Source organism: Pinus tabuliformis, chromosome Q (genome assembly GCF_031772625.1).
Source record: "Pinus tabuliformis cultivar Carrire ecotype Pingquan chromosome Q, CPIR1, whole genome shotgun sequence".
NCBI classification, from domain to species: domain Eukaryota; kingdom Viridiplantae; phylum Streptophyta; class Pinopsida; order Pinales; family Pinaceae; genus Pinus; species Pinus tabuliformis.
The window spans coordinates 424,210,078-424,354,256 of record NC_142296.1 but is presented as its reverse complement, the minus strand read 5'-3'; the positions used below and the strand labels follow the sequence as shown (position 1 = coordinate 424,354,256).

Sequence of the window (144,179 nt, the reverse complement as noted above, 5' to 3'; positions counted from 1 at the left end):
GGATCTGAGCTAAATATTCAACAATGGAATAGTTCTGAGCAACCCTAGTGTTTGGATTATAAGTCAACCATTTTGAGGATCCATTCGACATTCGAGGTATAGGTTAAACAACGAGCCTTTCTATATGAAGATGTTCTTGAGTATTGGAAGCAATTTTAGCCTTAGAAGTTTTTGTCTCTCCATAATCATGAGCTCTAATTGAAACATTGACATGAGTATTAACCATATAAACATTTGATGCAGATTCTCCTTCCTAGTTGCCCCTTGTAGAGGCTCCAGTATTAGCATTTGCGCTAAAAAATAATTGTTTCCCTTGGGGAAAGGGTTAGTAAGCACGCATGGGAACTAGAAGAACCTTTTTGGGCTAACAAGCACTGAGCATATTGAATCTTGGGGCAAATATGAGTAATATGATCCCCACTGCATAACTTGCATGGGAATTAAACCTTCTTTTTAGACTCCTTCTTTCCCTCACCAATGGCGTCAATAGGTTTATTCACATTCTCCTTCCCTCCATTATCTTTATTTTTCCCACGTCCTTTCCTCTTCCCATCGAATTTTTGATTTCCTTTGGGATTCAAGGACTGGACAACATTAACCGCTAAAGGTTGAGAAGTAGGAAACAATGACGGCGTAGACTGCGTCGCGAAAGCATATTGTAATTACAACTGTTTTAATCGATTTAACAAGCTAGCCATATTATTATCGATCGATCCAACAAGTCTATCAGCATGGGGGTCTTGTTTTTGTTTGGCGAGATTGATTTTCGATCTAGAAGTATCAAGCAAGATTTTATAGAGGACTCCAAACTGGGAATAAATAAGCTATAATTTTTGGGCTCTAAAGATAGCTTGTTCTTCTGTGAACACTCCTAAAAGTGACACATCCTTAAATAGCTCTTGCTATAATGATTTCAAAAACCACTCGAGAAGAATTCATCATGAATATAAGCCTTGATTAATCTCTTCCTTCTACGACACTCTTAAATGTGATCAGAAATATGGATGGCTTTGTCCTGCTCAAAATTGGCTAGAAGTTCAGTTCTGACATCATAACAGACAGGAAACTGAAAGTGGTTGAGAAACATTGTAGCCAACTCACCAAATGTAGAAAATGACCCACCCTTTAATTCGATATACCATTTTGTCACATTTTCAATTAAGGTGCGTTGAAAGAGTCTCAACCTAATTGAATCATCAATCAAGGAGTTTAATGAGCACCTTAAGTGAAAAGTGGTTACATGGTCAGCTCGATCCTCATCAGACTTCCCTTCAAATTTTGGTATATTAGACGGAAGTTTGGTAGGGACCGGAGGCCAAGCCGGGTTGTAACAGATCTGATCATTAGTTAAATTTGAAAGATCTGGAAAATTAAGAGTTTCCAGGAATGGTAAGCACGAAGAGACTACAAAATTCCAAGCTCCAACAGTGGAATTCCCAACATTCAAAAAAGAGTATCCTATATTTTGGGAGGCACTAGACTGCCAAGGATTACTCATAGAAGCAACTGAACTATAAGGAAAACCTTGTAGTCTAGGGGTATATGAAGTGTATCCACCTCCTACTGCAACATTACTAGTCATAAGAAAAATTCCTCCCGACAGAACATTATATGAAGGGGAGAGCCCTTGGTAAGGGTTCCAAGCACTAGCCAAAGGAGGAAAAACCTATGAAGTACTAGCAATAGGGAAGGGCATAATCCCCTTGCTGAACAAATAAATGAGAGAGATTCCCATACCCAAAAACACTGATAGAAGGATATACCAAACCCTTGCTCCCTTGAAAAGGATTAATGTTTTGAGCATAGCTAAAGAAAGGCATTGATCCTACATTCAAATGCAAAAACTTGTGAATATGTTGAACCACTAACCATCGAAGTCATAGATACATAAGCGGTAGAAGGTAAAGTTGATGAAACTTAGGGAATCCCACTATATGGCATTCCAAAAGGATAAGCACCAGTGAAAGGAACAGACGGTTGGGTTCCCCCACTCAAACCCGGGATGGAGGTAGAGCCAAAAACTATCGTGCTACATGTAATAATAGAGATAGCAAAAGTGTTGGGTAGTGGAGGCCCCGCGTAATGATTTTGGGGCTTAAAGCCTAAAAGATAGGATAATAATATTGTAAATCTCCGAAATGCGCGCAGCGCGAAATGTAATAGATTGAGTCAAGGGGGTTGTCCGCCCAAAAATAATATAGAATAATAGGAAGAAAGTTGGTCTGCCCATGGTCCGCGGACCATGGGAATGTATAAATAGAGCGAGGCTCTAGGGGTAGAAGGCAGTTAAAGTTTTGGTTGGATCTTGATGATTATGGGTTTGTGAAGGCAATATTCTCTGCGTCTTTAAGTCTGAGTCAAGGGTGTTGGTAGATAGATAGAGGCTCTGCAGATGTGTGCGCAGAGGCCTGGTAGAGTCTACAGTTGTGTGCGCGAACCCCTGCAGCTGAGTGCGCAAAGCAGATCTGGTTGTATTGACGGAAGATATTAATAAAGATAAGTTGGTTTCTAAAATATCGTGGATTTACTGTATTCTAGTTTATGCATCTGTTATATGAGTTATATCTTTTTATGATTACGCATACTGGGTTTCATTGTTAAATGTTTGCTTAAAGACTATAACAAGAATATCAGATCTGTAATAATCTCCTTAATAAGAAAGTAATCATGCGCGGATCTACGCAGGAGTCTGATAGTAGTATAGAGTGGCGCGAGGCCACAGAACAATGTGTGACCCCTCCAGACCACATCAAGGCATTCCAAGGGTGCGGAAACCTGGTTCCAGCACCCTCCCCTGCCACCTCGGGTGAGACCTCAATCTGCGCTCCGCAAGCTGTTGCCAAAAGGGCCGGTAGCTGTGGGATTTGTTTGGCTAACGACTCTTCTGAACCTGGGTCAAGGCCCAATAAGCCAACAAATGGTTCTGTTGTTGGGACCGGGATCTGCCTAAGGGGTGTTTGATGTCGGTAGTTTGGAACCCTACGAAAAAAAGAGATTGAAGATTGATTGGATCAGAAGCAGTACGAGTTCGTAGGTGGCCTTAGCACACCTGCGCGCAAACCAGAAGTTTAGCATGGCAAACGCGATTAAGTTTCCTGTGTTCAAAGGAGTAGGAAGTGAAGATCCAGAATAGTTTTGGTTCGTAGTAAGGGCAGTGTGGGAAGCGCACAAAGTTACGGACGATAATATTAAAAAGGCTACCCTGGTGAGTGCACTACAAGATCGCGCATTGACTTGGTATATTAAGCACTCTAGCGATTACCCCAATGCCGGAATAGCAGAGATCCGAGATGCGCTAAAAAAGGAGTTTAGTCGGCCGAAATCAAAGATGCAGTCGATCATATGATTCAAGGAGATCGTAATGCTGCCAGGAGAAACCCCTTGGGATCTGGATCAGAGACTGAAAATTACGATCCGAGAGGCTAACATGAGACTAACAGATGCGCAACACTGTGTGTGGTTTGTGGCGTTTTTGACACCACACCTGAGGATGGCATTATCACAACAAAAGATCTCAACCCAAGCTGAAGCATTAGAGACAGAAATGAGGCTCCATGAGACTCCAATACAGGATCCTGGGTTGGGAGTTCAGCAGATCCACACACAAATATAAAATCTATGTTTAGAAATGAAGAGTCTGAAATAGGAGAAGGCGCCTAGGCCGGAAGTGCACGAGGAGGTGTGGTGCATAAATTGTAAAGGTCAGGACCACGATAAGGATCATTGTCCGATATTCACAAACTACTTAACAGTGGGGGGACCAATGCCGTTGCGACCAGAGGCACAAGCGGGGCCAAGCGTGGCGCCCTCGCTCTGGTGCACAATCTATTAGGTGGGAGGAAAGCACAACACGGACAACTGTCACCTACTGCAAAAGTTTACCCAGACCCCCCAGCATCTATTTTGCATTTTTTGTAGATCAGTGGGCCACGATGAACGAGACTGTCGTAGTTATGAATTATTGATGGATCGAACACTGGCCTACAGGATGTAGACTGAGGCGCAAGGTCAGGATCCAGCCACGGTAATAGTGCCCGGTGGGTTCCAGGGGCGAGGATGAGGACGGGGAGGAATGGGGCTAGGAAGGAGCCGTTGGCAGCTAATCTGTTATAACTGCGGAGGACCAGAGCACTACGCACAAGATTGTACCAATCCGACCATAATATCGTGCCTCTACTGCGAGCAGTTCGATAATGATATGATAGATTGCCCCACCCTGATAACACAAATCCGTGAGAAAAGGGCAGCTCAACCTACGACGACGCAGAACGTCCAAATGATGAGGTCCGAACTGCGCGAAGAAGACCCCAACGTGAACATGATGCTCAGAAGTGGCCTGGCCATAAGGGAGGATAAAGGGAAACTAACCAAGGAAGACACAGGGATTCGCAAGGAGACATGTTTGGAAGCTAGGAAGACCTTCATAGAGGTCTCTACCGCAAGTAGTAAGGATCAACCTGAGCTGGAAAGGGATCCCTTGATGCTAACTACCTTTTTAGAGACATGCATGAAATTGCTTTGCAACAATAGGGCAGTTAAAGGCTTACAAGAATTGATAACTAGGTGCGCAGGATCAGGTGAACCTCGTGTGGTCCGAAAATTGGGAAAACATGCTTCGCGTACTGGATAGGAAATGCAATTAACGACGAAAATTGGCGACTATGAGATGGATCAGATCATTCTAGACTTAGGCTCGGATGCAAACATGCTACCTAAACAGACTTGGGAGTGCATGGGCAAGCCCACACTGCAATGGTCTCCTATTCAATTGTGGATGGCAAACCAACAAAAGATCCTGCCCATGGGAAGATTGCAAGGAATTACCGTAGATATAGAAGGCACGAGCACACAAACGGACTTTGAGTTAATAGAAATCGTGGATGAAAGTAGCTCGTACCCTGCATTGTTAGCGATAGACTAGGCCACAGCTATGAATGGGGTCATTAATTTAAAGAAGCGGAAAATGATATTTGAGAAGAAGTCACTCCGCGTAGCCATTCCGCTAGACTTGGCTGAAGGACCACGTTACATTGAACCTGTGCGCAACGAAGGAAGTGATGATAAATTGGAGTGTATCTACAAGATTATTGCACGTAATCAAGATTGGGTCAATCCAACTGCAGAAGGAAGAACATCGTGGGAGCATGCAGAGTCTTGCACTGCAGATTCAAATGTAGAAGATGAGCAGTGGCATAATCGGCTAAACGGAGTCACAACGTTAAACTGCAATATGATGACTAGGTCACTGTATTGCCTAAGAGCTCAGGATCGCGAACTGCCTATGTATGATGGGCTGAATGCGATAGATGAATTCCTGACCATGTTTGAAAGCACAGTGCTAGCGCAGCAACAATTCAATACGTTAAAATGGACATTGTGCGCGACGCCTGCACGTTGGTGGGGAACACATGAAGGAACCTTTGAAGACTGGCGCGACTGTAGGCAGATGATGCAGATAAGGTTTGGTAAGCTGGAACTACGAATAACTGAAAAGTATGATGGGCATGATGACCCGTGCATGCATCTTACCAGATGGACCCAGGCCTATGGAGAAGAGCCTCAACCAGAGTGGGTACACTTATTTTATCATACCTTGGATGTCATCCCAAGGAACTGGTACACTGAAACAAAACTCCGACATGGTACAGGCGAATGGGATATCTTGCGCGAAGGGTTTTTATTGAAATTTTTTGAGGACTAGTGGATGGACACTGTTGACGATGCATTGCAAGTTGTGAAGGCCACCATTTTCAAGGTACCACTAGAACCAGAAGAAATAGTGTAGCCAGACTGGTCGCGTCAGTTGAGCCAAGCCCTAGAATGTTACAACGTGTAGATAGAAGATGATGAGGACGACCCTAAAAACATCAATATTCCAGAAACAGAGGGGAGTCATGAGGTTCGCGGACCAACGACCGAGGACCCTGACATCACCGTGTCACTGAAAACAAAACAAGTGAACATTGGTACAGAGGAGGAGCTGAAGTATGCAATACATTGGGACTATTGGGATGATTCCATGGTGGATAAGGTCGTCGAGTTATTGTGGGAATATCAAGATTTATTCCCGGCCAAAATCACGGAGCTAAAAGGGATCCTCGACGACCTAGGAATGATGAAGATAACTCTAAAGTCGGACGCGAAGCCAGTCAAGCAGCGGTCTTACCGGTTGAATCCGAAATATAAAGCAAAGGTCTGCGAAGAGTTGGAAAAAATGCTTGCAGCAGGGATAATTGAACTAATGGAGGAATCTGATTGGGTAAGTCCTATGGTTGTATAGGAGAAGAAACAAAAGGGAGAAATTCGCATCTGTGTGGATCTTAGGAAGCTCAACGATGCATGTGCTAATGATCCATTCCCGACGCCATTTATAGACGAAGTACTAGAAAATGTGGGTGGACAGGAAGCTTACTCCTTCACGGACAGTTTCTCGAGGTACCACCAGATCAAGATTGAGCCGGAAGATAGGAGTAAAACGACTTTCGCAACCAAATGGGGTTGTTTTCAGTACACTGTGATGCACTTTGGACTGAAGAACGCGCCAACGATATTCTCGCGTGTTGTGGTAGCTGCATTCAAGGAATTTATACACAAGTTCTTGGAAGTATATCTTGATGATTGGACCATATTTGGGCTAGTTAAGAAACATACCGCGAGCTTACGATTAATGTTGGATACGTGCCGACGACACTAGATTGTGCTAAATCTAAAGAAGTGTACTTTCCTCATCCCCTTTGGGAACTTTCTCGGCCATGTGGTCTGTAGGCAAGGCCTCATGGTGGACCCAGCAAAGATTGTTGTCATACTCAATCTGCAAGCACCATGAAGTGTCAAGCAGCTGCGCGCCACACTGGGACACACTGGTTACTATCGAAAGTTCATCAAGAGATACACGCAAATCATGGCGTCGATGGAACAGTTGTTGAAAAAGGATGCTACTTATTGTTGGAATGAGGAATGTAACAAAAGCCTGGAAATGCTTAAGGAAAAGATGGCATCAACTCCTATCTTGGTCTTTCCAAAATGAGACACCGAATTTCACGTGCATGTTGACGTGTCGTGTATCGCATTGCCTGCGGTACTCACACAGGAAGGAGCGGAAGGAATTGATCACCCGATTGCATTTGCAAGTCAACGATTGTCCAAAGCTGAGAAGAACTACTCCACTACAGAGCATGAGGGATTGGCAATGGTATACACGCTCCAGAAATACCGCCACTACCTACTCGGAGGACACTTTAAGATGTATATTGATCACTCTGCGCTAAAATACCTAGTGAATAAGCCTGTGTTGGGGGGGCGCATTTGTAGATGGTTGCTATTATTTTGGGAATATGATTTTGAAGTCATTGTAAAGCTGGGACGTCTAAATGCAGGCCCAGATCACCTATCCCGAATTGAGAATGGTGAAGAACCCACAAACCTAGAGGAGGGGCTACCTGATGCACAACACTATGCAGTGCATATCACAGATGGCCAATTTGAGGATATCATCGATTTCTTAACCACAGGAGCCGCGTTGTAGGGGTATTCAGTTCAGTGGAAGAAAGAACTGGTGACACGCGCAACAGACTTTACTGTCATTGCAGGGCACCTCTACAAACTGGGCAATGATGAAATATTATGCAGATATGTACCAGAATTGGAGCAAGGACAAATCCTTGCCAAAGCACATGGGGGGGTTGCAAGAGGACATTATGCAGGATGTGCCACAGCATAGAAGATTCTTCGTGTAGGACTATGGTGGCCAACTCTACATCAAGACTCCAAAGCATACTGTTAGGCCTGCGACGTATGTCAACGGACTGGGAAACCTTCGCGGAGGGATGAAATGCTGCTCAAGCCACAGATGACGCTGCAACCATTCAAGAAATGGGCAATCGATTTTGTGGGGCCTATCACACCTCCAGGAAAGACGGGGGTGCGCTATATCATCACCGTGACAGAGTACTTGACTCGATGGGTGGAAGCACAGCCGGTTAAGGACTGCACAGCCGCTACAACTGTGAAATTTTTGTTCGAGAATGTGTTAACACAGTTTGGATGTCCAAAAATCCTAATGAGCGACCGCGGAACGCACTTCCTGAATGAAACTATCAGCGCACTCACTGAAGAGTTCCAGATATATCATCAACAAAGCACACCGTACCATTCGCAAGCAAACGGAACCGTTGAAGCTTTCAACAAGATCTTGGAGATTGCATTGACAAAGGTATGTAATGCGTAGCGGAACGATTGGGATTTGCGCATACCCATTGTGCTATGGGCATATCGAACAACGTGTAAGAAGTTGACGGGCTAGACGCCTTTTCGGTTAGTCTATGGAAAGGAAGTCATCATGCCAATGGAGTACATTGTACCCAGTTTACGAATAGTAGCAACAACAGGCATGGTAGACTGTGCGGCTTTGGAAGAGAGGATTGCGCAATTGGAAGAACTTGAGGAGGAACGGTTTCTGGCAGGATTTCATCAGCAGGTACAAAAGCAGCGGGAAAAAGCTTGGCATGATCGCCATATCAAGATGCGCACGTTTAAGGAAAATGATCTAGTATTACTCTACGACAGCAAGTTCGAGAAATTCCCTGGAAAACTTCGAATGCATTGGTTGGGACCCTATGTAGTCCAAGAAGTCACAGATGGGGGCATGGTCCAGCTTGCCAAGTTGAATGGAGAACCTTTCCCAGGTAGAGTAAATGGCAGTCGCCTCAAGCTCTACACGGGAGGGATGACCGCATGACTAACCACCCGAAGGACAGTCTCACCACTCCAGACAGTTGAAAGAGAGCGCGGGACATTAAAGCAGTCTATGGGGAAGCTGCGTGACAATCAGGGGGCGCATAGAATGGGTATGTCACCAGAGTCGTGGTTGCACAAAAGGGGCTGCGCTGCTGCGTGGACACGCCGAGAGGTGACCGTTGCTGACACTATTCATGACAAGATGTCTGAGTTCTAGAAAAATGGAGTGGGTGGCAAGTAATTAAGAGACGCGGTACGAGCCAGATCTAAAATGATTTTCCACAGGCTCAACGTTACGGCACCAGAAAAGGTGAGAAACGCCGAATTTGAATTTCGAAACGTTTATAACTCACCTGGGGGCATCCACCGAACGATCTACAATTGTGAGGAAAGTAAGCGGGTGTGCCTTCCCACTAATATGGAACTGTTCATTATTTATGCTCAAGGAGTCAGCCCACGAGTTGTGATATGGCCAGTGGAGATGCTGGACTTTCTGGATAATATGGTGTCGACGGTCGTCGGCATCGTGCAGGGTTTAGCACCAACGGTAGGGGATGTGCCAGAAATTCTTAGACACGAAGGAGAACTAGTCCGGATGCCGTCGCCTAACCCATGGGTTGGCCGGCGAACCATAAAAGATAAGGGAAAGACTGTAAGTACAGAGACAAATGTTGGAATTGTAGTTAACAGTTCGTCTCTAATGCACCTTAAAGAGTGGGATCTTATGGATAGCAACAAGTGTCTTGCAAAATTGCAACACAAGCTGCAGCAGACAGTGCGTACAGGAGACCAGATATTGGAAACTTGTTGCGTTGTCATGAAGAATTCCCGTAGGCGGCACCCCATCTTGAGCTAAAATCCTATGAGGGGGTGCTCTGTGTTAACCGAGTAGAGCAAAATGAGCATCATCGATTGCGCAAAGTAGTGGAGACAATGGAGCAAGAACTAGAAGAAGAGTTGCAGGAGACATCGAGGGGAAAACAGAATGAAGTGCATCACTCACAGGAATGGTGGACCGCGAAGCCGAGGCAACGCATATCGCCGCACCGACAAGTGACTTGGGACAAGTCATGATGATTGTGTTGGGGGCCTGTTGGGTAGTGGAGGCCTCGCGTAATGGTTTTGGGGCTTAAAGCCTAGATGATAGGATAATAATATTGTAAATCTTCGAAATGCGTGGAGCGCGAAATGTAATAGATCGAGTGAAGGGGGTTGTCCGCCCAAAAATAATATAGAATAATAGGAAGAAAATTGGTCTGCCGACCATGGGAATGTATAAATAGAGCAAGTGTTAATTTATGGTATGTTCTATGCTTATAACAGTTTACTTATTTTTCTTATTATATTCCACAGGTTAGCAATCACATGTACATAAAGTAAAGTGCAAATAGAACATTAAACGATCGATAGAAAACAAGCCAAGACAAGAGACACAGATGTGGCAGCTAGCCAGGGACAAACCCCACAATGTGTGGGGAAACCCTTTGATCAAATCTTCTTTTATCTTCAATAATTCAGCAGAGAGAAATAGTACAATAAATCTGATTTATATCAGTAGTGGCAAACCCTAGATCAACAGCATCAGCATTAGCGGCTTCATCATCAAAACTAGGGCAGTTGATATCTTACAAACCGACCGCCGTATCGACTTGATTCCACCACCAAAAGTTGCAGCCTTCAGAGGAGGTTCAGATGAACCTACAGTGCAATTCAAATGAGGAGATCTTCTAGTCCACGCAGGTCAAACTTCACTTTTGCAGTTGCAACTTCAGTTTCAGCAACTTCCTTCAAACTAGGGCAATCGATATCTCGCAAATCGTCTGTCAGATCGACTTGATTCCACCACCAAACGTTACAGCCTTTAGAAGAGGTTCAAATGAACCTACAACGTAGATCAGAAGAGGAGGTTTAATGGTCCACGCTGGTCAAAGTTTGGATCTGCAGTTGCAGCTTCAGTTTCAACAGCTTCTGGCTTCACATGTGTGAGAGAGAGACCCTTTTCTACGCAGTAGAGAAGAGGCTCTTTTCTGCGCAGTAGAGAGAGAGAGAGATGTGATGAGATGAGTGAGTGAAAATGAGGAAAAGTCCTCCTGTATTTACACACAATTGTTGATGTTTGAATAGATGCGACTGTTGGGCCTTTGAGCCTACATGAGTTGTAGGTCGGCTTGATAATAATTCCATATTCAAAATAAATTCATATCTCCATGAATACTTATCGGAATCAGATTATCTTTAGATCAATCCTACACCTCTCGATGAGAGGAACCTAATGAACATATTATCAGCCATGAATAAGATGACCCACATGAAGTTTGGCCCTAGTTTCCGATTTTAACACTCACTCTCAATTAGGGAGAACTTCATCTGCAATCTGTCTGTCAGTCGCTACGATTCATCCATCAAATGCACTGCCCTGTACAACCTCACCCTTGCCCTGCTCTGCTATATTTTGCCTGTTATGCTTTGTCTTGTTCTACCCTGTACTGATCTATACGGCTTTGCTCTGTTATGCTCTGCTCTGCTTTTTTCCGAATTGTGAAGAAGAATAAATGATCAAGGATGTATCATACTGACTCAAAGTCAATCTCAGAGTATGTACCACTGGTCCCAGACCAGTCTCAACCAACCCGAAGTCAGTGTCATAGTGAGTACAACTCCTACCACTGGTCCCAGACCAATAACAACCAACCCGAAGTTAGTGTCATAGAATGTACCACTCCTACCACTGGTCCTAGACCAGTATCATTGATCCCAGATCAATGGAGGTCATCCTAGCATAGGGAGTATGGTAGATACAATGATGCGTCCATTGGTACTACTATGGTCCCTAACTTCATTTCCCTGCTCATTGATCAGATGAGAGGTACCTCCCATGAGTCCCAAATTGCATGGGTAGGATGTCTCAACAGGAGAACATAATCAATCCTATCCTCACAGGAGAACACATCAATCCTACTACAATCGCCATGGAGAACACATCAATCCAGGCTTCACAAGGGAACACATCAATCCTGCTACAATCGCCATGGAGAACACATCAATCCAGGCCTCTCAGGAGAACACATCAATCCTACTACAATCGCCATGGAGAACACATCAATCTAGGCCTCACAGGCAAACACATAAATTCTGCTACAATGTCACCACGGGGTGTACATGTATACCACCAAGGGATAGTGAATCATCCTGTGATCATATGCTGCTCCAAGAAGTACCCTGCACCCCCTGGAGCTCCCAGAGCTCAATGCATCATATAGGACCCTCATTGGAGGGTCTTTGAACAACTCCAAGTTGTTATTGTAAAGTCAGGAATTTTACTTTCCCAAGGGGTTTTGTTAGAATGTTGGTGACTTGTTCATCTGTACCGATATGTTGGAGCCTTATAGTTGCCCGCAACATCATATCTCGAATATAGTGGTACCTGATATCGATATGCTTGGAGCAATCATGAAATATGGGATTCTTTGAAAAATGAATCCCACTCTGGTTGTCATAAAGGATCACGGTGGTATCCAATGTAAATCCAAACAGCTCACTAAAGAGCTTTCACAACCAGACTGCCTCACAAGAGGCCATGCTAGCAGCAATATACTCTGCTTCGGCGGTGCTCAAGGCCACTGACTTCTACTTCCTACTCATACAGGATATTGAAGCAGATCCCAAGGAGAAACAACACCCGGAAGTGTTGTTATAGTCCTCCACATTGCCTGCCCAATCAGCATCTGTGTATCCAAATAGTCTCACATCTCCGGCAGTGTATCTTAACCCATAAGTGATTGTGCCACGAAGATATCTCAACAGATTCTTGGCACCAATCCAATGTATGTGGTGGGGTTCAACCATATGTTGACTCAACGTGTTGACTGCGAAGCATATATCTGGATGGGAGTTCACTAAGAACATTAATGCTCCGACGAGTTGTCGATACTCGGTAGCATTTCATAAAACAAGTCCAGCAGCACTACCGCTTAACTTCTTGAAGTCAAGCTCCATCGGGGTAGTTACAGGCTTGCAGTCTACCATACCAAATCTTTCCAATATATTCACCTCATATTTTCCTTGAGATAGGAAAATTTCCCTTGGCTTCTTCTAGACTTCAAGTCCTAGGAAATAGTGCATCAGTCCTAGGTCCTTCATTTCAAATTCAGAAGCCAACTCCCTCTTACATTTGTGAAGGAGAGGGTCTACACCTGTTAGAAAGAGGTCATCCATATACAACACCAGTATGAGAGGTTTGTCATCTTCAACCTTAAAGTAAAGGTTAGGATCGACTTCACTCCTAGTGAACCCCAGCTTCATCAAGTAGCTATCAATCCTCTCATACCATGCTCGGGGTGCTTGCTTCAGCCCATAGAGAGCCTTCTTCAACCTGCATACATGAGATTTTTTTAATCATGAATCTCAAATCCTTCGGGTTGCTCCACGTAGACCTCTTCTTTGATTGAACCATGCAAGAACGCGATCTTGACATCCATCTGATGTAGTTTCCATCCTAGTGAAGCCGCAAGGGCTATGATCAAGCGGATGGTGGTATATCTGGCAACAGGTGCAAATATCTCGTCATACTCCTTTTCTTTCGGTTCCCTGCTGTCGGCTTCTTGAGAGCTCCTCAAAGTAGGAAGATTGTTCATCTTGCTGAGAGCCATATCTTCATCAAAGGTGACATCATGACTAATCACGACTTCCCTTTGATCGGCTACATAGATTCTATAGCCTTTAGTATTTTTAGCATAGCCCCGAAGATTCCTTTCTTTCCAGATGCACCCAATTTATTCCTTTTCTCTTTCGACACATGAAAATATACACGGCTTCCAAATATTCTAAAATGATATATGTCAGGTTTCTTACCGGTGAGCATTTCTTCAAGAGCCTTGGAACCCAATGCTTGATGAGGGCATCAGTTTTGTACATATACGGCGGTGTTTGCAGCTTCGGCCCATAGAAACTTCAGAAGTCTTTGATCACAGAGCATAGCATGGACAGCTTCCACAATTGTACGGTTCTTCCTTTCCGCCACACCATTCTGTTCAGGAGTGTACTGTGTAGTAGTCTCCCTCTTAATGCCAGCCTCTTTACAAAAGTCATGAAACTCATTAGATTCATATTCAGTCCCATTATCAGTCCTTAAGATCTTGATCTTCTTTTCGGTTTGATTCTTGATCAAGGCTTGAGATGTGTCATAATACATGACACCTAGCGGACTTCCTCTGACTTGATATAATGAATCAGCTCGAAACCCAAGAGTGAAGGCATCTTTAATATTGTTTTTCCATGCACGTACCTTGCCTTCGCTAAAGGTCACCTTGTAGCCTTTGTCTTTCATTTCCGAGATGGACACCAGGTTCTTTTTGAGGTCAGGTACATATAATACATCTTGTAAGTGGATCGTATTACCTTGATTCAATTTAAGAGAGACATTGCCTACACCTTTCACGGGGTATTTCATGTCATCTCCAAGGACAATTTCCAGGTTAGTTTCTTTCTCTACCAGATTATGGAGTACTTCTTTGTAACTAGTGAAGTGCCTTGAGGCACCACTATCAATGAGCCAAATTCCCATTGAGTCCAAAGGAGCAGAGGTAGATAGGGCAGCTGGTAGATAATATTCAGCCTGCTTATTGTCAACAGTGTTAGATTCATACCTGGAATTTCTAGCCTTCTTGAATGGTTGTCCTCTTCCTTGATTTCCAGCACTCCTTTTACCTCTGCTATTAGATTTGCCATTCCTTTGATTGCCATGGGAGGGATTTTGATCATCATCTCGGTGAGAGTCCTTTCTATCAAGGCATTCCCTTGCATAGTGTCCTGCTTTATTGCAAATGTAACATCGTTCTTTTCTTCCACCCTTAGGTCCAGCCTTTCTCTTTGATTTAGACCCGAAATTATTTCTTTTCTTAACATGAGAAGAAAAATCAGCAGGGGGACCTTTAGGCAAGGGCATTTCTTGCTCTTCTACCCTTGTTTCTTCTTCAATGCATCTAGCCATTAATTCCTCAAAACCAGGAATTATATTATTGTTCAGAAGAGTAGTCTTGAACATGTACCATTCATATGGTAATCCTCCAAGAGTTGTGAGTGCCATTTCCTTGTCAGCAATAGTTTCCCCAATAGATAGGAGATCGTTCTTGATCTCAGTGATTCTTAAGAAGTATGCTTGCATACTCTCATATTTACCCTTCTTGATTTCCCTCAACTTATTTCTAAGAAACAAAACTTGATTTGCATCATTGACTTTAAATAAACTTACCAGTCTATTGTAGATTTCCTTGGAGGTGTCCAATTTAGAGATGTAGGCCACCAAGTGCTTGTCGATAGAGTCCTGAATGATCTTCTTTGTTTTGACTTCTCCATTTTTCCATTTGTTCCAGGCAGCAGTGGATGCATTTGATGGAGGCTCAACAATATTGCCTCTTACATGGTCCAGCACTCCTTGATCTTCTAGGGTTAGATCGATAGACATCTTCCATCCGTGATAGTCAGCTTTCTCATGGAGCCTGTCTTCAGCAGGAAAGAGTGTTGAGGACCCCATATTTCTTTTACGATAGCCTTGCCAATCTTCTCTTCGGTGATTGCTCTTGCTCTTGCCTAGGATTTGTCTTCACCTCAACTCCGATACCATGTTAAGTTATGGTATGTTCTATGCTTACAATAGTTTACTTCTTTTTTTTATTATATTCCACATATTAGAAATCACATGTACATAAAGTAAAGTGTAGATAGAACATTAAACGATCTACAGAAAACAACCCAAGACAAGAGACACAAGATGTGGCGGCTAGTCAGGGACAAACCCCACAATGTGTGGGGAAACCCTTTGATCAAATCTTCTTTTATCTTCAATAATTCAACAGAGAGAAATAGTAAAAAAAATCTGATTTATATCAGCAGTAGCAAACCCTAGATCAGCAACATCAGCATTAGCGGCTTCATCATCAAAACTAGGGCAGTCGATATCTCACAAACCAACCGTCGGATCGGCTTGATTCCACCACCAAAAGTTTCAGCCTTCGGAGGAGGTTCAGATGAAACTAAAACGCAGTTAAGATGAGGAGATATTCTGGTCCATGCAGTTCAAACTTCACTTCTGCAGTTGTAGCTTCAGTTTCAGCATCTTCCTTCAAACTAGGGTAGTCAATATCTCGCAAACCGTCTGTCAGATCGACTTGATTCCACCACCAAAAGTTGCAGCCTTCAGAGGAGGTTCAGATGAACCTATATCGTAGATCAAAAGAGGAGGTTTGATGGTCCACGCTGTTCAAAGTTTGGATCTGCAGTTGCAGCTTCAGTTTTAGCAGCTTCCGGCTTCACATGTGTGAGAGAGGGACCCTTTTCTGCGCAGTAGAGAAGAGACTCTTTTTTGTGCAGTATAGAGAGAGAGAGAGATGTTATGAGATGAGTGAGTGAAAATGAGGAAAATTCCTCCTGTATTTATACACAAATTTTGATGTTTGAATAGATGCGACTGTTGGGCTTCTAAGCCTACATGAGTTGTAGGTCGACTTGATAATAATTCCATAATCAAAATAAATTCATATCTCCATGAATACTTATCAGAATTAGATGATCTTTAGATCAATCCTACACCTCTCGACGAGAGGAATCTAATGAACATATTATCAACCATGAATAAGATGACCCACATGAAGTTTTTCCCTAGTTTCCAATTTTAATAGCAAGGCTCTAGGGGTAGAAGGTAGTTAAGGTTTTGGTTGGATCTCGATATTATCGGTTTGTGAAAGCAATATTCCATGCGTCTGTAAGTCTGAGTCAAGGGTGTTGGTAGATAGATAGAGGCTCTGCAACTGTGTGCGCAGAGGCCTGGTAGAGTCCGCAGTTGTGTGCGCGGACCCCTGCAGCTGAGTGCACAGGGCAGATTTGGTTGTATTGACGGAAGATATTAATAAAGATAAGTTGGTTTTTGAAATATCACAAATTTATTGTATTCTAGTTTATGCATATGTTCTATGAGTTATATCTTTTTATGATTACACGTATTGGGTTTTATTGTTAAATGTTTGCTTAAAGACTATAACAAGAATATCAGATTTGTAATAATCTCCTTAATAAGAAAGTACTCCTACGCGGATCTACGCGGGAGTTCGATAGTAGTATAGAGTGGCGCAAGGCCACAAAACAATGTGCGACCCCTCCATACCACATCAAGACATCCCAAGGGTGTGGAAACCTGGTTCTAGCACCCTCCCCTGTTACCTCGAGTAAGACCTCAGTCCGTGCTCCGCGGGCTATTGCCGAAAGGGCTGGTAGCTGCAGGATTTGTTTGGCTAACAACTCTTCCGAACCTTGGTCAGGGCCCAATAAGCCAACAAAAAGTACCTCCTCTTATAGCTCAAGAAGGAGTATGTACACCAGCCGTATCGACAACCATACTTGTGCCACTAACATTGGCCATTAAGAAGAAAGAAGGAGAGTGAATAGGGCTAGCCGACCTATGACTCAGAGTACCCATGTACGATACAATGTAAGGAAGATGAGAAGGAAGATGTTCTGTAGGAGTCATAGGGGACTCTGAAATGTCTTCAATTTCTACTTCGTCTTCCGATTAGAAGAGTACTCTAGCAAGAATTAGAGCGTTTCTGCTCGGATGATGGACTACAATAGGTTCTCCCTGTGAAATAAGAGCCCTTGGTGAAGGATTTGTCTTTGTTGCATCATCTTGTATTGGTTCAAAAGAATCGACATAATTACTCCTACGCATTCTTAGTGAAGGCTCGACACTCCCAAGTGAAAGCCCACGAATCCTTCTAGACCGATGAATTGGTCAATCAACCACCTTTATATATAAATAAAAATTAAAGACTCAAATCACCTATGGAAAGCTAGGAGCACATAACACTCTCTAAAAAAAATTCCTAAAGATACAACCAAGCAAACAACTTCCAAGTATTTTCGCTCCAAGTGATTAGGACCGGACACCAAAATACAAGAAAGTGAAGAAAAGGACCTCCCGAAGGTAGTTTGGCATGATGAGGGCCCAAGCCTACTAGCGAGGTATCAAAAGTAGTTACGCTGACCTATAGACAATAGCATTTGCCGGTGCAAGTACCCAAGCTTTGCAAGGGCACCCTCTAGAAGTACTATGAAAGTGATACAACGTCTATCTCGGGTACGACGGCCACCCCACCCCGCCACGAAGTCATCTGTGTGGTCCCTAGGTAAGGAAACTAAGGTCACCAACTCGTTATCAAAATCCAAGCAAAATAATCATGGGCACACAATCCAACAAGTAGGAGAGGGGGTATCTCTCTTTCCTTATCTTCACACATCCTCGTGCTTGACTCTTGTGTTAGAGGAGATTTCCCTGACAGCTTAACGACATTGGATTCCCACTCATTAATAAACTTTTGTACTTTCAGTTGAAGTGTCCTTGGAGAGTTGACTCTTCACACACCTATTCCAAGGCCCTAAATTCCCTAGACTATTTGACGTTAATATGACAAAAAGGAAAATTCTTGTTCATTTTAATTTTAAGCACTCATTTTAGTTGGTTGTTATTTAAGACAAATGAAGTGGAAGTGCAACTAATGATGTTCTGACGCAAAAGAAATCAATATAAAACCTAGGCTACATGAGAATGTAACTGTTGGTTATTTTCTTATATATATTCTTCTCGGCAATTATTTATGTTATGTAGTAAATTTCTTAACAACTGGTATCAGAGTCGAAGGTCTATTTGGCTGATAAACTCGCAGGAAAGAAGGGTTCCTGGTTCGAGTGGGAGCAATGGCAGAAGATGGTAAGTTTAGGGTCGAGAAATTTAACGGCCAAAACTTCTCGCCGTGGAAGATGCAGATGGAAGATTATCTGTATCAGAAAGATCTATACCTACCATTGGGCGAAAAATCAAAGACGCCGACGGGTATGACAGACGAAGAATGGAACCTTCTCGATAGAAAGGCACTCAGAACAATACGGTTGTGCCTTGCTACGTCAGTCGCCTTCAAAATTTTGAAGGAAACCACGACAGAGGGTTTGATTCAGGCGTTGTCGAAACTATATGAAAAACCCTCGGCCTCAAACAAGGTATTTCTTATGAAACGGTTATTTAATATGAAGATGTCAGAAGGTGGATCTGTTGCAGACCATTTAAATGATTTTAATACAGTTACAAGTCAGTTAAGTTCTGTAGGGGTAAACTTTGATGATGAAGTTAGAGCTCTGTTATTCTTGTGCTCATTACCAGAAAGTTGGAATGGTTTGGTAATGGCCATTAGTAACTCCGTTTCTGGATCTAGTACTTTAAAGTTTGATGATGTTGTCGGTGCTATCCTTAGCGAGGAAATGCGACGGAAAAGCTCTGGTGAGACATCAGGAAATGCTTTGAGTGCAAAGTCTAGAGGAAGAAAAATGGAAAGAGGAAAGAGCTAAGGATATCGCAGTAAATCAAGGAAAGGCAGATCCAAGTCCAGATCGGGGATAGTGTGCTGGAAATGTGGAAAGAAAGGACACCTAAAGAAAGACTGTAGATCTTGGAAGGGAAAAGAAGGAGATGCACAACAAGAAAACAATCATGAAGCAAATATGACAGGTGAGGTGTTACAAGATGCTTTGATTCTTTCTTTAGAAAATATTATTGATTCCTGGGTGGTAGATTCAGGGGCTTCATTCCATGACACACCTGATAAGAAATACTTTCATGACTATGTTCAAGGAGATTTTGGACAAGTTCGTCTGGGTGATGATAAACCCTGTAAAATCGTTGGAATGGGTAAGGTTCTTGTAAAACAGCAGAATGGAAACCAATGGCTATTAAAGGAGGTAAGGCATGTTCCAGATCTAAAAAAAAAATCTGATTTCAACAGGGCAGTTAGGCGGTGAAGGTTGTGTGACAACCTTCACAGATAAAGCTTGGAAGGTCACCAAAGGAGCCCTGGTAATAGCAAAAGGCGAAAAGGTTGGTACATTGTATTTATGCAATGGTATTTCTAACTCTGTTAATGCTTGAACTTCCAAAGGAGCAGATGCAGCATTATGGCATCATAGGCTCGGACACATGAGTGAAAAGGGGATGAAGATTCTTCACTCAAGGAATTTGTTGCCTGGTTTGAAGAATGTTGATTTGGACTTCTGTGAGAATTACATTTATGGAAAACAGAAGAGAGTCAGATTTCTCAGAGTTGGGAAAGAAAAGAAGAATGAAAAATTAGAGCTTGTGCATACAGATGTATGGGGACCTGCTCAAGTATCATCTCTCGGTGGCTCTCGTTATTATGTTACTTTTGTTGATGATGCAACTAGAAAAACTTGGATTTATTGTATTAAGAATAAATCTGATGTATTTGATACTTTCAAGAAATGGAAAGCTTTGGTTGAGATTGAGACAAGAAAGAAATTGAAGTGTCTTAGATTAGAAAATGGAGGTGAATATTGCAGCAAAGAGTTTGATAGGTATTGTTCAGAGCATGGAATTCGCAGAGAGAAGACAGTTCCAAGAACACCACAAGAAAATGGTGTGTCAGAAAGGATGAACAGAACAATCATGGAGCGTGCAAGGTGCATAAGCTTGCATGCAGGATTGCCTTTACAGTTTTGGGCAGATGCTGTAGATACTGTTGTTTATCTAATAAACAGAGGGCCTTCAAGTTCCTTGTATGGTAGTGTTCCAGAGGAAGCATGGACAGGTAAAAAGGTAAACTACTCTATTTTAAAGCCTTTTGGTTGTGAGGCCTTTGTCCATATTGAAAAAGAAAATAGAACAAAGCTTGAGGCAAAGTCAAAGAAATGTACCTTTATTGGATATGGTGTTAATGATTTTGGTTATCGCTTATATGATTATGAAAATCACAAAATCATTAGGAGGAGAGATGTAATATTCAATGAAAAGGTCTTGTATAAGAATCAGTTGCAGGAAAAGAAACAGGAAAAGGAAAACAAGGAATACGCAGTTCTTGATGAAATCACTGAAAAAGTAAAGGTGCCTGAAAATAATAATAATCAACAACCACAACAACAGCAACCACCACAACAACAACAGGCACCCCAAACACCTGAAAGTGGTGTTAGAAGATTTACCAGGATAAGTAGACCCCCTGAACGATACTCTCCTTCATTATATTATTTATTGTTGACTGATTCCGGTGAACCCGAATGTTATGAAGAAGCAATGCAGGTTGAAAGCAGGAAGAAGTGGGAGGTAGCCATGGAAGAAGAGATGGACTCCTTAATGCATAACCAGACTTGGGATTTAGTCAGGTTGCCTGTAGGAAAAACTACATTGAAGAATAAATGGGTTTACAGGCTGAAGGAAGAAGATGGAGGAAAACAGAGGTATAAAGCTAGACTTGTGGTGAAGGGGTTTGCACAGAAGAAAGGTATTGATTTTGATGAAATATTTTCTCCTGTTGTTAAAATGACTTCAATCAGAACTATTTTAAGTCTTGTAGCAGCTGAAGATTTGCATCTTGAGCAGTTAGATGTAAAGACAGCCTTTCTCCATGGGGATTTGGAGGAAGAGATATATGCAGCAGCCACAAGGATATGAGGTGAAAGGGAAGGAGAAACTAGTGTGCAGGTTGAAGAAGAGCTTGTATGGCTTAAAACAGGCTCCAAGGCAGTGGTATCTAAAATTTGACAAGTTTATGTATGAACAAGGTTATACTAGATGTCACTCTGATCATTGTGTTTATTTGAAAAAGCAAAATGATGGCAGCTATATTATATTGTTATTGTATGTAGATGACATGCTTGTTGCAGGATCTAACATGCAGGAAATAATTGTGCTCAAAAGAAAATTGGAAAATTCATTTGCAATGAAGGATTTGGGAGCTGCAAAACAAATCCTTGGTATGAGAATAACTAGAGACATAAAAATCGTAAATTAACATTGTCTCAGAATGAGTACATACAAAAGGTGTTGAAAAGATTTAACATGCACAATGCAAAATCAGTTAGTACACCTTTTGCTAGCCATTTCAAACTTAGCAAGGAAATGTGCCCAAAGACCCAAGAAGACATGGATTATATGTCTAAAGTTCCATATGCATCAGCAGTTGGAAGCTTAATGTATGCAATGGTCTGCACAAGGCCTGATATTGCACATGCAGTGGGAGTTGTAAGCAGGTACATGAACAATCCAGGAAAGGAACATTGGATGGCAGTGAAATGGATTCTCAGATATTTGAAAGGTACCACAAATCAAGCATTATGCTTTGGTGGTTCAAACATCTCCCTACAAGGATATGTTGATGTAGATATGGCAGGTAATAGAGGTAACAGGAGGAGCACTACAGGATATGTGTTTACTGTTGGAGGAACAACTATCAGTTGGGTTTCAAAAATCCAAAGTGTTGTTGCACTTTCAACAACAGAAGCAGAGTATGTTGCTGCTACAGAGGCTAGTAAAGAAATGATTTGGTTACAAAGGTTTCTGGGTGAATTGGGTAAGGAGCATGATATGGGCACGTTATACAGTGATAGCCAAAGTGCCATTCATCTTGCAAAGAAATCAGCATTTCATTCCAGGACTAAACACATACAACTCAAGTACCATTTCATACGATCAGTGTTGGAAGATGGAGAGTTGAAGCTGGAAAAGATACACACTAGCCAGAATCTTGCAGATATGCTAACAAAAGTTGTAACCAGGGAGAAACTGAGAATATGCTTAGTTTCAATTGGTCTTCAAGGATGACGATGAAGATGAGAAACAGCCAGGTCCAAAGAGGAGTCATTTTCCAGCAAATGGAGCAGCGGTGGAGTTGCTACAATCAGTCTCCAAGTGGGAGATTGTTGGGTGTGGAGCCTGATTATCTTCTATATTCAAAGGTATCGCCACATTGGACCCCAGTTCGAAATGGGGGCGGCAACGCCGCCCGTAAAATATTCGCTACAGGCGGGTTTCGGGGGCAGCGTCCCCGAAGCTAAAAACAACTATAAAATTGCCTTGTAAAAGTATAGTAATTTCTAGTCAATCTAGGTCGTTCATTAGGCGAATGATCTGACGGTAGAACTTATGTTTAGTTTAGGGTTTTTTGCCCTAGAAGGCAACCCCTCTCTTTGTATGAAGGCATTGTATTTGAGGTTGTGTAATAGATGTGCATTCTGTGAGCGAGAAACAGAGAGGTGAGACTGTAAGAGAAAATAGAGGATATTACAGAGGATTTGTTGTAGGTTGTGTCTCTTCATTTTGCTGGATAATAAAAAGGAAGGACTGGCTGTTTGGGTTGGATGTAGCCCAAACTGGGTGAACCACGTATATCTGTGTCTCTCTTGTTTTGTGCGTTTTCTATGTTTATATTCAACAACAACCATAAACACATAAACACAAATGTTTATCCAGGAAAACCCCAAATCCAGGGAAAAATCCAAACTAATAATATCTCATTGGCATTGACCAAAACCTTTGCCAATCCAACCAAGTGAGCTTTCACCACTCACCTCTAGGTCTTGCATTACAATGAATTCTTTCTAGCCTTTTATAAGCTCCATTACATATAATTCCACGGGTAGAATACTATGGGTGCACAATACCATGTGCCTCAAAACCATCACTATTTACCCTGGTCAACTTTGACTCCATCCCGAGTCAAGTTTACCTAACAGTAACACTTCTTTTTCTTCAATGAGATAGATTTCTACAAGGGTTCTAAGAGAAACCTAAGAAAACAACAACAAAAAAACTCTTTTTCTTTTCAATTTAGCACTCACACATGAAAAATCTAACAAAAAGAACTAAATGATGTCTAAAATGCATCTAACCTAATGCACACTAGCATGTAAATGCAAGATTCAAAGAAAGACTTAAAGATAAATAAATGTGATCATAAAGGTAAAGGCCAATCCAAATAGCAAAGAGAAGCAAATCCCAAAAGAAAAAGAACTCCTCAAAGCAAAAAGACTTTTAACCTTATAACAAGAGTTCACACACTTTCCAAAAACCCAAAAGACTACAAAACCAAGAAACAAAAGAAAAGCAGCAACAAAGAAAATGTTTTTCTTTTTCTTTTAAAGATTTAAAGAACTTAAAATTGAGAAAGGGAACACAATCAAAGATCTTAAGACTCAAATCCACCTAGTCACAAATGATCACAAAGATTAAAAGACCAGTGCAAATGAGAGATTTAACACTTCAAGCGTTTGGCTAGAAAGATGTAAAAGACTTTTAAAATGAGAAAGACTCCAGAGAACTGAAATATCTCACTCATCCAAGAATCACAAACCCCTTTCAAAAATGAGAAAGCAAAAGAGCCAACTTCTAGGTCACAAGAGAAGCAAATAAAAAACTAGGTCATCAACAAGTTTAAGAGAATGAAGATCTATTCCATATCCACAGAACAACAAAATACCTCACAAAGAAGATTTGGAACCCAACTTCAAAACAAAAGGCTTCAAAAACTGCAAACCCGAGGTTGACATAAGAATTTCTCTAGCAAGATGAAAGACACCAACAACAATAGTCATCAAGATGATTCTAGACTTCATAAATATCAAGAAAGCATAAACATACTTGGTCAAGACCCCGACAAAACCCATAAATGAAAAATTTTCATTTTCAGATCTGTACGCAATTGTTTAGATACAGTTCAATGTATATACGTGATTGTATGTGAAGAAATACGCGTATACGCAGGTTTCTTTAAAATAAATTGTGTATGTATGCAACTATCTATAACAAAAAGCGCGTAAAAAAATCACTTCAGACTCAAGAAGGTTGGAAAAACCCAACAAATAGCAAATTAAACCTAGATCAAAGAAAACAACCCTTCTAAGAAATATTTGATGGTATTCCCCACCCAGATCAAAGAAAAACAACCCTTCTAGGAAATATTTGATGGTATTCCCCAGCAGAGTCGTCAATTCTGTTGGGGGGGAAGTTCCCTAAGGCAAGGGTTGAAACCCTCAACAAAGTGGGATAAAATAATCAACAATGAACACTCAATCAAGCATGCCAAACATTCGAATTATCAAAGTTGGATTCAGAGACATACTTGAGGGTCCTACGTTTGATAATGTTCACGTAGGGTCCAAACCCTCTGCTTCCTCCAAGATGTGCAGATCTACAAATCAATCCCATAAGCATATACATAATAGACAATTCAACGTGCATGCATAAGAATATGTTAGATCATCTTATATAACCATTCAAACTACCATTCATAAGGTGAAAACATATATCCGGAACAATACATGAGCTTCTTTATTGATTAACAATAATAAGTATAGGATAGATACAACCTCATCCGCTAAAGGCATCGACAAAGCCTTCCTCCAGATTCGTCCAACCAAAGCCTCAAAGAAAACTTCTCTAATAGGTGCAAGAAGATGGTAGATAAGAAGGTTGAGCATATATGCAAAGGAAACCAGGGTTTCCTAAAGTCTAGGATTGCAGGAGGCACGTGAAAAGCAGACTTGATTTCGGGAAAATCAAGTATAATGTCGATATATTTCTTCTCATATCAATTAGCCCTACCCAAGGGGTGTATATATACTACCTCAAATTGGCTATTTAATTAAGCCACGAGCTCCTATAGTTGGGCTCTCGATTAAACTTGAAAAATAGCATTTTATTTTATTTTTTCATATTTAAAAATATATACGCGGGTATAGTGTTATGGGACCTGCATATGTACGAATTTTTGTGTGGGCAGAGTTGCATATGGAATTTGAAATACATTTTTTTAGTATAAAGTCAAGTCTGCATGGGAAAAGGGACTGCCTAGGGCCATAAAAGAGCATCAGGTCTACAGGAGTGTTGAATGATGTTATAACACTAAGTTTGGTGATATAGTGATCATCTTGATAATCATATGTTAGGAATGACACATCTTTTGTGTGTCGTGTGATGTGAGAATTGTGTGATTGGTGTGCCTTTCTAGAGGTGAAATCATTGTGATATGTGAGGTCTGCATGATGGTTGCATGAGTTGTGATATGGCAATGTATAGTGGTGTGGATCTTGTTTTGGATTAAGAACATGTTTTTTTGTAGCTAAGGCATTGGATTGCATTAGAGTTGTGGGTTTGTGAGGACATATCCCATGATGTTTTGGCAAGTACCTTATTCTTATGGCAATGCTTTCCTTGAATTTATCGATTCTCAGTCTTTATTTTACAACAAGAACGGTTACGATGTGCATTAGAAAATTGTTGCAACCATGTTGGTTAGCATAATGATACAAAAAAAAGCTATAACATAGTCTATAACATTGGTCAACATGATAATACAAAGAGAAAGCTATCACATAGTCTATAATTCAACATTCAACCAAAATAAAATGTTTGATGCAAAAAAAGACAAAACGATCCTTCGTAAAGGATGTTTGAAAGCTTTTGGTAGTGTAGATTCTAAAAAAAGACTCCCAGGACGAGATCTATTTTGCAAAAGAGAGCGTACCTGAATCTTGCAGACAAAGAAGCTACAACCTCTTGTTTTCATAGACAAAGCAACAACAGACCTCTCGTTTTCGCAGACAAAGAGTAGAAAACCTCTCCTTTTCGTGGACAAAGCAATTACAACCTCTCATTTTCACAAACAAAGCAAAAACAAACCTCTCGTTTCTGCATATAAAGCAACAACAAACCTCTCATTTTCTCAAAAAAAGCGACAACATGCCTTTCATTTCCGTAGGCCACAATAAAACTGTCATTTTTGCGAGTGAGGGAAGAAATGGCTACCAACATTTCGCTTTTCCCAATTCATACCTTTCAACCTTTCGCCCAAGATTTTGATTAGAATCTAAACTCTCGACCAAGAGATTTAAAATAGAATCTAAACTCTTGGTCAATCGTTTGTGTTGGAGAAATTTTTCCAACCAAACTTTCTGTCGAGAGAATAAATTAGAATCTAAAACTCTCGGCCAAGATATTTAAATGGAATTTAAACTCTCAACTATAGTCGTAGTTAGAATCTAAACTTTTGGTTGAGAGTTTGTGCTTGAGGAATTTTTTTCCCAAACCTCTCGGTCGAAAACTTGTTAAACTCTCAGTTGAGAGTTTGCAATCCCGGGATTAACCCTGCTAAATTCTCAACTGTAAGAGTTTCAAACTCTTGGCTGAGAAAATATTTTGACTTTTTTTCTCGGACGAGAGTTTGTCAAACATAGCACAACTTATCTCCACATACCAAAATGTGTTTCCAATTTTCACTTTTTCACCCTAATGTGACAAGCTTACCCACTTTTCCCTCCTTTGCAAAAGTATTATCATCCTCAAGAAGGAGCCCGTCCTCACTACTTGATCCATATTGCACAAAAGTACCTATTTCAACATTCATCCAAATGTTTAGATTCTATATGCAATCCACTAGATAATCTACCAATTATATATCTTCAACCATCTCACCTAGGGTTTCCATAGCTCAACATCTAATTAAAGCCATATTATATCACCTATCGATTAATTTAACAATGTACCATAAAGTTTAGCTTCATGTAATCACATGCATTAGACTTAATCTCAAACTAAGAATCTTAAAAAAATTATTAAAGTAAAAAATAAAAGCTTACTAAAAAGAAATTTTGAATTTTTTTTTCTTAATGCATATTCATTTTAATAAAAAATGCTTACTGAAATGAAATAGCGTATTCTTATACCCGGATGCGGGTGTTAACCTTGGCAATTAATGATATGGCCTTCCGTCCAGCCATCTGGCTTGACAGCAGGCAGGAGAGCGATCATCCGGCACGCATGATCGACGCCATTTTAAGGTTCATGGTAAGTGAGTTAATGTTAGCTCAGTCTCGGACTGCGCTGCAATTCAATGCGCGCATGGCCCTTTCGTCCTGGTTCGAGCTCTTCAGCATGACGCGCCTTCATTTTCCCGCTGCGGGTTTTGCCTTCGCTCTTTATATTATTATGTGGTCTCAGTTAGTTCATCCTGTCCCTCCTGTGGCCTCAGTTGCTTGGCTCTGCAATAACTCGGGCTTCCATAGCATCCCTGTCCCGCCGGGTCTACTCTGTCTCAGCCGTTTTCTCAGTTTCCCCGGCGCTCCTTCAATGCCTCGCAGTCGAGGTATTCCGCGAAGGGGGGGTCGTTCTGGAATCAGAGTAAGCCCCTCGCCTTCAGAGCCCCAGCATTTAACCCCAATTGCTTTGGCTCAGCCCTCTTCTCCGCAGTCTGACCAGGAGAGAGCCAACCCAAACAGCTCATACCAGTCTTCCAGTTTTGTTTTCCAGAGTCGGCTCAATAGACCGACGGTTACAGTGAACTTTTCTGTGTTTATCTCTGAGGAGGAAACCCACCATCCCAGCTCGACCCCTCCGGCTTCCCCCAGTTCTCAGGATGAAGGCGTTCTGCTCGGAGATATGACGGGGCTGGTTTATCACCCGGACTGCATCAACGAGGGAGCCCCTGCTTCGAATGTTCCTCAGCAACCCGCTCAGGCCATGGAAGAAGACAAAGACAGAGAACCAGCTCATTTCCCTTCTGGAAATTTACACCTAGTAACGGATTCAGCTGGAGAACCGCTGCTGGACGAAGAAGGTTATGTCACTTGGGTAGCCTCTCCAAGTCCGGTGAAGGAGGAAAGGCAAGCCTCTCCAAGTCAAGCAGACTGATTCTCCTCCGGGTGCTCGATATGTTTTTTGACTCTGTGTCTATGGTTTTACAGTTTAAGTCTCGTGTCTGTTTTAGTCTTAGGCTTCAGATGGTTATAGCAGTCTTAGACAATTCAGACTCCTTTTTCTGTTATAAAGTCAGTCTTGATAGACATCAATGTATTTTTGAAACTACTGAAGGGTGGGCGTATCATAGTCTGGATATTTTTTGTCAGAATGTCAGGGATAGTAATCAATTTCTCAAGGTCTGCATTGTAAATCCAGTGAACAGGACCCACTGTAAAATCCCTGAGTCTTTGCTAGAGGATTGGCCTCGGCCTCCTTTGAGGCTCTGAACTTTGTACATATCTTTTTCACTTTTTTAATAGAATAGTATTTACCGAGAAAAAAAAATTAGCGTATTCTTATGAAGGATGAATGACGAGGAATGGAAGCAAGATAATTCATAGACATAGTATATATTGTTTGCCATGCGAAGGCACCAAGAAATTGGGTCATAAGTACAAAGAATATAACGATGGTGATTGACAAAGAATAGGAGAAAGATAATTCCACGCTTAGTATCTAATTTTGGCCATGCAAATATTATGGAGATCTTGTAGCAAAGGCTTTTGGTTCCTCCTATTGCTTGGAGGATGAATAATGTGGAATGGAAGCAAGATAAATCAGTGACATAGTGTATAATATTAGCTAGTAGGGATAATGTATAATACTAACCAGGGTGGAGAGATATACTTATATTAGGGTTGAAGGGTTAGGTTTGGAATACCAAGTGAGGGTTCTTAACAATGAATTTGGATTTAGACTTTTGGAATGATTTTTTATAGAATATTTATATATTTGTCCAAGGACCATGCTTTGGTTTCGTGAATGATCTCAAGGATGATAAGATAGGCTTCTATTGGACACTTATCATTCAATTGAGGTTTCACCTAACATGATACATAGTTGGCTTTGTGTATATTTGGAGGCCTAAGATGGTAGAGATGTTTCTTGTGATTTTATGGTAGTATCTTTCTTGAGTAATGTAAACTCATGGTCCAAAATATTTCCTCCTTTTCAAACTCCTAATCCTTTCTCTTTAGCATTACTGAGCTTTACCTCCTTTTGTTCTCTGGAATTTTGGTCTATAAGAGCAGCACCAAGTAACTTCCATTGGATTGCTTGGAGGAGAGGACTCTACTAGTTGTAAGGAGGATGTTGTTTTCTATTCTAAGGTCAAAGGGGCTTTGTAATATATTGAGAAGGGGAATTTTGTGGATTAAGAGGTTGGTGGGGAGGGGATAGTAGTTAAGTTCAAGGTCGCTAGTGTTTTCCAATTAAAAAAGGAAAAAAGTGTATTAAGTGAAGAAGGATTGGGTCAAATTGGTTATGGGGGAGAACATTTAAATGCAATAGATGGTTGAAATGAGTATGCATATGTTGGTTAATAGATTTCATGGAAGGAATATATGTGAAAAATATTTGAATAATTGGTCAAAGTCCAAGTCATTATTGAAGGTGGAGTACATTTCAATTTTCTATTTTTTAGCTAGGGGTTAGTTAACCTTTATCTCTAATGCTAAGGGTGATATAGGGAAAATTCGATCATTTGGAATTTGGATAACTTAAGAACAAGGTTTAGGGTTAAGCCCAGGGTGAATTTGTGGAGTGGAAATCAAAATGGGAAGGGCCTTTGAGCTTTTCTTATTCTCATTGTTCATGTGGTCTAAGATAATGGGTTTGACTGAGGTCACTAACTTGGCATCTATTGAGAGATATTAATAACTAGGCATTGGTTCCAAGCCTCATAACTCACCCACAAATATAAACTATAGACAAAAAATAAGCATAATTATATAATCATAAACAACAACTCAAGATGCCAAGCTTAAAAGAACATTTTGTTCATGGCCATTTCTGAAGATCAATTTTCTTTCTTTTCAGGAAAGCATATTCATGAGGCAATGGGGGTTGCTCGAGAAGGCTAGACTCCATTAAAACCAATAATCTCCTTTACATGATGACAAAATTGAATTTTTGTAAGGCTTGTGATAGGGGCACTTGTCTCTATTTGAGGTTAATTCTAATTCACTTGGGATTTTGTGATTGCTTTATATTTTTTTTTTCCACTGGAGCTGCTGCCATATATGAACATCTATTATGTTATCAATGTAAAGCATTTGAACGTTTTAAAACCTTTCATGCTCAATTAGGTGGAGGATGAATTGCAAGTGTTGCGAGAGGTAGAAAACTTAGTGCAATATATGTAAAGTTAGTTGGTATAGGACATTGTGTCGTAGAGGAAGCTTGGTGATATTCACAAAGACGAAGAAGGGTTTCTCATAATTGCTTTGAAGGTCCAAGTTCACACAAAAACAAAATTACCTCTATTAGAGGAGGCAAATGATATATCTCTTTGTCTTATTTAACACTCATAAATTTTTTCATGACCAAAAAACTGCCAAAAGGGGAAATTTCATATAAAATTTGATTAATTGAAAGAATAATGAAGGTTTGATTGACTATGAAAGTTGATTGAACAAAGTGAAATTTTTTACAAAGAATAATTGGTTAGAGGAAGATGAAAGATGAATTGACTAACATGATAGACTAGACTAGGTCAATTTGTGTGTATATGTCAATGGCAAAGTAGGAAGATTTGGATGGATTTAAATTCCTAGATTAAAGTATTAGTAGCAACATTGCCAATGATATTATTACATATATATAAATACCAACAAGGAGGAGAAATCCATGTGACACTTGATGACCAAGATGAGTTCGTTAGATAGTTGTTGTCAATCACCAAAAGGAAATTGAACCATTTGATAACTTAAGGGATTCAAGACCAACTGAATCAAGGTAACAGACTTTGAGAGATGGCCCATAACAAGGTATATTACAAGTAGAGGGGGGTCGGATGAGAGTGTAGAAGATTGCATAATGTGATCATGGAAATTGATTGAAGGGTCACATTAAACTTGTATAGTTGTTATGTTTCTAGAGCATAAATTAATTCCTTGTGGAAAGTACATGCCTCAACGTTGTTATTTGGAGTATCATGCATTGCGAAACTTAGTGTCATGGATGTTGAGTCTTAACAACCACAAATTTTATAGTTATAAATACTCATTGAATGACATTATCTCAGATTATCATACTAAATGGAGTTCATTCTGCAAAAGAGTTCTTAAAATACATGTATCATATGATGAATTCTTATGAGATTGATTGCATGTGCCTTAATCTATTCGATGCTCAATAAGAGAAGAAATCCAATAAATAATATTAATTTACCATTGTTTCCTTTTTTAACATAATATATCATGTAGATACATTAGGTGAATTTGACTTTCATGTTGGAGAACATGTCAAGACCATTGAGAACCTCTTAAAAATTTAAATGTGGTAGAGAGGTAACATAGAGAAAAGAGAGGTGCATGTAAGCACAAGTCAAGGGGAGCAACACAAAATCCATGATTGGAGAGTTTGAAACCTCTCTAAGATGCAAACGCAATAGAGGGATTAGAGGGAGATAAGATAAGATCAAATAAGTGGGAGTTGAACCGATCATGATTGAGTTGAGTGAAAACACTATGGTAAAATATCAAGAAGGAAAGAACATCCTTTCATTCTACAAAAATTACAATCTTGTATGAGTTAGCCCATTGTACTTCTTACATAATTAGATAGTACAATAGAAATAGAGTAGCACAAGAAAATGAACTTTGAAAGGCTAAGACTATTATCTTTAATGGTGCATCTATGAGTAGCCAAAAGGCTAAAATGTAACACCCTCCTCCCACATTTACCCAAGCTAACTGTTCCACTGGGGTAAACATGTGATGAAAAGTTACTATGATATGGTTCAACTTCCCATGTACAATTAAGGAAGTGGAACCGACAAGAAAATACCAATTTGACCTTCCTCGGGAGCTATAAAACCTTCAAGAGCCAACCAACCCCTCCAGGTGGCCAACCCATGAGACAACTTCATGTTTTGATGAACTAGACCCCCAGTTGCTCCCATTATAAGCATTCCATGCAACTGAGACCCTCCAATCGCTCACACAACAAATCCTCTATGCGATTGTGGCCTTTTTCAGGCAGTTCTGTGCTAGCAACCCCTGATTCCTGAGCCACCTTTTCAAGGCTAGGACTTGGGCCTCTACCCAGAACTTCATGAAACTTCCAGAATTGATAAATAATAATATGACAAGACCTCTAATGCAAAACTTGAACAAATACTTGACCTAACAAGGCCTAGCCATGACAAAAATTCTGTCAAACACATCGTGAACATGTAATCTACAGGTCATATAAACACATCTGAGCATAGGGACTTCATACTTATATGAGAATTGTCAAGAAGGTCATATGCCCTCTCATGATAGTTACATTATCATATATTAGGTCATACATTCCTTATTCATTCATTTACTATCAAAACATGATGAGAGCCATAACTCAAGTCTAACATAAACCATGCTTATAACCAATATATAACCAACAAAATAACAATGGTAGAACAACCATTATAACCAAATAATAAAAAACACATTTACACATAATACAAAAGAGGAAAAGAGCTCTTATTAACATATGAAAAATACAACCAAGCTAGGGACTTCCACATACCACTCGACCATAGATTAGTTGAACCAAATATTTCTTTCAGTTAACCACCCCCGTGCCATATTCCAAACATTAATGTGGGACTTACAATAGAACAATTAGGGCTTCCTAAGACTTTATCGCAATGCAAGAATGGATTCTTAGGCCCAATCCCTCGTATATACAACCAGGTTTTACTGCAATCCCACAAAGGGATTGCTAGCCCCAAACAAGAAACATACATTACCAGACTTTACCGCAATCCCACCATATATCAGTCCAAGGATCACTAGGCTTATATAAGCATGGATGCCTCCAGATCTCTCCACATAAACCGTGAGGAATTTGTCTGTCTCCACCTCTAGGCTTTATCGTATATCCCACCATTCACCGTCAAGGATTCCTAGGCCCAACGAGGATCCACCCTCTAGGATTTACCATATATCTTGCCATTCACCAGTCGAGGATTCCTAGGCCTAACGAGGGCATACACAATCAGGTTTTACCGCAATCCCACCTTCACTGGTCCAAGGATTCCTAGGCCTTGTGTCTCCTCTTGAGACCACCCCACTCAGTTTCGAAACCATCCAGCGATCCAACTCAACCAAGTAATAAAAACCCCATCGCACCATGGTTATTTGGAAATGGAAAGTCAAGGCTGAAAACCACTATCACGCCTAACAAAACCCATGCCAAGCAAAACAAGAGAACCAAAAACACACATGCATGCCAAAAATAGCAAGGAAATCTTACATGTAACTCGATACCCTCAAGTAATCTCATTGTATATGCTTGATCTTTGCTTCACTTTGGTTTCTTGTCCTTCCTTCCTCCAATGTTAGAGTTCTCCAAGAACGCTCTAAGTGTGCATAGAGTGTGAGAGAGTAGAGATTATAAAGAGACAAATCCAAAAATGAACTAATAGAAGGTTGTGAACAAATCCTCATAAGCCTATTTATTAATGAGACCTCTATTTTCTTCATTTTCCATTATTTTCCCTTCTTTCCTCCTCACATGCAATATGTGACTCTTTGCCTTCCTTTTCTCCTAATTTCCTTTATTTTCATAAATAAAATGCCAAATAGTGTCTCTTCTCCTTTCCAAAGCCTTAGCCATTGCCTTTGCCAACTTCCTTAGCAATAATAAACCAAATGAACACCCACACTACGATGTTTTTCCCAACATTTAGCTTTGAATGAGTGTCCCATAACCCTGGTTATTATTTGCCTTTATTACATGGATTTTTTTCACCTGGGGTTGTTACAGGCCCCTCCCCCTTAGGGGAACACCATCCTCGGTGTTCAATGTCACCTACAAACAATACCACTTATTGGATCTTTATAACACAACTCATGGCAATATTTACATCCATATACATATATAGATATACCAAAACACCATGCCAAAACATATACCAAAAAACATTCGCTCAATCAACAAATAGAAAAGGATACATAACCTGCATCTGATCATCCATTTTCCATGTAGCTTCATTAGGCCCAAAGTGCTTACACTGCACTTTAACCTATTTGATTGCTCAATTTCGAGGCATGAGCATCTTTCTATAAAAAATGAATTGAGGTTCTAGTTGGAATTCTCCTTCCGGTTCCACTTGCAATGAAAATCAATCAATAACATGATCAACATCCTTTATGTATCTCTTAATCAATGAAACATGGAAAACATCATCGACTTTCACTATCGTAGGCAATGCAAGTCGATAGGCCATTGGTCCGATCCTCTCAAGGATCTCGAAAGACCTACAATACCGAGATGCTAACTTCGCACATCACCTAATCCTCAAGGAGCTCTTCTTGAGCTTGATGCGTAAGTACACATGTTCCCCAAGATGAAACTCCTTAAACAACCTATTCTTATCTGCATAAATTTTATACATGTCTTGTGTTGCCTTTATGTTCTTCTTGATGACCTATATTTCCTGTTCCATCTCTTCCAACATGTTCGGTCCTATCAACACCTTGTTCACTGGATCACTTCAACTTATGGGAGTATTACAACTCCGCCCATAGAGTTCCTTAAACGAGCTCATCCTCAGTGACCCATGATACCCATTGTTGTAAGCAAACTCAACCAATGGAAGGTACTCCTCCCATCTCCTCTACTGATGCATTATATACATCCTCAACATGTCCTCTAAGATCCTATTGACCCTATTTGTTTGTCCATTGGTCTACGGATGATAAGTTGTGCTAAAGGGCAACTTTGTCCCCAAACCTGCAAACAAATCCTTCTAAAACTTGGAAGTTAACTTAGCATCCATGTTTGACACAATATTCTTTGAAACACCATGCAACCTCACAATATATCTAATGAAGACCCGTGCTACGTCACTCATTGAATAAGTACACTTCATTGGAATGAAGTGTGCTACCTTTGTCAACCTGTCCACCACCACCATGATGGAATCGTGTTGTTTAGATGTCCTTGGAAAATTTATAATGAAATCCATGGAAATGACTTCCAATTTCCACTTTGGAATCAAAAGCGGATGTAGTAGACCACATGGATGTTTACACTTTGCTTTTACCTATTGACAATCCAAACATCTAGCTATAAACTCTGCCACTTCCCTCTTCATAATCAACCAATATTATAACTTATTCACCGAAGTCAATGTCTTATGATATCCTGGGTTACCTGAATATGGTTTAGCATGAAATTCCCAAAAAATATGCTTCTAGAGCTCACTTTTGTTCGACACATAGATCCTGTCCCTAAATCTGATCAAACCATCTGCAGTGAGATGATAGTCCACATCATGATTACCTCTACCTAGTTGTAGCCTATGCATAAGCTACCTATACCTATCATTTTGTTTTCCTACCTGTAAGATCTTATCCCATAGATTTGTCCCATAGGAGCTCATAGTTATTATATGATTCAATTGCACTCTTCTGCTAAGAGCACCTGCAACCCTATTTTCCTTTCACTCAATGTACCTGATCTTGAAATAAAACTCACTAATCATGGCTAACCATTAGCTTGCCTAAAATTTAGATTCAGTTGGTCAAAAAAGTATCTCAATCCATTTTGATCACTCATCAGTACAAACCTCCTGCCAAGAAGATAATGCCTTCACATATTTAAAGCATGGATGATCGTTTCCAACTCAAGATCATGTGTAACATAATTTTGCTCATGTCGATTCAGTTTCCTTGATTCGTAACATACCCCCTATCCCTCTTGCATCAAGACTCCACCAAGTCCTCTTTTGCAAGCATTTGTGCACACCATAAACTCTTTATCCGGATCTGCAATCTTAAGAACGAGAGCATTTGCCAATAAATGCTTCAACTGTTCCAAACTTACTACACATTCCTCTGTCCATTCAAATTTCTTACCTTTCCTTTGCAATGATGTAATAGGATAAGCAATTTGTGAGAACTTCCTAATGAACCTCTTATAATAACATGCTAACCCCATAAATGACCTTACCTCATCCACGTTCCTAGGAGCTTCCCATTCCATGATAACTCTTATATTTTCCAAATCCACTACTATGCCTTCCTTGGAGACAACATGCCCCAAGTAATGTACCTTTGTCTAAAAGAAATTGCATTTTCTAAGCTTGGCATACAACTGATGCTTTCTTATCAGTCTAAACGCTGTTGCTAAGTGTTCAACATGATTTTCCTCATTCTCAGAATATACCAATATATCATCAATGAATACAATAACAAACTTGTCCAAATAAGGACGTAATACACTAGTCATCAAGCACATAAAAGTAGCTGGAGTATTAGTTAAACGAAAGGAACTACAATAAACTCCTAATGCCAATACCTGGTTCGAAAAACAGTCTTGTAGATGTCCTCTTCTTTGATGTGTACCTAATGGTATCTTGATCTTAGATCAATCTTTGAGAACGCGGTTGCTCCCTTCAACTGTTCAAACAAGTTGTCATTCCTCAGCAACAAATACATATTCTAGACGGTTACCTTATTCAACTGCTTGTAATCAATGCATAACCTGAGAGTACCATCCTTCTTCTTCACAAACAATACTGGTTCACCCTAAGGCGATACACTTGGCCTAATGCATCCCTTGTCAAGCATTTCCTTCAATTGCAACTTCAACTCTACTAACTCTGGTGTGCTCATCCTGTATGGTGCCTTTGATGTTGGTGCTGCCCTGGTACCAAATCAATGGAAAAGTCCAATTCTCTATAAGGTGACAAATTTGAAATATCTACGGGAAACACATCCTGAAACTGTTGTAAAACCAGGTACCTGCTCAATACATCCACGTCCTCAACATCCTTACCTTTATCACTAGAAATATGCACTACAAACAACACACACCCTTTTCTGCGATTGTAGTTTGCCTCCATAGCTATCACCATTATAACTGAGGTTGACTTCTTCGTACCCTGTAATATTCTATGTTCTCTATTGTCATCCAAACATTCAATAGACTTGTCATAACAATCCACCTTATTCCTGTGAAGATATAGCCAATCCATACCCAAAATCATACCATATGATCCCAATGGAAGTATATTCAGATGCGCTGATGTAGGCATACGATTCAACTCAAATGCACAAACTCTTACCCAATGATGAACTCTTTTCTTTGTACCTGTATCTAACTGCACTAACCAAGATTATGCATGTAGTTATTTATTCAAACCACACTTATCCACCAGGTCAGGATTAACATAACTATAATTAGATCCAGTGTCAATCAAAATAGAAACAACTTGATCACAAAGCTTATTGTCAATCTCGATAATAGATGCCTGGTGATCTACTTGCATGTTATCCGATGTTGCATAGATACGAGGAATGCTCTGCCCAACATCCCTAATAGTTTTCGCTTCCTGTGCACTATATATCTAAGGGATACCAACTTGATTCTGGAACAATCCCTCTTAAAATGCTCCTTACCACATGTCCAACACCGCAATCATCCCTTACCATCACCTTTATTCTATTGCCTTCTAGTTGAGGTCCATTAAACTTCTTGTAAGGCACAACACTTTCTTTCTCATTTGCATCCTAGGGTCTTGTTCGCTTTGGCTACCATTTACCTTTAGCCTTGTCTTTCCCTTTCCAACCTTGTTGAGACTCAGTCTTGAACTTTGATTGTTCATAACAATGCTTCACCTTACCAGTGACTTCTTTAAGTGACTGAGGCTCATCATACTCAACCCGATCTCTAAATGCTAATGGTAATCCACTGACAAATCTCTGAACTTTAGCTTTCTCATCCTTAAGATACGGTACATACCTCAACAACTCCAAGAACTTGGCCATATAATCCTCATATGTCATCTATCCCATCTTTAGCTCATATAACTCCTTGGCTTTACTGTCATAGTACCACCCTAACAAATATTTCTTCCTGAAAAGTCTATTGAATTCATGCCAAATCAAATTCTTTGTCCTGATGTCTCTAACCCACTTCACATCTTCCCACCATATATATGATTTCCCTTTGATGTCGAAGACAACTATTGTGGCCTTCATGTTTTATGTGTAATCATGCAACTCAAATAACCTCTTCATCCCAAGTAACCATGCATTTGCATCTTTTGGTTTCTTCAAATCTCCATTAAAGGTAGGTGGATTGGCTTTCTTGAACTCATTTGGAAAATATCCCCTGTCACTGCTCTTGTAAGGATGATAACGATGATGAACATGATACCTATAAGAACCATAACTAGAATAGAACCTGTGTCCATTACCTCTCTTATCCGGTATCTAAGAACTTGCCATATCTGAGCGTGTCATCTCTATTTGACCTATTTCCACCATGAGACCAACTTCCATATGCCCCATTAGTCCTATCCTCATGCCCATGGTTGATCCTAATCATCCCTGTCTCTGCATATTTGACAAAATCTAAAGGATAACTGCATTAACCTCTGCTTGTATCTCATGTTCCTGAATGATTATGTCATTGTCTTCTTTACAACTTCTTATTTCTACCTTCAAACTTCTCAATGTGTATGTTATGTCAGGAGAGTGCCCATCACGATGCCACGCATCTAATCTATAAGGAGAGTCTCGTGAACTGTAGTCTACCATCTTGCTAGTAATATTTGATTTTCTTCATGCATGTATACCATGTCAACTAAACCAAAATATAAACATAATCAACATACCTCAGTATAGTTCAAGGGGGATGATATCTCGTTTTTAAGATCAACTAGATTAGCGCAATATATGTATAAACATAATCACATTAGCATACAAACATCATTTCAACCATTATCTATTTACCATGCATAATTGTACCATAACCATGACAATGCATGCATAATGACATATAAACACTTACATGCATAACAAATGCATAACCAACATGCACCCATAACGACCACATCCAACAATAATAACCATAATCTTCAACATGGCATCACCATGCAACAATGACCACCACCATGCATACACAACAAGAACATAAACCACAAGCATAAATAACACATGCAACTGACATGTATGCATGATAAACACATTCCTGCCCATCCAGTCCAAGGGGTGAACCATTGTCTGATACCACTTTGTAGCACCCTCCTCCCACATTTACCCAAGCTAACCAGTCCATTGGGGTAAACATGTGACGAATAGTTACTATGATATGATTCAACTTCCCATGTACAACTAAGGAAGTGGAATCGACAAGACAAGGCCAATTTGACCTTCCTCGTGAGCTAAAAAACCTTCAGGAGCCAACCGACCCCTCTAGATGGCCAACCACTAAGAGAACTTGATGTTTTTCTGAACTAGACCCCCAGTCGTTCCCATGACAAGCCTTCCATGTGATTGAGACCCTCTAGTCGCTCCAACAGCAAGGCCTCCATGCGACTGTGGCCTTTTTCAAGCAGTTCTGTGCCAACGACCCAGGATTCTGAGCCACCTTTTTAGGGCTAGGACTCATACCTATGCCTAAAACTTCATGAAACTTCCAGAATTGATAAATTACAAGATGACAAGGCCTCTAATGCAAAAAATTGAACAAGGGCCTAACCTGACAAGGCCTAGCCATGGTAGACATTTCGTCAAACACATAATGAACACGTAATCCACAGATCATATAAACACATTTGACCATAGGGGCTTCATACTTATATGAGAATTGTCAAGAAGGTCAGATGCCCTCTCAGAATATCTGCATTATCTTTTTTTTAACAGGAACGGTTATGTTGATATATTGATTCTTGGCTGGAAAGCCTTAATTCAGGTTACAATGAGGTGAACAGAGATCAGAATTCTCAGTTACCGGGCACCACATGACTTCCTTTCTAATAAGCCTACGACTTTTACTAGCTGTGATTCTTGTAGCTTTGTCTATTTTTCCTAAATTACAAATGCAAACAAACTGCTGTAATAAGAGGCAATAAAACATTTTGAACAGATGGTTAAGGGATGGAGTCCCAGCCTTCGTCTCCGTCTCTTAGAAGGACTCCAGGAGGGAGGAGAACAGCTTTGTTGGCTTCAGCATCGGCATCTTTATTGTTGTCTCTCTTTATATGAAGAAATTCCACATTCTGAAAGGTATTTGTCAGGAATCTGATTCTGCTCAGAAGTCTTGATAATCTTAAGTCTGTGGGAGAAGAATTGTCCACCATGGCCTTAATAATGGATTGGGAGTCTCCAAAAATAGTTGCTTCTTTGATGCCCAGAAAAAGGAGCAGCTTGAGGCCCTGGAGAAGAGCTAGAGCTTCGGCTTGGATGCTGGAATTGAACCCCACTCCCCAAGCATATCTGGCTTCGATTCTGCCATCTACGTTTTTAATAACACCCCCTGCTCCGGAGCTGCCGGGGTTTCCTTTAGCAGCACCATCGAAGAATAGAGTTTTTCTTGCCTTCTTTTTGCAAAGATCAACGAGCTCTGCAGCATTGAGGCGGATTTGCCAATGCTTAAGGATATGAGGGGGACTGACTTTTTCAGTGAATTGGAGGCCCAAAGCATCGCCCCAGACAGCGTCCTGATCGCTAAGGTCTGCTCTGTCTAGCTGATCGCCCAAGCATTCTTTCAAATGACTTTTGATTTTTGTCCAGATTATCCTGAAATCACTCTTCTTGCCATTGAAGATCCTATGGTTTCTTTCCAGCCATATGTGCCAGAAAATTATTTTAGGAATGGCGAGCCACGCTTGTTTGATGTGCAGGTTCTGAGGTGATCCACCTGGGTACATGCGCTTCCATATAGAGAACAATTCTGAGCAGTGAACAGGTGGGGCGAAGTCAATGTTTAAAGGCTTTAACACCTCTTTCCATAGATCGGCTGCAAAACTACAGGAGAGCATCATGTGGGCGGCGGTTTCTTCGTGGCCTTCACACAGCGAACAACGCGAGGGACCAATTACGCCTCTTTTACGGAGCCTGTCCTCAGTCAAGATCCTGTGATGACAGAGGAGCCAACAAAAAATGTCAATCTTGGGAAACGTTGGCTGAGACCATACCCCTTGCCATGGCTTTGGATCTGGCGGCGCATACGGTTTCTGAGAGAGCTGATTATAACCTTTTGAAACTGTATAAGTACCCGGGACCGAGCCCCATCCCCGCGTGTCAGCTTTTCTGGTATTCAAAGGGGCTTTACCTTTTAAGTGAGTGAGGAGGGAGGCGTAATCATTGGATAAATGCGATGGCACCTCCAGATTTCTCCATCGCTGCCAGCTTCTGTTCTCCCACTGCGAGAGATCCCACAGCGTTTTAACGCCTGCTCGATCCATCCATTCTTTTAACTGAGACAGGGAACTATCATCTGCAATGGGATCACTGCTCATAATACGGTCCTCCCAAATATTAATATGCTTTAAGGCTGAGGCTTTCTCGAACAACTTATGTATCATGGTACCAGTGGAGGAAATAGGGTTGTCCAGGCAGCGTACTCTTTGCCCACGGAAGTATTTTTTCCAGAGCGCAAGCTGAGCCCAGCCTGGGTTTGGGGCAATTATCCTCCATAACAGCTTTGCGCCCAATGCTATATTTTGATTGCTGATATTCTTAAAATGCAACCCGCCTTCCATTCTGGGCAAGGAGATTGTATCCCAGCTTATTAACGGAATTCTCTTCTCATTAGCCTTGCCACCTTTCCAAAAGAAGTTTCTGATATATTCCTCCATTTTCCTCGTGATGCCAATGGGAGCCATCATCACTGCAGCCTGGTAAATGGGAAGGCTATTCAGAACAACCTTTATAAGCACTGTCTTGCCTGCTAAATTGAGCCAGTTGAAGCCCCATGAATGAATTTTAGATTTGAATTTTTCCATCAGAGGCAGCCAATCTCTGCTGAGGGCTCTTTTTTGGAAGACCGGGAGGCCCAGATACTTGAAGGATGACCAAGTGAAAGAAGCTGCAAAATCAAAACAGTTAGATATGGCTTGGACCGATCTGATCGTTGCATTCCAACAGTAAATATGGCATTTGCCTTTGTTGAGGCTGCTTCCTGAGTCTTCGCAGTAGGCATCCAACACTTCTTTGAATCTTATAGCCAAGGGCAAGGTGGCAGCACCCAGCAGGAGAGTGTCATCCGCAAACAGTGCATGATTTATGCTATTAACACCTCTTGCTATGTTTAGGCCCATTATTTCTTGGTCAGTCTGCTTTTTATTCAAGAGGAAGCTGAGGACAGAGGCTTGGAGAACAAAGAGCAAGGGGGATAGGGGACACCCTTGCCTCAGCCCTCTAGAAGCTTTGAAGAAGTCAGTGGCCCTCCCATTCACCAAGGGGGCGATCCATGGCTCACTGATGCATGCCTTGATCCAGCTGATGAATTTGGCCCCAAATCCAAACTTATGCAGAACATCAAACAGGAATCTGTGTCTCACCCTGTCAAAGGCGCTCTCCAGATCTAATTTGACCACCATTCCTTTCTCTTTCCGGGTCAAGCTTGAGTGAATCGCCTCTTGGACCAGGATATAATTATCCACTATCTGTCTTCCTTGGATGAAACCTCCCTGGTTCTCTGGGATAATGGAAGGAAGGATAGTTTTCAGCCTGTTGGCAATCACTTTTGTTATCAGTTTGTAGCCGATGTTACAAAGGGAGATGGGGCGGAACCTGGAGAAAGTATTGGCACCTTTTTCCTTAGGGATAAGGGCCAGGAAAGCCGAATTGGTACTGCCCCCTAATTTCTGACAAGCTTGGGATTTCCGGATCATTCTGCACAAGTCTTTTTCCACAATCTGCCAACAATTCTGCAGGAATCTGGCAGTGAATCCATCTGGGCCCGGGGCCTTGTCCGGTTCCATGGCAAAAAGAGCGATTTTGATCTCTTCGTTGGTGACTTCTGCTTCCAAGGACTGATTCTTTCTAGCCGATATCAGAGTGGGCACCTCATTGACTAAGGAGGAAGTCTGCCCCAGGGTCTCTTTCTCACTGTACAGATTTTTGAAGTGAAGGAAGGCAACCTTTTTTATGCTTTGCAGATCTCTATGAGTGATATTCTCTACCTTAATTTCTGAGATGGAGTTGAAGTTTTTCCGTGCTTGAGCTTGCTTGTGGAAGAAGGCAGAGTTTCTATCTCCTGCCTTGAGCCAAAGCCTCCGAGATTTGACCCTCCAGTACTCTTCCTCGGCCGAGCTTGCTTTGAGAAGTTTTTGCTGAAGCTCTGCCTCCTTATCAAGGATTTCTTTTGTGATCACTTCCTTTTCCGATTTCAGGTGATGGTTCTCAAGGCATTCTTGAATCTTTTTCCTTTCCATTGCTGGGTTAGGAAGGGATTTTGCCCAGGTTTTCAAGGCTGCTTTCACTCTCCTAAGCTTTTCTTCCCAAACGAAGAAGGTTGAGCCGTTAACAGGATGCTTCCAAGTGTCTTTTACTAATTGCATAAAGGATTGTTCCTTGACCCAAAGGGAACTGAATTTAAAAGGGATGGGGCCTTGATCCATGTGGGCCACCAGATCAAGTTTGATGGGTCTGTGATCAGAAACACTGCAAGGGAGAATATGCATTCTAGATTCTAAACCAAGAAGAAGAAAGGAACTTTGAACAAGAAATCTGTCTAACCTTGCAGCTATGTGTCCCGGGCCGAGCCTTCTATTGGTCCAAGTGTACTTGCCCGCCGAAGGCTTGATGTCGATCATATCCCAATCCTGGAGCAGATCCTCCACCCATTCGCGCGCCAGATCCCTTACTATGCTTCCTCCACGTTTTTCCGCTAGAGATAAAGTGAGGTTTAGATCTCCAACAATGAACATACACATTAAAGAGGCAGAGGGTCTCCACTGAGTCTGCATGTTTCAGCTTAGTGTACAACCAATGTGGGTTGGCGACCTGTTTAACCTTTGAGAATTTGTTTGCATTCCAGAGAGTGCCCAGGCCTCCTGAGGCCCCCCTGGCTGAGACTGCTTGTCCTTCACTTCTTTTCCATAAGTTTTTTCCGATATGGAGGAAGACCTTATCCTCCATTTTGGTCTCCTGGATTAGGAGTATGTCGGGAGAGTCGGATCTTATCAGACTTTTGACGGCTTCTTCTTTTCTTTTGCTTCCCATACCCCTACAATTCCAGGAGACGATCTTCATCACTTACTTTTGGAGTGGGGAGCTCCTTTAGAGCTCTGGAGCTGATTTCTGGTCATCTTCGGGGTTTTAGCCAACAGTTTCTCAAGGGTAGGCTGGCTTCCTTGCAATTTGTCCTTGTAAGTCTCCTGCTCCCTTTTTTCGCGGGCAGTTTTTCGGCCTCTCAGTGATCTTCTGGCCGAGGATTGCGAGCCTGCTATTTCACCTTCTTCTTCTGAGTCCTCCGAGCTTTGCACTTCCTCAGCCTCTTCTGAGGGTATCTCTTCCGTTTTGTCTGCATTGTTTTCGACTTGCTTTGGCTCCAAGGGGGGCTCTTTGTGAGGCGATCCTTCATTCTGTATCTCTATACCTTGAGTGTCCTCTGTTGCTGAGCTTAGCTGGATGTATTTGTTTCCTTGTTCTTCCATGTGAGGAGTATGAAACCCAGGGCCTGTCTGGGGAGCCTTGGTATTATTGTTTCCATTTCTTGGGGCTTTGCTTTTGGATCTTTTGACCTGCGTCCATCCTTCCCCCTTGCTTTTCTCTGCTTCACTGTTTTTTGGACAGTCCCTAGCAAAATGGCCGTAGACCTGGCACTTCCTGCACTTGAACGGAAGCTGTTCATAGTCCAGTTTTTGAACATGCGACCAGCTTCCAACCCTAATCTTTATTGCCTCAGGCAGACCGACCTCGAGGTCCACTTCGACGCAGATTCTAGCACAGTCAAATTGATCTCTGCTGTTGGCGCGGTCAATGAATTTGCCTAGAGTATTTCCAATGTGTTTGAGGGATTCCCAGTTCCAGCAGTGCATTGGCAGATTGGGCAGACGAACCCACACAGGAACAGCTGAGGGGACGTCAACTGATGGATCAAAGTCGGGCGTCCACTTGTTGAGATACAGTCCTTGAGGGCCCATGAAATAGGGACCATTGCGGAATATCAACTCCTTATCTTCTTTTTCAGCAAACTCAAACAGGAAGAAACCCTTCCCCAGGAAATACGAGGTGACTCTATTTTTAATGAGCGGCGCCCAGTTCCTTGCTACCCAGCTCTCCGTGGTTTTGGGGGAGGGCCAGAGCCCGGTGAACTGCCCAACCAAGGCTCGCTCTGCTAATGAAAGGGCGACCTGGATCGGCTTCTCAGGGGGAAGCGAGATCTCAGGGATGTCGTCCAGACGCTTTACAAATTTCGCGGCCTCGGTCGATTTCTTCTTTGGAAGAGAGTTCAACAGGTTGACAAAAGCCTCGACTTCAGAAGAAGGGGGCGAGGGGGACCCCGATGAGGCAGCCATAGCTCGATCTGATCGAGCTCACCCAGAACCTGCGATCATATCCCCCAGAGCCGCTCAGAAGGAGCCCCAGGAAAAAGGCCGATCCACCGATTTGAGAACTCGCAGAATCGCAGAGGAGGGTGGCCTTCCAAGACAGCCTCAGGGCCGAGACTGGTCGCCGGGATGAGATCCACCGGGCAGACCCGCGACGGATCAGGAGAGATCAGGCCGCGCAGGGATTGGAAAGGCCGAGGAGGGCCGAGCTGGGCCGAGGAGCAGCGTTCGGGCTGATCGCTCAGAGCTTGCAGAAGGGGGAGAGTTGTCCTCAGAATATCTGCATTATCATCTATTAGGTCATACATTAATTATTCATTCATTTACTAATCAAAACATGATGAGAGCCATAACTCAAGTCTGTCATAAACTATACTTATAACCAACAAAATAACAATGGTAGAACAACCATTATAACCACATAATAACAAATATATTTACACATAAAAGAGCTCTTATTAACATATGTGAAACGAAACCAAGCCAGGGACTTCTACGCACCACCTGACCATAGATTAGTCGAACCAAATCTTTCTTTCAGCCAACCACCCCCATGCCATATTCCAAGCATGAATGTGGGACTTCCAACAAAACAACTAGGGCTTCCTCAGGATTTACCGCAATCCACTAAGGGATTCCTAGGCCCAAGCCCTCATATATACAACTAGGCTTTAGCACAATCTCGCTAAGGGATTCCTAAGCCCAAATAAGAAACATACACTACTAGGCTTTACCACAATCCCACCATATACCAATCAGGGATCACTAGGCCTATACAAGCATGGATGCCTCCGTATCTATTTACCTAAACCATGAGGAATTTGTTCGTCTCCACCTCTAGGCTTTACTCTATATCCCACCATTCACCAGTTGAGGATTCCTAAGTCCAACGAGGCTCCACCCTCTAGGCTTTATCGTATAATCCGCCATTCACTAATCAAGGATTCCTAGGCCTAACAAGGGCATACACAATTAGGCTTTACCGCAATCCCACCTTCACCGATCCAGGGATTCCTAGGCCTTGTGTCTCCTCCTAAGACCACCCCACTCAGTTTCAAAACCATCTGTTAATCTAGCTCAACCAAGTAAGAGAAACCCCATCACATGATGGCTATTCAGAAATGGAAAGGCGAGGTTGAAAACCACTGTCACACCTGGCAAAACCCATGCCAATGGCAACAAGAGAACCAAAAAGACACATGCATGCCAAAACTAGCAAGGAAATCATACGTGCAACTCGATACTTGTAAGTAATCTTGCTATAGCCGCTTGATCCAACTCTTCCTTGCTTGATATTTTCTTTCTTGTCCTTCCTTCCTCCAATGTTAGAGTGCTACAAGAATGCTCTAAGTGTGCAAGAGTATGAGAGAGTAAAGAGAATAGAGAGAGCATTGCAAAACTGAACTGACAAAAGGTTGTGAAATGATTCTCATAAGCCTTTTTATTGTTGAGGCCTTTATTTTCTTCATTTTCCATTATTTTTCCTTCGTTTTCCTCCTCACATGCAACCTGTATCTCTTCACCTTCCTTTTCTCCTAATTTCCTTTATTTTCATAAATAAAATGCCAATTAATGTCGCCTTGCCTTTCCAAAGCCTTAGCCATTGCCTTTGTCAATTTCCTTCGCCATAATAAACCAAACGAACATCCACACTAGGATGTTTTGCCCAACATTAAGCTTGGAATAAGTGTCCCATGACCTTGGTTATTATTTTGCCTTTATTAACTTTTATTAGATGGATTTTTTTAACTCGGGGTTATTACATAAAACTTGGCTTTTGAGATAAGGAAGTACCTTGTGGTTAAGTAGAGTGTACAACCTTGTTGCTTATATAGATATAATTCCCTATGTACTTTATACAATTTTGTTTTGTTGTTTAACACATTGTTTAGGGTGGTTGGTAAATTTTAGCATGAATATTTTCACAGTAAATAACTTGATGTTGATGAAAACTTCTAGTAAAATGTATGTTGTGTTCGTTGATGCACTTAACGTTTCCTTGAAGTCTAAATTTAAAGTTCTTAGACAAAAAGTGTCAATCTAAGGAGGTACATTCTTTAATACTCATCCTGGCAAAGAGGGTTTTCCTTAAAGTCTATACATTTGGAGTCCTTAGAAAAAAAAGTGTCAATCCAAGGAGGGATACAAATTTTAAGTACGATGTTCCCCATTTACTAGATTAAGTGCCAATGCTTTGGTCACAAGATCAGAGGTTGTTTGTCTATGGCTAAATCCAAACTTAATCCACGCTAGTTCATAATCAACTAACCTCCTCAATCTTAGTGCACACATTAGTCTAACAATGATTCTTAACCTTGGTTGGGAGCATAAGTTGTTGAAAATGCAACAAGAAAAACCTAATTTATTTTTGTCCTTGAATTAAATAGGAATTCCACATCTAATGACAACTTGTAATAGTTAACTAAGTTAATTTGACTTAGTTGGCTCAGTTAATTTGAGTTGAGGGTCTAAATGTAGCCATGTAGAATGTCTTCTACTTTTTAGGAGCCTTGGTTGAGTTTATTTTGTGTTGTAATTATTTAATCCAGCTTAATTGAGTTAAATTCAGACAAACTAGTTCCAACTAATGGAGGAATTAGTGGGAGATCTAGTACTGAGGTGTAACCTATAGTAGTGGGGTGTAACCAAGACTGATCAACTAGTACACTGAAGATTCACTCATAATTAACTCATGCATGTCAGAGAAAGACCCAATTGAGATTGGAGTTCAGGGACAATGTACTATCAGTTGTATAATCATCGAATTGTACAAGTGGTGCAGGCAATCAAAGGAAGGCCTATGAGGATTGCGCAATTTATATTTGTGGAATTTACCAATTAAATATGGGCTTATTCTGTAGGAAACTACGCAAGGAAATAAGAGTTTGACATGCAACATAATTGGCTAAGTATTGTCTTGAGTTTGTTTGGGAAGTAGTGAGATAGATAGAGATAGTGCAGAGGTTGCTCGGGCTCGAGCAAAGCATTGTGATCTTCTCATATTTCTTGATTAATGCAATATACAGATAGTAGGGGTTTTTAGTTGTGGCTTTCCCTAGAAAATTATTGTGTTATGTGTGATTGAATTCTTTCTCTTTTATGCTTCATGATTTCATCGATCATTTATTGTTTCTGTTGATGAGTAGAGTAGATTCAAGTCAATTGTTTTAGCATATTACAATTTGCAGTTTGAATCTACAAGGAATTTCTACATAGGTGTAGCCTAGTCACCCAAATATCATTTTTTACTATGTTGTTTTCTACCAAGCATAAATTCATGACCATTATGAAGGTGCTAATGTGACTTACCCCAAAAACAACATTCCTAAGGTGGTAACTAGGGGTGTGTTCTACAAGGTGGTAAATAGGGGTGTGTTCTCCACCCCCTTTTACCATTTTTTCAGGGTTTCTGGCTTTCACAAAAGCTATAAATAAACCCACATCATATTAGTTATCTTGCTCATATTAACTCCAAATTCCGTCCCCTAGAATCTATTGATCTTCTCTTTGCACCATGTAATTTATGTTTGTAAAATATAAATTTACATAATAACCTTTCTCTACAAAACTGAGATTATTATCTTTATATAAGTTAAATATTAAAAAAACTTAAAATTATAAAATAAAATTTCATGACACTTTTCATTATGTAATTTATGTTTGTAAAATATAAATTTCATAGTGACCCTTCTCAATAAAAATGAAATTCTTATCTATTTTTATATAAGTTAAATATTAAAAATACTTAACATTATAAAAACAATTTGTATGACATTTTTAAAGTTTCAATCATTGAGCCGAGAGGCTCATTTTACAATCCAATATGAAGGGGATGTGTAAGTTTGTGCGTTGGTGAGTTGAATTGACACGTGCCCCTTTAAATTAAAATTAAAAATAAAAATAATGATCTAAATAGAAAAATAATGTAGCTTATAATGAAAAAAGGAATATGCTATAAAGTAATTAGAAGTAAAATAATGTGTGAGCAAAATGTTTAATTCTTATATTTTTCAAAATATATCAACATGAGATATAAAAATAAATTATTTGAAGATCTATGTTAACTAAAGAAATATAAAAATAAATTATTTGAAGATCTATAGTTAACTAATTTATTGTGGATATCAACTTCATATATATATATATATATAGAAACAATTGTTTAAATAAAATATTTTAATGTTGTATATATAAAAAATATTCAATGTAGGTTATCAATAAAATATTTTAATACCAATTAATATTGACATATACCTAAAAATATATTAATAATAAAAAACCATTTTAATTTGCACTATAAAATGTCTCCATATACATGTTACGTAAAATATTTTAATGTCAATTATGTATATATTATATATCATTTAAAAAAATATATGTATATACCATGAAAAAATTAAGTTTTTATGGTTAAAACATATATTTGGTTATATATATTTTATATAGTATTAAAAATACAATTTAAACAATGAAAAATAATAAAGTATATTTAACATTTTGAAAAAAATTATACACTATAAAATTTGATCTCTTAACTTATATTAAATCCATATTTAAAATAAATTTATATCAATATGTAAACTTAACCCAAAAAATATTAAATTACCTTGATGTTTGAAAAAATAAATAAATTGAGACTGTTACATTATTAGTGAGTGAAAATGGTAATAGTGATAATTGAATGGTTCCCAAAAAGGTACATTGAGAGGTTTAGAAGAAGATAGAAGTTTCATGGTAAGCCTACCACTCAATCCCTCAATCTAATAAATCCGAGCACCTAGCGGCGATGACAATAATTCCATTATGTGTCTAAGTGGATTTAGTATCTGATCCCATCTAAAATCTCAAAACGACCAACCGTGAAATTTGCTTGTTGGAGTTCTGGCCAGACAGCTACACTTTATGTGCAGTAATAAAGCAATGAAGTTTGAAACTCTACTCTTCTCATCTTGGGCGGGAAGGAGCAGAATCACCAACCAGGCCAACTCTGCCTCAGTTTGCAAGCCCATTGCCCATTTTCATCAAGGAAAAGAGATCCAATCCTGGCAGTTGCAGCAGCAACCTGACCCGTTGTAACAAATGAAGAAGAGAGGACATCAACAACCGCCTCTGCAACCAACGCCCAGCAATGACAACAGCAAGCAAATCCGGCGATCCTCCTCGTTAGCCTCTTCATCGAATCCGGGTCGGCCGTCTTCCATAGCCTCCTACGCGAAACAGACGCCCACCAGGCAGGACCCAAGGCCCATCAATGATCGAAGCTATCAGATGTCATGCATTAGAGCCCTGAACCAGTATTTAGAATCTCATCGATTCGCTGGAACATTGCTGTCCCAGAAAGGCCTTCCCTCGGGCAAAGACGTGAAGGATATCATAAGCTTTCTGGTGCATCAGCTGGATCCTACGTGGGGGGAGCTGGGCAAGCTGGAAGACGAAGTCCCATTCATTTTTAGGGTCTACGGATACCCTTTTCAAATAAACAAGAGTGCCCTGTACGCTGCTGGAAGTCCTCATTCATGGCCCGCTCTTCTGGCCGCCCTGGCATGGCTCGTCCAGCTCTTGAACTACAAAGAAAGAGTCCATCAGGGAGCTCAGTGGTTTGACAGAGATGCAGGGTTCGAATTCGTGGAACAGAGCTACCAGTGTTTTTTGCGGGGCGATGATGCGGCTGTGGAGTCCCTTAACAATGAATTTATAATGTTGATGGAAGAGGAACGAGCCGCGACCGCCCAGAGAACGGCCGCCGTAGAAGCGCTGATAAATGAACTAGAAGCGAAGCTCGAGGACTTGAAGACGGGGCCCTCTGCCATTGAAACCCTCGAAAGGAATAAGGCTGAGTTGGCTAACGATGTGTCAAAATTTCATTCCATCGTTAATAATTTTTCGTCCAAGAAAGATGACCTGGAGAGGTGCTTGGGTGAGAGAAAGCAGGAACTGGAGGCTAAGAATAGTGAGGTCAAGAGATTGGCTAAGGAGAATGAGGCGCTGAAGCAGCAGGTGGAGTCGCAGCATGTGAATATCAGGGATTATGAGAAGATGAACAGAGAGTGCAACGCCATTGAGCTGGACATTCAAGCCGCCCAGGCTTCAAGGAATGAGTGGGAGGAGAAGGCTTGGGATGTTGAGGTCTCCGCGAGCAAGAAATTGAAAGAGCTTGAAGCAGTAATTGATCGCTACAACCAGGAAATCATGAGGTACATTTGGTTTTATGCTATAGTTGGATTTCCCAGTCAGTTATATTTTTCATTTTAATTCAAAATGACGGTATGGCAATGGCGAACCATGCGGGCTTGATTTCAATTTCCAGCGTTACATTTTGCAAACAAACGATCTAGCCTGTCTTTTGATTTGGTAAATTATATGCGGTTTGAATGTTGCCTTTGTCTTGGACTGGAGGATTTACTTTGAGTGAAAATTTAATTCCCAGGTTGAAACTTGGGAGTTCGTTTGAATACAAGCTGAATACTAGAGGACTGACACCGACGGAGATTCTAGGTGTGGATTTTAAAGGCACAATAAAACCGGGGCTTGTATCGGCTACAGAGGATTATTTACGCATTTACAGGGAGAAATGGGAGGAAACAATTGCCCTTCAACAACAGTTGAATGAAAAAATCTCGGAGCAAGAAAGAAAAAAGAAGACCAATACCGATCTCGTGACAAAAATCAAGAAGGTATGGCCATAACGTGAAGCTCGTAGTTGAATTCTTAGTTCAGAGAAGCTCAGTGAAACAGTACAGTAAATATATTGAAATGAAGTGCTAAGTTCATGAATGGGAGCACATTTTAGAAACCCTCTATAATTGACTTAGAAAAAAATAACTAAATAAAAACTCAAAAAAGAAAAAACCAAAATATTGCCCCGCAAAACCACTCCCTCTCCCCTCTTTATCTCCCCCCATTTTCTCGTTTCCTTTGGCCTCATCCCCTTTCCTCAATCCCATTTCCCCATTAGACTCCCTCATCCTTGCCCTTTGTACCCTCACTCCTCCGCTTTGTGTAGACATCTTTAGTCAATGAGTTTAATGAGGATGCACTTTATGATTAAATCACTTCAAAAATAGAGAGCAAGATTTTTAGCCCCAAACCATTTTATATCAAAAAGGCACTATTGCAACTAGTTGTACTAAAGACATTATTATATTGAAAGCACAAAAGGGGAAATGGAGCACTCTTTAATTTTGGTGTTGCCACAAATGATTCATACGTTCAAGTAACTTTTTCTTTTGATAGAGCTCTCCATTCGATCTTGTACTTTGTGGTTTGCCTTCTATTGAGGTTCTTTACATTCACCTCAAGGATGCCCTTAGGTTCTCGTTGAAACATGGAAAACCCAACATTTTTTTAAACAAGAGATATTAAAGAAATCATGGATTCTTCCCTTATTCGGAATGCCTATTAGATATGCCACCTCACCCATTCTTGCTCACACTCTATATGGGCCATAAGAATTGGGCCAAAACTTATTTGAATCTCGTTACAGGAGACATGTCTATTTGTAAGGCTACTAACCCTTAAGAAGCCCATTTGACAAGCACATCTCATCCAATGTTGTTCACGCTCTATACGGGCCATAAATCTTGGGCAAAAACTTGTTTATATCATGTTATTGAAGACTTGTCTATTTGTAGGGCTACTTACCCTCAACAGGCCTATTTGACAAGCATCAATTTGTTGAGAAAAAGGGTACCAAGGAGGTGTTTCCTAGTGCTTTTTGCCTTTGGCCTAGGAAAACACATGAGACACTTTTTAGTGTGACTTTATGAGTTATTAAAGTCATGTGACTTTTTAGTCACTTTATGAGGTACAAAAAGTACAATGTACTTTATTATATTAAAGTGACTTTATGTTTTTAAAGTGACTTTATGAGAAAAAGTACATGGTACAAAAACAAGTTATTAAAGTGACTAAGGAGGCTCATTAATGAAGGGGGAGACATAAAAAGGGGGTCAATGGGAGATTAGATTTCCACCCTTGATCAAGGAGAGCTAAGATCTAATCTCAACCCTTGATCTTAGGGATATGGTTCTCTCATCATTATGAGACTAAAAAAGAGGAAAAAGGTAAAGAACTCGTTCATTCTTCATGTGCAAGTGTTGGAGAAGAGGAGATGAGGAAGAGAAGGAGAAGGAAGGTTGTGAAAGCTACTTTTCTAAAGGAGAGAACCTATAGCAGTGAAGAGAAACAACCAACAGGTCGAGTTTCTAGGCTTGGAAGTGACACAGTTTGAGGAAGAGCATGCAGCTACAACAGTTCCTTAGTGCAAATTTCGAGGAAGTTTCGAACGTGATTTTGGAGGGTATCAATGCAAATTTCAGGGATGTGTCAGTGCATTAAATGCAGGCTTGACATGCCCAAAATTTGAGGCATTAATCGTAGACATGTGGCACACAGTTCGAGGAGGAATTGCAAAAGTTTGACAACGCAGAAATAGAGGACAAAGTTTATTGAAGGTGACAAGAAATTTTAGGACATTAGATGCTAAACAGTGGCATGGTTTTCTAGATCTGTAAGAATTTGCTTTGAAATTACCAAATCACTCATTTGGTGATTGCAAAACTATTGAGTTTTCATCACACGATGTAGTAAGTAGAGATTTCAATGAGCCATTTCATGTAATTTCTTCTAGTTGTGCAGATGATTCTTCAAGGTACAAGTTTGATAACTTTGAACCCTTATTTCCTACCATTGTCTTCATCGCTCATGTTTATGACTTAAGCAAACTTAAGCATGAGCAATTTGGTCATTTGAACTACTGCTACTTGCAATAGCTTTTAAAGGACTGTATGGTGCATGGCTTGCCTCTTGTCTCTTGCTATAATGGTGTGTGTTGTGGTTGCACACTTTTTAAACATTGCATAGATAAATTTCCATGAGGGTAGTCATGGTGACCACAAGCACCATGAGAGGTGGTTCACATTGACATAAGCAAGCTGTTTCCCACTCCATCCTTTTTTTGGTGCATAGTATATTCTCACCATTATGGACGATTACACTTGGTGCACTTGGGTTTATTTTATTAACTTGAAAGTGGTTTTCAACATTTTTACACTTTTAGATCACTTGCTGAGGATCAATATGAGCATCCAGTTAAGAGAATTCACATTAATAATGGAGGGGATCATGTAAATAAAATCCTGATTTTTGCTCCACTCATGGCATACAAATGCAACATATTGTGCCCTACAAATATAGTAGAAGGCGTTAACGTAAGAGCTGCACACTCAAAGAAATGGAAATAGTGGTTCAATATAAATATTGAAACCCTCAATTTTGGGTTGAAGCTATAAATTGTGCTAAATGTATCTTGAATCATACTTCTAAGGTAGTACTAGATGCAACTATAGATTAGCTTGATTTTAAACCAAGCTTAGCATAAGTCATTTCAAAGCATTTGGATCCAAAGTTTGGGCCAATATTTTGGATGACAAGAATAAAGTGATGGAACCAAGAAGTGAACAATGTATCTTTGTTGGCTATTTGAAAGATGTTAAAGTCTATAGGCTGTAGAAATTTTAATGTCTGTATCCCATCCCAATCGCAAAGGCTTTTGCATGTAGTTTAATGGCCACAACCCCAAATGTTAGCTGATATAAAACTATTTACAAATTATTTTGAAACATTTTTAGCAATGTTGTGAAAATCATGATCAGGATTAAATCGGCGCGGGGAACAAATCGGAAAAAATCGGAATTATTGGGAAAAAATCGGAAAAAATCGGGAAAAAGTCGTTTGGTACAAAAATATTCATTTTTTTTCAATTTTTTTAATATCTAAACCATCTACAACATAACATAAATACATTGACACATAAATATGATAAAAAAACTAATATATAAGATGTTTAATATCATTTCTAGCGCTAAAATCACACATAACATTGAATCATGTCCTGAATAGTAAGTCCTGACTCCTGAGTCCCAACTCAGCCTCAAAATATCAACAAAAAATATGATAGTGTATCTCATCATGTCATAATGTCATATACAATAAAATGAAAGTCTAATCCTATTGATTTCCTCTGCCCCTCTTGTGAGAAAATGCCATAGCTTTCCCTTTCCCTCTAGATGTAGATGCTGGTGCCTGTGCTGGTGGAGATGGCAGTGGAGTCTGATGTGCTCTAGAAGTTGAATAACTAGAAGTAGGAGCTATAGGAGGTAGACCACGTCCTCTACTAGTGGCAGGGGTAGCCCGGGCAGGTGGTGTCACCTGGAAACATTACAATCTCCCAATCCTGAAATCCTGAAAAACTGATAAGTCTGCTGGATTTTAAATGAAATCTAAAATTCTACTTTCTCCATATGAAATCCAATGAGGCTGGAACCACTCTCAAACATCCTGAGTCATTTCATGGTAAATTCTCCTTAATCTTCATTTTCATCCTTTTACTTTAAGAATTTAACATTACCATGAATAGCATATCCATACTAGGGCCTAGACTTGATCATTAAGCTGCCCCACTCAAAAATTATTTGTTTCTTTAAAAAAAAATTGCATGAAAAAACCCAAAAAAACGTTATAAAACTATGCTGTTGCAACCCCCGGCGATTTTTTAAGTTTTTATCGCGATTTTTTCATAAAATCGTGATTTTTTCAATAAAAATTGGCAAAAAAAAAATCCAGCGATTTTTTCGTTTAATTATCGCGATTTTATCGGCAGAGGGAAAAAATCGCGATTTTTTCATTTTATCGCGATTTTCACAACACTGATTTTTAGAACTACCTCTACTTCTTTGCACTTTTCAGCTGATAGAAAACAAAATATACAAGCATACACATATTTTTGACACAAGTATTTTTGGTCTAACTTGACCCTAGAAAAACCCACAAGGGGAAAAACAATACTAAGAAGATTTTATATGCTTTCTCAGGAATTTTTTTATAACAAGAAAAAATCAAATTCAAGGGTACTTATCTCCCCTTGAAATTCATGCTCTGCTCCTCTAGAAGTTCAAGCCACAGTCTGATGTTTGTCCCACAGTTTGCAATCTCAGCCTCCTTGAACTATGTGCTCTATCAGACCTCCTTCTCAAATTTTGTTCCATTGAACCAACAACTATTGACCCATAAATTTGTGCCACTGTTTTCTTTTTTCCTGCCTTGAAAGTCAGGCTAGTCAACCCAACATTAAATGCATTGAAAACAACGCTGTTGTCAGACTTCTTTCTGCCTAGAAAAACGTGTTTGACAGGCGTGCAATCACTTGGAAATTTGGGCTTCCTTCTGCCTTGAAAACCATGTTGAATCTGCCTCGATTTCAGCATTGAAATATACTATTGTTTCCTTGATTTTTGGAGTAGATTTTCCCTTGAAATCTGTGCTGGAAAGGTACATTGGTCTCCTCGAAAATCACACTGGAAATGATCACTGAAGTTGCCTGAAATTGCCTTGATTTGCATGCCTGAGATGTCCTAGAATTTCAGGCTTGTTCTTGATTTCTTCTCTGCTATAGTTTGATCTCTCCTCTTGCAAACTCGTTCTCCTCTCTAGCTCTCTTCTCTTCCTCCTCACAAATGCACATGAGAATAATGGAGCTTCTCACCTTTTTCACCCTTTTTAGCTCTTATTAAGATAGGGAACCCTAACCCTTTTGATCAAGGTGTCAACCCTCTAGATCAATGGTGGAGATCATTCCCTCACTTGACCCCCTTTTGGTCCCCCTCATTAATGACTCCCTCATCACTTTATATTTGTAATTTGTACTTTTTCTCCACATAAAGTTAACTTTAAAACATAAAGTGACTTTAATATTAAAGTACATAGTATATAAAGTACTTTATAAAGTGACTTTATCATGACTTTAATATAACTCATAAAGTCACAAAGGCTATTTGTGCCTAAAACATCATAGGTAATCTTTTAGAGAAATGTTCAATTTGATGAATAATTCTTGGCCTGTGTGTCTACATATTCCTCTTTGAATTATCCATCTTATGCATTAAGTATTTGTTAGAAAGAGAAGACTACGATCAACATTTTATTTCTCTATGTTTTGATCCATATTCAAGAGATTTAAGCTTCTCTTCTCATATTCTTCTTCTCCATGACTTGTATCTTTTTGAGTCATGATCCTTCCTCTTTAGATAATGACCATTTAGAGGAACCACTTGCTCCCCCTCCTTTAGTGTAATGTGATGTTCTTGCATCTCCAATTACTTCTTCTCGGTCTAGAAAACATGGGAATTTTCGGGTACTATAGTTCATGATTTCAAATGATTCTCATAGGATTGCCTCTTAATTTTGTCTACTTGGTTCATCTCTTATGGGTAAAATGTAAAAATATTGAGTATCACGCAATTAATGCAACTTCAAAATTTTACCTCGACCTTGAGGTTCTCGGATCTTTTTCCTGTCAAATTTTAGCCTTTTTTTTCCCATGTGGCCAAGCACCTTACCCTCCAACCGGTAGGCAAGGGCAAGATATTCTTTAGGGCTCAAGGTCATTCAACAACCAGGCTCGAAGCCATTACAACAATATACTTGATATGAACTCAACATGTCACTTGCAGGAATTGAACTTGGGTGGGGACAATCATTCCTCTCAACCACTTGAGATAAGCTTAATTGAAAAATAACAAAAAAAATTCCTCTTCAAAAAAAATAACAATGCATCCCAAGAAAATAAATACCAATTGCGTACTTTGATACGACAAAGCTACAACCCTTATGGGATGCCTTTCCAAGCATATAACTAATTGGTAATGACTTATTATGATAGGTTATAACAACAATAAACTTGCTTCTTTAAATCACTTTAACCAATTCAAATTATGTTGTTGAAAATTGTAGGAATTTACAGGGTAAGTTCCTCAGAAAGAATACCAAGAGGACACCGCTCACAACCAGATCTCAAATCAATACACCAGTATTTTTGACGTGGTTAAAACCCTCAGAGTGCAAGGAGGGAAACAGTCCACGGCCTGTCCCAACGTGGGTACAGACAATTTATTAATCAAAGAATGAAAATTTACATAAGCTTCTCTCATGCACGGATTACCCGAACAATGACCCTCCATGCGCTTTAAATAGAACTCATGGACCAATCGGGTGTCAAGCCACGGATCAAGTGTCGGTAATACCGAGGTGAGAGTGAACCGTCGGATCACTACATATCGTGACCGTCGGATTGTAAGTTACAAAATGTACAACGGTAAAGAAACACACTTTACCTAACTCTAACCTAACTCTATACTAGACCAAGTTGAACTTAACTATATCCTATGTGTCGGAATATCCTAACATCCCCCCTTAAGAACAACTTGGGATAGGATTGAAGGATTTACAAATATGACACAATAGGAGAAGGAAGGAGGCACTAGAGCCTATCCCCCCTTAGTGACAACTTCCTGAACTCCAAGCATATATCGAAGTTTAGTGAACTTCGCCTCTGTGAGAGCCTTTGTGAAGATGTCTGCAACCTGATCATCTGTTGGACAATATTGCACTTCAAGAACATGGTCATGAATGAGCTTTCTGATGAAGTGCATGTGTAGTTCAATGTGTTTGCTGCGCTGATGCTGGACTGGATCTTTGCATAGCTGAATGGCACTTTGATTATCACACCAAAGTGTGGTTGGATGCTGCTGCTCAAAGCCAAACTCTGATAGGATCTGACGAAGCCACAAGGCTTCCTTACTAGCTTCCACGGCACCACGATACTCTGCTTCTGCTGATGAAAGAGAAATGGCAGCCTGTTTCTTACAAGCCCATGTAATAGGTCCTGAACCAAGAGTGAAGGCATAACCGGCAGTAGACTTCCGATCATCAAGGTCACCAGCCCAATCAGAATCAGTGAAACCAACTAACAGAGGAGCTGCTTTGGCACTGTAATGAATCCCAAACTGTACTGTACCTCGAACATAACGAAGTATTCTTTTAGCTGCTTTCCAATGACTTTCACGGGGGTTTTGCATAAAACGAGCAACAAGGCCAACAGCAAAGGAAAGATCAGGACGAGTATGGGTTAAATACAAGAGTTTTCCGACAAGTTGACGGTATAAGGTAGCATCAACTTCAGGAGAAGTACAAGAGACTGAAAGTTTGACTCCAGACTGAAAGGGAGAAGTGGCTGGCTTACAGTCTTCCATGTGAAAATGACGAAGAATATCACAAGCATACTTGGACTGGGAAAGGAAAATACCCTCTTGGGATTGCAAGACTTGAAGACCGAGAAAATAGTGTAAGTGTCCTAAGTCTGTCATTTCAAATTTCTTTTTAAGGCTGGACTTCACATGGTTTATAAGGTTGGGATCACTACCAGTAAGAATAAGATCATCAACATAAAGAACAAGGATGATGAGAGAGTTGCCCACTTTCTTGGTGTAGACAGTATTGTCAGAATGACACCTAGAAAAGCCAGATTCTAAAAGAAAGCTATCCATTTTGGCATACCAAGCTCGAGGAGCTTGCTTGAGGCCATAAAGGGATTTCTTAAGTCGACAAACGAGGCTGGAGTCTGTTTGTATGAAGCCAATGGGTTGTTCCATATAGATTTCTTCCTGCAAGTCACCATGCAAGAAGGCAGATTTAACATCCATTTGATGGACTTCCCATTTTAAAGAGGCAGCAAGGGAAAGAACAAGGCGGATAGAGTTCATTTTGGCAACTGGAGAGAAGGTTTCAGTGTAGTCAATGCCTTCAACCTGTGAAAAGCCCTTAGCAACTAGACGAGCTTTATGTTTATCAACTTTCCCATCTGGTCCATACTTGGTTCTGTAAACCCATTTGCATCTAACAAGTTTGCGTCCCTTTGGTAGAGGAACAAGATCCCATGTATCATTTGTCATCAATGAATGATATTCTTCATTCATAGCTGTTTCCCAATGTGGATGGCCTGAAGCTTCTGCAAAAGTGTCAGGATCATGATTTACTGGAGCTTGAGCCAGTAAAGAAGAGGCTCTTTCAAACTGAGAACGTGTACGTCGCTGATCTGTAGGATCACCGGCAAGATCACCTGCTGCATCCCGAGTAGCACGGACCCATCTTGGAAGTTGAGGATCCTGAGAAGGTGGGGAAGGATTATCATCCTCGCTTTCATCATCAGAAGAAGAAATGTTTTCAAAGATAGAAGAGATAGGAAGAGGTGGCACATCCGCTGGACTAGGCTCGCAGGCCGATTTATTTTCATCAAATTTTACATCTCTTCTAATGATAACATTTTTGGACTTAAATGGAATAAGTCTATAGCCTTTTACATCTTCAGAATATCCAACAAAAGTACATTTCTCACTCTTAGGTTCTAAGGCTTTATGCTTTTCATCTGGAATATGGGCCCATGCTTCACTTCCAAACACACGAAAGTGACTTACATCTGGTTTAATGGAACTCCAGGCTTCTTCTGGAGTGATATTCTCTAGAACCTTAGTAGGAGTGCGATTGATTATATAATTTGCACAATTAATTGCTTCGGCCCAAAAACTAAGACTGAGTCCTTTAGATTGCAGCATACAATTAGCCATTTCCTTTAAGGTGCGATTTTTCCTTTCAGCTACACCATTTTGTTGTGGAGTGTATGGAACAGTATGTTGCATTTGAATTCCATTTTCGGTGCAAAAGTTGATGAATGCATTTTTAACATATTCTCCACCATTATCAGTTCTTAGCTTAAGAATTTGATGTCCAGATTGTTTTTCAACGAATGCTTTGAAGGCCAAAAAGGTGGTAAATACTTCGCTTTTGAGTTTTAAGAAGTATACCCAAGTGCGTCTGGAGAAATCATCAATGAAAGTTAAGAAGTACTTGCAGCCAGAGAATGAAGCAACAGGAAGAGGACCACATAAATCACTGTGCACAAGCTGTAAAGGGGCTGAGGCGTGCCAAGAGGCACGTTTGTCAAAACTGTCCCGATGATGTTTTCCGAGTACACATCCGGAACAAACACCATCTTTGCAAGATACCATAGGAAGACCTGTCACCATGTTTTCTTTACATAGATGCTGAAGGGAGCGATAGTTTAAGTGACCATACCGCTCATGCCAAAGTTTGCTCACTTCATCATTATGAGCAACAAATACTGAGGGAAGATGGGATGACCCAAAGTTGTGAAACTTATACAACCTTTTGGAATCATCAGCAAGACCAGTAGCTAGAATCTGTTTAGGATCTTTTAGATCCTTGATTACAACATCATGAGGTGAAAATTCAACAATTTTACCTTCACCTGAATGAGTTATCTGATAGACAGATAGAAGGTTGCAGGATAAGTTTGGAACACATAATACATCATTGAACTGACCATTGTCTAGATGAACAGTTCCAGTCCCTACAACATTAAGAGATCTATCATCACCAACATATATATTTTTGGTGTTACAATCATTTAAAGAAGAAAACATGGCTTGGTTTTTGGCCATGTGACAAGAGGCTCCAGAATCAATGAGCCACTCATGAGAATGAGAAGAAGAAGAAGATACATTTAATGCATAACCAGACTGAGATGATTGACGATGACATGCAGAAAATGCCGTTCCGGAAGTTGAAGTTGAAGTAGGCTCCAGATGGATGTTATGTTTCTTCATTGCGGCTTCCAAGGCTTCCATCTTCTTAAAGCATTTAGATTCTAAGTGGCCATCTCGATTACAAAAGTTACAATGTCTGTCAGTCTTCTTCCATTTGTTTTTATTGGTCTTGTCATATTGCTGAAATGATCTTTCATCTTGAGGCTGAGTTGGTTTAGGACCATTCCTTTGAGGATAAGACTTCTTAGGATTCTTTGAATTTGGTTGCTGCTGGGCGGCTAACGCTTTCGAGGAAGAGTTTCCAAGATTAAGAAGACCAAGGTGTAAGAGTTTTTCTTGTTCTCTTATTAAGGAATCACAAAAGGAGTCAAAGGAAGGGGGCTTGTAGTCTTTGCCTTGACAAATGAAAGCTTCCCTGGTAGAATGGAAAGTGGAAACAAATACAGAGTAGGCTGGTCCCAACTTAGTAAGGATGGAATAAATAAGGTTACCATCTTCTTTCTTAACTTTAACACCTTCCAAGAGATATCTAAGGGTCTTGAATTTGGACAAGAAATCTTCAATGCAAGAAAAATTATTAGGATCCAAAGTAAGCAACTCATTCTCAAGTTGATGGGCTCTAATTTCATTTTTAATCCCAAAAACTTTAGCAAGTTTTTCTAATGCTTCATGAGGAGTTTCAATTTCTGCAATGTGGAATCTAAGATCAGGAGAAACAGACATTCCTATCAAACCACGTGCTTGATCTTGTCGATTTTCCCATTTTTCGGCCTTGTCTTCATCTTTGGGTTTCTTCTCTTGGTCTGTGGCTATTCTGAAGAGACCTTTGCTTCTAAGTAAATCTCCCATGTAGGCTACCCATTGGAAGTAGTTAGTGCTGTCAAGAATGACTTGGCATGGACTTTCCATTTTTTGAAAAACAACTAAAGCTGAAGATGCTGAAAGTAAGTGGTCCAATGGATAGATCTCGAAAAAATAGGCGGTTTTAAAAAAAACGGCTCTGAAAAAGGCTTCCGGATGAAGAAGTTATGGCTTTTTGAAAAAAAATTGTTGACGTTGCCGGCAAAGTGCGCGAATGTGCGGGAATGAAAAAATCCGCCCCCACAAAATGGAGACTTGAAACCAAGACCTCTACTCTCTTAAAAGGTCTTTGAACCAATTGATCTATACAAAATATTTGAGAGAGAGAGAGAGAGAGAGAGAGAGAGAGAGGGGGGGGGGGGGGGGGGCCTCGATTTGCGTGCTTGCCTTGGGAAGACTCTTTTCCCCTACAAAACACAAAACACAAAACCCAACACGAATATCCAAAGAAAAACGAACCTTACGGCTCGAAGTTAGCTTTAGCCAAAAAACTAGAAATTTTTAAAAAAAATCTCAAAGTTAGCTTTTAGCCGAAAAACTAAATATTTTTCTCAATGTTTCTGATTTTCCAAGATCACACTAAGGTGCAGGGAAAAGAGCATACGCATGAGAAAAATCCTTTCTTTCTGTTTCTGATTTGCCCAGATCGCACAGAGTCGCAGGGCAAAGAGCATACGCAGAAATGAAAGGTATAGATCCGGAAAAAAAAAGGCTAAATAAACCGAAACCGAAATAAGCAGAGAGAAAATGACAGTAAACTGCAAAAAAAACACTGTATACCTCCCGATCTGAAAAATGACGCAGCTAGGGCTACCGGAAACCTTTTCGCGTGAAACGAAAGGGGTTCCTCACTGAAACAGATGCTCCGAACGCAACAGAGCAGTCCTCTCGGCCCGAAAGTAGTCAGAAACAGCAGATCTAGGAAACGACAGCCGCATGCAGTTCTACCGGCTTCAGATTTGGATCACCAACGGACGCGGCCCTCAAATAGCTCTGATACCATGTAGGAATTTACAGGGTAAGTTCCTCAGAAAGAATACCAAGAGGACACCGCTCACAACCAGATCTCAAATCAATACACCAGTATTTTTGACGTGGTTAAAACCCTCAGAGTGCAAGGAGGGAAACAGTCCACGGCCTGTCCCAACGTGGGTACAGACAATTTATTAATCAAAGAATGAAAATTTACATAAGCTTCTCTCATGCACGGATTACCCGAACAATGACCCTCCATGCGCTTTAAATAGAACTCATGGACCAATCGGGTGTCAAGCCACGGATCAAGTGTCGGTAATACCGAGGTGAGAGTGAACCGTCGGATCACTACATATCGTGACCGTCGGATTGTAAGTTACAAAATGTACAACGGTAAAGAAACACACTTTACCTAACTCTAACCTAACTCTATACTAGACCAAGTTGAACTTAACTATATCCTATGTGTCGGAATATCCTAACAAAAATGATAGCAAGAAAGGGTGCCTTGATTTGTGCCTTAATCAAAGGGACCTCAACAAGTTCTTCTTTATCATGCTCGAGTTCCTATAAGTTAGGAATCAATTTCTATGAGTTAGGAGTTAATTCCTATAAGTTAGAACAAATTCCTAAAATTTAGGATGAGTCCCTACAAATTAGGACGAGTTCTTATAATTTAGGATCAATTCCTAAAAGTTAGGACGAGTTATGAACCAATTAACTAATGTGTAAAAGTGGAAGGCCGAGTTTATTGTCTTCTAGTACAAGTTAATTTGGGAAAAGAACAAGTGACTGAATCTAAAGTTCTAGAATTGAGGTGAGATGAGTTGCATGAGTAAGTTAAATCATCAATCACAAAATCAACTCCTAAAATATAATTTTCCAGATTTAGCCATTCAAATTGCTTATAAGGAGGACAAAGGCACAATTGTAATCATTTTTCTTAAGCACAAGTATTGTGTGTGAGCTCGTAAGAGCGCGACAAGAGTAAGAAGGAGCTTGTGTGTGAAATTTGATAGAGGAAGAATTGCCTTGGGAATGCTCTAGGAAATAGGGGCTAATTCTTAAGAAATAGGAGCAACCCATGCACTATGAAATAGGGGCTTATTTCGTAGGATTTGCAATGAGGAGATCATCTAGGCAAGGCAAGAAGGCATAAGGATCAGGGGTCTTGTAGGGGTTTCAAGCTTTGTACTAGCAAAGAAATCATATTGATTGTTAGCTTTTGATGGTTGGGTATCATTGGATAGGTGTTCTAGTCTCGACTTTGGTCAGAGAGGCTTAGAAACACAAGATCTCCAGAACTCAAAAAAAGTTTCAGGAGAAAACACCTAAAGATAGCTCAATTAAGTTAATTAGTCAATAATTAAATATTTCCTAAGTCAAACTTAGGAAAAATGATTAATTAACAAGAATTAATTGAGAAATGTGATATTTCTATAGAAATTCACATGGATAGACTTAGAGTTGATCTTAGTTGTTGATGAGTATTTAATTACGGCTGTTGGCTCACCAATGAGAGATTATAAGAGGAGGTTGATGGGGTTGGAGCTAGATACACTTAGTGAGCGAGTTTCCTTGGCAGATCGAGCTATCCATCAGCAACAATTGAGCAGAGAAGAGGAGTTTGAGCCAGAGGGGAAGCAGAGTCAGTGAGGGGCAGAGACAATGATTCCAAAGAGGCAACAACAAGTGACAGAAGTATTACACAGTGAAATTGCGCAGTAGCTTCAGTAAGCAGTTCGATCTAGCTGAGAGGGAGGTCGATTTAGCTTCCAAAGGCCGGGAAAATTTTCCAAAGGGCCGAAGACAACAACAAAGACACACAAGACGACTTGATCAGACGCTGAATCGCGCTACACATGTGAGGGTTTGTGCAAACACAATGCAAAAGACCTGTGCAAGGGTTTGGATGACTAGTTTTTCTGAGATAGCCAGTGCCAAGATTGCTTGTGGATAGAAAGAATTGTCTTTCTAATATTTTTGTTAGATATTTGTTGATTGGATAACTAGCTGGGCATCTATAGATTGTACTTTGATTATTTCATTGTTGCATAACAATAAAACCCTCAACTGCTGCACTAGTTTTCTTGCATCGGATTTTTCAGAGGACACTTGTCCAAAAATAAATATGTCAAATTTTGTGTGTGCTCTATATTTCTCAGTTCCAACATTTTTATTTTCCACAACGTTTTTAATGGTGAAAATTGCAGTTGTGATTTTATTTGTTTTTCGCTGTGGCAAATAGATTGCACTTAATTTTAATCAGTTAGAAGAATAATTTCTAGTTGCTGCAATAAATTAAAAATTTCACATGGCATGAGAGCAAATTTGACAGATGAGAGCCTCAGAGACGGAGAAGGAGTTTGAGCGAATTTCTTTTGGGCCTGCGCAAAAGTTGGCCAAACAGTTCGAACTGATGGATAGGGGTTCGTGTTAGTTTTTGTAGCATCAGATGGTGTTCTAGTCTCGAGACTTTGTGGGGAGACTAAAGCACATGAGTTCTCTAAAACCCAACAATTGTTTATGGAAATTCCACCTATAGATGGCTCAATTAAATTAATTAACCATAATTAAAAATTTCTTAAGTCTAACTCAGGATAAGTGGTTAATTAATAGGAATTAATTGAGAAAGGTGTTAATCATCTAGAAACTCACACAGATCGACTTATAGATGATCTCAACCATTGATTAAGTGTTAATCGTGGCCGTTGGAGTCCCAATTGGAGATTATAAGAAGAGGTCGATGGGTAGAAGGAGGATACACTAGTTGCAGATACTCAGTGATCAAGGCAGTTCAATCCGCTAGTGAGATCGAGCTAGTGATCGAGTAGCAGGTGTCAGAGGGGCATAAACAATGAGTCCAGAGGAAGTTTTCCACTTCTAGAGAGCCAGTAGCAAGAGGCAACATTATTCCACTAACGGTTGCGCAGAGGTCTACGCAGTCAACTTCAAAGTGGTAGTTCGATTTGGCTAAGCAGGGGCTTGATTCAGTAGTCAGTGGCCGAGAAAGTCTTCCAAAAGGCTAGAGGATCAGTTCCAGTAGAAGCCGGAGGCAAGACATTAGACTTGGAGGTAGTTCCAAGAAGTGTGAGTTACAGGCTGCGAAAGGGTCTTGTACAACTAGATTACGTAGGGGTCTTGGACAACTAGATTTTTTTTTTTTTTTTGAGTTGGGTTTTGCTGGGATTGCCCGTGGAGAGAGAAAATTCTATCTAATAATTTTGCAGGATATCTTGTTGAGGATTGCAATTATTTCAGCATCTAGATTGTACTAAGATTATTTCACCGTTGCATAATAATAAAACGCTAACTGCTGCATTGATTTTCCTACATTGGGTTTTTCCGAGGAGTTTTGTCCAAAAATAGCGGTGTCATAATTTTTGTGTATGTGCTAGCATTTCCTAGTTTCCAGTGCTTTTATTTTCCGCAATATTTTATTTGTGAAGATTGCAGTGTGATTAATTGATTGTTGCTGTAGAAATAAACTGCATAATTAATTTACAGGTAGAAGAATGAATTCTAGTTGCTGCAATAGAATTTCAGTGGTTGAAATTTTCACTGTTCGATTTTCCAGTTGCAGGTGGCACGAAGAGTTCAATTTGTTTAGTAGCAATTCTAGCAAGCAGTGGTGTTGTCGGGAAGCTATTCATGTGAGTAGAACAATATTTTTGTTGAGCAGATCTAGGTGTAGTTGTTTTTGCAGTAGCAAAATTAGCGTCGGGCGGAAGAGAAATAACATACACTGAGGGATTTTTTTCTCGGAGGGTTTCCAAATTTAGATTTCTAGAGGAAATTCTTGATTTCTAGTTGCAAGTGGTATTAGCAGCTAGCAGGACTGTGCATTCTAAGAGGGAGTGCGAGTCGCTGAGTAGGTAGCCAAGTAGGAAAGGAGAAGATTCCTGTTTATTTCCCAATTGTAAGTTTTGCAAAAAATGGCCCTAACAAGACTTTGAGATCAGGATAAGCTATATGGAGCCTCAAATTATTGTATCTGGAAAGCCAAAATGTTTTTCCTGCTAGATGAGCATGGTCAGAAGACATATGCAGAGAGAGTTGTAGCTGTACTGACAAACCCGCAACAGCTAGAGAACTACAATAAGGAGATGGCCAAGGCGAAGCGGTTGATCCTCGATGGAGTTCGAGATCATGTAGTTTCACATATAGCGGCAAAGAATACGACCAAAGAAATGTGGGATGCTTTCGCACCACTCTAGTAAAATCCTTCTAAGAATCAGAAGATGTCCCTGAAGGAGAAGCTGAGAATCTCAAGGATGCAAAAGGGAGGGGTTACTCCCTACCTCACTAGGATTCACGATGTCCAGAATGAGCTTGCCGCAGTTGGAGAGACACCTCAAGACAGTGAGTTGGTGTGTGTAGCTATCAATGGTTTCACCGAGGAATGGGCTACTTTCGTCCAAGGTATCACTAGACGAGATCAACTACCAAGTTGGGATCGATTGTGGGCAGATTTCATGCAAGAGGAGATGCGACTTGCTCTAGTCAAGAGTAGTCTCAGTGGCAGCAACAGAGGATCGAAGAGTGTGAAGGAGGAGGAGAATGTAGCCCTTGCATCGAAGGGAAAGACAACGAAAGGTCCTAGTCAACGACAATGCTGATAGGGAGAGGAAAAGAAGAAGAAGGATCCATCAAAGATCAAGTGCTTTAGATGTGGTGAATTTGGTCACTATAGTACTCAAGTGTTTGAAGAGGAAGAACAAAAAGAAGGAGAAGCAAGAGCATGCAACAACTTTAGTGGATATCGACAATTTGTCTTCCAGGTTGGAGGATGAATTCACTTTGTATGCAACTATACCTCCAGGAGAGAAGTGGGGTGACATTGAACTTTAGTCACTAGAGTTGCAGAATTTTTGGGCAAGGTCCAAGGAGGATAATATCGGGCAGGTGTTTCCTCATGGATCAATACCCTTGCTACAAGGGCCCACAATATTCAGTAGTAGGTGGAACAATGTTAGATGGCGTACTCAATTCTTGAGGGATAATTGCAGTACTAGTTGCAGTCAGACACTGAGGGGCACAAAGTAGTTGCAATGTCGACATTCTCAGTGGACAATGCAGAGACTTTAGCAGTCAGATTCTCAGGAGATAGTTGCAGTTCATAAGACACAGTTGATTCAGAGTTCTCAACTGCAGTAGTTGCAGCAACAACATCAACATGAGATTAGTTGCAACGAAGTGCAAAGTTGGAAGTAGTACATGCGATACAATGTAGTGTTAGTAACATCACAGATGCAGGTTGGTTCAACTCAAAGTAGCATATGAATCAGAGTTGCTCAGTAGTTGGTGGACAATGACAGGTTGTCACAATTGTCAGACATTAACAACATGTATGGGAGGATGTTATGAGATCGTTTAGAACACCTTCCTTGCTAAGAGGGAGTGTTAGTTTTTGATGGTTGGGTAGCATCAGACAGGTGTTCTAGTCTCAACTTTGGTTAGAGAGGCTTAGAAACACAAGAACTCCAGAACCCAGAAAATGTTTTAGGAGAAAACACCTAGAGATGGCTCAATTAAGTTAATTAGTCAATAATTAAATATTTCCCAAGTCTAACTTAGGAAAAGTGATTAATTAACAAGAATTAATTGAGAAAGGTGAGATTTCTATAGAAACTCACATGGATCGACTTAGAGATGATCTTAGCCGTTGATGGGGATTTAATCATTGGTCGTTGGTTCACCAATGAGAGATTATAAGTGGAGGTCGACGGGGTTGGAGCTACATACACTTTGTGAGAAAGTTTCCTTGGCAGATCGAGTTATCCAACAACGACAATTGAGCAGAGAAGAGGAGTTCGAGCCAGAGGGGAAGTGGAGTCAGCGTGGGGCCGAGACAATGATTATGGAGGAGATTCCAATTCTGGAGAGGCATGCTAGTCTTTCTTAGAGCTATATTGTTCTTTGCTTTGATAATTGCATTTCATTATTTCCATATTTAAATTCACCCCATGGCATCATATCATTATTCATATTTACATCATTATTCAATAACATATGCAACTATGTAGAAAGAACAATATCATCATCAATGCAGTGGAACATAAAGGAACAATAGAAGAAAATAATTCACACATAGAGACACTAGGATTGGTCGGAGACCAGGGCAAAACCCACTACAGGGAAAACCCTTTTAAATTCTTCTTCTTATTAGATTGTCATTGAATGATTCAACGAAAGAGAGTATAATGATCCATATTTTCATCCATACAACTATCCAGCAAAATCAACTAAACAATATCCATGAGATGAACCCAACCATGCCAATAATCAAAACCTTGATTCAGGAGCCTGTAATCAACTGTCACTGTCTGTGGTCAATTGCTGAACTCTGCGATCAACTGGCGAAAACTTCGGTCAACTGAAAAATCAAACTTTAGATTCCAGTTGCATGGAGGAAGAGACATATGTGCAATTGAGAGCTTCCAGTCGCTACCTTGAGCCTGCAAGCCTGTGACTACAGTTGAAAATTGCCTTTGACAAGCCTGTGATTGTGACCCAAAACCCTAGAAACACGCGCAAGCTTCGAACCCTGTAATCTCAGACTTGTGCCAACCAATTTCCGCGAACTTGCCTCAGACCTATGTGAGCCAAACCAAGGAAGAGAATAGAAGAATGTCTCATGATGATGTCCAAATGAGGTTGAGGTCACTTGTATTTATAGCCTTCCAAGGGTGTCCAATTTGCTTTAGGGCCGACCTAATCAAATATGCACATGTGGGATTTTAATTCAAAAATACACTTTCCCTTGTCCAAATTGAGTGCTTCAATAGTCAAAATTGGTCCTCTCGAAAAGAGGAATCTAGTCCCATGGTTGGAATTTGTCACTAAGTTGCCAAATTAACACTCCCTCTCAGCTAGGGAGAAATTCCAACTGCACCATGTAATCATCGCAAATATCCTGTCATCAAATCATATCCAATCTCAAGTATCTAAATGTCGTCATTGTTCATCTCTACTCATCTCTTGCTTATTCCTACTTATCTCTTGATTGTCCCTGCTCATATGTTGAACATTCTCGAATCTAAAAGAATAAGAATTTGATATTGGAGGGGAGCTCATTCTACAACCCTCTATTCATCGAGGAGCCACTGCTACCACCCAGAATCACTGCTAGCAGGGAGCCCAATGCTACTACCTTGGAAACATCAATGGGGAGCCACTGCTACCACCCAAAATCACTGCTAGCAGGTAGCCAAATGCTACTACCCAAGAAACATCAACGGGGAGCCAATTCTATGACTTGCATCAACATCAGAGAGCCTAGCTCAATCCAGAACAACATCAGGGAGCACATCTCAACCTGAAACCACGTCGGGGAACTTAGTCTCAACCCGAAAATGAGTAGGGGAGCAAATCTCAACCCAACAATCACATCAGGGAGCACGTATCAATCTGGAATCTCATGGGGGAGCTAAACATCTACAACCCCCCATCGAACAATAGGTGATATAGGGGAGCACATCTCAACCCATCCTATTGCCCACTGGTCTTCCCAACAATGACCCTCAAGAGTCATATGGTAGAACACCTGCATCATAATCAACTTGGGTTGTACATACCCAAGAACACTCTCAACCCATTGGCCAGGCGGGGAGCGTTATTCTCAATAAGCCCAACTTGTAGGTATGTTGCCAACTGGGGTATACTTTGCAAAGACCAAGATAGGGGAGCAACATCTCCAACTCTATGGATAACAAATAGGGGAGCAACATTTACAACTCTATTGTCCAGAATTCCTCAACCCCAGGAGCCCTCCATATCAATTCCTCACCCTGGGAGCTCAGACAAGGGGGGAGAGCTGGCTCAATGTTCTCAATCAGTCCTACTCACTGTAGATTAGAAACATATCATCGTGGTCATATCTGGTACCCGCTTAATCATCATGTCACAATCAAATCAAATATCATATCAAAAATATATATATCACAAAATTGATACTTTATTCATCCTCCCTTTCACAGAGGCGGCAACCACAAGCCTAAGCTTGTCTCGTACAACAATGTTGTCTCAATATATGAAGAGATCTCAGTCCCAACTATATACAAGATTCTTTGCTAATTGGATCCCACTCAATATTATCACAATGTATCCCTATCATATCCAGAACCTGCTCAAATAGCTCTCTAAAGGGCTTCTTCATCTTGCCTCATAACTAGCCATGCTAGCAACATCGTATTCAACCTCAGCTGTGCTTACAACTACGGACTTCTCATCCAAAAATATCATGGCAGATCTCATACTAAGGCAACACCCAGATGCACTCATGTTATTAATAATAACATCAATACATCCATGTGATCGCATATCATAGGAAGAATATCTCAAACCAAAAATTGATCGTCCCACGCAAATATCCTGAAGGGTGCTTGGTGGAAACACAGTGTGTATGAAGAGGCTTAATCATGAATTGACTCAGATTCTATGCAGAACGTATATATATATATACACACACGGATGGGTGTTCTCACAGAACATCAATCCTTCAATAAACTGTCGGTTGTCGAGTCACGTTCAACTATATTTCTTCATAACTTCTTGAAATTCGATTGGAGTGTCCAAGGATTTGCATTTCCATTTTCCACAAACTCTTCAATAACTTCACAACATAGATTTTCTTTTCCAAACTTCAAAAAATAATTCATCATGCCATGATTCTTCATTTCGAACTTCAGAGGCCATCTCCCTCTTACTTTGATCATCAGAGGCTCATTACCTGTCAAGAATAGACCATCAACATATAAAACCAAAATCAAAGTCATACCTTGGACCACTTTTGAAGTAGAGGTTTGGATGGGCACATCTTCCTGGCTTCACCAGGTAACTGTCAATGCAAACATACTAGGCTCGGGGATCTTGCTTCATATAATGATTTTCTGCAAACATAACACTTTACGAAACCAATATTCTCAACCTTACACAAATCAATACTGTGCAATCAAATCAACTAAGTCAGCTTATCAAGCCTTAGATGCCAAATCAAAGTTAATATCAAAGTCATAAAAGTTTCTGCCAGTATCACTGTGACAAACTCTTTGGACCAAATGTCAGGTAGAGCTTACATCCAAATACCAAGTTACAACAACCTTTTATTTACCAAGTACTATCTAATCAACCTTTATCAAGCCATCCTTATGATCATAACATGAATCATTTCTGTCACTAAATATGAATGCATAAGTCAGGGACAAGTCATATAAGTTTCATCCATTTATCATACTGAATCACAATTGTATATACTTCAACCAATGAGCCAAAGCCAATGAAGCCAATACAAAATCATTATTGAATACCAATATTAGTCTCTGAAAGTCACTATGCCCACATAGCATTGTCATCAAGGCAAACCATCAATTATCAAATCAAAATCCTAATTTGTTATCACAATGAGTTCAATCAGTACATAACCCAAAACATATCAAGTCAAAGTTCTAAAGCATCTCTATGAATTATCAAGCATCATGTCAAACTCAACTTTGCCCATCTATACCAAATAGTCAAATCTTGTCAAACCCTTGCAACTGTTATAAAATACTGTCATACACTAGCCTCAATGGTTAAATCATAATGACATATTGATATGCATATTCTGGTCACCTGCAAACACAAGTTTAGTCAACATATTCACATTATAGTAAGTCAAACATTCAAACTTCCCTGCTCATAGAACTTTCTGTTGTCTACTCCATATCTATAGGATTGTCATACTCCTGGTGCATTCTTGATTTTATGCATAAAGCTTTAGATTTTGTGACCTGCAGGCATAACCACACCCATAGGCTTTCTTCCGTGCGGTTGTGAGGCTTATAGCCGCATTGATAAGATTGCTTCCATGCGGTTGGGGTTTAAACTAAGGGAAACCCTCTCTTCTCAGACCAGAACTTGTTGCAAACTATCAACATTAGATATTAGTCTATTCATGTCAAAAATCTTACTTCAACAATAAAGAATCTTCTATACATATAATGCAAATGATAATAGGTGTAGGGATCTTATGGAGAGATTCTCCCTCTGAATGAGCAACCCCTTCAACCATTATTATTCAAGTCATCAACCTGTCTATAATATTGTCATGTATCAAAACTGTTAGATCATAAAATCAAGCTATATCAGATTCTAAAACATATATCCATCATGGTCATAACATGTCAGCATCAACTACTTCATCATCACATCAAACTTTCATCAAGGGTTAGAGTCATATGATTAGGGCAGTTGACAAGTGTATTATCATACTTCAAGGATTATGATCACTTCATCACTTCTTTATCATTAACCATCAAGTCAGGGCATCCAATTTTACCACATGTCATAATTACCAAGCTAACCAAGGTCAACAAGAAGATCCTGAATATCAATCTTATTGTTACACTTCTATCATCAAGGTTGTCATGCTTATCACAAGCATTATCAATAGTATCAAGCTACCATATATAAGAATCAATGAGCTAGCCTTCTATATGAAATCCATCATGTCTATAATGAAAGATGCATGCCAAATATCAAGTATACCAATATATCAAAAATCAATGTAGCTTTACCATGACTAGAATGTAAGATACTTGTCCAATACCAAGTGCACCATCTCATCATAAGTATCGTGAATCAAACTTACTTTCATATGCATGCATGAGCCATTTGTGAAGTGATATCCTCACCATACCTTAGGGCTTACCTTGCCATCCAATATTGCATTTGAAACTATGAAACCAGATTCGTTGAAATAGGCCGACGTGCCCCCGAATCCGACGAATTAGACACGATTCGTGTCCGAAAATCGGGACATGATGTGTTCGATTGGGACACGATCGAATCCGGATCATGTCCCAATCGGACACATCATGTCTCGATTTCCGGACACGAATCTGGAAAAAGTGATCCGTGCGACATAAAAAAGGTGAGTTGCTGTTCGTTTTTATTCATTTTCTCTTCTCTCTTTTGCTCTGGGTTTGCTATGAGGGTTTTGGAGTAAGGAGCAAAGGGTGTGGGAGCATTTTCAAGGAGATTCAAGCAACATGTAAGTGCATTTCCTTTCTATTTTTTTGCATTTGTATTGCAGCAGTTTGCATATGCATTTCTTTTACAAATTTGTGCATTTTTGGTTTATTTTTTTACGGTAATCATGGGTCAATCAAGGGCAGCGGGAAGGGGCAAAGGAAGGGAAGGAATGTCCCCATTGGAGATGCCCCTCCTCCCCCAATTTCATCAGAGTCTACTGCAAGTATTCCCTCTATTGCAAGTAATGTTGAGGGAAGACTTCCTCTTCAATGTAACATTGAGAAATATCCCTTGTGGAAATATGTCACAAGAGAGCAAGGGCCAAGCAGCAAAAGGTGTGGGAGCATTTTCAAGGAGATTCAAGCAACAAGAAGTGCATTTCCTCTCTATTTTTTTGCATTTGTATTGCAGCAATTTGCATATGCATTTCTTGTACAAATTTGTGCATTTTTGTTTTATTTTTTTACAATATTCATGGTTCAATCAAGCGCAGCAGGGAAGGGGCAAAGGAAGGGGAAGAATGTCCCCATTGGAGATGCCCCTCCTCCCCCAATTTCATCAGAGTCTACTGCAAGTATTTCCTCTATTGCAAGTAATGTTGAGCAAAGACTTCCTCCTCAATGTAACATTGAGAAATATCCCTTGTGGAAATATGTCACAAGAGAGCAAGGGCCAAGCAACAAGGTGGAGGGAGGAGGCAATGTGAATTGGAGATGCAACTTTTGCCACAATACTTTCATGAGCATATATTTCCGTGTGAAAGGCCATTTGTTGGCTTTACCAGGTTGTGGAGTTGGAGCTTGTACAAAAGTTCCTTTACAAAAGAGGAAAGAAATGGAAAGAGAGTTCAATGTTGGTATGGCAAATGTGGCTGCAAAATTAAAAAACCAAGAATGATGACCCCCTTCCATTTTTGAGGAAAGGCAACAACAAATTCCCATTTGAGAGTTCTAGTGGGGGACAAACAACAAAAAGAAAGGCAATTTCACTTGGTCCAGTGGACAAGATTTTTCAAAAGGAGAAACTGGAAGAGCTTGATCTCACCATTGCCTTTTTTTCTATCAAAACTTCATATCCTTTAATGTTGCACGCTCACCTCTATTTATTGAGATGTGCCGAGCTCTAACTCAAGGGGCTCCATCAGGGTATGTGCCTCCTGGTTCAGAGAAGCTTAGAACCACATTGTTGACGAAGGCAAAAAAAGAGGTGCAAAAAATGCTTGAGCCTATTAAAGCATCATGGCCAACATCTGGGGTTAGCATTGTTTCTGATGGATGGACAGATCCAGCACGACACCCACTCATCAACTTCATGGTGTCTTCCTTGAATGGTCTAGTTTTCTTGAAAACAGTGGATACACTTGGAGAATACAAGGATGCACAATATATGGGTTAGTTGTTTATTAAAGTTATTGAAGAAGTAGGTGTTGATTCTTTTGTGCAAATCATTATAGATAATGCACCTGTTTGCAAGGCTGCTGGCATGATTGTGGAAGCTAAATATCCACAAGTGTTTTGGACACCTTGCATTGTCCATTCATTGAACTTAGCATTTGAAATCCATTGCTTTTGATGTGCTTTGGATTGGTAACATTATTGAGGATGCATGACATATCCGTAAATTTGTACAAAATCATACAAATGCCCTCACTATCTACAAGGAGTACAACAATCTATCATTGTTTAAGATTGCAGATACACAGTTTGCCTCCTCATTCATCATGTTGAGGAGGTTGAGGGAGGTCAAGACTGCTCTTGGGGCCATGGTTATTTCAGAGTTTTGGTCTTTTTGGAGAAAGACAGATCAAGTAGCCTTTAAAAGAGTGAAGGACATAGTGCTAGATGATGCTTGGTGGGAGAGGGTAGATCTACTTATTCAGATCATGGACCCTATCATTTCTTTGCTTTGATTTGTAGACACAAACCAACCCATTCTAGGAGAGGTTTATGAGGGATGGGATTCCATGATTGAGTATGTGAGGTGCATTATTTTACAGAGTGAGTGCCTTGAGTATGATACATCACCAGAGGCCTTCTTCACCACTATACAGGATATTCTTGTTAGCATATGGGACAATAATTGCACACCTTTACATTGTTTGGCTCACTCATTGAACCCAAAATACTACAACCATGAGTGGCTGAATGGTGGACCTTCCCACAGATTCCCTCCTCACATGGATGGTGAAATCTCATAGGGAGGAAAGATGCATTCATGCGAGTTTTTTCAGGATAGAGCATTGCTTGATGAGGTGGAGGATGCCTTTGTAGAGTTTTCCACTAGCATTGGTCGATTTGCAAGATATGATATGATTAGAGACAGGGGGGCTAAGAAGCCCTATTCTTGGTGGGAAAATCATGGGGCAACAAGCCCTCCTCTACAACAATTAGTCATGAGGCTCCTCTCTCAGGTGACTTCATCTTCTTGTTGCAAGAGGAATTGGAGACATATGGGAATTTGTATAGTGTTAAGAAGAGAAGGCTTGAGCAGTCCAGGGCAGAGACAATGGTGTATGTGCACACCAACCTTCGTCTTATTTACAGGTAGAGGGAAGAGTGGGTGAAGGGAAAGACGAAGATGTGGGATGTCTTTCCTGATGATATGGGTCTGAACAACAGTGTTGAGTTGGCATTGGCCAACATGGATCTCAACGATCCAGTTTTAGAGCTTGTTAGATTTGATGATGGTGATACTGTAGAGGGGTCATCCTCCACACTAGTAGATGTAGAGACAACTTTGGATATAGGGGAGGAGGATGCAGCAGAGGAGAGCAATGGTGACCATGATGTTGATTTTGATGATGACTATGAGGATTGATGACTCATGAGTCATGAGCTACCTATTGCATTGAGGCTTGTATACTTATAGTTGTTTTGTATTGTCTATTTCTATTTGCCATTGGCATTGCACTACCTATGTAACACATTTTGATTTGGATGACTTAATGAGAAAACTACAGTTGTCAAGTTCTTTATCTTACTATCTTGTCTTTCTCCTATTGGATCATTGATGAATTGAATATGTATTGTGAATTCAGAATTTATGATTTATCATTTATGTGACATGTCACAAATTACAATTGTATTTGAATTTTGTATGTACTATGCATGCCATAATGTTACTAACTTACTTTGTAAACAATAAAACTTACATCTAGATGAAGATCTATGTTTGAAATCAATGAATTTTTATTATGAATGAGAATTTTTGTAAGAAATATCTAATTTTTAATATATATATATATATAAAACGTATTCGAACATGTCCTGTTCTGGGGGGTCAACGTGTTTGAATTCGACACTTGAATCCCCGTATCCGTCAAATCACAAATCCACATGTTAGGTGACTTAGATTTGAAAGAATACACCATACATACGTTGTAGTATATAGATACTTGTGCACCTTCTTATTGTGACATTGGCAGTGGGAGCACTTTGTCAACTTCTTTGTCATTGGAAACTGTAGCTCTTCTCTTCCTGCACTAGTCATATTTTCCAGCATCTCAGATGATCCTCAAGAAGGATCCACTTGTTACAACTTATCAGGAGGTTAGAAGTATCAAATACTCAAATATACATTCAGGAAGAATAATCAATGATCAAATCAATAAATCTAAAAGTAAAGACATAAAGAAGTAACATAAATCGAAAAGTACTTATCTTTTAATGAGAGGAGATCAACTCCCTCTTGAACCAACCTTCAAGAGTTGTGACTATCCATTGTCCATATAACACTTGTTGCCTTCAATAACCAAGGCTGAATTGAGACTATCCCATCTAGGGGCTACATCAAATCTGTCATAAGTGCTAGAACATCTTCACACTGATCATGCTAGGATTTCTAGATTGCATATCTCAAGTTATTTCCATAAACCAGGGTTTCTCTCAAACCCTAACCTCATAATATCTATCAAACCCTAATACACAAATTTCCTATGGTTTCCTTCAAATCCTAGCATTTTTTTAGGTCTCCTCCATTTTCTTTTGCTTCCATCAAAGGTGTCTCCATACGGGTGATCTTCAATGACTTTTCTTTAGCTCAACTCAGATACCATGTTAATTTTTCTTTGCTTTGACAATTGAATTTCATTATTTCCATATTTAAATTTACCCCATGACATCACATCATTATTCAGATTACATCATTATTCAACCACATATGCAACTATGTAGAAAGAGCAATATTGTCATCAATGCAACGAAACATAAAGGAACAATAGAAGAAAATAATTCACACATAGAGACATTAGGATTGGTCGGAGAACAGGGCAAAGCCCACTATGGGGAAAACCCTTTCAAATTCTTCTTCTTATTAGATTGTCATTGAATGATTCAACAAAAGAGAGAACAATGATCCATATCTTCATCCACACAACTATCTAGCAAAATCAACTAAACAATATCCATAAGATGAACCCAACCATGGCAATAATCAAAACCATGATTCAGGAGCCTGTAATCAATTGTCACTGTATGTGGTCAACTGACGAACTCTACGGTCAACTGGCGAAAACTTCGATCAACTGTCGAACTCTACGGTCAACTGGAGAAAACTTCGGTCAACTGGAGAAAACTTCGGTCAACTGAAAAATCAAACTTTAGATTCCAGTCACATGGAGGAAGAGACATGCGTGCATTTGAGAGCTTCTAGTCGCTACCTTGAGCCTGCAAGCCTACAACTATAGTTGGAAACTGCCTTTGACAAGCTTGCAACTGTGACCCAAAACCCTATAAACACGCACGAGCTTCAGACCCTGTGAATTTGGACCTGTGCCAACCAATTTCCACGAACTTGCCTCAGACCCGTGCAAGCCAAACTAAGGAAGAGAATAAAAGATTGTCTCATGATGATGTCCAAATGAAGTTGAGGTCACTTGTATTTATAGCCTTCCAAGGGTGTCCAATTTGCTTTAGGGCCGACCTAAACAAATATGTACATGTGGGCTTTTAATTCAAAAAATACATTTTCCCTTGTCCAAATTGAGTGCTTCAATAGTCAAAATTGGTCTTCTCAAAAAGAGGAATATAGTCCCATGGTTGGAATTTGTCATTGAGTTGCCAAATTAACAAAGCAACAAGAAGTAACAAAAGTTTTTCATAGTGAAGTTGCGCATGGGCTGCACATTGGCTTCAGTAGGCAGTTTGATTTAGCTGAGAGGGAGGTCGATTCAACTTCCAGAGGTTGGGAAAAAATTCCAAAGGGCCGAAGAGTCACTTCCAACAATAGAGACAATCAGGACGACTTGATTAGAGGCTAAATCGAGCCACACGTGTGAGGGTTTGTGCAGAGGCAACACAAAAGTCTTGTGCAAGGGTTTGGACGACCAATTTTTCTGAGATAGCCAGTGCTGAGATTGCTTGTGGAGAGAGGCTTTTCTCTCTAATAATTTTGTCCGATATTTGTTGATCGGATAGCCAACTGAGCATCCATAAATTGTACTCAGATTATTTCATTGCTGCATAATAATAGAAGACTCATTTGCTGCATTGATTTTCCTGCATTGGGTTTTTCTGGGGACATCTCTCAAAAAATAACTGTATCAAATTTTTGTGCGTGTTCTCTATATTTCTCAGTTCCAACATTTTTATTTTCTACAATGTTTTTAATGGTGAAAATTGCAGTTGTGATTTTATTTGTTATTTGCCGTAGCAAATAAACTGCACTTAATTTTAATTAGTTAGAAGAATAATTTCCAGTTGCTGCAATAGGTTAAAAATTTCACATTGATTTCTTTTGAAACTATATTGTATTGTAAGAGATCTATTGCTTATTCTTCTTCAATAATATTCTCAAGCAAGCAGAGGGTTTTCCCAGTTGGGTTCCCTAGAAAAATTGTGTTGTTGAATTGTGTGATTGTATATTTTTTGTTTGTTCCTATTTCACTGCAAAATAAGGAGAGGAATTTTGTTTCTATATGAAAAGAAATTAGTTTCAGATTGTTCATATTAGCAGTTGCAAAATTTCGTGGATTTTCTACATGGTATCAGAGATATAGAACAAAATAAAGACCAACACATCCAAGGAGCAAAAACATCAAAAGAAGATACTGTTGAAAATGTAACTAGTTTCGTTCTTCATAATTGTTGTTGTATTGATTTCAGTATGTATTCTATGTAACAAACATAAGAAAAGAAAAAGTTATTATTATTAAAGCATGGGTTTCATGCTTCTTATTGATGGTCTTCTAGGTAAAAGCATGTTCTTCATGCTTCTAGGGTTTGTTAGGTCTTAGGATTTATTGTCATGAGTCAACATCATATTTATAAGGCCCTTCCTGGCAAAATGTAATTGCAAAAAGAATTATTTTTGAGTTTATAAAGTCTTGGAAACTCCAAAAATACAAGTCGGCGTAAAGGAGGGAATTCGACCCCTTGGCAAGGCTAAATAAAGGAGCAGTTCGACCTCATTTGTGACTCACTCACCAAGAAGTTCTATCTAAAGGAAAAAGTTCGATCTATACTTGGGAAGCAAGAAGACAAGAACAACGATGGTCCCGAAGAAGAAGAAGACTTGTTTTTGGGCTATCTCTCTCTCACATGTGTGAAAGTTTAGGGTTTCTGCAACTACAAAGGAAGCCAAAATTAGAGATCCTAGTTGCAGTAGGACGAAGTGTAGTCTCTTGTTGTTGGAAGGAAGAATACTTGATCTTAACCTCGTTGACCTTGGGAGGAGCTGTCTTGCTCAAGGAAGGCCTCAAGAGGAAGCTAGATTAGGGTTTTTGCAGTGGCTACAGGGCTGAAGTTGCATGTCAAAGGAGCAATATTGAAGCTGGGAGGTCGAAGTTAAGTTTGAAGCTAGTTAGTGCTATAACAAAGGAAGGGCTTGTTCAAAGGGCTGACTTGGTACTTGGGGAAGGACTTGGTCTAGGGTTTGGGTCTTTGTTGCCTCATCTGAAGCAAATTCTATAAGAAGAGAAGGGGTTTTCCCCTTGGAGGGGTTTTGCCCTAGATGAGAGCCTATTTTTTGTGTCCTCTCTCGTTATTGTTTTTGTTTTTGATATTTGTTTGATGAAAATATCTAAATAAAGAACACAAGAAGACTAACTAAGTTCACAAGCAAATATTAAAGTCAAAGGAAAATTTGAATTAATAGTTGCCACTTTAAATTTTCCAACATGGGATCAGAGCTAAGGTGAACAAGAAGGCAGCTAGAAGGATCATCTCGTGGACGCAAAGAAGGGTTTGCTTGTCTAGCGGAATCATTTGTGGAAGAAACGAAATAGAAGACCTATTGAACTGGAAGAGGGTTTCTATATTGAAGAAGATTAAGACTACATCAAGCTCTCATCAAAGGAAGGTTTGAGAGGAACACTACAACAAAGGATGTCCCTTGAGAGAAGGAGGTCTATTTAAAGGCTCGTTTTAAGGCATCTTTGAAGGAAGCATCAAAAGGATCTTGGTATCATTCATCACTCTATGTCTGAATCTACAAGTCATATGGGTTCTTTTTGCAAGGAAAATAAGTTCGTTGGATCATCAAATTTCCTAGCATGGAAGAAAGGATTGACCTGACACTTATAGAACATGAGGTAATGGAATATGTAACTGGGGAAATTACTGAACCTAGCAAAGACAAGACTTAAGAACTAGCAAAGTGCAAGAAAGGGGAAGTAAGGGCACAAAGGATCATAGTTGAATCTGTTAAAGATCCTCTTGTTCCTATTGTTGCAAATTTGGAAACTTCCAAGGCTATATAGTGAACTCGTACTCCGTAAGTACATTAGGACAAAATATATTTTTGCAGAATAGACTATACAAGATGAAGAAATCAAAGGATGAGGACATGGCATCCTTTCTAATGAAGATCTCTCAATTAAGAGATCACTTGCAGGGGCTTGGAGAGACAATTTCTAATTCGAAAATGACCATCTGTGTATTAAATGCATTTCCACTAGAATGGAGCAGCTTTGCAACAAGCATCTACTCTAAGAAAGATTCAACTCCTTTTGATGAGTTGTGGGCTCAATGCATTTTGGAAGAATCTAGGATCAAGGTAAAAGATGACATTGGATTAGATGAATAGTCTCAAGCCTTTCTAGCTCGAGTCAAGAAGCTGAAGAAGGGAAAGTTCGAGAAGTCCAAGAAGAAAGATATGTCCAAGGTTCAATGCTTTAAGTGCAATGAATATGGACACTTTAAGAGGGACTGTCCAAGCCAACAAAACAAAAAGAGAAAGGAAAGAAGCGAGGCTCACATAGCCGAGGAAACATGAGAACTTGAGAAGAAGCTGAAGAAAGATGTGAAAGATATTTACTATTGAAGAATGTTGAAGAAAAGGGTAACTAGGTTCGGTATTTGTCAATGTAATTTTGATCTTTGTACTTGTCAAGAAAAATAATTATTATTTTTATAAATTATATGAATGAGTTTCTTGCTCATTCTATATGTCTCGGAAAGTCAAAGAGTCAAAATTATATTGAAGAGCTCTTCTTGAGCATTTATGTAATGAACATGAGTAAACCTAGTGTCAAGCAACCCTCCAAGACAAGCACCATTCTTCAAAGAAGCCTGCAAACAAAGCGATGAAAAGACATCATTTTGGCCCGCAAAAAAGAATTAGATTCACTCATGTTGGCTCAATAAATAGACACAATGCTTCACATTGTAATGTCGACTTATTTATGGAGACGCGACTATATAAATACTCCATTGGGGTCACCACAGGAAAAAAAACAACTTCAGATCACTTTGAAACTTCGGACAACACAGTGAATGTCGGACTAGTCTGCAACTTCGGATGGGTGTAGGAAGAACAAAGTCTCGGATATCTCAATGGACAATGTAACCTTCTTGGTGATATCAATCTCAGCTTAAATATGGTAATAAAGCTATTGGTGCAAGGAGAACGTAGTCACAAGGTCTTAGCATAGGAAGTAGACAGTCATTATCTCGGTAATGAAGATGATCTCATATTACACAATAGTACACACAACCTCAACATAATCATGGTAAAATGATCTCATAGTAATGATATCATTGTCTCAACATACTGAATGGAGTCACTGTGTTGACAAGAAGGATTACAATGATCTCACTGTGACAAGAAGAAGCTCGGTGATCACACAGTAATGCTTTCTCGGCATACTAAACGCAATCATGATCGCAGTCTCAGGAAAGAAGCAACAAGGATATCAGTGAAGGGGCAACAATGGTGTGCAACAATGTTGATGATGATCTCAACAACAAGAAGAGGATTGGTGACTTGGTCTTGGAGTGGCCTAGTAGGTCAAGGGTTATGGTCTTGGTGTTCATCAATGGAATCTCCATAAGAAGAATTTCGTGCGAGTTTTCCTCTCCAAGAAGGAGAGGTTCTCGCCCTGGCATAATGACAATGTGTTCTTGTCTCTTTATTTTTGGTAGCAATTTGATGAAATAAACACACTCTAATAATAAGAAGAAGATCAAGCTAAGGTGCTGAAGTCAAATGAAGGGCAACAAAAGAGACATACAAGGGTTTGTGTTCAAGGACATCAAAGCAGGTTGAAAGGATTAAAGGAGCAACTATACAACAAGTAGGTCTACAATAGTCATGGAGTATCAACTTCAGTAATTATGGTCATGCGCTTAACTCATGCTTAGTTTTATGGAGTATGTTAGTGATACTCACTTCTTGGTCACTGAACTTTCTCCATGCCATAAAAGATAGTCTCAGGTGTATATATATATATATATATATATATATATATTGCAGAAGTAATCCAAGGAATACCTCTCACAATCCATGATTACATCACTGTCTCAGTATAGTTATTACATCAAGGCAGTGACGGTGATGAGACAATCTATCTATACAGTGCCACCCACAATTTAGTTATGTTATTCATTGACAAGTTTGGGTTCTCAATACATTGCCTCTCTTCACAATGCACATAGACATCACTGTGTAGTGCCATATCAATATACTTTTCACAGTCTCGAATTCTATCTATGATTATGATCTCAATAGCATGATGCTCGGATCAGAACATAGTATCACTAGCATGTCAACAATATGTTGAAGTCAAAAATACCTTAAAGATGAATTGGGAAGGTCATGAAGCAGTTTCGGTGATGTCAAGACCACTAATGTCATTATGCTAGAAGGTCTCCAAGGAAGTCGTGATTAAAGGATACTAATGATGGGCAGCTCAAGCAATAGGAGCATGAAGGTGAAGATCTCCTCTTCACACACCAAGTAAGTATCTTTCAATTTTATAATCAGATTTGGTTAAATGATTTCATGATTGCAAGAGGATTTATAAATCAATTAGATAATCGAAAGTCCTTGCATAGAATAAGGAGGATTCCCATAATCCTCATAGAAAAGAGAAACCATTGATATCTATGAAAAGGTCCATGAAGGTCAAGCATTGTTTGAATCCATCAAGAGATTCATAGGATTCATATGATATCACTCAAAATTCCTCTCATACCTAAATAGTAGAGGAGGAGACATAAAGAGAGATATATGAAATGCTAGATATACTCTCGGAAATTAAAGTAAATAATGTCACTTAGACCCACACAATAGTAAAGGTATCAAAGAATGAGGAATAACTTCATGAAGATCTAGGAAAGATGATAAGAAGGTAGTCCTCATTGATGAGCAAGGTAATAAATATAAATGAACAAAGAAGGTTACCTCACCCGACAATTTGTGGTCTCTATGCTAGATAGAGAAAGACAAGTTGCAGTCTATAGTATTAAAGGATAAAAGAATTCAACCATGTGCAGAAAGGAAAGGCAAGGTTGGTCCTCAAGCAAAGACAAAAATAAGTTTAGTTAAGATTCAATGCTATAGAAAGATTTTGGAAGCTCATATCACTGAAAGATGGAGGAAGCTAAAGAAAAGGGCCAAGGAAAGAGGGAGTATCAAATCTCTCCTATGAGTAAGATAGTATCCCTCACAAAAGGATCCTATCATAAGCTCCTATATCTTGTGTTATAAGATATGACAATGATAATAAGACACATCATGGCATCATGAAAGCATTAGAAGCAAGAGCTCGTGACATCACCACGGGAATCATGAAGGAAAAAAAAAGACAAAATCCATGGCAGTTAAACATGACAGATATAGCTCTTGGGAATCTCATTGAACATTAAAGGAAAGAAAGATGTCATCCAGGACAAGGCTCATCATACATCAAGAAACATCTGCCAGATGGGGATATGCAAGATCCTCAAGGTTCTTTGATGGAATCCTCATCGGAGGGTTCATTAATCTAGAGAGGAAGCAAGTGTTTCATCAGGAACTCCAACTTATGGAATTCATGGGATAATGGTGTGATGACATGAAGCAGATCAAGGGATTGAAGATCTCTTCAATCAAGGAAGCTACTGGAAGATGCTTAGATGACCTGAAGGTAAAATGAGGTATGTATGCTTGTACTTAATATTATAATGTCATGTCATATAGTTGCAGGTAACAATGGATCATTACTTCTATCTTGAGAAGCATTATCAAGAGAAAAAGGATCTTCTCCTCTGAAAGAATGCAAGAAGGCATAAGTCACACTAGATGAAATCAACATAATATGTCCTCATATGAAGTATGAGGTAGTTGACTAAGAAACTTTGATTAAAAGCTTCGGGAAATGGAATGTGTGAGGAAGAGATCGTGAGATATGCAACCATGATGAAGGCAATAAACATCCAAAAGACCAAGAAGATTTGACTAGGAAATCTCCCAAAAAGATATAAAGACTTTGATGAAAGTCTGAAAAAGAAGATTTGACTAGGAAATCTCCCAAAAAGATATAAAGACTCTGATGAAAGTCTGAAAAATATGAAGACCCTTGACAATGGATATCTTTGGGAGATATGTCAATAAGTGTGCAAGATGTTGATACCTACAAGAAGATGTCATGATGAAGAGCCATCTCGTAAGGTATGATTTAATTTAATATGATGTTTTGATTTCTTGAATAATATCTGGATGAGTTCATGTAGGGCTACTAGAACAAGACTTGTAAGTACAAGTACAACCAACATTCATGTGATGGATGGAAACTCCTGAAAGAAGCATGGAGAGAAAAGAAGTAGCCATATGAAGAAAGTTCCAGATGTATGCCAAGAAGGCCACTTTCCATGAAGAAAGGAATGACATGACAGAATAAGAAGGAAAGTGATCGATGGTTGTTGCCCTACAAGGAAGAAGCTCAACTAAATTTCATGACATCAAGGAGAGAAGTTGATAAAGTAGCTGTAGAACCCACGAAAAAGAAGTTGCTGATGTATGAAAGAGTCCCTAGCTAAGAGGGAGCTCTGACAGGCCCTTGATCAAGAGGGAGATTGAAATAGATCACCCTGATTACAAAGAAGTGACAATTGTGTTTTTCCATTTCATGTGTCATGCACTAGACCAGGGCCAATGACTATATTCTAGATGAAGGCCATGAATGGAAATGTAGACACATGATAGACACAACATTCTTGTCTTCAGTTGGGAAGAAAGAATGCAAGGATTGGGTAATCATCCGACATCCAATACTCTTTGAGGATGTGTAGGGCACCCAAGATAAGAATAAGCAAGAGGAACGATATTCTTTGCGGGTTGGGAACCCAAGATAAGAATAGTCTTAGAAGGTCATACTTAGTGAATACCTGGGTGGGTATGTACCTTGAGAGACAATGATGAAGGTGTCTATAAATCATTGGTCTCGCCAACATTGTAGTTCATGGTCTCATGGAGAGATGGAGCTGTTAGTCAAGGCCTTGCACTATGACAATGCTGATTGATATGATGCTATACAGATGGGATTACCAATCCTATTCTTCTTATGATAAATTCTTCAGATTGAGAATAACCAAGTACCATTGTAAATACCTCCCTAGTTAAGAGGGAGTGTTGAAGAAAAGGGTAACTAGGTTTGGTATTTGTCAATGTAATTTTGATCTTTGTACTTGTCAAGAAAAAGAATTATTATTTTTATAAATTATATGAATGGGTTTCTTGCTCATTCTATAGGTCTAGGAAAGTCAAAGAGTCAAAATTATATTGAAGAGCTCTTCTTGAGCATTTATGTAATGAACATGAGTCAACCTAGTGTTAAGCAACCCGCCAAGACAAGCACCATCCTTTGAAGAAGCCTGCAAACAAAGTGACGAAAAGACATCTTGTTGGCCCGCAAAAAGAATTAGATTCACTCATGTTGGCTCAATAAATAGACACAATGCTTCACACTGTAATGTCAACTTATTTATGGAGACGTGACTACTATAAATACCCTGTTGGGGTCACCACAGGAAAAAAACAACTTCGGATCACTCTGAAACTTCGGACAACACAGTGAATCTTGGACTAGTCTGCAACTTCGGATGGGTGTAGGAAGAACAGAGTCTCAGATATCTCAGTGGACAATGTAACCTTCTCGGTGATATCAGTCTCAGCTTAAATATGATAATAAAGCTCTCGGTGCAAGGAGAACGTAGTCACAAGGTCTTAGCACAGGAAGAAGACAGTCATGATCTCGGTAATGAAGATGATCTCAAATTACACAGTAGTACACACAACCTCAACATAATCATGGTAAAATGATCTCATAGTAATGATATCACTGTCTCGGCATACTGAATGGAGTCACTGTCTTGACAAGAAGGATTACAATGATCTCACTGTGACAAGAAGAAGCTCGGTGATCACACAATAATGCTTTCTTGGCATACTGAACTCAATCATGATCTCGGTCTCAGGAAAGAAGCAACAAGGATATCAGTGAAGGGGCAGTAATGGTGTGCAACAATGATTACCTCAGTGAAGCAACAATGTTGATGATGATCTCAACAACAAGAAGAGGATTGGTGACTTTGCCTTGGAGTGGCCTAGTAGGTCAAGGGTTATGGTCTTAGTGTTCGTCAATTGAATCTCCATAAGAAGAATTTCGTGCGGGTTTTCCTCTCTAAGAGGGAGAGGTTCTGGCCTTGGCAGAATGCCAACATCTTGTGTTCTTGTCTCTTTATTTTTGGTAGCAATTTGATGAAATAAGCACACTCTCTAATAATAAGAAGAAGATCAAGCTAAGATAAATTGTAACAACACTTCACAAATTGTTATCAAGTTTATAAGAATCTATCTAATGCTAATTGCCCTAGATTCTTCAACAAAGAAGGCACACTATCTGTCAGGTACTTTATGAATACTAATCTTTCCTTTAGGATAGTATGCATTGTTGTTTACTTTAAAAGAATCTTGATTTTGCATAACATCATAGAGAGATGCATATGTAGAGTCTATTTGGTCAAGTTGCTTTGTAAAAGTCATCTAGTCTTTAAAAGTAGATAGATAGACCATTTTGCATATTGTTCATCCAGGCATTGTCTAACATTATGTTAGAGGTAGTCAACTTACTAAGATGGATCATCATGATCGTATAAGGACCATCATTTTGAGGTTCTTAGGAGAAGTATTATGACATATATAATAGTATACATTCCACACTATATGGAAACAATACTCTTGAAGGGATGAAGGAATGCAATGTGTCAGGATGCGGGTTCATTATGAGACATATAGCTAGATGATGGAATAAGAAGCATAGGGATACATATTGAAAGTGTTAGTTTTTGATGGTTGGGTAACATTAGATAGGCGTTTTAGTCTCGACTTTGGTTAGAGAGGCTAAGGAACATGAGATCTCCATAACCCATAAAAGTTTAAGGAGAAAACACCTAGAGATGGCTCAATTAAGCTAACTAGTCAATAATTAAATATTTCCTAAGCCTAACTTAGGAAAAGTGATTAATTAACAGTAATGAATTGAAAAATGTGAGATTTCTCTAAAAACTCACATGGATCGACTCATAGATGATCTTAGCTGTTGATGGGGATCTAATCATGGCCATTGGTGAGAAACTAGAGATTATAAGAGGAGGTTGATGGATTTGGAGCTGCATCATTGTCAGGTGAGGCAAGATTTGTCTCGCTAATTTTTGTGGCCAACTTATCTAGTAGAGGATCACTTGTTTTGGGCATCCAGATTGTACTTAGAATTTCACTGTTGCATAATAATAAAACCCTCATTTGCTGCACCGATTTTCTTGTGTTAGGTTTTTGTGGGGACTTTTGTCCAAAAATAACAGTGTCATTTTATTGTGTGTGCTTTATTTTCTCTATTACACATTTTATTTTCTGCAGTAATTTTATAGTGAAGAAATTGCAGTGTTATTAATTCGTTATTTTGCCATAACAAAATAAACTGCATAATTGATCCAATTAGAAAAATTAATAACAGTTCTGCATTTCAAGGAATTTTCACATGGTATCAGAGCAAAGTTGATTAGATCAGAAGCTCAGAGTCGGAAGGAAGAATTTGTGCTGATTCAGAGGGAGTCTTACAGATAGATTTCCAGATTTGCGTAGAGCTAGCGAAACAGTTCGAGTTGCTGGGTAGAGGGTTTGATTTTCCAGTGGCAGGTTGCAAGAAAATTTGAATTGCCCAGGAGTAGTTCCAGTAGGTAGTAGATGAGCAAATCAACATTTTCGCAATGCAGATTCTTGATTTGGGCGCAGTTGATTTTGCAGCAGATTCGCAGAGTAGGATCAACGCTGGGCAAGATTCCTCAAGGAGAGCATTGGACAAGTGTTGAGCATCGGATAGGTGTTTAGCATCAGGCAGTCGTTTCCTTTTAGATCAATACCGTTGTTACAAGAGCCCACAATATTTAGTAGGAGGTGAATCAATGTCAAATGGTGTAGTCAGTTCTTGAGGGACAGTTGCAGTCATGCTAAGGGGAGCAGTTGTAGCATAAAGAATTACTTAGTGGACAGTGTAGAGGCTAGTAGCAGTCAAAGACTCAGGAAACAACGACAAAGCCACTCCAGTGGCACAGTTGATTAAGATATTTGTTCTCAGTTGCAACAACAACAACTCAGGGTGTACAGTGCAGTTTAGTAGCAACACAGATGTAGGGTGGTTTAGCTCAGAGTAGTATATGAATCAGAGTTGCACAGTAGTTGGTAGGCAGTGGTGCATTGTGACTGTTGTTAGACATCGACAACATGTATGGGAGGGTGTTATGAGATCGTCTAGAACACCTTCCTCGTTGAGAGGGAGTGTTAGTTTTTGATGGTTGGGTAGCATCAAACAGATGTTCTTGTCTCGACTTTGGTCAGAGAGGTTAAGGAACATAAGATCTCCGAACCGAGAAAGCGTTTCAGGAGAAAACACCTAGAGATGGCTCAATTAAGTTAATTAGTCAATAATTAAATATTCCCCAATTCTAACTTAGGAAAAGTGATTAATTAACCTTAATTAATTGAGAAAGGTGGGATTTCTCTAGAAATTCACATGGATCGTCTTAGAGATGATCTTAGGTGTTGATGGGGATCTAATCATGGCCATTGGTGAACCAACGAGAGATTATAAGAGGTCGATGGATTTGGAGCTTGATCAGTGTCGAGTGAGGCAAGATTTGTCTCACTAATTTTTGTGGCCAATTTATCTTGTAGAGGATCGCTTTTTTCGGGCATCCAGATTGTACTCAGAATTTCACTACTATATAATAATAAAACCCTCATTTGTTGCACCGGTTTTCCCGCATTGGGTTTTTCTGGGGAATTTTGTCCAAAAATAATGGTGTCGTTTTTATTTTGTGTGCTCTATTTTCTCAGTTCTGCATTTTTATTTTCAACAATAACTTAATGGTGAAAAAATTGCAGTGTGATTAATTTGTTATTTTGGCGTAACAAAATAAACTGCATAATTAATCTAGTTCGAAGAATTAATTCTAGTTGCTGCATTTCAAAGAATTTTCATAGAAAGTAACTCATGGATAAGATTCATGTGGAAAGAAGATGACACACACACACACACACATATATAAAGGAAGAAGATTACAAAGGACAAAATAAAGGTAAAAATGAAAAGAATCGAAAGAAAGATACAAGTAGGACAAGAAAAGGAAAACACGGACGAGAGAAAAACAAAATAGGAAGAGACCTAGGAATAAAGGGATGGGATGCGTCACTGTCCACATACCACACATCCCTCAAAATTTCGCTAGTGGAAAGGCAAGATACCATCGAGAAGTCGTTGAATTTGCTCGCAAACTCGTTCATCTAAGTTTCTACAGAGACTACTACTTGCTTTTGATGCTTCCCTTTACCCTTCTTCTTCTTTTGACATTGTGATGTATAATGATCGTGCTTATGACAAATGAAGCATTTGTTTTTACACATGTCCTTCCTCCGTGGCTATGAGGTATACTCCTCACTCTTACCCTTACCCTTGTTGGGTCCTTCACCTCTACTCTCATTTGACTCACCAAATAGAGCTAGGTTCTCGTCACCACCCTTCTTGCTAGCTTTTGACTCCTTTCAAGTCTCCTCTTAGATATAATCATCCCTAAACCTTTAATGTTAGGAAGGTTTTCTCGAGTGAAATACTTTTGATGATTGGTTCCCATGAAGCTAGGAAGCCATTCAGTACCATGGAAGCCATTCAGTACCATGTTCACTAGTTTTGCATCTACAATCTTCTCCCCAATTGCTACAAGCCTATGTCATATGGTTTGGGTTCGAGTTTGAGTGTTCGAAAACAATAAAGTTAGACTTGAATTCGATTTTTCGTTAAGTTTGAATAAGGCTTGTCTTTAGGTTCGAATATATAATAATAATAACAATAATAATTAATATACATTAACTTTTATAAATATAATTAATTTATTAACCTTACTTATATTAATATATAACTATATAAAAGATAATATTTATTAATATTTAATATGAATTTATATAAAGTATATAAATAATAAATAGTTTATAACATCAAATCAGATACAAAATTATAAATGTCTCGCGAATGCCTATGGTTTATAACAATAAATGGTTTAGAAGATTGAAAAATATTAAATTATAAATGTTTGCCCGACACAAACCATGGATTCCGAGTTACCACTAATGACTTGTGTGTTGTGACAGTATGGCCAAGACAGTGGCAACTTTAGCATGTCCGATAACAACTTGTGACACATTGACCATCGCCACAAGCATATGTATGGACACAACAATCACCTGACGCAGAAAATCAAACAATACCACATTGCAGGCCTTGACTGACGCATAAAATCATTCAGTGCCACAGTGCAAAGATGAGGCTGAGATTTTAGTGCTGCAACTAGTACAATCGATGAGAGGAGACTTTGCTGAAGTTAACTAGTGAATTATGGAACTCATAGTAACACTGTACATGTAGAAGACTTCGGTTCAATTGCACAACGACACGTGGAAGCAACCTGCAATGTCTAATTTGAACGAACCTTTTGCCAAACCAAACACCTTTAAATTTCTTTGGGGTTCATCGAATTTCGAACTTCAGCATTGAAGTTCGGTGAACCCTGTGTCATTGTTGCAAGGCTATGTTGCAGGAAACACTGGGCAAGAGGTCATTTTGAGCAAGAAACAAAATTGAAACGGTGAAATGCGTATATTACGACCTTGAAACTCGTTTCAGGCCATATTAGCACGTTTCACAACGCTGAAACATGCCCCAATATGACATGAAACATGTTTGAAGGTCGTATGACTGCTTTTCACCAAAAAGTGGCATTGTTTTTTCCTTTTTTTTTTTTAATCTTTATTTGGAGATTAAAATATTTTTTGGATGTTTCTAGATGGCTCTCGCAAGTTATAAAAAGACTCTTGCTCCATTCCCTCATCACACAAATTGAGCAAGCCATTTGACTTGGTGAGGAGTGATTTTAGCAAGGAGAAAAGAGGAAGAGAGTAGTGGTTTTAGCTAGGGCGTTTTCAACAGTGAGCAAAGGACATTTCAACAACAAGAAAAAAAGATTTCACAAGCAGATTTAGAGTGGGGCATTTTCCGCTACGACATTCTTAGTTTTTGGCTTAGCTACATGCATCTTTCTCGTGTTTTGTGGCATTTTGTGGTAGCTTCAGCTACAAAAATTAATTTGGGTAAGAAGCATTCATTTTCTTAGTTTTTTACCACAATTTCTTTTATTTTTCGAGGGTTTATGCTTCCAAAAATGTAAAAAAAGTTTTTTCTCTTCAAATTTGTTTTTTAATTTTTTTGCAGCAATGGTTTCCAACCAAGGTGCAAGTTTAGTCCCCAAGTCCAACCCGAGGGTTGACTATTATCCTCTTTAGAGCCATGTTCAAAAGCTTCAAAGATGTGCAGGTGGTGGCTCATGGGAATGGCAATGTAATCTTTGTAGTAATTCGTACAATGGCTCCTACCCAAGAGTGAAGACACATCTTTTGCATGGAGGAGGACAAGGGATTGTAGGTTGCACAAAAACAACAGACCCAATGGTAAGGAGGGCATATCAAAGAGAGCAAGATGAGGCCGATGGACTTAAAAGAAGGCATGAAGAGCTTACTAATGCTACTCCTCAATCTCCGACAAACATTGAGCCAAGAATTGTGGTTGAAGCAAGGAAGACGAGAGCCACTCAACAACAACAACCACCATCCAAAAATACTAGAGGGGCATCCGCTTCAGTTCAAGATAACAGAATTGCTAAATTGGTGAATGTGCAAGCGAGAGAAGAAGTTGATTTCAAAGTAGCTAGGTGCATCTATGCATGTGGTATCCCATTCAATGTTGTTCCCTCTCCTTACTGGCAAGATATGATAAGGGAAGTTAACAAAGCTCCCACAGGGTACAAGGGGCCCAACTATGAAAAAGTCAGAACTAAGCTTCTCAAAAATGATAAGGAGCTTGTGGAGGATATCTTATCATCGATTCGTTTTTTCTAGAGTAGCTCTGGGGTTAGTATAGTCTTAGATGGATGGATAGATACAAGGCGTAAGCCATTGATAAATATTATTACCACTTCACCAAAAGGAGCAATGTTTTAAAGGCGGAAGACTGCTCAGGAGAGGTAAAAGATGCATAGTTCATTGCTGATATTATAATAAAATCTATTGAACAAATAAGACCTAACATGGTGGTGCAAATTATCATGGGTAATGCACTAGTTTGCAAAGATGCAAGTTTAATTATTGAGGGGAGGTATGACCACATCTTTTGGACACCCTGCATTGTCCATAATCCGAATCTGATCTTTGAGGAGATTGACAATAAAGTTTCATGGATAAAGGAAATCACAGGGGAAGCAAGGCTGATAATTAAATTCATGACCAACCACCACCAATCTCAAGCAATATTTCGAGAGTACTCCAAATTGGAGTTGTTAAAAGTTGTTGAGAAAATATATGCCTCAAACTTCCTAATGTTGTGTCGCCTTGTTGAGGTTAAGCTAAGCGACCATTAGTTTCTATGTTGGCGAGTCAACTCTGGGCTGAGTGGAGACACAGATTCAGAGCGGGGATATATGGTGTGTAGATTGTGCCTTGATGAGGATTGGTGGAGCAAGATAGATTTCTTGCTAAAGTTCACAACCCTTACATTTGAGCTTCATCGGAACACTGAAATAGACCAACCTTTCTAAGGAGAGGTATATGATGGCATGGATACCATGGTTGAGAAAACTATGGAAATCATTTCACAAGAGTCTCCACAACTTTTATTTGTTGATGATCATTTTGCTAATTTAGTCAAGAAAATCATTGTTGATAGGTGGAACAATTTCAACACTCCATTGCACACTTTATCACATGCTTTGAATCCCAAATTTTATGATGAGGAGCTTGTTGCTCAAAGCAATAGGAAGAGGAAGGCACCCCATAAGGATGGAGAGGTGGCTAATGTGGTGAAAAAAGCCCCTATGGGAATGTTTCTAGCTCATCTACATAGGGAGGTGAAGGAAGAATTTGCCAATTTTGCTGCAGGATTAGATGATTATTCAGATATATCAGCTTTGGAGTAGAGAAGCATCGTGAATCCAATTAGGTGGTGGATTTGTCATGGAGTAAATGGTGTACATTTTCAAAACCTTGCCATTTGTGTTCTTTCACAAGTGGCAAGCTCTTCATCAACAGAAAGGAATTGGAGCACCTATGGTTTTATTCATTCTGTGAAGTGCAACAAGTTGGGCTCACAAAAGGCAGAGGATCTTGTTTTTTATGTGCACTCCAACCCTTGCCTTGCATTTCTTAGGGTTCCAGAATATAACAATGGTCCTTTTAAAGAATGGGATGTGGATCCAGAAAGTCTTGATTTGGAGCTCTCTCTTGCTGCTCTGAATATTGAGGAGCGGGAGCCTACAAGTGTAATTGGCCAATCATCTTCTTCAACGCCACCATCAACTATTGAGCATGCTTCTGCTTCTATTTTTGTCGAGGATTATGATGATGAGGATGACGATTGAATACTATTAGTCTTTAGTCTTTATAGTACTTGCAACCTCATAGTCTTTATTGTACTTGCAACCTCATATATTTAATAAATGCTGATTTTGAAATTTGGATATATAGGAAAGGCTGATTTTGGATATTGCTACTTTCATTATGTGATCATTCATGAGTAAATGTGATGTAAATTTATAGACTTATTGTTTATGCATTGACATTAGACAATTTAATCATAAAGTAATAAATTATAATGTATCATGTATGCTTTATGATCGCACATAACATTTCTTAAATGTCCTAACATATATATATATATATATATATATCGCATTTCCCTGTTTCCAAAATTGGGGGGGGGGGGGTCACGTTTTGTACCCGTATCCATTTCCCCGTATTGTGGAACTTAGCTGCAAAGTGATCATGAATTTGTGTGATCTTCATAAGGTTATTGGTGACAGTGTATGATCTAGAAGGGTCTCTTTAAAAGTACAATGACTCTATTGACTCAGAATAAATCTTAGAAGTCCTTAATGGGGGCTTTGACCTAAAACATGGTGACCCAAGCATGAAACCCCATGCTTTAATAAGTCACAATAGTAATAATAAAATTTCTTTTCTTTATTCTTTTGACAAGTACATTACAATATGACTCAAATTCATTAAATGAAGAGCGAACCTAGTTACATTTTCCAACACTCCCTCTTAACTAGGGAGGTATTTATCATATACAAGTGCAAGAAAATCTCAACTATATGAACCATGAAGAACTTTTAGGCACCGCAATGCCATGGACTAGATTCCTGAGCAGGGCAATCTATTCATTGGTCTCTCAATAATTTAGCATCGCAATGCCACATACTAGATTCCTCACCAAGGTAATCTATCCAAGCGAGAATAAGGTGGAATCAAGCTTTCAGCTCCTGTAGGTACCATCAGGCTTACTTGCTAACCACCAACCCAAAGATCCAAGTGTGTATCCAAAAACAAAGCTTTATAATGAACACCACCTTTCCAACTTCGAGACCTAGACATCAACACGAAGTGTTTACAAATGTCCTCCCAGGCAATGCTTCATGCACAAAGCCTCAACACCCTTGAACCAATAGATCAAGGACAACCAATCTCTCCCAATCACACTGATTGGTAACCAACATGCTATCAAAACCTTCGAGAGATTCACGTGTACAAACACAACCCCAATCAATAATATAGTTTCATATGTACATAATCAAATACAAGCCTTCGGGGTCTAGATGTTGCTTCTCAACTTTTCATAGTAGGACTATCAACCGAATCTCTGACAGAAGATTCCTTAATCATACACTTTCCTCTCTTACTTCTCATGCAACCACAGATCCTCTGAAATTCATTCTTCAATCAAAACGAAGCTATGCCCTCCCTGTCAACCAGGGAGCATCTCTTTATCCAAATTCCCTCTTAATCTTAGGGAGATCTCTTCTATTCAGGCTTCCTTAGGGAGATCAACTTCTTCATTTTGTCATCGGAGAATCTTTCATGGCTTCTAATCATTTCATCAGAGTTATCATCATCCACATCAGGCTTATCACATCAATGAACAACTTCACCATATTGAAGATTGTGTACTTGCACCACTTAGATAGCAAGTACAACCAAATCTATAGAAGCATTATGTTAGAATCACAAAAACATTTCAACTTTATACATATTAAATACCTAAACAAGAGACATATACTCTTCAACATCTTGCTAGGGACTTTGTTATAAACCCTAGAATACTTCATAACAACTTTCATTCCATCTAGGGTCTCAATGTTTCTTTCAAGGTGTAACATACCCTACTACAACATATAGAAAACCCTAGAAACGATTCAAACAAATATAGATCTACAAGGCATCTAACAATTTTCAGAATTCATATGTTAGACTTTCCACTAGGGTTTCATACAAATCCTAGATTTCATACAAGAGAATTAATCAATCAAAACCAATCACAACTTAGTCATCAACATGACCAACTTCCACTAGGGTTAGTTGCAATCCCTAGATTTTCAATCAATCATCAATCACAACTAAAACTCAGATTTCAACAATCTTACACAAATCTCAAATTATCACATTGTCATCATACATCAGAGATTTTTACTTCTACTAAGGTTCAACTCCAAAACCCTAGAATTTCATTTTCACAATCTCAACAATCATTATATAAATAGATCTTAGATTGTTATATCACACATACTAGAGAATTTAACTACTACTAGGGTTTGGCTGCAAAACCCTAGATTTCCAAATATCATCCTAGAATCTCAGACAAGGACTTATATTAAATCCTAAGACTTATGACCATCAATAACTAGGTCAACACATGTATCTAGGAATTCATTATCATGCATAAACATATCATATGTTAGACAACATTAATATATTGGACATATACTAACGTAGACCAAGCTAGGCGTTCGACCAAAAGGACACAAATATATATATATATATATATATATATATATACACCTAGGGTTTAATTCCTAGGATCTTGCATTCATAACAAAGGTTTTTCTTATAGGCCCAACCAAACCCTAAAAATCTAGGGTTTCATAACATAGCAAAAACCTTACTATTCTAAAATTTCAAAGGTTCGAGATCTGAGACAAACATCATTCAATCCTAACAAGTTAAGGTTTCATGATCATGCTGAAATCCCAATCATGACATCATCAATAAGAACTTCAAACAACATTTCACAATATCCCTAACTAGTTTAGGGTTTCAGACATTCACATTAGCATACCCTTAGGTTAGGGTTTTCTTGAAACCCTACCTAGGGTTCTATAAAATCAATTAAGAATAGGAGTGGGGTAGATTTATCAAGTGATGAATCACCCAAAATAAGAATTAATATGATTTACTATAGCTAGACACAACCATGTTAGTAATAGATTGTCAAATGAATAAGAATTTATTATAAAGAAATCAATGTTTTAAAGCATAACTTTGTTCCTTGACAAACCTTGTCTTGAGTGGTCCTCTTTCATACTCCTTGAGAATATAGCAGATGTTTTTCGTAATTAAGACAATAGAGGGAGAATGGTGATTAGTATTAATATAATCAAAACTAAACGAGTACATGAAACCAAAAACTGAAAGGAAATGAGATACTTATCTTTGAGAGTTGTTGGGGGTTCCCTCCAAAGCTTGAGGGATAGCGATAAACTTATAAAACAAAACAAAAGGTCTTTTCCAAAAACATGTTAAAACCTATAAATCCTAAACATCAGAAAGATAAAAATAGAATATCTAAGACTAAACACAAAGGACTTAATAGCGTAAGTCCCTTATATCAGATTCTTTAGGTTTTACTTTCTTTGGGACTCCTCCTTCAACAATGTTAGAATGATCTCTATCTCTCTTCTTATTCTTTGGATTGTCGGGAGAGTGACCCTTCTTATGACATTGATAGCATTCTACCTTGGACATTCAATTTTCTTCCTTGGTCCTTTCAATTTCTTTCCTTTATGTTGAGCAATGTTGGCATTTGATACTCCTTCAAGATTGGCAACTAGAGAGATCCTTAATTCTTCTTGATTGTAGGCAATCCATAGTTCTTCAAAAGTGGGAACTTCTTTCCAATTGTTAAGACCTGCAACAAATGCACCCCAAGTAGGTGGCAATCCTAATAGAGCAGCGATCACGAGTTTTTTGTCTGGAACAATTTCATCAATGACCAAAAGATCATTCCTGATTCTTGCTATCTTCACAAAGAAGGAGGCCACTGTGTCTTCTTTAGTCATCTTTGTGGTCCTTAGTTCATTCTTCAAGCTTGCCACTTGACCAATGTTCTTAATAGTGAATAACTTTGACAAGGCTTAATACATTTCCTGAGCATGATCGATGTTGGCTATAAATGGGACAAGATTGCCCTTTATTCCTTCTACCATTAGAGTCATGGTCACCAATTCTAATTCTTTGAATTTTACTTTGTCAGCATCACTAGAGTCATTTGTAGGCTTCTTTACTTTCCCTTTGACCAAGTCTAGTACCTTGTTCTTTTGAAGGATGAGGTCAATCCGCTTCTTCCAAGACCTGTAGTTTGAGGCTCCTTCAAGTTTGTTCTCTCCCTTGATTGTGTTAGACATCTTCCTTGAATATAGTAGATTCCTTCGTTGAGATAATCCTTTGAATGGTTCCCTGATCAAGTGCTTGAGACCGTCTTTTTCTTCTTTCTTCACCAAAGCTCTGAAACCATGTTAGAAAATCGTGAAGGCAAAAAGATTTTCTTATTCTTGATAATTACTTGTGATGTTCTGGATTTGTTATTATGATTCTTTATATCTTCTTTCTTTTAGTTCATCAAGCAAATACCAAAGCAAAAAGACATTAAACAATGGACACCATATGTAGGCACTATGCTAGGGCTAATTCCCCCTCAAGGGGAAAACCCAATCAAAATTCTCTTCCTTTCAATAGTATTCTTTGATACCCTTTACCCTAGACAAAGACCAAACCTTCCCTCCACACCAAGTTAGCCTCCTAGTTCTTCAACCTCTCTTCTAGCAACGTCGACTATGTAGCAGCGTCTGGCATCAGTAAAACTTGGAAGATTTCGATCTCCCAATCTAGGGCATGAAACAGAGAGAGAGAGGCACCAAAATTTCGTTTTTCTTCTTCTCCTTAGACTCCACCCAACTTGCACTTCCTTTGGCTTCTCGGCTTCGTACTGAGCACTTCCTAGCTTCCTTAGAGATATCAAACTTACTTGAGATGAAGTGCTCCAAATGAATTCAACTTGCTTCTATTTATAGGCTTCAAGGGAGGTCGAATTGATGTCCTTAGTTCGACTTGATCTCTTTTAGGCCGACTTGATGTGGAGGATACATAAATTACATTTGACTCAATATTTACTTTTTACATGATTCAAAAGCCCAAAAATGGTCTCTTTAAAAGTACAATGACTCTATTGACTCAGAATAAATCCTAGAAGTCCTCAATGGGGACTTTGATCTAAAACATGGTGACCCAAGCATGAAACCAATAAGTCACAATAGTAATAATAAAAATTCTTTTCTTTATTCTTTTGACAAGTACATTACAAGATGACTCAAATACATTAAATGAAGACCGAACCTAGTTACATTTTCCGACAATGCCTTTGTTCCTACAAGGGACTTAGCCACGCAAGAGAATTGCGAGGTCATGCGTTTTACCTTTCCTCCAAACTCAAATCTAAGGAGATTGAATGACAATTGAGGAAGTTTTCCTAAATGTCTATCAACCAAGCTTATGCTTGAAGGTAAATTTTAGAGAAACAAAAAACAAAATGCAAATGAGATGTAAAGTTAGGACAAGTGATTTAATGACAAAATAGTTTATGAATTGGTAATGTCAATTATAGCTCAATTACATATCACACTTGCATAAAGTTGTAGGATGTGAATTACAAACTAATTAGACAATGAAGTGAACAATGAGGTGAGTGATATACCAACAATAAGATGAGCTATATCGACATTAAATAAATCAGATCTAAGCTTGTAAATCAACAATGGAAATGAGTGAGATTCAATATGCTAAATGGCCTAATGAAAAATGCAAGTTAGATACTAGATTTAACAATTAAATGAGCAATTATGTGATGAAATGAATAAGAAACTAAACTAGCAAAGCAAATGCAAAGAGTTAGTCCCTAACCATCTAGAGTTCCTCCTTCCAACTGAGGAGAATGGGATGCCAAGGGGAAAAGCCCCAAGCTCCCCAAAGAAGAAAAAATTCCTTTTATTATTTAAAATGAAACGCTCATTTAAAGAAATGAGGGTTTTAAATCTTGAGGATGGTTTACTAAAGAGGGTTTCAAAGAGAGAATACCCTTCCTTAAAATACAAGATGAGAATGAGAATAATATTACAATGCCTTAACAAAAATTACAATGAGAGAGACCTTCAATAGGGAACTTGCTTTTCCTCTAATGGATTTCGCTCAAGGGTTTGATGTCCAAGTTCTTGAGAAAGAAATTTTGCGCAAAGGGAGGGAGAGAAACCCGCTTTTTTGTCCACGACCAAGGGTATGAAAAGGCGTAAAAAATTGTTTATCTCTTGATCCTTGAAGCCTCCTTATAGATCCCCTTAAGATGTTTTTCAAAACCTCAATTTCGAGCTTCTTCAAGGACTGCGCAAGCTAGCAAGAGGATAATCAGATCTAATGCAAGAGAAAATAGATCAAAAAGTAATGAGAATGTACACAAAAACAAAAATGCTAGCCACATGAGTATGAGGACGCCTCTGCCCTTGGGAAAGCAAGAAAGGGAAAACCCTTTAAATAAGCTTTGAAAAAAGCTAGATTATTTAGTAAAAACACATAAAATAAGTAAATAGATCTTAGAATTGATGATATTTGCGAGCTATTGTAGGGAAATTCCGTCTTCAAAATCGTTTGATAAGCCCTTGAAGAGATTCGATATGGGTTCTTCCACCTTTATCCTCTTGAGAGTGAGTTCGTTTAGCGAAGAACTTGCCCCACGCTCAAGATGTGCTTAAGAAAAAATAAATCTTCTACACACTTTAAAAGATATTGTTAGATCCACACGGGATTAGACTACATAGTGAAAAAGGAGGCTAGAGGTTCAACCAAAAACCTACTAGTGCTCCTAGATCTAGAGTGGTCCTCCATGTTGGAGAATGTAGTAGGGCAGCTATTAAAACAAATTCTTCTTAACCATGATAATTGCTTGTGAACTTTAGTTATCTTCTTGTGTTTCTTTATTAATCTTTTCATCAAACAATTATCAAGAGCAAAAACAATAAGGACAAAGGACACAAATAGGCTCCAAGCCAGGGAAAAACCCTTCCAAGGGGAAAACCCATAAATAATCTCTTCTCTTCTTATAGAATCAGTTCAAATGAGAAAACCAAGGCCCAAAAACCAAAGTCAAAACCTCCTCCAAGCGCCAAGTCAATGCTCCAAGAACCACCCTCAAATGAGTCAAAGATTGACCAAGTCAATGAAAGTCAAATCTTTTCAAATTTTCTCTACTTTAGAATTTCGGTCTTTGTACTCCAGATTTGCAATTTCGACTTCTTGTAGACAAAAAAAACCCTAGCCTTTAAGCTTTACAAGAGATCATTCCTCAAGCTAATTAAGGTCTTCAAAGTCAACAAACGTCAAACATACAAATTACTCCAATCACAGGTTCAACTATTACTTTAGTTCTGCAATCTCATCTTGCAAGTTTTAGCCCTGCAATTACTGCAGAAACCGTAGATATTTCACTCGTGTGGGCAGAATAAGGCTTACAAATCAGATTTTTCTTTCTTGCTTAGACTTCTTCTTGCCTCCTTGTTCTTCGCTCTTGTTATCCTCGTTTTCTTGCTTGGGACTGAAGTACAAAAGTGTGTCCAAAATGAATTGAGTTTTTTTGCTTTATATAGTCTTCTTATGAGGTTGAATAGCTCATTACTAGCAATGTTGCGATAATCGCGATTAGGATTAAATCGATGAGGGTCCGGAAAAAGAAAAAAAATGTAAAAATCATGATAAAATCGAAAAAATTGGCAACGTTTATAAAATACAAAAAAATTTAAAAAATGAAAAAAATACAAAAAAGGTGTTTTTTTGGTAAAAAATCGCGATCCCGATTTTTCGAAATGAAAAAAATCGCCAATTTAATCTACTGATTTAATCATTTCAGGGAAAAACTTTCTATTTTTTGAAAAAATTGTGATTTTCGCAACATAGATTACCACGCCGACTTCCTCTTCGCAGGGCCGACTTGTGTTTGGAGATTAATTTGACTTTTTAGACTCAAAATCAATATCTTTACATGTTACAACTTGCCTAATAGGGTCTCATACAAAATGACAAGAACTCTCTTGACTCAAGAAAAATATTCTTTTAACTTGACAAACCCGAGGAGCATGAATTGCATGCTTGACTTAGTTGACCAATAAAATGAAGCATGAAATCAATGCTTAAAATAATATTTTTCTTTCTTCTTTTTCTTGTAACATATGATATACATAATGGCATGAGTACATTTACAATTATTAAGACCGAAACTAGTTACATTTTCCAACACTCTCTCTTAACTAGGGAGGTATTCATAATTGTACATCTGGTACAAGGATATTTTCAAACTGAAGAGTTCTCATAAGAAGAGTCGGATTGGTAAGTCATCTTTAAGCATCAACATCATGACCCACATTTGTCAACATAGTAAGGCCTTAACTTTGACAAGATCTTCTCATATCAAGGCATAATGCTGGGAGGCCTTACGTGAGATTCCACACTACCTCTTTAAGGTACATACCCCATTCGGATGTTCACTAGGTATGTCTTTTTAGGACTATTCTTATCTTGGATTCTCAATCCTCAAAGAATATCGATCCTATTCGACCACTCTTGTCTTGGATATCTGTCCAATCCTGAAAGAGTGTCGGTCAAAAAGAATACTTCCTATCTTGGATTCTTTATCCTCAAGGATTATTAATCTTAAATGCTTATCCAATCGTCCATTCTCTCTACGACGACCTTCACTTAGATGTACGACTGTTAGTCCTGGCCAAGTGCATGACACATGATAGAAGAGAATACAATGTCCATCATCACTCCCTCTCAACCAGGGAGGATACCCTCATTCCCTATTGATTAAGGAATTGATCCTTGCTCCTTTTCAATTATTTAAGGAGACTTCCTACTCCTAAAACAAAGAGGAGATTCTTTCACTTCCTTTCAATTGAGAAGTTATAACCACAAGCTCTCTAGCCTTCATAGGTGTGTTAGCTACCAGTTCTTCATGGAGATCATTAAGTACTAGCTGCATGGCTCTTCCTTTCTTTTGCGTCTCATCATAATGAGTTTCTTTCTTTCTTGATGTCATGGAGCCATCCTCTTCCTTTATTCTTGTGACAAGGTTTAGGCCATCAACCTCACATATCACTTTCTTCTTGTCATCATGAAGGCATTATATTGAGCCTATCATTGCTTCCTATGAAAGTGATCTTCATTGTCATAGAAATATGATCATCAAGTTATCTTCTTATACTTTCTACATTTCAATTCCAAGATGATGATGTAAACATCTTGATTACAATAATCCTTCAAGGATTATCAAAATCTTTCACTCAATTCATTTGTTATTTGAATCGATTTTAACACCAACAATTGAACTTTCCTCAATTGACATTATGCATTTATGAAATATCTTTCCAGGTAGCAAAACAATATGTCAACTAGATAACCAATACCAAAATATTAACATGATGGCCCTTTCATCAAAGTATTTGCTTGAATCCTTTGAGATCAATATCCTCCTACAAGATTCATATCCATATTGTACAATAACCCTTCTCCATGCATATATTTTTAATCAAGGTGCCCATGGATCAAACTTGAATTGCAAGCTACAATATCTTCCTTTGAGTTGTCATTGTCAACTCTCTTTCATTCTTCCGAAGATCATACTTGATGTTGATCAATATCATTGTGTTTATGCTGTGCTCCATTTTGGAAGAGTCTTGATCTTTTAGCCATTAAGAAGCATATCAAACTTCTTCTTTCAAGCATCGAGTAATCACATGGAAGACTTATTAGGCATACTTTTATAAAGAAGTCTTTTTGCAAGATTATGGTAGATATGAACCCTACGCTAGGGAAGAGTTACTTAAAATATGTATACCTTTGCTTCCATACAATCATCTAGCCATCCTTTATTGAATGAGCTTGCTTCTTATACCTATCCAATATAGGTTTCTTTTCCCAAAAAGGAGAAAGACTTTAATTATGCCTTTTATACTGAAACGTGACCATCTACATTCCTTCGTCCTTCAAGAGTATTGTTTCCATACTGGATGGAATATATACTAGTCATAATGCTTCTTCAAAGAACCTTCCTAGATGATGGTTCATATTATATCTTGATGATCCCTCTTTGCAAAATGACTACCTCTAACATGATGTTAGAAAATGCTTGGATGAACTATAATATGCAATATGGTCCCAATCTTCTCATTCTTTTAAGCTAGATGATTCCTTTCAAAGCAAATTGATTATGTAGACTCTAATTTCTGTACTATCATATGCTTCTTTTTACGATGCCGTTCTTTTACAAAAACCAAGACTCTTTTAATACTTGATGCTACTCTACTTTCTACTTAATAAAAGAAAGACAAATTGCATAATGAACCTGATAGAGATGGAGCTTCCTTTAATAGTAAAGATCCTTGGGATCTTCTCCTTTCGACTTCTTCTCAGGTTCTCCTTTCTCTTCGACTACGAGGGCTTCACTTCTTTCCTTTTGTTGTTCTTCTTGTTTGGACAATCCCTCTTAAAGTGTCCATATACATTGCATTCAAAACATTGAATTTTGGACATATCTGGTTTCCATTTAGACTTTCCAAACTTCCCTTTCTTCGTCTTCTTGGACCTTGCAATAAAAGCTTGAGGGTTTCATTTGCTTTGGTGTCATCCTTTGCCTTTATTCTAGTTTCTTCCAAGATACACTGAACCCATAACTCATCAAAAGGAGTAGTATCCTTTTTCGAGTAGATATTAGTTGCAAAGCTTCTCCAATCAAGTGGCAAACCATTTAATACACAAGTAGTCATTTTTGAATCGGAAACAACTTCCCCAAGCCCTTGCAACTAGTACCTTATTTGTGAGATCTTCATGAGATAAGTGGCCATATCTTCATCTTTTGACTTCCTTATCTTATATAGTTGATTTCTTAGGGATATATTTTGGCATGATGTACATATAGAGTACAAATTTACCAACTTATCATACATGGCCTTGGATGTCTTTAAATCAACAACAAAGGGAACAGGATGATCTTTAATGGATTCAACAATGATCTTTTGTGCCCTCACTTCTCCCTTGTATTTTGCTAACTCTTGAGTCTTCTCCTTGTTTGGTACAACTTCACCAAGAACACATTCTATGACTTCATTTTCTGTGAGTGCCAAGTCAATCCTCTTTTTCCATGCTAGGAAGTTTGTTGATCCAACGAGCTTGTTGCTCTCCTTGCAAAATGTAGCCATATGATCAGTAGATTGAGACATAGAAGATAATATGGCACCTACTTGTCAACCAAGAGTTTTCTCTTTCGAAGATGTCTCCAACTATCTTGATGCTTTCAAGACCTTCAAAGAGACTTCAAAGATGCCCTAGAATGTTGATTTCTAGGATGCCTTCAACAATAGTATCTTCAATCAACTTCAGAGTGTGGATGGTGATCCCAAAATTCTTTGATGCTTCCTTTTTCTTCAAGATGGATTGCATTAGAGTGTTAAGAAATCAATGGTAGCTAGATTAGGGTGATTTCTCTTTCTTTGATAATTGCTTGTGATGTTCTTTTACTTAACTTGATGTACTTGTGATTGTTGAAGAATGTAACTAGGTTTGGTCTTCATAATTGTATTTGAGTCATAATGAAATGTATTTATGAAAAGAAAGAAAAAGAGATTATTATTATTATTATTATTATTATTATGACTTATTAAAGCATGGGTTTCATGCTTGGGTCATCATGTTTTAGGTCAAATTCCCCATTGAGGACTTCTAGGTTTTGTCCTGAGTCATTAGAGTTATTGTCCATTTAATGATACCCTTCTTAGGCTTTTGAATCATGTAAAAAGAATTAATATTGAGTAAAATATGTCATTTGTCACCTCCACACCAAGTCGGCCTACAAGAGGGTAACTCGAACTCCAGAAAAGGGTATATATACAAGCATTTCGATTCATTTGGAAGGCATCTCACACACACGTTCGATATCCAAGAGAAGAGGCAGAAAAGTGCGAAATTACAGAAGGAGGAGATTTGCTAGAGAGAAAAATCGAAGTTTTTGGGTTGTCTCTCTCTCACACGTGTGGATTTACTAGGCTATTTTTTGGAAGGTTGAAGTTTTGTTGGATCGAAGTTTTGTTGCTGGGGAAGTCAAAATTCCGCTGCTAGATCGAAGTGACTAGTTGAAATTGTTGTTGGAAGGTTATCATCTGCAGAAGAAAGGAATGGCTAACTTGGTGATTGGAGGAAGTCTATGTCTAGGTCAAGGAGTCTTGTATTGTCTCGTGAAACTAATAAAAGGAGAGTTGTTGACTGGGTTTTACCCTAGATAGGGGTTTTTCCTTGGCTGTCCGCCTACATTTGGCGTCTTTGATCTTCGTGTTATGGTTTTTCTAATTGCTTGATGAACTAAGTTAAAAGAAGAACATAAGAAAGTTAATAAGAACATAAGAATATCATAAGTAATTATCAACATAAAGAAAATATTTCTGCCTTTATGGTTTTCTAGCATGGTATCAGAGCTAAGGTGAAGAAGAAGGGAAAAGGCAACTTGAAGATCTATTGGAAGGAGAATAAGGAGTTTTAAGAAGTTTGAATAAAGGATCATATAAGAATTCAAGCCTACCATCTTCAAGAACAATGTCTAACTCAATGAAGGGAGAAAACTAATTAGAGGGAGCATCCAATTACAGGGCATGGAAAAAGAGGATAGATCTCAGCTTCGAAAAGAATAAGTGTTGGATCGAGTCAAAGGAAAAGTAAAGAAGCCTACAAATGAATCAAGTGATGCAAAAAAGGAAAAGTTCAGAGAAACAAAGGTATTGGGCATGACACTAATGGTGGATGGAAGAAAGGTTAATATCATCCCATATATATCCAACATAGATTTCGCTCAAGAGATTTGGAAGGATACTTCTACATTTGAGCAATTATGAAATGCATGCATTCAAGAAGTCAGAATATCTTTAGTAAGCAACAAGGAGAGTGAAGAAGAGAAAATATCGAATTCTATTCCACCCATCACAAGAATAAAGAAACTTTCAAGCCAAAGGGCCAAGGAAGAAGATAGACCTATCTAGGATTGAATGCTACAATGGGTCAAAATAGAAGTAATTGTCTTGAGAATTGAAGGAATAAAATAAGAGATAGGGATCAAGAAAACATTGCCAACGAAGGTTCACCAAGGAAGAACAAGATGGAAGGGTCCAAAGTCAAAGACCTATTTGCTAGGGACTCTTAGAGACTCTATCCCTTACAGATCCTTCTACTCTAAGTTTTGAATTGTTTTCCTTTATGTTTTGATTAATAGTACTTGTAGGTTTAACATGCTTTGGAAGAACATTTTTTGAGTTGTTGTAGGTATCTCTCAAGATTGGATTAAGAGTCCTCACCATTTTCCAAAGATAAGTATCTTACTCCTGATAGTATATTTTATATTTGGTTTCCTTTTCTTATCTAAATAAAGTTGTACTAGATGCTAATAACATGTCTTTTCATATTTTCCTTGGTTAGGAAAGGCTTCCTAAATACTCAAGGGCTATGGAGAAGACCTCGCAAGACAAAGCATGATAGAAGTTTTATAGAAATTAATGTCCTATAAGCTTTGTCTAGAAAGCAACTCAAAGGTATGTCTTAGACCATAAGCCGTGTTCTCTTCAAGAAAAAGGTACATTCATTCATTCTAAATAAATCTGCTTTTCATTGCTAACAAGTGTTATGTCTAGGACCTCTGAATCATAAAGATTCTTGTTTGGGAGATTAACCATTAGATAGAATCTTCCCTCATTAAATCATCATGTTTGTGGAACCCTAAAAGGTTCTCTATAAAACCCTAACCTAAGGGTATGTCAATGCTAATGTGAAAAACCCTAGTTTACTTAGGGTTACTGATGAAATCTAGAAAATTCTATTCTTTTGATGTTTGGGGTTTTGATGGTAATGTCATGTTTGGAGTTTTAATATTTTTATGGAAACCCTAGTCCTTTAGGGTTGGATGATAATGTCTATGTGTTGAAATCCTAGACCTTAAGAGTTTTTAGAAAATTAGGGTTTGTTGTGTTATGTATTGAAACCCTAGATATTTAGGGTTTGGTGGGGTTTATAAGCAAGACCCTTATGTTAGTTTGCGAGATGATGTCTTAGGAATAAATCTCTAGGTGTATGTTTGTTCGTCTGATCAAAACCCTAGTCCAATCAAGATCATTATATGTCTAACTTTAAATGTATTGATATTTGTGTCTTGGGATTACCTAATAGATATTGATATGGTTGTGCATGATTATGAAATCCTAGATATATGTGCTAACCTAATTGTTTATGTTCATAAGTTCGAGGGTTTGTATCTAAGCCCTACTTGAAATTTGACATTCTGGGATGTGGTGTGATGATATTGTTTAGCCTTGATGATATTCTAGGGTTTGTAACTAAGCCCTAGTAGAATTTTGCCATATTCTAGGATATGGTGATATTGCTTCCATTGTGATGATAAATCTAGGTTTCACTACAAACCTTAGTAGAAGTTGGTCATATCGTGGAAACATTAGATTATGCTATTTTTAGTTTTATTTGTTGACATCTAAGGCTTAGTGTCTTAAAGATAAAATCTAGGGTTTACAAATTGGTTGGTCATATTGTTGAAACCTTAGATTGTGTTGTGATTGGTATTGATTATTGAAGCTTAGTGTCTCATGTATGGAATCTAGGGTTTGCACTAAATCCTAGTAGAACTCTAGCATATGAATTCTAAATTTGTTGGTCACTAGTTGTCATTAATGAAAATACTCTTGAAGGTTACAGTCATGGAGACGATATGATGACATGGTTGGAGACGATATGATGACATGGTTGGAGACCATATGATGACATGGAGATGATATGATGACATGGTTGAAGACATGACACACTTGTATGATGGTTGGAGACCATTCTGTCCCAATAAACCTTATACATAGAGAAAATTCAAGAACAATCACAAAGAAAACTATTTTTTTTCACCTTGGAGACATCCTATTACATTGGCTCCTTCTCCATCTTGAAGAGGACTCTTCCTCTTTCCAACGAGCCCTCACTCAGCTTCTAACTTCAAATACTCTAAGAGAAATTGATTTTTGAAGGTCATATGTCTTATTTTTACAGTCTAGCCGACCTATACCTTGTCTCTCAAGTCGACTTCCTCCATAGGTCACGTCTCTTCACTTCAAGGTGAAATCCATATATATATGAACTCGGATCTTCATTTCACAACCATCCAATTCCGTGATCCATCACAGAGTAAGATATAGTTCACAACTCGTGAACTTGAAAGAACAAAGGAAAGGAGACTTAGAGGCCAAGGGTCACTTGATATCTGAAGCAGATAAGGCTTTAAGAGCTTGGACATGCAACCACACTTAGCAACACAAGATTCGGACCCGATGCATCTATTCAGAAGCTCGAACTAAGCCACCTTCTATACCCTTGGTCCTGTACATACATTCTGTAGCTACTCTCAGACTTGTGCATAATTCTGTGGCTCGGATCTGGGAACATTTCAGTTTCAGTGGAGCCCATATCTGTGGGACATTTCAATTTCGGTGGAGCCCAAATCTGTGGGTCATTTCAGTTTCGGTGGAGCTCAGATTTGTGGGTAGTGCAGTCTTGGTGTAACCCAAATTTGTGGGTATTGTCATCTCGGTGAAGATTTAAACTTGGAGTGTAAATCATCTACAACACTACTAAATTGGTGGCTCAAAACTGATCTTTGTTATCTTGACTGACCAATGATATAAAAGTGTGAAAGACTGTGATATTTTAAGACTACTGGAGGAGACTTAGTGATAAAAAGGGTGAATAAATATTCAGACTATCTGTGGAGGGGAAATACCTATAGCACCAGAGTCAGATCTAGCCACAAGGCATCTCAGATATAGTTCAGTTCGGTGATACAATAATGGAATGACTTTGGTGGCATCATTCATCATGATCATGTAGTGAAGGACATAAAGGATTGAGAACCTTGGACAGTAAAGCTAATGGACAAGTGAAGTGCAGAACAAGATTTTTTGAGAGTTTCAAGTAAGTAATTTATTTATCTTTATTAAGAAGTCTGAAGGGTTGGTGCCCTACGGGTTGGAGCCTCTAAAAATCTGGTTGGAGTCTTGAAAAGGATAGGGTTAGAGCCTCACAAAAGTCCAAGTTGGTGCTTGGCAACAGGTTAGAGCCTAGAAGTTTGAAGGGTTGGTACCCTTAAACATCATTATACTCAAATTTTTTGTAAAAGAGGATTGGTGTCCTCACTTGTTTGTAATAAAATCCTTATTATTTATCTTTCTGATTATAATTGTGAAGAATCTTAATTGGTAAACATAACAATTGAAAAGAAACACCGATTCACCCCCCTCTCAGTATTTCCAACATTGTAAAACTATACATGTTTGAATTACTTCTAGGGTTTGTAATATATTATAGTAGAGTATGTGATATCTCAGGAAGAATTATTGAGGCCCTAGATATAATGAGATTGATATCTTGATTGAGTTAGTGATGTGATCTAGGGTTTGTAACAAAACCCAAGCAAGAAGTTGAAGTATAGAAGGATGTGTCTCTTGTTGATTATGAACCTAACAAAGTTTTGGTATTTAATGTCTAAAGTCTAATGCTTCCATTATTGGATAATTATAATATGGTTAATTCATGCTTCTAGATATATGTGTTTGGTTGTACTTGTTGTCTAAGTTGTGCAGGGACATAATCTTCAAGATGATGAAGATGTTCGTAAGTAAAGTTGACTTGATTGATAAGCATGATGAAGGAAGTTATACGAATGATGATGATCAAGATAAGAACGATGGAAGCCATGAAGGATTCTCCAATGCTATGGAGAAGAAGTTGGATCTCCCTAATTTAAGAGGCAGCTTGGATAAAGGAAAGAGTATATCTTCCATGTTGAGAGGGAGGGCATATTATAGTCATGATGGATACCTTGAAGAAGAAATTGGAGAATGAATATTCAGCGGCCGCTGAAAGAAGGAAAGCAAGATTTGGTTATGTTGTTGCATGTGAAGTAGGAAAGGAAGTTATATGATCGAGGAATCTTCTATCAAGATTTGTTTGGAAAGCCTATAAGTCCCACTGTGATAAATTATGAAGCAACATCAAGATGTCTGAAGACCTCGAAGGTTTGTGTTTACTCATGAGTATTTGAAAGGTTGTTACTAATTGGGGTTGTGATTGTTCAGGTAAATCTCTTGAAGTTTTGGAAGCCTGCTCGATAAGGAGAGATTTGATCTGTTGAGGCATTGTGTGTGTAAAATGCTTGGGAGGACATCTGGCTGACCTGTGTGTTGTTGTCTAGTTACAGAAGTAGAGTTTTGGAAGTAGGGAGAGTGGCGTTGGTCATAAGAGCTCTAATCTTGCATTACGAACCTGGGTCCCTGGGTTGATGGCTAGCAAGTAAGCCTAATGGTGCTTAGAGAGGCTGAAAGGTTTAGTCCATCTTAGTCCCACTTGGATAGATTGTCTTGGTCAGGAATCTAGTCCATGGCACCGTGTGTGCGTAAACTCTTCATGGTTCATGTGTTTTGAGATCTTCCATATACTTGTATATGTATGAATACCTCCCTAGTTACGAGGGAGTGTTGAAGAATGTAACTAGGTTTTGTCTTCATGATTGTATTTGAGTCATAATGAAATGTATTTATTAAAAGAAAGAAAAAGAGATTATTATTATTATTATTATTATTATGACTTACTAAAGCATGGGCTTCATGCTTAGGTCATCATGTTTTAGGTCAAAGTCCCCATTGAGGACTTCTAGGTTTTGTCTTGAGTCATTAGAGTCAATGTCCCTTTAATGAGACCCTTCTTGGGCTTTTGAATCATGTAAAAAGAAATATCAAGTAAAATATGTCATTTGTCACCTCCACATCAAGTCGGCCCTTACCTGATCAAGTCGGCCTACAAGAGGGTAAATCGAACTCCAAAAAAGGGTATATATACAAGATGTTCGTTTCATTTGGAAAGCATCTCACACATAAGTTCGATATCCAAGAGAAGAGGCAGAAAAAGTGCGAAATTACAGAAGGAGGAGATTTGCTGGAGAAGGAAAAATCAAAGTTTCTGGGTTGTCTCTCTCTCTCTCACATGTGTGGATTTATTGGGTTATTTACTAGAAGGTCGAAGTCAGTACTGGGTCGAAGTTACTGCTAGGTCAAAGTTTTGCTGGATCAAAGTTCTATCGCTATTAGATCGAAGTGACTAGGTCGAAGTTGTTGCTGGAAGGTTATCGTCCGCCGAAAGGAGGAAATGTTGACTTGGTGATTGGAGGAAGTCTGTATCTAGGTTAAGGAGTCTTTGATCATCTCATGAAACTAATAAAAGAAGAGTTGTTCACTGGGTTTTCCCTGAGATAGGGGTTCTGCCTTGGCTGTCCGCCTACATCTAGTGTCTTTGATCTTCGTGTTATGGTTTTGGTAATTGCTTGTTGAACTAAGTTAAAAGAATAACATAAGAAAGTTAATAAGAACATAAGAATATCACAAGTAATTATCAACATAAAGAAAATATTTTTGTGTTTCTGATTTTCTAATAGTAATTAGCTTCTTCTTCTTTTGATTATTATAGTTTTTTTATCATCAAACAAGTATCAAACTATGAAGATCAATGGAACAAGAGGGCACAAGGTATACCCACGACCAAAAACCTCTCCTCGAGAGGAAAACCCACAAGAATTCTTCTCTTCTTATGGAATCTTCAAATGATGAATTCCAAGAAACAAAGACCCCTCCAAGGACAAGTCAACTTTCCTGTAGATGAACTTCTCTTTCACAAAGTCAACCCAAGTCAAGCTTCTCCAAAACTGTTGCAACTTCTCTTTGGACCTACAATTTTGTGAGTGTAGATTGTCGGCCTTATTGCAAAAACCCTAATTCGCACGTGTGGGGAAAAGATGGTAAAATAGACCTTCTCTCTCCTTCGCTTAGGGTGCTTCTTTCTCATTAGGTATTCGACTTCCAAAATTGATCTTCTAGACACCAAACTTCGGCTTCTTGAGATGGCTGCAACTTAGTCTTGCTGCAACAAAATAGTGCCCTAGTTTTCACACGTGTGAGAGATAGAGACCCAAAACTTCGATTTTTATCTCTCCTAGCTTTTTTCTCTTTCTCCTTGTTCTTTTCTTCTTGTCTTGCTTCTTCTTCCTTGTGATCGAACTTGCTTGGATGAGTTCTTCAAATGAAGTTGAGTTCCTTTATATATAGGCTTTCAAGGGGTACGAATTATCCTTCATGAGGCCGACTTGTAAAATTTATGTCTTCTTGTGAACTTTATAAGGAGGGATGATCTTCCTTCTTTAGAATGGTAATGCTGCTTCTTCAAGATAAAGGGAGATGTCTTTCTTCAAAGATGCTTGAGGTGTGATCCTTTGATGATTAACGATTTCTCTTTTTTGCTGCTTTTGAATGATGATGTAGATTATGAGAGGCTTCCCAAAATACTTCAAATGTGTAGAGTTCTTTTGATATGGAGGTAGGGTCCTTGAGGTCTTTATTTCTTCTTCCAAGAGTTCTTCCTTCAAGATGATATGATCCTTGTGATGTGATGATTGGGTCTCCTTGATGCTCTTCTTCTTGTTATTCAACCCTTATGTATCCTTCTTCAATTGATTGATCTTCAAGTCGCCTCCTCTTGTAACCTTAGCTCTGAAACCATGTTGAGAAATCAATGGCAGCTAGATTAGGATGATTTCTCTTTTCTTTGATAATTGCTTGTGATGTTCTTTTACTTAACTTGATGTGCTTGTAATTATCTTCTTCTTCTTTTGATTATTATAGTGTTTTTATCATTAAACAACTATCAAACTATGAAGTTCAATAGAACAAGAGGACACAAGATATAGGCTGCTATCCAGGGCCAAAACCTCTTCTAGAGAGGAAAACCTACAAGAATTCTTCTCTTCTTATAAACTCTTCAAATGATGAATTCCAAGACCACTTAGACCCAAAACAAAGACCCCCTCAAGACCAAGTCAACTTTTATGTAGATGAAAGTCTCTTTCACAAAGTCAACTCAAGCTAAGCTTCTCCAAAACTGCTGCAACTTCTCTTCAGACCTCCAACTTTTTGACTGTAGATTTTCAGCCTTACTGCAAAAACCCTAATTCGCACATGTGGGGAAAAGATGGTAAAATAAACCTTCTCACTCCTTCGCTTAGGGTGCTTCTTTCTCCTTAGGTGTTCGACTTCTAAAATTGATCTTCTTGACACCAAACTTTGACTTCTTGAGATGGATGTAATTCGGTCTTGCTGCAACAAAATAGTGCCCTAGTTTTCGCACGTGTGAGAGATAGAGACCCAAAACTTTGATTTTTATCTCTCCTAGCTTTTGCTTTCTCCTTGTTCTTTTCTTCTTGTCTTGCTTCTTCTTCCTTGTGATCGAACTTGCTTGGATGGGTCCTTCAAATGAGGTTGAGTTCCTTTATATATAGGCTTTCAAGGGGTACGAATTATCTTTCACGAGGCCGACTTGTCTTTTGTAGGCCGACTTGTTCTTTTGTAGGCTGACTTGGTCTTCGAGGGAGACTATGACACTTTCTGACTTACAATAAATTCTTTTGACTTGATACAAGATGCCCAATAGGGTCTACTACATATTACAATGAGTCTTTTGACTCTTTGACTCTATGACAAACCCTAGAAGGACACAATGGGTACTTTGACCTAGAACAAATTGACCTTGAGCATGAAATCCTTGCTATAAAATAATAATAATAATTTTTCCTTTTTCTCTTTTACATCAAATAGATAAAATCATGTAGATAGAATATTATGAAAACTGGACCTAGTTACAAATTTCAACATAGAGAGCCTTCAACAAGAGCTTATCTGCCCTTCCTTCAATGAGAACTTGATCCTTCTTAAGATGATGAGGTCTTGAATGTAATCTTGTTGTAGCTTCCTTCTAGGTCAATAGGTCTTCTTCTTCTTTCTTTGTGTCCTTTTGCAGATGATTCCCCTTAACAAGTAATCACTTCTTAAGATGATCTTCAAGCTACCTTCTCTTTCTTTACATTAGCTCTGATACCATGTTGGAAAATGTAGTAGGGAAACTATTAAAAAAAATTCTCCTTAACCTTAATAATTGCTTGTGAACTTTAGTTATATTCTTGTGTTTTTTAATTAGATATTTTCATCAAACAATTATCAAGAACAAAAACAATAAAGGCAATGGACACAAGTAGGCTCCAAGTTAGGGCAAAATCCCTCCGAGGGGAAAAGCCAAAAAGAATCTCCTCTTCTTATAGAATCAATTCAAATGAGAAAACCAAGACCCAAAGGCCAAAGTTAAAACTTCTCCAAGCACCAAGTTAGCCCTCCAAGAATCACCCTCAAACGAGTCAAAGATTGACCAAGTCAACGAAAGTCAAATCTCTTCAAATTTGCCATACTTTAGAATTTCGATCTTCTTATTTCAGATCTGCAATTTCATCTTCTTGTAGACAGCAAGAGCCCTAGCCTTTAAGCTTTCCAGGAGATCCTTCCTCAAGTTGATTAAGGTCTTCAAAGTCAACAAGAGTCAAACATACAAATTTCTCCACTCACAGATTCAATGCTTACTTTAGGTCTGCAATCTCGTCCTGCAACTTTTGGCCTTGCAATTACTGCAAAAACCCTACATATTTTGTACGTTTGGGTAAAATAATGCTTACAAATCAGATCTTTGTTTCTTGCTTAGACTTCTCCCCTCCTTTTTCTTCGCTCTTGTTTTCCTCTTTTTCTTGTTTGGGATCGAACTACAGAAATGTGTCCTAAATGAATTGAGCTTCCTTCCTTTATGTAGTCTTCTTATGAGGTCGAATAACTCATTACTAGGCCGACTTCCTCTTGGCACGAATGACTTGTGCTTGGAGATTAATTTGACTTTCTAGACTCAAAATCGATATCTTTTACATGTTAGAACTTGTCCTTTAGGGTCATATACAAATGACAAGGACTCTCTTGAGCCAAGCAAAATATTATTTTGACTTGACAAACCCTAGGAGCATGAAATGCATGCTTGACTCAGTTGACCAATAAAATGAAGCATGAAATCCATGCTTAAATAATATATTTCTTTCTTCTTTTTATTGTAACATAAGATATACGTAATTACATGAGTACAATGACAATTATGAAGACCGAAACTAGTTACATTTTCCAACATTCCAATTCAAAAATTAGTACAAGGTAACTTGCATAAATTAATCTACAAATGGTATATGAAGCTAACGAATTAGAGATCAAATAGTGTAGAGCATTAAGCACAAATAAAAAATTGAACAATATTACCATAAAAGCAAGAGAATAACACCATAAAAAATAGGTCCACAAAGTCTTGCTTTATCAGATAAAAAATATTCCAGTACAAATTTCTAAAGAGCTTTGCTAGCCAATAGCTCGATTTTTCAATGATACAAATGAGGAGCCCAAAGCTCAATCTATAGAAAAATTGGGAGTAGGTCCCAATGCCATAATTCATCTCCAAGTGCCAAGTGGTTGATCCAAAGCCAAAAGTCTTGATCCTAAGGGAAAACGACTAGATCCTGTTGAAAAAATCGTAACCCTTGGATGCCTACACAAATCTTGAGGAGAGAGAGATGTTTTCACTTAATGGAGACTGTGTTGAGTGGAAATTTATTGCCGGAGTGGTTTGGACCACTTTAGAAATATTCTCCTTATTTTTCCTCGATCAAATCCCATTCAAATCAATAAATTTGGACCATCTCTTCAAAAAAGTTGAGTTTGCTGGGACATTAGCTGTTCTTTTGGACCATTGAAATTTTTGCTAGGTCATAGCTTCCTTGGTGAGTGTAATCTTCATCTTTTTTGACTTGACCTTTACCTTTCCAGAATTTCCACTTCATTTTTTAGCAGCTTCCATTTGGAGAGAATTTTATTATCTCCCAATTTTTATTTTTTGGACCATTTATTTGCCAATTTTTGCCAAAAGTTAGAAAAAATGGGGTTTGAGGGTGAATAATCACTTTTTGATCTTTAAAGTCTGTCTAAATAGAAAGCTGAGTTGTAGAAGTCTAGTTTTGAGTACTCATACCCCCTACAACTTCTCTAGACAACACTTATTACATCTTATATCAAAGTTTTCATAAAAGTCTAGTCCAACAGGGATTTCTTAACAATTAAAAATTGACCCTTAGACTTAACCAAATTCCGCAAAACTTTAGAGATGACTCTACCATCAAGCTACTCTCCAGCTTTGGGGTATATCTGGGAGAAAAACTTAACTAGTGATAAGTGTTGTTTAAAAACACAAATAATTAGCCAAGGAAAAAAACTCCCTAGAGTGAACTCACTTGCTATTAATGTCCTAAGTTACCTAGGCCTTTTATGTGACTCTTTTTCATCATACTAGAATCATTTTCATCATACTAGAATCGTTTTTACAATGTCCCCGCAGGGCTATGGAATCTGGACAACAAAACGATGAGAGGAAGAAAATAAATTCTGGAATTCTGACATGATCTGATGGTGCTGGAATGCTTCAAGTGTACTTTGACCATAGAGCAACTTTAGCTGTAAAAAGAATCCTGGGATACTCATGCCAATGCTTAAGTCCTTGCTCTATTTCAAATATTTCTTCTTTCTTCAAAAAGGAAATGTCTGGGGGCTTTTCTTTGATCACTTTTTGCATTTCCTTAATAGTATCACACTGATATTTTGTTCATTCTTGAGTAATTTTCTAGGATTGAGTTTCTATATGTAATAACAAAAACATAATACCTAACTCTTGTAATTGGAAAGCCTTAGAAATTTCTTTCGACTTTTGCATTTGCCTCATTTTCACTTAGTGCATATTTAAGGAATTTTGTGACCATTTCTTGTGCCTATTTATAATATTTCATTTGATTTTCAAAGAGTGCTACTCTGTCTTCATATTTCTAAATGTCCTTTCTTTAGTCTGAGCTTTATCCAAAGTGGCATGTGCTTTTGCCATCGTTGAAACTAGTGTTCACAACTTTGTCTTTTTGGTGTCAAAACTTTAACTTTAGTTGCACATATCATTGTGTTATTTTCTTTTTGTTTGTTTGACAATCCATTGCTTCCTCTTATTATAGGCTATTAACTCAAGATCAAGAGCATTATTAAGCTTCCCCATGATAACACTTTCAATAGCTTGATTGGTATTATCACTTTTTAGTCAATTGTTTGTGCTTGTTATTTATCTAGGAATGCTTAGGTCTTCCATAGTGTGGTTTATCCAATCATTAACATTTGAAACTTTAGTTTGTTGAATTTCAGGTTGCTCTCAAGTTTCAAATTTATCTCTCTCTTTGAATTTGATTATTAGCCTTAGTTTTATTTTTCCTTTTTGATTTTCCTAATTGTTTTGCCTCCTCTTTTTTCTTTTCCTCAACTATTGCTCTGATGCTAGCCTTTTCATATTTTTTTTTGCCTTTTGCTTAGCGACCTCCTGTGCAGTTTATTCTTGAGCCTTCTTTACTTTGACAACAACATTGACTCTTGTTTTTTTTTTTTGTTTTAATATTTCCTTGCTAATTCAACACTATCATCTTCTTCCTTCTTCCTTTTGGTTGCTTCTTTTTAGCTATTATTCTCTTTGGCTACTTTTGCTTTTTGATCTACTTCAACTGTTTTGCTCAACTCTTCAATAATTGATTTTTTTTTTCTTGTCAATATTTAAACTTCAAACTTCAATAGTTTTCATTAGCCTTTCAACTTCCGTTGCATGTTTTATCATCTGCGTTTTCCTTTTCATTTTCTTTGCATCCCCTTTCAATTTCTTTGCTTCATTGGTCTTTTTCTTTTCATCCAACTCTTTTTTCTTTTTGTTGAGATAAAGATTGTTCTTGAAGCCTGTTTCTTTCTTGAACTTGTTTCCAAGGAACATCATCTTTGTAAAATCTTCAAGATATGTTATGTCCCTATAATACTAGTGTAGCCGCTATATTGTTATTATTATTCCCCATAGAAGCCCACTATTATTATTGTTGTGCCTTACATTATTATTGTTATGCAGACTCTAATTATATTTTGACCCTTTAGACTCCTATATATAGCAAGGAGGTCTTGTCATTTGAATCATCTAAGAGTTGTTCATTTATGTGAAGTAAAGGAGGTTGCCCCCTCAAGGTGGCTTGTTATTAATTTGTTGATCGATATTTTCTTATGTTTTTGTGTTATTTTGGTTTAGATACATAACATTTGGTATCAAAGCTGTTGAGCATAGGGTTTTGCTGATTCAAATGGGTCATCGTGGCATTTTCGCCATAACTTTGTTTCTGTGAAGCTTCAGACTGAAGTTTTTATCACGTTGAGGTGAAATCTTGATGAAAATTTGGTTGAAATTTCAAACCTTGGTTCACTATATATTTGGAGATATCATCCAAGGAAGTTAGGGTTTCTGTATGCTCTAGAATTCAGCCTCAAGCAAGTGTCCTAGGGAAAATCGCCAAAACCTTCTCTTCGAGTATTGGATCTGAATTTTGTTAAAAGTTACTAAAAGTGCATGGATTGTAGTTTTTCAGGTATGAGTTTCAGGGCCAAAGGTTAAAATAATGACATGTGGTAGCTCGTACAAGCTCGCTATATTGAACTAGTCCATAACTAGGTCATTGTGGGAGATTTCACATAACTTTATCTTGAAGAATTCAATGTCGGTTTGACTTATGGAGATAGAAAGAAGAGAGATAGTTACCTCAGGACGAAGTTTCAGATCTTGGGAGGCCGAAATCATAGAGATACAACAATCTTAAGGTTGACCAGATCAATAAGCTCAAAATCAAGCTCCCAAAACCAAAAAAAGGTATGTATTTTTAAAATTGCATAACATTTGTTTGAAAAATTAGTTTGAAGTGATTCAAAGGGCGTAGTGAAGCATAGATATCATTATTTGGTTCCAAAATGACTCGCAAACAAAAAAATGATATGCCCATGAAGCCCCCAAAAAGCTCTACTATGATGTATGAAGAAGAGGAAGAAATGCGACATAATATATCAAAGTTATGGGACCAAGTGCAACAAATTTCACTCTCACAAAGTACAACCAAAGATGAACTGAAAGCAATGATGAATGTTTTAAAAGCAGACATAAAAGCGGACACAAAAGGGGATATTGAAGGTTTAAAACAATGTTATCGAAACGAACTGGTCATCGAACTGGAATATCTTGTGGATCAGGAATCGGTTTGAACCAGGAAAAAATGGAAAAAAAACCGGTTTACCAAAAACACATAAAGTATTCATATTTTAAAGAAAAAAAGATATATTCATGCGCATCCATATGAATCCAAACCATTTATACACAAAAATGCAAAAGTTCTCCTTTATATAGCAAGTAATAGTGCATATAACCAAAATAACACTTAGTGCAAAACATCACTAAACTGAAAATGTTACAAACATCAAGAAGTAGGCTGTAAAAGGCCTTTATAGTCCAAAATCCGGACACAAAAGGGGATATTGAAGGTTTAAAACAATGTTATCCAAACGAACTGGTCATCGAACTGGAATATCTTGTGGATCAGGAATCGGTTTGAACCAGGAAAAAATGGAAAAAAAACCACCAAAAACACATAAAGTATTCATATTTTAAAGAAAAAAAGATATATTCATGCGCATCCATATGAATCCAAACCATTTATACACAAAAATGCAAAAGTTCTCCTTTATATAGCAAGTAATAGTGCATATAACCAAAATAACACTTAGTGCAAAACATCACTAAACTGAAAATGTTACAAACATCAAGAAGTAGGCTGTAAAAGGCCTTTATAGTCCAAAATAACATGATAGATGATAGTATTATACTACAACCTACAATACTACAAGCTACAGCTATAGCAAATCAATGATGAAATCATCAATCATCATCATAATCATCATCCGATTCCTGATCATCCTCCTCATCCTCATTTGAAGAATGAGTAGCATCCAAGTCTACAATGGGATTATGGCTTGATTCCCCTAGCCCTGAAGTTGCTACTGGTGCTTCTGATATATTTGCCTCTGCATCCTGGGGAGGTGGGTCCAAGTCCAACCAAGAAAGTTCTTCATTGTCAAATCTTGGTGCTTGACTCTCCACAACCCATTCTGATGTTGGATCAAAGTCAACCAAGACAATGTTTCTTGATTCAGGGGTTTTATTCAACAATTGATTGCGCCTCAACCTAAGGTTGTATTGAACAAAAGCCATGTCATTCAACTGCTTTTGCTCCAAATGGTTCCTCTTCTTCGTGTGTATATGCTCAAACACACTCCAATTCCGCTCGCACCTTGAAACACTATTTGTTTGGTTCAAAATTCGAATTGCAAATTTTTGCAATTGAGGGCATTCACTGCCAAATTGTTGCCACCAATAGGCTGCAAAAAGGGTGGAAGGAAAAAAAGTATTAGCAAACGAATTTGAAAGTAAATTATTAATATAATAATTTGCAATTTTTGATAGTTCTTACCCAGGGGACTCTTTGTTCTATCTTTGATAGCCATAAAAATTCCGAAGGTACCAATACCCTCACTGAAATTCAAGAGCTTGTTATGAATTTGATCTCGAGTCTTGGAATTTGGGACCATGCGCTCAATGCATTTATACATTTCCCCTAAAACCTCTCTATCAACCTCAAAATTTGTAACGTAACGGTACTTTTAAAATTCAGAAAACAAAAACATATTCATCAAGACAACAAAACTAAAAGTTGAAAGTTAAAACTTATAACTTATAAGCAATGATCATTGAAATCCAAAATTACATACCTTCGATTTAAGTAGTAGCCTACTGCATGTAAAGGTTTGTAGAGTTGTTTGTTCCATCTTTCATCAATGATTCTCCATAGAGGAATGTACTTTTGTCTTTTATTACCATATGCTGCCTTTATTTGTTCCTTGGCCTGATCCATGGCCTCATAAACAAACTCCATGGTAGGCTTATTAGTATCCACCATTCGCAAAACTTTGACAAGAGGCTCACTAAATAGCACAATCTCTTTTGTCTTTGACCAAAATCTTTTGTCAAATACTTGGTGAATCATCTGTTTCCCTTTAGCCTTTTTGCTCCACTGAGATGAATTCCATTCATCACATTAAAACATCTTCCTCAAGTTCGATTTTTGTTGAATAAGGGATTGCAAAGAAAGGAAGTTGGTTGCAAATCATGTGATTACTGATCAAACAACCTCTTTACCCCTGTGTGCTTTCTCATTAGGTTCAAAACCCATGAGTGGTTGTAGATGCACTTGGTTATGGATTTTGCATCTTCCACACACTTCGTCACTCACTTAATTTTGCCAATATCCTCAAGCATGAGGTCCAAACAATGCGCTGCACATGGAAACCACCAAATGGTTGGGTGTTTTGCTCCAACATCTTTTTTGTTGCAACATAGTTAGAGGCATTATCTGTGATAACTTGTACAACATTTCCAACCCCTACTTCCATAACTACTTCATCCAAAAGACAAAATAACAATTGTGCATCTTTCACTTGATCAGATGCATCAATAGATTTAAGAAACATAATACCTTTTGGACAAGAAATCAAGAAATTTAGTATGGTGCGAGATCTACCATCAGTCCATCCATCAAACATAATTGTGCATCTTGTTTTGGTCCATGATTGCTTGAACTTTGTGAGGTACTCTTGTATTATTTGGACCTCATTTTGTAAAACTGGCCCCTTGATATCATGAAAGCTAGGGCCTTTGAAGCTTGTTCCACATGAAGCTATAACATCAATCATGGGCTGATAATATGCATAATTAGTAGCATTAAAAGGTATGTCTGCATCATACCACCATCTAGCAATGCATTCATATGCAACCTCTTTCTCTATCTTTTTCCATTTAGCATCAAGGGTTGGTTGAGCACTATGGGTGGTGTGGGGCACGGAGGAGTCAATCCCTCTACGGGTTGTTGTCTTCTTCAAGTTAAAAGCACTTGAACTACCCTCTCCAAATGTAGCAGGGAAACTAGAGGAATCTTCAAAATTGGGCACATATTCTTCAAAATCAGGGTCACTAAACATAGCATCATCCTTTTGACTTTTGCATATATCTTATTTAATTCTTTCTTTTTTCCCTTTTCTTCATTGTAGGCTTCAATTAATCTTTGTATCTATGCTTTAAGATCGCTAGAAACATTTTCACAAGGTTTTACTTGCCCTTTCCAATGTGCTAGATGTTTTTTAATTCTAGGGATCCCCCCACCCTTAACTTTTTTCCAATGTTCCACCAAGACTCTGGTACGGGGAGACGCGGGTCCGGAGAGACGCACAAAGGGGACGTGTGGGAGTACCCTCAAATTTTAGGGAAATTTAGGGGGACAGGGGGATGTCGGGGTATATAATTTTTTTCCTTTTTAATATATATATGTCAAATTCATATTCTATAATGAAAGCATAAATACAATAATACATATATATTTGAATTAAATAATGAAATACATTGATCCATATTCATCATCCTTACTAATACATACATGATTCATCCATAGACCATGAGATTCAATAATGAAATACTCTGATCCATATTCATTATTCATTATTCACCATTCTAGAATCTACATTGATTTAAAAATTAAATTCATCATTCTAGATTCTAAATTGATTTAAAATTTAAATTCATCATTCAAGAATCTAATTAGTACTAAGAAAAATAGACTATAATAGATAATGAAATCTAAAGTCTGGAATAGTAAATTGATATAGCTAAAACTCAAAAACAGTGGAGTGATGAGTCTAAAAGTCACTCTAAAATACACAGAGGGCTTGGTGCTCTTGATTAAATACTAATTCCATACCCTTGTACATGACAAAATGCAATGGAAACATTGCAATCCATTGAATCTGTACAAAATGCAATGGAAACATTGCAATCCATTGAATCCCGAATTCCTGAAAAACTGTTAAGTCTGCTGGATTTTGAGTGAGATCTAAAATTCTGCTTTCTCCATATGAAATCCAATGAGGTCGGAACCACTCTCAAACATCCCGAGTCATTTCATGGCAATGTTAAAAATTTAAGTAAAAGGATGAAAATGAAAGATAAAAGAGAATGTCACTTTTACTTTAAGAATTTAACATTACCATGAATTGCATAGCATTAGTAGGGAAATATGGTCAAATACTAGGTTTTCCCTATCATAGATCATTGTTTACAAGCAAATTTAAGGGGGGACGCATAGCCCATTTTGAGGTTGCGTCCCCCTTTTGGGGAGTCGCGTTCCACACACTGGGGAAACGTCTCCCCATGTGTCTCCCCGTGTCTCCCAGGGGGACGTGGGGAAGACGTCCCCCCTGTCCCAGGTGCGAGGGGTGCGCACACTTGACCCTGGGGGACACATCCCTGTGGAACACTGCTTTTTCCCCACAATAGTTACATACTTTTACCCCTTGTTCATTTAAATGGCAGTGAACCCAAGCCAGATCATTCTTCTTTTTGCGGGCCATGAGGAAGAAATGAAAAATCTGCATAGAAAACCCTAGGGTTTTTGGAATTTTATGGAACTTTTTTTCAGAGAAAAATAAAAGAGTAGAGGCAATGAAATACTTGAAGAAGATCTGTAAATTATGAGAAGAGAAGCTCCAGCCAATCTGAAAATAAACTCTTCAATCAAATCCAAAATCTCCCTCAGGAATTTGCCAACGAAATCCCTCAAAATAACCCTACAAATTTCAATAATTGTTGAGAAAAAATAGAAGAAATAATGATCACAAATTTTTTTCCTACAAAAAATTACAAATATGAATTTTGCGTAAAAACACTAGGGTTTTGAAATTTTTAAGGAAAAAAATAGTTTTTTGAAGAAAAATAAAACATTAATAGTTGAAAAAAATACATTGAATTTCTCTCTTAATTTTCTAAAGAAAATCAGCTCCAAAATCCTCCAAAATCAGCTTTAGAGCAACCCTTACAAATCTACATAAAAACATTGGGGTTTTTTTTTATTTTTTTGAGAAAAAAAACTGATTTTTGGAGAAAAATGGAACAAAAAAAATCGCAAAGATTTTCTTGATTTACCCTCTAATTTTTTTTGGAGAAAATCAACTCCAAAATCTTCTCAGTCGAGACAAAATAATTTTTTTCTCCACCAGTCCCAAAAACCACTGATGAAAACCCAAAGATCTCTGAAAAAAATTCTTTGAAGTAGCTTGAAAACCTTCCAACCTAATAGCTCTCCAAGGCTTCAATTAGTTCTTCAAATTTGCAAAAAATCTCACTCAAAACAACTCTGCAAAAATCTCTCTGAATTCTCCTCACCAAACTCAGCTCAAGAATTGCAAGAGACTCGAATGAATAGTGTGAGTGAAGTAGAGGGGGTGCGGGTGTTTAAATTGCTTTAGGGGGGGGGCTAGATTAGGTTAGAAATTAGGAATAGTAAAAAAAAAAAATTAATGCCCAGGCTGCGCGGTCATGGGCCTAGCGGACTGGTGGAACTGGTCGCCGAACCAGTCCGGACCAGTTTTGCCTCCATACCGGTTGGACCGACTGGTTTTGCTGGAACTGGTTTGGTTCCGACAACATTGCTTTAAAAGCAGACATAGAAGGTTTAACAAAGTTGCTATTAGAAAGACTTCTTAGTGGTGACAATGTATTCCATGTAACTCATGATGGGAACAAAAGGAATGTGAATCATGATTTTGGAGATTCCAGCTTTGGGTTGAAGACCAACCACATTCGAAAGATCAATATGTGAGAAAGTTTGATGGCAAGGATCCGATAACATGGATACTATAGATGGAGCAGTTTCTCGATTTACACGGTGTGCAACACACACAAAATGTACACATTGCATCTTTATATTTAGAACATAATCTATTTGTGTGGTATCGATGGCTTTGTTATCGTAAATCACTTGTCACTTAAAGAAGTTTTACGGAGGAATTGATAACACATAATGAGAATACAAAGAGCAATACCTTATTTAGTGAATTGATAATCTCAAACAAAAGGGTTTAGTTGTGAAACACATTGAGAACTTCCAAAGATTAAATATCAAGGTAATTGATATTCCATAGGAGCACTTGACTGATGTTTTCATAGGGACTTTAAAGGATAACATCCAACATGAGGTTCGCCTTTGGGAACCTAAGTCATTGGGGAATGTGTTTAGGGTGGCGAAAAATGTTGAAAGCAAAATTATGACAACAAGAAGGTCTACCATTCACAACTATAAAGATGGAAGTGTTGTTGCTAATAGCCTCCCACAACCTACAAGGTTGACACCACAACAACTGGAGGATAAAAGAGCAAAAGGGCTTTGTTACAATTGTGATAGAAAATACACTAAAGGCCATGATTGTGCTGAAAAGATTTTATTTTACATATATTGTGAAGAGGAGGAAGAAAAGGAAAAAGAAACTTCAAAAGAAGAAAAGGAACAAGAAACTTCAAAAGAAGAAGATATACACCAGGAACCAACCCAAGGGTTGAAAAAGAAGAAATAAATTTGACCATATCTTGTAATGCATTGGTGGGAATTACCACTCAAACCCTCAAGATAGAAGGATATATGAAGAAGAAAATTGTGATAACGTTGATTGATCTAGGTAGTGCCCATAATTTTATTGATTGTAAGATAGCCACGAATTTGAATTGCTTTCTATATCTAGCACCAAAGTGTCAAGTGATGGTTTCAGAGCGAGGAACTATAATTTGCTTAGGGAAGTGCCATAATATCAATCTAACCATGGGGGAATATGTATTGAATAGTCCAATATACCAATGGGTGGTGTTGATGTTGTATTAGGAATCCAATCGTTACAACCTTTGGGGACGATAACTTTTAATTATCAAGAACTTTTTGTAATGGCCAAAGTCGAATTAAAGGGAACATATGAATCTTAGCATGCATACGAGACATGCATATGATAGCTACATATGCATGAATTGCATGTACTGCACTAGTATACACACTGGCTAACACAGAAAAATGTCTAAGTTTGAGGTAACGAATTGATTATTGAAGTAAATACAATGGATTATAAAAAAATAAAATAAAAGAGAATTGTAATTATATATTATTATAGTAACTAAAAGAAATTATATATATTATGTTAACCGAATAGAACTAAACCAATATGTTCATAAGACATATGACAATATCATTTCAATATTTTTTTTTGTCAAGTGGTCTGAGTTCTCCAGAGGTTTCATCAGGCTTGACCTATGGCTTGAGAAACTGCGACCCGAGGGCATATAAGCTGTCAAAATCATCCGGGGATCGCACCCGGCCTAGGTCACACCAACCCTTAATATGGCTGGATTTTTTCCCACGAAGTTTCGAATCGGTGACCTTCACGTCATAGAGTGGCTTAACAGTACACCCTATCATCGTCTATTCTACGCTTTGTAAGTTTATCATTTCAATAATTAAAAAACAAATAACCTCAATAATTAATTGTTCAAAAACTATAATAAATTTATAAGATATAAAGTCACAAACCTTAATAAATATATAAGTAAATAAATAGAATTTGAAGTAGAATTTTTAAATAAAAAAATGAAACTCCTAAAACTTCGTTGCTTCATAAATTAAATAAACTTATGACTATCACTCTTAACACTGTTAAAAGGTGATTGCCTCTTTAGACTCTTCGGGATGTCAGGTGAGCGACAAAAGGTGAAGAAAATCATATTATAATTGGGAAGGTGGTGAAATTCGGGGATATAAGTGTTGAAGAAAGTATAATTAGGTTTGGTCTTCATGACATTGTATTTATGATTTTTGTAAACAAGAAAATGAATTTATTATTATTCCTTGTTGCATGGGTTTCATGAGAAAGAGGTCTATTTATTTAGTGGCTCCCATTGAGAGCCTTAGGATGTTAAAGAGTCAATGTCATGTGTAATAGAAAAGTCTAAACAACCCTCCAAGACAAGCACAATCCTCCATGACATGCACAATCCTCCAAGACATGCACAAGAAGAAGTCTACCAGCAAAACGATGTGAAACACGGTCATGTCGACCTACAAATGAATATAAATGACAAGTCGGCTCACAAAAGGAGACACAACACTTCACTTTGTCATTTATGAAGGCAGAACCACTATAAATAGGCGTTAAGATTTAGAATTACAGTCAGGATTTTTAGACATCTCTCTGAAACTTCAGATGACACATTGGGTGTAGGAGACAGAATCTCGGACACTTGCAGGAGACACATAATCTCGACAAGTATCTTCGCATGACAGTAAGAATGGACAACATGACTGTAATATCGGATGGGTGTCACTGAAATGGTTACAGTGTTGACATAATGATGAGGGTCTGAATACAAGAAGGGAACACTTTGTCTCAATATACTAGACATTGTCATGAAGGCCTCTGTGCAGAGAGAAAAGGCAGTCACAAGACCTCAGCATAATGACACCTATGGTCTCAGTCATAATCCTAATGAAGAAACCTCGTTGACATGATAGTGATCTCAGTAATAGTACAACGATGATCTAGTTCTCGGTGAAGGTGTAGCATGGGTGCAACAATGATGAAGATATCAATGAAGAAGCAGACATGGTGTAGCAATCATGATCTCAATAAAGCAGTAATGATGATGATGATCTCAGCAGAATAGGAGGATTGATGTCTTGGTCTTGGAGTGGCCTAGTAGGTCAAGGGTCAAGGTCTTGGTATTCGTCAATTGGAATCTCTATAAGAAGAATTTTGTGCGGGTTTTCCTCTCCAAGAGGGAGAGGTTTTGGCCCTGGCAGAAAGCCAACATCACGTGTTCTTGTCTCTTTTGTTTTGGTAGCTATTTGATGAACTAAGAAGACACACTCTAATAATAACAAGTGAAGACTATGCTAAGAAGAAAAGTTAAAACTCCTCACAAATAGTTATCAAGCTAAGAAGAATCACATTAACTATAAGTGCCCTAGATTCTTCAACAATAAGGAGGATGAAGAGGGCATAGAAGTAGTTTTTTTTTTTCATTTTGGTCTTTCCAGAAAGAAGAGAAGACGGAGGAGGGAATACGAAGAGAACCACGATTTGGAGACTTGAGTTGTTGTTCTTGGAGTTTTGGCCACGTGGGCCAAAATACCTCTATTTCGAAGTCTTCTGGGTTTGAGAATCGCCTAGGTTGATCCCAGATAGGTTAGGAGGAAATGATCGGTTTGGTAGCAAGAGCAAGAGCAACAAAAAACCAAATACGTCTTCAAGCAGATTTTTAGGTATTTTTATGCATTTAATTGTTAAATTCTGGTTAAATTGAATATCTGCATAAATTTCAAAGTTTGGTATAAGTTTCGGAATTGTCTGTGTAATTGTTTGATGCGTTAAACTTTTCTTGAAATTTTTTTGGGAAGGAAAAGAAATTGAGTTAAGGGGTATCACAAGGAAACTTGGGGAGATAATCAACTCTAATGGCATGACAAAACTCTTAGAGAAGGAAGAACGAGGGGTAATTGCACAATTATGCTCACTAGATGTTCAAACATCTAAGTCATCAATTTTTCCGAATCTCCAAAGAGTCCTTGACAGTCATTCCAAGGTATTTGAGACTCTGAAAGGTCTCACACCTATTCGTGATCATTATCATGCTCTTCACTTGATTTCAAACCTTACAAAAGTGTTTCTCTTCTCCAGTAGTATTGGTGCACAAGAAGGATGGATCATGGTGTGTGTCTCTGGATTATAGAGAGCTCAACAAGCTCACTATTAGAGATAAATTTCCCATTTCTGTCGTTGATGAATTGTTGGATGAATTACATGGATCAATTTACTTCACCAATATGGATCTTCGTTTAGGATATCATCAAACTAGAATGAAGATTGAACATTCCGAAAACAACATTCATAACTCATGAAGGTCATTATGAAATTTTGGTTGTGCCTTTTGGCCTTACTAATGCACCTTCCACATTTCAAGGTTTGATGGATTTTACTTACAAACTCTTTCTTCGAACATATGTGTTAATATTTTTTGAGATATACTAATCTACAACAAGTTTTGAAAAGATCATGTTCAACATGGTGATAGGGTGCTCAAACTATTGGAGGAAAAACAATTGTATGCAAAACCCTCCAATTGTTTTTTTATGGTACAAGAGGTGGAATATTTGGGTCATATTGTATCTCATGAGGATGTTAAGGTAGACCCTAACAAAATTAAAGCCATCAAGGAATAGAAAATCCCCACAAGCTTTAGGCATCTTCGAGGATTTCTCGGGTTGACGGGGTATTATCACAAATTTGTTAAGAATTATGGGAAAGTAACAACACTTCTAACAACATTACTAAAGAAAGGTGCATTTTCTTGGACTCCAAAAGCAAGACCTTTGAATATCTTAAAGAGGCAATGTGCTAAGCTCCGGTATTAACTACACTAGACTTCACAAAAACCTTTATTGTGGAATGTGATGCCTTAGGAAATGAAATTGGTGTTGTTTTAATGCAAGAAGGAAGACCCATTGCTTTTGAAAGTCGTCCAATCAAGGGGAAGAATTTACACAAGCCTATTTATGAGAAGGAAATGTTGGCAATCCTACATGCTCTGAAGCAATGGCGCCCTTACCTATTGGGAAGACACTTCAAGCTAAAAACAAATCATGATAGTCTTAAATACTTCTTGGAACAAACATTATCTTCAAAAGAGCAACTAAATGAGTCACTAAGATGTTGGGTTATGACTTTGAAATCATCTACAAAAAAGGGAAGAAAAATGTTGTTGCAGATGCACTCTCAAGAAATGATGAGGATGTAGAGGCATTACTCTATGACATTTCTATTATCCAATCTAATTGGATAATTGAAGCAAGGTATGAATGGAAGAATGACGAAGAGGTGTGGACACTCATTCAAAAGTTGCAACAAGATGGCAATGCATCTAATACATTTATTTGGAAAAATGATTCATTATGGTACAAAGATTGCTTATATCTATGTAAGAACTTCGAATTCAAACAAAAGGTTCATTTGGGATGGCTTTAAATCTGATATTCAGAAGTTTGTGGCAAAATGTTTGGTTTGATAACAAAATGAAGTCGAGATAATTAAGGTTTCAGGTATTTTACAACCATTAGCCATTCCAAGTCAGTGTTGGGAGAAAGTCTCAATGGATTTTATCACAGGTCTACCCAAGTCTAAAAGAAAGAGTGTTATCATGGTGGTAGTTGATAGACTCACCAAGTATGCACACTTTTGTGCACTATCACATCCTTTCAAAGCCCGTACAGTTGCTATTGCATTTGTGGAAACAATTCAAAAACTACATGGAAACCCAAAGATTATTGTAAGTGACAGAGATCCCATTTTCACTGGAAATTTTTGGACAAAATTATTTTCTTGTCTTGGTACTCAATTGGCTTATAACTCCTCTTATCATCTTCAATCTGATGGGCAAATTGAGATAGTGAACAAATGTTTGGAAGGATATCTTTGTTGCTTTGTATCTGATAATCGAACACAATGGGTTAAGTGGTTACCTCTAGCAGAATGGTAGTATAACACTTCCTTCCATACTGTAGCAAAAATGACCCCATTTATGGTGCTTTATGGATATCATCCACTGTCCATCACATTGTTTCTAAGAGACAATTTTAATGTTCAAGCAGTGGAAAATCACATCGGGCATCAACAACAAGTTCTCCAAGTCTTAAAGGATAACTTGGTTTTGGTGCAAGATCGAATGAAACAACAAGCAACTCATCATCACAGTGAAATATGTTTTGACATGGGCGATTGGGTATTTTTACGACTACAACCATACAAACAAATGTCCCTCAAGCAAGCTGACAAGGATAATAAATTATTACCCAAACACTATGGCGTTCATAAGGTGTTGCAAAAGATTGATACTATGACATACCAATTGGAGCTGCTTGCATCTTCTCTAATACACCCAATTTTTCATGTTTCAAGCTTAAAGAAGGTTATAAGTGGCAAGCTCCCAATTGAAACTATATTTGCTAGAACTTGACGAGGAAGGAATATTATATCGGAGCCTATCGCAATCACAGAAACAAGAATCCGACAACTATGAAATCAATCAATTTCAAATTATGTCATTAAGCGGAAGAACTTATCTTCGGAAGATTCCACATAGGAGGATGAGTATTTTATACAAAAGCATCCAAAACTACTCAAGCGTTCAGGACAACACTTTTTTGAAGGAGAGGTGGATGTTAGGTCTCTATAATACTAATGCAGCCTCTATATTGTTATTGTTGTGCTCCATAGAAGCCCACTATTATTATTGTTGCGCCCTTACATTATTATTTTTATGTAGTCCCTAATTATATTTTGACCCTTTAGATTGTTATATATACCAAGGAGGCTTTGTCATTTGAATCATCTAAGAATTGTTCATTTATGTGAAGTAAAAGGAGGTTTCCCCCTTGATGTGTCTTATTATCAAGTCGCCGTTCTATCTTTTCTTATGTTTTTGCATTATTTTGATGTGGATACATAACAGTATCCCATTGTTAATTACTGTAGGGTTAGACTATGTTCATTTGTTGCTTGTGCTTTGACACTAAATCTTTAGGATTGCATCTCCTAGTTTACCCTTGATGAAACCTGTATTCTAGCATGGCTACGGTTTCCTTTTTGGCAAATTGAGAGCTAGTTAAGCTGTAAAGTTCCAATATATATACTATAAGGGATAAATACCCCATGATTCTCTTTCGTCAGCAATGCATTGAAACCATAAAGTATAGTTTGATAGGTTATTTTCCTCAAAACTAACCTGTTTAGAATTAGAACATGTTTTGGCAAGAAATGTGGCGGTGTAGCACCATAATTTCTCAAATAACAATGATGCTCTTGAAAATACCAATCTCCAATATTTTTGAGCAATTGCATTGCTGCCTCTAACAGTCTTTGGGAAGGTTTGCAGGAAAACAAGTTATATATACTCATGCGAGAAAATTATCATGTGTGCATATTGCCTTTTGTGCTTGTTTTCCCATAAATTCTGGCAATAAACATGCACTCGATTTCCTTACATGCTCCAAGACCCTCCCATCCTCAGAAAAGCATTACCAGCACATATGATGTCTAGTAAGAATCTATATAGAATGCTAGAATAATTTCAGTGTTTGGTTGCATTGCCTTTCCTAATGCTCTCTGCATGGTCTGGGTCCTGGGATAAAATAGCTGCCAAATTAAACACAAAACCTTTTGAAGTCATAGTATGTATCAAAGGGACCCGGTTTTCTTAGTAGTGAACACTCTAGTTTTTCATATTACCTGCACAGCATTGCCACATCACAAATGTATGGAGCTCTTAGACTGGTAGTTGTGTAAACGGAATCATTTTTTGCCTGAAATATTTCCCCTTCAACCCACCATCCTACCAACAACTCTTTGACCTCATTTTCCTTGTGAAATTTATCTACCATCCTGTAATCATGTAATCGTCTGGTTCATGCAAGTTGTAGTATTTTTCGAGTTTCAAAGTTTGGAACAAGGCTATGCATCTTCCTTATCTTTTATGATTATTCTATTGTTTAAATTTGTGTGATTGATATTCCAAACAATCACTTCAGGTTCTAGAACAAGGTAGGATTGGAGTTATGGCTGCTATATTGTCAGCTGAGACCTTCCTATGTTCGGGAAGACATGGTTATCAATGTCTCCTTCACAAGGTTTACTCTGTGGAATAACCTTTGGATAGTCTTCTTCTTTAAATCTTCTGTAAATCTCTCCCCATCAAGGAAAAGCAGTGTTCAATAGTAGATTGTGTCTCTTTGAATATAGGCTTGACAGGTTCTATGTGAGGCCTAGCCAACTCAATAAAAGGTATGAAGAATCTATCGTTTCTGTTTTTGGTGTTTCCCGAGCCTGATTTTCTTTGTTTGAAGGCCTTTTTAGTTCTGGGGCACTATATTAGTATCATACAACATAGCAGAATAAATATCAATGATGATGCGATTTGTTGAATTTACTTTGTGTTCGAGTGGACTCCAGGAATTGTTGGGGCAATTTTTGCTAGAATTGTTATTTGGTTTTTCTGCTTAAAGATCATTCAAAATTTTCAACTTAATAACTAAGATTCGAAAAAATGTGGAATGTGATCTTAACCAACATTCTTCTGTGAACTTCAGGATTTTCTCTTAATAAACTATATGTCAAAATATATTCGAAAAAAGCTTTCAATTTTAAGAAGAAAACAAAGCTTTGAATGAGATTTCATTTTTCATATTTTTAATTTTTTAATTTTTTGAATCAAGCAAAGGACTTTTGAGCAAAACAAGCCGTTGCATGCAATCATCGATTATCCTTACAATTCGAAATTTGGGCAAAATATCGGCCCTTAACCGCAAATCAATGCTTTTTGAAAACCGAGAGTCTTGTTATGAAAACTTCCAGTCTGCTCCATTGCTCAGTAAGTTATCTTGATGAAATTCTTCCTAATCGACAATACCTAGCTCAATCTTTACTTGCCAATTCTTTCTTTAGAATTTCTCATGCGTTTTGTTAGTAATCAAAAGCCTGGGCAAAAATGTATATATTCCTGTTCTTTATCCCAGTTAATTTTAATTTCTTTTGGCAATCTATTGAATATTGGGTCTTAAATGCCATGATTAGACACCATTGTTCAACGTTGAAGCTCTGTGGAGGGGTTCAAAATCTCATAACTATGTGTATTATTGATCATTACTGTGACTTACTGAAATTTTCCTGTGGTGACAATTCCTAACTTATTTCGTTGAATTTTCGAATAAGTGCCACAAACCTTGAGTTTTGGGAAAATCTCTGCAAACTTTTGCTTGGACTTTTCAATTTTGCCTCTTCAAGGATGATAGCCTGTAGGCTGTAATATATTTCAAAGACCTTAGAAAATTTGCATTATCTTTTGAGAAATCGAATGGGGCGCATTTGAAATTGGGCCTGTTTTACTTACAAGAAGTGCTGCATGACTAATCTTTTGAAACAGTGCCGCAAGACTAATCTTCCTGAATTTAACAGTTTTGGTTAATATATTGAGCATTTTAACAATTTAATTTGTTTCATCTGAAGCTATTGTTCTAACTGGTTGAAATTGGTGATTTTGCAAATAAATGTCTTGGTCAGCTTGAAGCACGATATAATGCAATAAGAAAAGGTATGGAAGATTACGTATCTTCAAAGGCAGCTGAATGTGAAAGGTTGTCAGCTGAAGTAGAAAACAATGAATGTGAGATGAAGAAAAAAGAAACCAAAACTGATGATAGTTTACAGGTAATGTGTTGCTATTTTATTTTTCAGTTCTCAATTGAAGTAATTATTTGTTGGTCTTGATCCTTGTGATACTTGGTTTAAACCATACCAGTGACCGAAGTTTTTTCAACTATTTTAATTGTCACAGCGTGCTTTTGTTAGAAGTAACATATCTCTGAGTTTTCCTTATGTTCTTGTGGAGCAAGATTTATAATTGTTTATGAACAATGTTTACATAATTGTATGTATCTTTGTTTTGTACAGAAAGCTAGACTGGAATTAGAAGAAATCACGAAGCGCTACGATGAAGAGATTCAGGTTTATTCTAATGAACTGTTGCAATTTGTTGATAGAATTGCAAAGCATAAAGAACACGTGGAAACAACAATTTCCACAGTAAAGACAGCTGTGCACGAAACCACACAAAAGGTAAACAGTATGTACAGTAGAAGACATAAATCATGATCTTAGAAATTGGTTGTGGAAGCAATATTTTAAAGGGCATTGATAATTTCTTAGCATGTTCATCGGCATTGTGGTCAGTATGATGTATCATTTACCACGTTGTCGAAAGGTGATCATGTAATTCATGTATAGCAATAATTTCATATTTTAAATCTTGGATCTTGGAACTTTGTCATAGACTTTATGACAAATCATTTGTTGTACCTGTAAACCAAAGGCCTTTTAGCATTTCAAAATGTTTGCAAACTCCACTTGTTTCAAATCAGCGAGGCTGGCCCCATATAGTGGAATGTAACAGTACACAGTGAAAACATTGAATAACCGATAATGGTTTCTTAAGAAAGGTGTTGATGATCTGTGCGCATGAGGTCCAATACAAATATCCTTGTTCGTGGCCTTTTCTAAGACCTTTTCTCTGTAGATGTTGATAAGTTTTTGGAGAGGTAGATATATTCTCATCATAGAGACTTGGTTGGATTGTAAACATCTGTGCACAAAGATGGACTTTGTGCTGGAGCTCTGCCCTTTTTTTGAAGGATTTCCTTTTCTTGGTTGGTGTTGATAGAAAGTGTTTTGAGGGCTAGTTTGTTCTTGTGGTAAGTATTTTGAATTGGGTTGGTTGGTTTGATTGCTGCACTTACTACTGTAGATAGCAGATATGGTTGTTTGTTAGGTTCTGGTGGCTTTCTTATTATGAGTGATAGGGCTGCAATGTAGAGTGTGGTCATTGTTGTCTATTGGGTTTCAACTTGATCAAGGTTGTTGCAGTATGAACTCATAATTTCGTTGGTTTTAGGTTGTACAACATAAACTTAGATCAAACCTTGATACAGATAAAATGTGGTCTCTATTAACTTTTTAAAAGAAGGTAATTTTTAAAGATGCCTGGCATTATTTAGCTTACAAGAATACAATAGGTTTTTCCCTGTTTGTCTTTTTAAAAGAACGTAATTTTTAAAGATGCTTGCCATCATTTATCTTTATGAGAATACAAGTTCTTTACAACTATCATCAACCATAGTAGTATAATTTGAGTACGAATAAGAAGATGCAAATATGATTTCAGGAACTTTTATATTTTTTAAAAATATGGCATTATTTAGCTTACAAGAATGCAATAGGTTTTTTCTTGTTTGTCTTTTTAAAAGAACATAATTTTTAAAGATGCTTGCCATCATTTATCTTTATGAGAATACAAGTTCTTTACGACTATTGTCAACCATAGTAGTATAATTTGAGTACGAATAAGAAGATGCAAATATGATTTCAGGAACTTTTAAATTTTTAAAAAATATAGTAAAACCTGTTTAAAATTTTAAGGAATATTCATTCTTCACTGTAATCAACTTGAGACATATCTTAAATTTGAAACATTTCATGATATAACAAAGTGACGTGTAGTCTATGGTATCACCCTCATTTCCTCAAGAGTCCGATGAGAATTACTAAGTGTAATAAAAATAAAGTTTTAATATGTAAGGGAAACTGTTAAAATTGGCAACTAGGGCCAAACTCCATGTGGGTCATCTTATTTATGGCAGTTGATATTTTTCTTGGATCCCTCTCATTGAGAGGTGTATGATTAATCTAAAGATCATCCGATTCCGATAAGTATTCATGGAGTTCTGAATTTATTTGCGTTATAAGGCAATTCGTCAAGGTCGGCCAGCAACCAAATAAACTCCACATGTGCTCAACGTTTTAGTATAAATAGAGGTGGCCTTCAAGTCATTTCAACACACTTGGGATCCCTTCCTCTCTCTACCTGCCTTTGGGTTTTAGTAGGAGGAGAGATCTTAAGGAATAATGTTGTCCTGATCTAGAGGGCAAAAAGCCGGAATTGCCGGAAAAGCCGGAACTGCTGGAAAAGTTGGAAACTGCCGAAAAAGTTGGAACTATCGAAAAAGCCAGAAAAGCGGGAAAAGCCGGAAACGCTGGAATTGCCGGAAAAGCCGGAAATGTCAGAAAAGCCAGAACTGTCAGAAAAGCCAGAACTGTCAGAAAAGCCGAAAAAGTTGGAACTTCTAGAACTGTCGGAAAAGTCGGAACTGTCGGAAAAGACAGAATTGATGGAACTGCCGAAAAAGTCGAAATTGTCGGGATTGCCGGAATTGCCGGGAACAACCGGAACTGTCGGAAACAGTCGGAACTGCCAGAACTGCCGGGAACTGTCGAAACAACTGGAGCATCTGTCTCCGAAGGAGAGCAACGTGCAAGGGACAACTAACTAACATTGGGACAATTGTATATTACTTAGCAGCGAATACACCAAGCATGCAATGTTACAGCTAGCATGCAAGGGAAAACTAGCATGCAACAACAAGCATGCTAGGGACAACAAGCAAGCAAGGGACAACAAGCAAGCAAGGTGCAACCAACACATAGGTCAGGATGGCTACATGGTGTAACAATGGCGCATAACACAGTACAATGATGAGTATAATCATGATTAATGAAGCATGATGAGATGCAACATAGTGATGATGGGTGCAACATGGTGCAGCACGGTGAGGTGCAGCATGATGACGAAATGTAGCACAACGATAGGTGAAGGAGTCACCTTGGAGAATTAGTTGAAGCAACATGTCTTCAACTGATCTCATGTATCATCTTCTTAGAGATGATCTATGCTCTTATCTAGATAAGTTAAAGTGTTGACCTCTGTTGTAAACGTACTCTCTCTCTCTCTGTGCTGAACTATTGAAGAACATATAAGAAGAATTGATCAAGAGTTTCCCCACAATGGGGTTTGTCCCTGGCTAGTGCCACATCTTGTGTCCTCTTGTCTTGGCTTGTCTTCTGCGATTTATGTTTATGTTCTATCTGCAGTTTACTTTAACGCTGATGTGATTGCCAATATGGAAAAGATATTGAGCTTACTGTGAAAATTGAAATAAATTGTTCTAAGTATAGAACATACCTAAAATTAACAAAAACATTAGTTCAATAACTATTGTAGAGAAGCTTGCATTAAGGGGGAGACTACTATCGCATATACTCTTGAGTAAAATGGTGTTGCTAAAAGGAAGAATCGTTCTACTATAGAAGCCACCCATGCCATGCTTCATGGTCAAAGCCTTTCGAAGTTCCTATGGGTAGAAGCTGCCAACACTGCCATGTATGTTCAAAATAGATGCCCTCATCAAGCGTTGGACTGCAAAACTCTCGAAGAAGTTTTCACCGGTAAGAAACCAGAGGTTTCTCACTTTAGAATTTTTGGTGGCCCCTTGTATTTTCATGTTCTGAAAGAAAAGAGAAGCAAATTGGATGCATTTGGGAAGAAATGAACATTTGTGGGCTATAGTGAAACTTCTGAGACATGTAGAATTTATGTGTCTGGTCAAAGAGAAGTGGAGATAAGTCATGATGTCACATTCGATGAAGATGCTGCCCTTGGGAAGATTAGTAACCTTCCTAGTCCAAGGAAGGACAAAGAAGCAGATACAAGAAAGCAGAGAGAACCGCAGGATGAGCTGATGCTCGATGTTGAAGAATCGATGGATCCCATTGATCCACCTACTCATGAGCCCTCCTCTTCAAAAAAGAGACCCTCCATGGCTTAGGGAAACTCTCGAAGATGTCGAAAGACATTGCACCAAGGGGGACATTTTGTGAAAGTAAGACGCTGAATAAATACCAAGGGTGCTTAGCTGCCATGAGCACCATTGTTCAAACTAAGCCTTACACATTCAAATAAGCTGTGAAACAAGTTTGGAAGGATGCTATAAACAACAAGTATGAGTCAATTATGAAGAATGATGTCTGGGATGTGGTCCCTAGACTCAAGGACAAATCTGTTGTCTCCCCGAAATGGCTCTACAAGATCAAGCATGGAGCTGATGGAAGTGCTGAAAAGTACAAGGCCAGGTTTGTTGCTCGAGGCTTCTCTCAAAAGGAAGGTGTGGACTATGATGAGATATTTGCACCAGTTTCTCGATATACCACCATCCGTTCGATTATAGCCCTTACTGCCTCACACGGATGTAACCTACACCAGATGGATGTCAAAACTGTCTTCTTGCATGGTTCAATTAAGGAGGAAGTTTATGTAGAACAACTCGAGGGGTTCGAAGTTCAAGATCGTAAGACACATGTATGCAGGTTGAAGAAAGCCCTCTATGGGTTGAAGCAAGCTCCCTCGGCTTGGTATTAGAGGATCGACAACTATCTGACGAAGCTAGGTTTTACAAGAAGTGACGCTGATCCGAACCTTTACTTTAAGGTTGAGAATGATAGACCTATCATCTTGGTACTTTATGTGGACAATATCTTTTTGACAGGTGCATACCCTCTCATTTATCAATGCAAGTGGGATTTGGCTTTTGAGTTCGAGATGAAGGACCTAAGATTGATGCACTACTTCCTAGGCTTGGAGGTCTAGCAAAATCCAGGTGAGATTTAACTTTCTCATGGAAAATACATTGTGAAGCTACTTGAAAGATTTGAGATGGCAGATTGTAAGTCTGTGACTACTTCGATGGAACTCAACTTCAAGAAGTTATGCAGAAGTGCTACTGGGCCCGATTTGGGAAATTTTTTCGAGTATCGTCAACTCATGGGGGCCCTGATGTTCTTGGTGAACTCTCGTTCGAACATATGCTTTGTAGTGAATACATTGAACCAATTTATGTTCGAGCTTCATCACATACATTGGATTGCTGCCAAGAATCTTCTGAGATATCTTCAGGGTACAATCACCTATGGATTGAGATACACTGTCGAGAATGTGAGGCTCCATGGTTATTCTTATGCTGACTGGGCTGATAGTGTGGTGGATCATAATAATACATCGGGATACTGCTTCTCACTAGGTTCTACTTCGATATCCTGGATGAGTAGGAAGCAAAAATCGATTGCTTTGAGCACCGCTGAGGCCGAATATATCGCTGCTAGTATGGCCTCCTGTGAAGCTGTTTGGTTGAGGAAGCTCTTTAGTGAGCTGTTTGGACATGTGCTGGATACCATCGTGATTTTCTGCGACAACCAAAGTGGGATTCGTCTTTTTGAGAATCCTCTGTTTCATGACCGCTCCAAACATATTGATATCAGGTACCACTTTATTCGGGATATGGTACAACGGGGAGCAATAAGGCTTGGGACTGATGATCAAGTCGTAGATATTCTTATGATGCCCTTGGGGAGGGTCAAATTCTTACCCCTTCCGTGAACGACTTGGAGTCGTGGAGAGACCCTCTTATGATGGCCCCGTTTGAGTTGGATATTGAGCTCTCTTAGAATAATATGAATACATATACCTTATTCAGTTTGTTGGTTCTAGGGTAACATTTTTAATTTTGATTGAAGTAGCAGGTATCTCTATTTCTTCAGAATTTTATTGTTGTTCTATTTCTCGACTTGATTTGATGGTTGATCTAGTGTTTGCAGAAGATCCCTCAGGTTCTGATTGAACATTTGGGATAGTTTTCAGTTGGACCAACCAACTCTCAACACATATTTTCTGAAGAGCTTACTTCATATAAGCCTCAAGATTTATCTAATGATAAATTTATTTATTTATTTATTTTTTGTTTTCTACAGGGTGTTTTTGGGCTAGTACTTCTCTAAAATTTCAAAATCTTTTAAATATTTTGTGGAAATTTTGATAGATTTGGCTATTAAGAGCTTTAAATTATCAGATCTGGGAGCGGAGTTGGACTCATACTCCTCAGATCTGATATATCTGTAAATTATTTGTATAGATATGTTATTTACTTGTGTAGATATAAAATTTTGTAACATAATTTTGAATTTTAACACTGGTTTTTGGGATTTTTTTCTATTTTTGTACATATTGGGTATTGGGTTTTTCTCTTTTCACTTTTGCAGGAATATTTCTGAGAAATCAGCCAAGAAAATCTTTAGATCTGAGCTAGATTTAGTACATGGAGTGTAAAATTTGGGCTCAAAGATTGTTTGCAGGAATAGATTTGAGAAATCAACCAAGAAAATCTTCAGATCTGAGCTAATTCTAGACCCTGGAGGGCAAGATCTGGGCTCAAAGATTGTTTGAAGGAATAGATCTGGGAAATCAACGAAGTAAATCTTCAGATCTAGGATTTTTCAAGCAAATATGGGGGTTTTGAGACATATCTAGGCCCTAGAGGGCAATATCTTGTCCCAAATATTTTTTCAAGGCCAACCATTAAAGATTTTGCAATAAATCTGAGGGTTTGAAGCAAAATAAATTTTTTTAGAACAAGGGTTTCAAGTTTTGGGGCTTCTAAGCCCAAATCTGCCTTCTCCTAGCCCAACGCTAATTCTATACGCTAGTTCTATTGGGCCTAATGCTAGCTCTCATTGGCCCTAGATTCTCCTTGCTCCATTTCTGATTTGAATATTTGATTTTCTGAAGCTAATCGTTGATGGGTTTTTGCAGAAAATTTGGTAAAAATTTGTGTTTCAGGTATTGAAATATTTTTGGCAATTTGGACAAGTGATCTTCAAGGCCTAGGGCCTAAGGGTTTGATCACTAAACCATCTTTTTCTTCACTGTTTGCTACGTCAGTCATATACATTTCTAATAGTGGTGAAAAACACATTTAAGTGGTTTGAAATTAACTAAAAAAATTGCTAAATACATTAATAAGTCATTTATGTTTGATGTGTATCAAAAATTTGGCCTAGATCTACATTTTGGGTGACTGTTATCTCTGAATAATTCTGTTTCTGAAGTCTGAAATATAACAGTGGCAAAA

The 144,179-nt window shown here is 38.5% G+C and overlaps 2 protein-coding genes across 2 annotated transcripts; one reads left to right on the top strand and one right to left on the bottom strand.

The window, feature by feature from the left end:
- Positions 1-40,229: 40,229 nt before the first annotated feature.
- Positions 40,230-44,054, bottom strand: LOC149220016 (uncharacterized). The gene is made up of 2 exons (XM_089386977.1): positions 42,563-44,054; positions 40,230-42,169 (listed from the first exon to the last, which is right to left on the bottom strand). Exons 1-2 carry the CDS (start codon positions 44,052-44,054, stop codon positions 40,230-40,232), a joined length of 3,432 nt encoding a protein of 1,143 aa, XP_089243103.1.
- A 6,382-nt stretch (positions 44,055-50,436) lies between these two features.
- LOC149220015 (kinetochore protein NDC80 homolog) lies at positions 50,437-137,615 on the top strand. The gene is made up of 4 exons (XM_089384602.1): positions 50,437-51,835; positions 52,069-52,315; positions 136,894-137,040; positions 137,284-137,615. Exons 1-4 carry the CDS (start codon positions 50,721-50,723, stop codon positions 137,482-137,484), a joined length of 1,710 nt encoding a protein of 569 aa, XP_089240728.1. The 5' UTR covers positions 50,437-50,720; the 3' UTR covers positions 137,485-137,615.
- The last annotated feature ends 6,564 nt before the right edge of the window (positions 137,616-144,179 follow it).

Excerpts from the sequence above, each read along its gene's own strand:
- LOC149220016 (XM_089386977.1), bottom strand. The coding sequence starts at position 44,054 with ATGCAGACTCAGTGGAGACCCTCTGCCTCTTTAATGTGTATGTTCATT. Across the intron at positions 42,170-42,562 it reads CTGGATCAAGGCATGCATCA|CTTCTTTCACTTGGTCATCC; the intron begins GTGAGCCATGGA and ends TTGATTTTGCAG.
- LOC149220015 (XM_089384602.1), top strand. The coding sequence starts at position 50,721 with ATGAAGAAGAGAGGACATCAACAACCGCCTCTGCAACCAACGCCCAGC. Across the intron at positions 52,316-136,893 it reads TCGTGACAAAAATCAAGAAG|CTTGAAGCACGATATAATGC; the intron begins GTATGGCCATAA and ends TGTCTTGGTCAG. Across the intron at positions 137,041-137,283 it reads AAACTGATGATAGTTTACAG|AAAGCTAGACTGGAATTAGA; the intron begins GTAATGTGTTGC and ends TGTTTTGTACAG.